Consider the following 138,970-nt stretch of genomic DNA (forward strand, 5'->3'; position numbering starts at 1 on the left):
GAGTACGTGCTAAGTTGGGCTGCTGTAGCCATGATGGCCCATGACATTTCCATGAGTTGTGTAATCAATCCTATTTCGAACCGAGCACATGCTAAATTACATTTAGAACCCACTAAATATATTTCGAAATGTTCACACGCTGATCTTAGGTACTGACAATCACAGTTAGAACAATTGGTTTATTATTTTTTTTGCGGGTAAACAATTGGTGTATTATGAATTTTAAGAAACTATATGTACGGTTTAAATCATATATTTTTTCGAAATAAATCATATTAGTTTGTAGATACCCTAGACGCTTAGGCGAACGTACGATTCCTCATGCAGCTTTGAATATTTTACAAATTTCCATGGAAGGAACATGCTATCACACGAATTTCCAATATGGTAATTAATACATGTTGTAGTCGTACTTTGGGTCAGTTAGAATCATACCATCGTATATCACGTGTTCTCTTTTTATTTATTCATGTGTTTTGCCAGTTTCATTCAGTGGTACAAATCATTCAATCAATCTAGAATGTTGCCCCTCCCTTTTATTTTTTATTTTTTTAAATGAATCTCCCTCTCTCTAACGTTGAAACGTCATTAAAGCCCCATCACACCACGTCATTACTAAATTTGTCAAGCGTAAGACCACTGTGGGTCTCTGAAGTCTGAACTAGAGAACTTGGAGGGTCTTGGACGTGAGGACTGCACATTGAAGCTTCAGAACTTGGAGGAAACCTGATCTTTCAAGAACATTCTGAAGGAATATTCTCATCTCTAAGGATTTAACGAAAAGAAATGGTTAGATATTAACGATGTGGTTTTAGACAAAGCTCCAGTTAATTCTCAGGCGAAGCTTTTGGTTGACCAGTTATTTTTAGAGGTATTAGGGTATAAGTAAATTGCCCTTCTTTTCCTATTAGGTTAAGCTTTTGGTTGAATTGGTTGGTGCATACAACTCAATAAGGTATTAGGATCAGAGATCTCGAGTTCAAATTCATGCGGGCATGATTAAATAAAATAATTGTAGTCGACTTCTATTTCCATGTTTGAGGCTTGAGGGAGCCTATATGTGAGTAGGAGCTTAAACTTTTGGGTTGAATTGGTTGATGCATGCAACTCAATAGTAGGTGGAGTTTGTTTTGGTGTACTTGCAAAAAAGAAGAAGATCGGAGCAACGGATACTAAATAAAATAGTCCTGCTAAAGTTTGGAGGCTAGAGCGATGCACATCTTTGCCAGCCATGGGTGGCGGTTTAGTAACCTTTTTTTTATCATGAGTTGGATATGTTAGATGTTGATAATTTACATTTATTGATCAAGTTGGACTAATGTATGCAAGGCTATGTACATCCTTGGTTGATGCAACGGGTGGAATAATTTTATTCCTTTATCCAGAAACAAAGACCTCTCCTTAAACTCGAGTCCTCTTTTATTCATTTGGCAAAACCGTATTACATTTGCTCCTCTACCCCTCAAACCTCGCTGGCACCCACAAGCTGACAAGCAGAAGCCGCGACGCGAAGGAACGCGCGCGAGGCCGGCAGCCCTCAGAAGTCAGAAGCTTCCTCTGCGTGCTGCTTGGTCCCCAAGCCCGTCTGGCCGTCATCTAGAAGGAAGCCCTGGCCGTTGCTTGGAGTACCTGCCCACGCCACCAGCTAGCTGCTGATTATTATTGAGGCGCTGTTTAGTTCGAGCGCAAAAAAAATTTCATTAGAATCTTACTAATTTAAAGTACTAAATGAAATCTATTTACAAATTTTTTTACACAGATGGGTTATAAATCGCGAGACGAATCTAATGATGCTAATTAATCTATGATTAATCAATAATGAACGGATGGTTACTGTAGCATCAATGTTGCAAATCATGGATTAAGTAGGCTCATTAGATTCGTCTCGCGATTTACAGCTCATCTATGCAAAAAATTTTATAAATAAACTTTATTTAGTACTCCATGTATGTGTCGAAACATTCGATGTGACGGTTTTTTTGCGTTTACGGGGTTTATGGGTAGGAAAGCCTTAGGATCATCAAGGCCGTATGACCCAAGGCAGGTCCGTCGTGGGACCCGCGCTGAGTCAAGGCCTGCCAGCCTATCCGCGTTGACCCGCTTGTTTGCCAGAGTTTTTCCTGCAGCTGCATGTCAACTCGGAAGCTTGCCAGTCAGGATGCAGGTTGGGCTGGGTCAACCAGTGACCCAAAACCCAATCAACAAGAAATGGTGTTAGAATTCTATAAAGCCACCCCATAAATTTTCAGTGCTATTTTGGGTGTAAGTCTAACCATGTGGGTTAACCAAACAAAACACCAAACGTGAGTGAAAACTGAAGGAAGTCTGAATAGGCCGCCTCTCTCTCGCCGAGAATCATGGTCCCAACGCCAGGAAAATCACAAGGAGATCCAGCTCTGGAAACACTGCCTCGTGCTCTAGCAGCCACAACTGGACAGCGAGGTTCCTATTGAGGCATGGAGCATTAAATATAGTTGAAAAAAATAACTAATTACACAGGTCAACTGATTGGCACGAGACGAATCTTTTAAGCCTAATTAGTCCATGATTAGATATTAATTATTAAATAACAACCAAAAGTGCTACAGTACCAAGAATCCAAACTTTTTCGCGAACTAAACACAGCCTCACTGACTGCAGCGGCGGCATTGTAACACTAGCAAGCTGAGGTGGAGAGGATCAGATGACGACGGACGTAGCCATCTATTTCCTCACAAGCGTGAACGCATGCGCCTCAGCGGCACAAGCGTGCGCCTGCCATATGCTCCGCCTACCCATGCGTCCGTGCTTTGTGTAGATGGTTTATGATGCTGTTGCTAGCAGAAGGGCACGGAGCTACGGACGAAACAGAGGTGGAGGGTGGTTGACCTATTGGGTCATCTGGGTCAGGCGCCGCGGCAGATTGGGCCAACCCAAAAACGAGATCCACTTGCATCCTGTCTTGCCTGTTTGGTTGGATCGGTAGGTGTATGCCACTGGCGCACACAGCCATCCGGATCCGGTGCAGGACTGGCGGCAACATGGAAGCATTTCTTTTTCCAACCGCGCGATTGTTACTAGTATCGACCATGTGGGCGCAGCTGTTAGCTCTCTCACTTGATCCGGAATGCAGAGCCCAGGCGATATTTCTAGAAACCGCGACCGGAGCACTAGGGCCAATGCCTTCCTTTTCCCCGCAGCCGCTTCCATCCGTGTCCGTCGTGATCATGGAGTGTCTTCTTTTCCGCCACGAGGAATGAGCACCGCTTCTCGATTGGATCATTTCCTTGGCTTTCATACGAAGAGCATAGTCGTCAGCTGGCAGCGGATCAGATGCGTTGTATTGTAGTGGGACTGGACCTGGAACAGAACATTCCATGCATGCCTGCTGACTAGAACCAGGGTCTAGTGTTCTCGGCGTTCCATGACGGGCGGCGGAGCGGAGGACGAAGGGCCTAAAAAGCCGCCGAGCTCTCCTGGTACGTGACTGCTGGAAAAAGTGGAAACAATGTTGGAACGAGCTACGGAACCGACGACGAGATCAGACAAGACGAGGATGATGTCTCCGCTGGGCTGCCCGCCAGGCTAGGTTGCGTTGCGAGTTGGGCGCTCGAGGGGCCACCCGTGTGCCAGCTTGCTCCTCCTCCGCCACCAAAGTCGATCGCGCGCCATTAATCACGGATCGCATCCACAGATGGAGTTCGAAGTTACCCGCCAAGTTCCTCCGGCCGGTCAATTAGTGAGTAGTGACCATTGACGACCAAGTAACGTATACGTATGCGCGTGGTCGATGACAACCGATTGACTGACAGTAGTATCTCATACAGTGCTTTAATTTGTTGGCACATGTGTCGTGCGCGCGGCGTGTCTGCCACGAAATGGCTTCACGCAGAATACTCTTTTTTAGTAACTACTCCTAGATAGACAGCGGTATATGAATATGAGCGCATTCTGGTCTATTTCCTCTCAAATTCGTCTAGGACCTCTTTAAATTGTGAGTTTATGTTGTGGTTTTTTTCCACGAATACACACAAGAGTTGCGTATCTTTGTAGTAAGAAAAGGGGAAAAAAAGTTTGTTACACGACACGATCCGAGCTCACCAAAATCCATGCTTATGAATGGCAGCCCGAGGAGCGCTTGCTTCATTGAGAAGGCTATTCAATTCTTAAGTGAGCGCAGGAGATCGACTGAGCTACTAGCATGATTCGCCCGTTGAGAGAGAACATATCAGGATGGTTGCTTCATAACGGCGACAGAGTGCAATTATTAAAGCACGCGCAGGAGGACAGCTCTTCCCTAACGCGGAGAGCCGGAGACGGATGCAACTCTCGTTAAGCTCGGAGTTAACGCTAGGAAAACGAAGCCTGGCACCGGAATCGTTCTGCTTACGCCAACTGACAGTCCTGACGACAAACTAACCCATCAGGTTCATGCCCTTGATTATGCCCCCAAACAATGAACGGGAGAAAATTAAACGGACACTCGCTGCTCGTAGTCGCAGAGGTAGCTAATTCCAGGAGCTGTGCGTACACGAGCCGCCAGCCGTACGGAATACGGGAGTAGAGATGAGATGGAGATCCAGGGTGACGACTGATTCTCGCGGCGGAACTGGCGCGTGGCAAGGGGATCCTCGACTTTTTGTGCACCGTGCGATCGACAGTGGCGGGCTCCCAAAAAGTCCAAACGTTTCCCGGCGTCTGGGAAATGATCGGCGGGGCCTTCAGATGACATCCCGACGCGTGGCGCATGCACGGCGCGGGAAGGTTCGGGCGTCGGGGCACTTGGCGCTCGGCCGGGAAGGCGGCGGCGGCTCCCGCGGCGCGTCGTCCGTGCGCACGGCCGGGAAGGCGGCAGCGGCGGCGCGTCGTCCGTGCCACAGCAACCATTACATAAATTAGTTAGATTTGTCTCGCAGTTTACATTCCATTCATACAAAAATTTTATAAATAAATTTTATTTAATACTTCAAACTAGCAAAATTTTATTTCAATTTTTTTTGACAAAATAATCTAAACACGGCCTCAACGAAGTTTCACAATTTTCCATGTGGTTGCTCGCTCGCGTTCAGTACGGCGGTTTCTGGTTATCCAAGGATCGCGCGTGCTGCCAGGTGCCAATGTGCCGTGCGCGAGTAATGGAATGGCCGGCTGGTGACGACTGACCATGCGGATGCGGGGTAGCCCGTAGTGCAATCCGAGAGAGAATTTGTGCGCGGATGGGATTTCATTTCCCCGTGGCGAACGCTGTTCACACTGGACGGTGTTGATGTCGCAGCTGGATCGCAGCCTTCCCCAGCGATTATCCGTCAGCTTACCACCCCGCGGCGTAGCGTATCTACAGCTGGCCGGATTAGCAGCTGCTTGCCCCGCAAGCAAGCGCGATCTCCCTCGGCAAATCCCCCGGACCCGGAGCTCCCCCTTCGAGAATTTCCCAAGATCACGTGTGTGTAAACACAAGGGGGGAAAAAACTTGCCCGCACACGGAACGCAACCAACGCAACGCCAACCCCACAAGCAAGAAACGAACCCCGCCGCGTGCATCACGACTGACGTGTAGCTTGGGGCCCAGCCGAGTCGCCTCCCGATCCCGAGGCCTTGTTTGCCATTCTAAAAAAAATAGCGCGCACGTTTTCCAAAAATAAAATCACTCATGCATTAAGTACTAAAAGAAGTCTATTTATAAATTTTTTTTAGAGATGGGCGTAACTTTTCGCGACGAATCTAATGACGGTAATTAATCGATGATTGGCTACAGTGATGCTACAGTAACCATCCTATAATCGCGCGGTCAAAGGCTTTATTAGATTCTTTAAGGTCAATAGCGCGGGGGTTCTGGAGTTGGTTTTGTAAACTGTCTTTGTTTGACACGACAATTAGCGGTCAAAATGTTACTATTCATAACACGCTAAGGGGCCGTTTAGTTCCCAAAAAGTCCCAAAAATTTTCGGACTGCCAGATGTTTCCTGTACAACCCAAAAACTTTTGGTCCTTAGTGGTTCAGGCGTTTAGATGCCGAAAAATTTGGGACTGCACAGCAGCCGCATTCAATGCATGCATGCAGTGTGGAAACATGCAAAGTTGGACTGGCCAGCATACGCGGGGCCACTGTAGCATTTGGAGCGGCGAAAATTTTCGCGAGCGAAATTCGGAACAGGTTGAAAACCGAAATTTTTCGGGCGAGGTCGAAATTTTCCGGGAACTAAACGGGCTCTAAAATCCTAATGCGAACCAAAGGAGGCCCCCAACCCAATCCCAAAACCGAGCAGGAGGCGCCGCGAGTCAGAGCCCCCTCCCTTCCAGAAGGTCGCCTCCCGCTGCCGGCTTCCCCTATATATACGCCGCTGCCACCTCCGCAACCAACTACCAGTAGCATCCGACCTTTTCCCCGCACCCTCCCCCCAATCAGTCGCGAAGAAATCGAGCAGCAGGAGCACGAGCATGCGAGGCATGGAGCTCAGGCAGGGCCGCCGCCGCTACGAGCTCGCCGCCGCCGCCGCCGAGCTTCCAGTCCCCAGAGAGGACGGCGGGTCAGTGGCGTCCGACGACTCCGACTCCGACAGCGAGTTCGAGTTCCCCTCCGTGAGCCGGGAGCCCGCGGCCGGCGGGGGCGCGGCGGCGGACGAGCTCTTCGCGGGCGGCCGCATCCGCGCGTTCTACCCGGTGTTCGGCCGCGTCCTGGACGACGAGGCCGCCGCCGCGCCGGCGGCGCCGAGGGCGCCGCTGGGGCGGCTGTTCCAGCTCGAGCAGGCGCGGGCCTCCTCCGTCGCGTCCACGTCCTCCACCTCCTCGTCCCTGTCCTCGGCGTCGACGGATCTCGACGGCGCGGCCCCGGAGAGCTACTGCCTCTGGACGCCCGGGTCGTCGCCGGCGTCCTCGCCCTCGCGGCCGCCGCGGAAGAGCGGGTCCACGGGCTCCGTCGCGCGGTGGCGCCGCATCGGGGACCTCGTCGCCGGCCGCAGCCGCAGCGACGGCAAGCAGAAGTTCCTCTTCCTCTCCGCGCCGCCGTCCCCGGCCAGGGACAGGGACCCCTCCCCCGCCGCCTCCAAGCCGAGGCCGCCGCCGCCGAAGGGAAGCAGAGCCACGGCCACCTGCGCCACCGAGATCGACGCGCCCGCCGCGGGGCGCCGGATGTCGTACGGCGGCGGCAAGGCGTCCCCCGGCGGGCGGCGCACGTTCCTGCCGTACCGGCAGGACCTCATGGTCATGGGGCTGTTCGCCAACGCGCACGGGCACGGGCTCAGCCGGAGCCCGCACCCGTTCTGAGCCCCACCGACGCGACGAGCCGTCACCGCCGTGGGCGACCCGTTCCAAGCAGGGAGATTTTCAAGTCTGAATTCGGGATTTGAAATTTAAGACCATTTTGACCTGGAGGATCCCCTGCAAACCCGCTTTGTGGAGATTAGTACTAGTACTCCGTGTGGGGTTTAAAGCGAAGTCAAAAGAACGGGGTGTGAAGTCAGACAAAGCTGGGGAAATGCTTTCCGGATTCGGCGCGGAAATGAAGTCCGAAGTCGGTGGCAGCCACTTCAGATTTGTGAAGTTGGCAGGCAACTACTGCTACTACGGAGAAATTGGGGAAAAAAAAGATACATGTGGTTGTTTGTATATGTGACTTTGTACATACGATGTACTCCCTCTATTCACTTTTGATAGCTATATTTCAAAAACTTAAATGTTCAAAAATGATAGCTATATTTACTATTAGCATGGGTATTGGCAATAAATAGCACTAGTTACAAGGAGTTCCTAGTTAAAACATTGGATGACCAACAAAAAAGTCTGTGGTATTTATTAGATTGATAAGCACACTTATGGTGCCCTTGTCATTGTGTCATATGGAAATATATCTATCAAAACTGAATGGAGGGAGTATGATTATAGTATTAGCGAAGTACTCCTAGGTGGGTATATTTTGCGAGGAATTCACCTTCCCTCGTTTGCAATCCACCATTTTCTTTATTTTCTGTGTCTTTCGGTGGCATCTAATTTTCTAGCCACTGCCCACTGTTTTTTTTCTTTTTCAAATAACCGCCCACTGGTGAGAGGCAATCATTGAGTTACGAATCTCAATGCGTGATCCTTCTGCTCTTTTATTTTTTTTAAAAAAAGAACAGTGATCCAACTGTAAGCGAAAATGTCTGAAGCTTTACCGATTTTCAGGCAGCAGTATTAACTTTGAAACGATGAGGCGCTGATCTAATAAGGATCTATTATCTTAGAATTTGGCCAACAAACGGAGCATTAACGTTCGCTTTCAAGTTCTAGAAATTCGCACGTTAATCGAAAGAAAAATTAAAATTACCCACCACTTTAATTTAAAAAATTAGCATAAAATATCTATATCTATATATATGTGTGCGTTTATAAACTACCCACCAGTGCCATTAAAATATATTTCTATTTATAAATATAAATCTATCCATCGTTTTGCATATCAAGATATCAGGCTACATATCGTGCATACTTGTAAGATCTGGCTACACAAACAATTAACGTATTTTACCATATGTATATATTATTATATTACTAAAATCTCAAATACACCTTCACACCACTACCATTATGAAAAAATTAGCCTAAAATATCTATATACATGTTTATAAATTACCCACCAATGTTATTCAAATATATTTCTAATTATAAATATAATATATTCATCGTTTTGCATATCAAGCTACATATCGTGCATACTTATAGAATACTGGTTGCACAAATAATCAACATATTTTATCATACATATATCTTATTATGTTACCAAAATCTCAAATGCATCTTCACGATTATATTATTATTAGTCAAAATAAACATGACAATTTTAGCTTTTGCAATATATTAGACTACCACCCGACCTGCAGTGATCATGATGAGAGGGTGGCCAAAGTTGGGCCAGCGATGAGAATCACAGAGTTGGAGGCTAAAAGTAAGGGTAAGCGCCGGGCCGCAAGATTTCTTCATCCTCTGTGGAGTCTGGAGACTGTCCATCACCTACTGCCTACTGGTGATGTCTGAACGTGCATATCCGCAGGCCTAATGCAAGCACAAGGTCACTGCACGTCCAACCTAATTCTTTTTCGCAATCCTTCTGCACCCTGTCCTTGCCGAGGGAGGGTTCTTGACATTACTCCAAAGATTTGTTACCGACATTGCTACAAGACACTATTGCACCTCACGATTAACATCATAAGCTCAAAAAAATTAACACCACAAGCAGATCAGTAATCAGGACAATATCGATCGGGCCATGATTGGTATAGTAAGCTCATCTGGCTTGAACATGAATATAGTTTGCTGAAATTCTAAACGGAATCTTGTGCTCTGCACTATGGAGATTTGTTGGCTTCCAAAAATTAAGAAACTTGATTGATTGTTCCCCAACAGAAACTAGACCATGGAGGTATGACGCCATGCAACAGACGACAGAATTAAACATAGTAGCAACAGACGACCAAGAAGATCATAAAGTAGGGAAGCTAGCAAAAGAACAAACGAGTCAGTTGAACTGAGCAGTGAGCAGCATTACTACAAGGTTTGTCAGATAAGAAACATGTTACTACTAGTAGTATTAGCGAATGGTAGTAGAGATAGGCAGTCGTGACAGGATTAGGGTTGTGTGCTTGCCATGCGACCACATCACTAACAAAAAAAAGATGTAGATAAAAGGAGACACCATTACACTAGCAGCAGAAAAGCACTCTTGATTAAGCAAATAACATATGATGAGAAAATTTTAAATTTATGAATAATAATTGAATAAAAAATATAAAAAATATTTAGAATATGAATACTAGCCGCGCAAATGAATGGACCACCTCACTAACTAGTTTGTACTGGTACTTTCACGCACCGGAATAGAGATTGTCTTCCAGATCATTTTCGTCCCTCGCACCTGCAGACCTGCTCCCCCTATCACAGTATCACCTCGAGCCACCATGCCGTGGACAGTGTACGGAGTACATGAATATGAGAAGATGTAACGGAGTGGCATACAGCCTTGGCAACAAGGAACAATCAAACCGGATGTGCTGGTTTCCAAGTAAGTTGAGCTTGTTACGCAGCACGCAGTCCTGCACCGTACTCTGTACGTGTGGCGACTGGGCGGATCGCCGGCGAGCCGAAGGCACCCCCGCGTCCGCTGGCTAGCTGCGGATTGCAGCATTTTCGTTGGAAAACTTTTTGTTCTGCCGTACACACGTTACGTGTGACACGTAGAGGTGCCGGGTGCGGGTGCCGGCTCCTGCAGGCTTGGTCAACCGGGTTCCGCCGCTGCTCCCACGGCAGCCCCAGATCTTACAGCCTCTCTACACTCTACTGTACCACTATCAATAGTTGGGTGTGTGGAAACACCATATCAATAACACCACGATTTAATAATGGTACTAACAAATCTTCGTGGGCATCATCCATTGTTATTATTGATATGGTGTTTCTTCTTTATTTTGGAAGGAATTTGATATGGTGTTTCCGCGTCGTGCGAATGATGCAGAGAAAGAGATGAAAGAAAGGGAGGGTGCAAATGTTACAAGAGATCTTAGGGGGGAGGGTGCATAAGTTCCAAAAATTAACCAGCTCGATGGGTACCAGTTTTCCAATAATTAATTACCACAAAAGGGACATATATGCAACGTGAAGCAGAACAGCATGCATTCAGTTCAGTACCAGGTGCTGGGACTCTGGATCTGGCATCGTTCCGTGCTCCCGACAGCCATCCCAAACACGACTGCAATCTCGCAACGACGAGCCGAGCGCCAGCGAGATCGGAGAGGGATCCCGGCCACGCCCGATCGATTCTAGAACACGCGCCCACGCCCGTGATTCTCGGCTAACGGATCGCGCCTTCCCTTTGACCGAACAAGTTGCCCGCAGCAGAGAGGGGGGCAGGGGTGGTAAAGGGCCCAACATTTTGAACTAAAAAAATCTAAAAGACAGGCTCTAAAAGGACCGGACTCTAATCTTATGTAATTTTGAACTAAAAATTTTAAGAATCTTATTGGGCTGTGAAGAAGCAACTAGAGCCATGGCCCATTACCACCCATGGGGGGAGGCGACCGTCTAGAAGAACGTCAATGCGTTGTTGCCGGTGGCCGGTGCAGCCCCTCCTACTCTACTTATTAGATCTTGATCACACCAGCTCTCGAAAAAAAAAAAGATCTTGATCACACCACTAGCCAGCCCGCGAAGCTCGCCGCGAACAAGCTGGCTTGCAGACCGGCGAACCTACTCCTATCCAACTGCACAAACAGAACTTGCCCATGGGTTTGTGTTTGGTAGTGTCGGATACAGGTTAGGTGTCGTCATGGCCCGGTAGGAACTCCAGATTGACGGAAAGGGCGCGTGCGAGCTGCACCAGATTTACCGGAACTTGTCAGCGGAGAGTGAACGGGCGGATTTTCGAGATCGGGGGTGACAGGAGCTCCAATGGTTCATAGTGACTCTCGCGCGCGCGTCGATCAGGTTGATCTCGCGGAACGTTCACGCGTTCGCAGAGACAGCGCCGCGGACGGGGGGAACACGTCGTCGCCTCCCGCTTTTACACCGGGACCCGCCGACCCGGGGAGTCGGGGACGGGAGGCAGCAAACAGCAAACGCGTCGGAGCTCAGAGATGATCCCTCGTCGTTGTGCCGCCAGTTCCATTCTGGTGCAGTAACCCACTCGAGCAGCACGCACGTGGGTACGTACCCGGAACCGTGCGAAACGTGAGTCAGCTTTCAGACTCACCTAACAGAAGTTCTGTGTTCGCGGTGATTTTATTTTTACTTGAGACCACTTGAGGGTAAACTACACAAGTCAGCAATTAATTTTCGTGAGTTAATTCTTGTATCCGACCTTTCACATCACATCGTGAGTATCAAATCTTGGTTTTCCACTGCGTTTCTGTGTTCCTTAATCCTTGACGATGGAGCCGTCCACGACATCCTTCAAGTTGTTGCTTGTCCTGAGCTGCGTAACCTAACGCAGCAGACGTATGCCGGTGCCCCAGGCCGGCTACTCTTAAGTCTGAAATCTGAGCACCGGTTGTTGGGGGAGGGAGCGGAAGTGGAGGAAACTGCCGGACACAAGAAGTGACGGCGGTGGGTTTTTTTTTTTTGCTTACGTTTGTTTCAGTTGTTTATGCATTTGACGTCAGGTCACATGGACATTTCAAACTCGAGCAGGCCCTGTTTACATTTACAGTTGCCAATCTGGTTGGGCCGTATTGGTGTTCAACTTAACTGCATGATTGGGCTGCAATAGGCCTTCACTGCGTTGGCAATACTAAAAAAGTTAAAAAAGATGAAACATGAGTGGAAATTCTGTAGACCGATGCACATCACTACATCAGCGTGACAGTGTCTTTTTCGCAGTTACACACTTGCACTTGGCAAAATCTTGCGTTACTGCACTTCTTAGGCTATTTCCAGTACATAATTTCATTGCACGATTTCATAGAGTGTCATGTCATCTAAGTACATTTGAGTTCGCAGATTAAACAAGATCCCCCAATGTAAAGTTTCATTTCACAATTTCACAGACTAGCCATAGCATTTAATCATGAGACATGTGATTGGGCGCAATTGCATGAAATGAAATTCCATAGCCTCCAATGCAAATTTTAACAAGTTTCATAGTCTTGGAAACAGTGTATACACAATTTCATCCTGATGAAACTACATCCCTCTCTTTCTTTATAATTATCTTCTCATATCATCACAAATGCTAACATGCCACTGTATTTAAGGCGTATGAAACCTCTATGAAATTTGCACTGGGATTAGCCTTATGCCTATTCTTGCTTCTGCCCACCCTTTCCTTCTACTGTAAATTTTCTAGATGAATTGTTTAAAACTCCAGAAAGCTTTGTTGTTTGAAATTGTAATTTTGATAAGATTTTAAAAGAATTTATTCAAGGAAGTTTCTTTCGACAAAAGATTATTTTTACAAACCTTCATTACCAAGTTTTCCAAGAAGCTTTGTCTTGAAAAAATCTACACGAAGAGTTATCCTAGAATAAACATGATCATGGGCTGCCTGATCCGACGAACTCGACTCGACTTGGTCCACCCCAAAAATCCGACCCGACCTGACCCGACCAATGTATTGGCTACACTCGGATCGAAATTTTGACCAGCTACAACAGATCGGGCACATGCTGAATTTTATGACTCGAAATTCAACCCGGCCAAAAAATTATACACAAAAAATCAGATTTTACCCGATCTGGCTCGAACCCAACCCGACTCAACTAGGCTCGAGCTGAAAAATCCGGCCAATGGTCTGAGTCAGGTCGAAGGAAAAAAAACATCGGGTTCCATTTGACCCGACCCGACGAATTTATCCTACAAAAGTTTATTTTTGAGGAACTCTCCTGAATTATCCATCTGAAAAGTTACATGAGAATTTATGCACTAAATCCGTGCGAATAAATTGTTACTTACCAGTACTTTCCAAAAATGGAAATAAAAAGATTCAAGAAAGGGAAATCACCAGGAAAGTATTAGGACCAGCTGGATAAACAGAACCAGATTCCTCTTCGATCTGTTTGATTAGTACTCAACCGAACATTGACTCTGCTTGTTTTAGCTTATGGCTGATTTCGAAAGCTCAATTTTGAGAAATTCAAAATGGATTCTCGATTATGGGAGTCCTCTAACTTTTGAATTTTTTTTAAATCAAGCCTTTTAAATTGGTTAAACTAGTGCTGAACAAACGGAGCCATAATCTGGGTAGACTAGTGATTTTTTTTTGCAAAAATCGCCCGGTTTACATGGAAATTTTGGCCTACCTCTAACCTCTTGGACCCAGTTACGGCACGCACTGTCTCCCGAAGCCTTTATGGACCCTTCACTAATTTCACAAATCGATTTCTGCTGTACTCGCTAATCCTGTCCCAATCCATCGTCAGCACTGCCAGTGCGCTTGGAATCTTTGCACCAGAGTATGGACACAAAGAAACCTCTTCGCGAGGGAGGTGAAGGTGGAATGAGCAGGCGGGGAATCGTTTCCCGAACAAAAGGAAAAGTCTGGCAGCAAGGTGGTCTATCACGGGTCCAGTGACTCGTGATGTAGTGACTAGTGAGCCCTATAGTAGCGAACGGACGCGCTGTTCAATCAACAAGATACCGTGAGGCATCTTCACAGTACGTGTGTACATGAAGAAATGGACAAGTGGAGTTCGAAACGAGCAGATTGTGATTCGATATCTGGGCGCCAACGCAAAGCTGACCGCTCGACCGCTAGCTGCACAGGCGCATGCATGACAACACCAGCTCTGTAGCGTTCCCTTTTCCTTGGTCTTGTTGTCCTAGTCGGGCGCTGTCTGGACCTGCACACCAAGCTACCCTGTGTCTGTTGTGTCGCCAAAGTGAGCACATCCTTATAGCCTGCCGAGGCCAGCCGGCCCAAGCTAGTAGTGCCAACCCTTCCACGTACATGCACGCCGCCGGTTCGTCCGCCTCCGTGCGCCAGCAGGCAGGGCAGCGCATAAGTAATGGCCCGTGCGCAAGCTCTCGGTGCTGGATGGAGCTTCAGCTCCGTGCTCAACTCGGCAGCATCTCGGCATGGCTCGTGGCATCCGCGAAGCTTGGGCGCGGCCGGAGCCTCTGCAACTCTGCAAGAAATTGACGGCGGGGAATAGAGGATACGGCGGGCACGGAGACAGGTAAATTTACAGCTTCAATTCATTCTAGTATGCTGTTCACTCCCTTTTTCTCTCCCTCTCCAGTATAGCTGCAGCAAGAGAGTGGCACACTGTTGTATACATTCCTGAAAAAAAAAATCGCAGCGTGCAGTGGAATGTGCAGAAGCATATGCGTCTGCACCATATCTCTCCACAGGAAAGTTGGTGCTGCATGCTGCCAGCAGATTGCTGCTAGTATGGGCAGTCATCTCCCGGCAACTGGTGCTCCGTCTCGCTGCAGCCCTGATCCATGAGTTGGGACTACAGATGCAGACGCGAAGATCACTGGTTCAAACTTCCCCAGAGTTGATCTTCTGGACATGAAAGCCCCACAACTGTTGTACAGAGGAAGAGAGTTGAGTTCTCAACTCTAAAGGCAGGTAATTTGCCATTGTTCTCTCAAGTGCAAGGTTGGAATTTTATTGATTGTGATTGGAAAACGCCTACATCCGGAGGCCAGGCCCAAGAGTCCAGACGGCGGATGGGAGGCTGGGCCCAAATCCAGCACAGGCCAGGAAGGCTGCCGGAAAAAAAACTGAACAAATATGGGCCGTGGCAGGCTTCATGCCGCGCACAACCAGCTTGATGGGCCGAAAGCTAACATGCCTTCCCCGACGGAAGGTTTTTGTTTGCGCAAGACCCCACCAAAAGTTCACTACCGCTTTGCTGCGGCTATGCTCCGTCACTATCCTCCAGCAGGCCCTGAGCTCAATCAACACAAGTCCATGGAGCCAAGAGCTAGTATCGCTGATCGGTGAGTAATGGTGTTCACATGTTCTTCTTCCTCTTCTTCTTAAAAAAGAAGAAGAAAACTTATGAGTTAGTTCTCCACCAGACATGAGACAACTATCGTCTCACCGACGTGTCTCAACCTCCATCACGTGCTGGCTGCCACTCCAAGTCTCCAACCAAGATCACGCGCTCAGTCCCCCTGACATAACCTAATACCCACCGAACCACCCATTCCGCCCGGGTAGTTAATGAGCAGCAGCCACACCATAATTCCGATAGATAGCGCCAAGCCAAGAGAACCCCCGTCACACGCGTGGCGCCCCGCCAGCAGCAGCCCGCACCGGCCCAACGCAGCATCATCCAATCACATCCACATCCAGCAGCTAGCGGCAGCGATCGCATCGTCCACAGCCGCGCAGCAGCGGCCGTTTCTCCGACGCCGCGCGTCGGAACGAAGGCGCCCTTCGTTTTCGTGTCCGTTCCCCCGCCCGCCCGCGCTCGTGTTCGTGTGGCCCAGGGCGCGGGCGCGCCGAGCCATCCGGGGCGCGCGCGCCCGTCCGCCACACGGTGCCGCGGCGCGTTATCCCGAGCCCTATCCCCTCCGTCGCGTCCCGGCGCGCGCGGGGGGGTGTGGTGGGGAGGACGGGTGGCGCGCGGCTGGCGGATGAGGCGCCGCGAGTGGCCCGGATCCACCGGCCCAGCCGGGCCGCACGCCGGCGCCGCTCGCGTCGTCCGTCCGACGTTGTCGGCACGCGGGCGCGGCGCAGCTATTTCTTGGGGGCGCGCGCAGGGAGGTGGCACCAACAACCAAAGGAGAGCACCCGCGCATGTTTAGCTTCGCCGGGCGCGCCTCCACCGCATCGAGCATCGTCGCCAGCCTCGCCACCCCCGCGCCGCCGTCCAAGCCCAGCAGCCCCGCCGCCTCCGCCCGCCGCCCCAGGCTCATCATGAGCGCGCCCGTCTTCGCCGCCCCCAGCGCCGTCGCGGTACGTGCGCACGCACGCATGCATGGCTCACCGGACACCGCACCGAGCACATTGTGTTACTGTGCACTAGCTCTGCATGCATGTCGATCTACACACACACTGCTCCCATGTCTTTCAAGCAGTAGCTAACAAGTTGGCACATCTCTGCGCAGGAGCGAAGCCAAGTTGGGCTTCCCTGGTGCCCGTGCACTAGGGTAAGCTTCTTTTTACCACTAACTAAATTTTGTTTCACCATATAATCATGGGAAAGTTTGTTAGCTCTTTAGGCTGTGCGCCACGGTCGATCTCACCGTGGCTTCGCCCCAGTCTCTGCGTCTCCTTGCTATTTCCGGCTTCGGCACGGCGCACACGGCTCCGTACGGAGTGCACCACACCAAAAGTAAAAAGGAAAAAAAAAACTTCCTTCCCATAATCTAGGAGAGGTAGCTGCTAGTACTGACCAGGGCTTTCTGACAACGAAACACGTCCAACCCTGCTACACAAACATACTTGCATGTCAATTGTCAACGTATGCCAGTGCCCTCTACTAGCATTATATTTTTTAAAAAAAACCTACGTGTCCCCTAAGAACATGGAGGCGCCGCACTGTTCCGTTGCTCCAAGGGCTAATGACAAGGCCAAGTCCGCAAACGCGGCAGACCATAACCTCATCTTCTCCATTTCTTTTAATTTCGACCAAGACCAATCATTGCACAGAAGTATATACTAGAGGCTAGAGCATGCAGGGTCAGATTGGTTGCTGCTATAATTTAATAATAATTTTTTCCCATCGGTTATTAGTAGCAACATGCATGTCAACCACCTGCCATAGAATATTCGTTAAGGGAGGGCTTAGTTTCCAAAGAGGTGGCCAATGATAGTGCTAGTTTAAAGGCAACAACTAGCAGATGCTTCGATAGGATAGGATAGATTAGCGAGCACTGTGGAGGAGTATTCCCCAAAAGCCTCAAGTGCATGCGGAGAAGGAAAAAGTTCCAAGTACACTTGCTTAGCGACGTCAAGCGTGGCTTTTCCCTAATATATGAAAAAAGCGATAAGCTAAGGTGGTGGCCATGGACTCTCCTTGCCTGATAGCTACCGCACAAATTAAATTAGAAGGTGTATGTTAAGAGCTAGGTAGCCGGGCCCCATCCATCTCCTTGCTTTTCAGTTCTGTTTGCTCCATAACGCATCCAGTAACCGACCCTCACTCGATTATGCTACGGTGCCCGTCAACGTCAGCCTTTTCTGTTTTCCCTATAACTAACGCCCACCAATAATTCCCGCTTTTGGTCACTGTTGAGCTTTTTTTTTTACTTCTTCCAGAGCTACGAACTAGCACGAGATTACTACTAGCTACTTGCAACTTCCAAAAGAAAAAACAACTTCAATACATGCTGAAGTACTGAACTAGGGGAAAAAAGGGGGGTTGTGGTTCTTGCATTGCTCTGTGGTAAACTAACTGGCAACCAGATTTGTCAGCGCTGGCTAGCTAGCTAGTACGAGGAGTCTAGATTTTCATCGCTACCACGTCACCAACGCCGATGCGATGCGCACAGCTTTGACGTCGATCGCACCACGACTTTGTGGCCGGTGGTGGTGCGGTGCAGAAACCTGTAGCTGCCGTCAGATACGCACTAGATTTGCGACATGGACAAACAGTAAAAGCAGCCACCAGTAGTAGAGGAGGAGAGAGGTCGCTTGGTTTGGATGGTTCGACAGGCAATCCATATGCCCAGAACGTTATTTAAAAAATCACGATCAGTGCTGGTGATTCCTCATTAGTGGCTGACAGCTGAGCTCGACTGCAGGAGGCTCCAATAATTTAGGAGGTGAGGCGCTGGCCGGGTCTGTATGTGGCCCCGGCGGTTGCCAAGGGAGTAGTTAGTTTAGGCGCGCCGATAAGGAAGGTTGGATGGATCCCAAGCCCCGCCGTGCCATTGGTGGCCGCCCCATACTCCGGCGATGGGTTCCCTTTGTCACGAGCTAGAAGAGCGACGACCTCTGATTGCGGATGATGTGTGGGGAGGTGTGGCAGATCTGGACGAGTGGGTATCGAGATTCCTTGGATCTGGCCATCTGGGAATACCACCCTGGGGAAACGTTTCTCGATCGGGGGGCGTGGGGGAACTGGGGAGGCAGGGAGGGAGCAGCAGAAAGGAAAGGCGCGATCTGGCCGGGCAGGCGGCAGATGGCCACACACACTTGTGCTTTCGCTGTCCGTACCCGCGGTGCCTCGCGGATCGTCACTAATAGTGGCATGGCCAACTGGTCCTTCCAGCCTTGGCCTCAGCAGCTCACGCGGACACGTTTACTTCCGGCCTGTCCGAACTTTTCCGTGTACCAATGGACTTTTTTTTCTTCTCCTTGAAGAGCACCTGGGTTAATCGGCGGCTGAACGAAACGAACTCAAAAGCAGAGCTAACCACACACGTTCTCTTGCCATTCCGAGTTTCCGAGTGGGTGTCATCATCCGTCCACAGAAACCGCACTCACCCACTACAACGTACTACTAGTATTGATTTTCTCCTCCTCTCTCTGTCACTTCATTACTCCACAGTAAACCGTCGAACGCGAAGCTCGAAAGTCAGACGAGAGAGAAGCCAAGTTAGTAGCATCCGTCTCTCCGCCCGGCGAGTCGGCGACTAATAAAAAGAGGCGGTTTCGAAGATGAGCGGGTGCCTTTGCCTCCCCTGCTATCAAAAGAAGGAGGCCGTCCCCGCGGCGGCAGCGAAGCCGTCCATACATTCCCCAGCCTCGTCACTCCTCCAGAACAAGAAGCCCACCCACCCTCCACCTCCCAAGGTCCGTTCCCCTTCCCCCATCCCTCCCTCCCCCTCCTCCTTCTTCCCACAGTAATCTCCGTCCACCCCCTCCGTCCGTCCGTTCGTCCGTCTTCCTTTCCTCTCCTGCCCCCATCGCTCGCTCACTCAGTGGCAGCAAAGCAGATCCCTGCATCCCCTTTAGATCACCTTTGTGCATGCTTTCTTGCGGCAAGGAGGCCGCTCTTGTCCCCCTCCTCTGTCTCTCATACTGCATCCAGAGCGTACAGTTTTGGTCCTTTTGGGGGACGACGACTGATCGGGCTGACGGTTTGTGCTTGGTCTTTTCTGTTGCAGAGCATGGACGCCGTGGAGCGCTTGAAGAGCGGGTTCGAGCAGTTCAAGACCCAGGTCTACGAGTAAGTCGCCCGCTCCACTCGATGCAGCACCCGCCGGCGTTCGATTCCAGCTTTCATGCATGGCGCTTTGATTCCTTCGGGGAATTCCCGGGAGCTCCACTCCAACTGACGCCCCTGAATTTCCTCTCTGCAGCAAGAAGCCGGAGCTGTTCGAGCCGCTCAAGGCCGGCCAATGCCCCAGGGTATGTACTCCTCCCATCCCATCCCATCCCATCCCATCAGTCCATCACCCTTGTAGACTGCTAAGATTTTTGTCTTCACCCACTCCGGCCGGCCGGCCGGCCGGATCCTCGTCACAATTCGTGGGAAGCTTTTTTTTTTTCTTTTTTTGACGCCCAATTCCTGGGAAGCTTAATTTAGGCAAACCGCGTTCAGGAGCTCGGGGTTTCCGGGCAGCGCCTGGCGTTTTGCTGGGCCACAGATTTGGTAGTGTACTTGCTGGTTCCCCATCCGTTCAGGTAGTAGAAGCCAAGTCAGAACAGTGTGTCGCTGGTGGGTACCAGACTACCAGTACCAGCTAGTTCGTGTTGATCACCAGAATCCCTGCATTCCCGTTTGCATCTGCTGCCCTGCCACTGCCATTCCGTTACTGTTTCATTTGGCATCCCAGGGTGTAGGTGTGCGTGCCGCATTTTCACTGGGGGGGCCAATGTCAAAGCTGCGGTAGACAAAACAAGGGAACACAGCTTGTCCCTATATAGGCTCACTTTTCTGGCTTGAGTAGTATATATATATAAAAATCCTACTTCCTAATTACCTGGGGGCAGAAGCTTCCCCGTTTATAAGGCATGGTGGAACATGACACGGTCTTCTAAACAACACTTTTGACCATTTATTTATCATATATCATTTTGATTACAAAAATAATCATTGTAAATATATTTGATTATGAATCCAATCATATGAAATTTGCATTAAAAAATAAAAATTTAATAGTCAAATTATTGGTCAAAGATGACAAGGTTTGAATCTTGATATACGTGTATGCCTTATAAACAGGAAGGAGGGAGTATATATAAAAAATCCTACTTCCTAGTATTACCTGGTGGCAGAATCTCGCAAGTACGGAGTTTTATTGTTTTGTTTTTGGGGTTCCAGGCTGGCATCGATCCCATGCGCCAATTTACTCCTTGCAGCATGCTATAGCTGGCTGGTTCCTGGCCCAACTACAGTAGTAGTCTGCTATTTTTCTTTGAAAAAAGTGGTCTAATTTGGCTGCTTGATCGGGCCGTGGAAAACTACCACCTGGTAGCCGTGTTGAATCCCAAAGAATTTCCTGCATCTTTCTATGGTCTTATCCATCATCACCATTACATTTGAACGGCGGAGATGTGGGGATAGCAAGGTGTGTACCAACGTAGTATATGCTCATACTATGGCCTGTAGCTTTAGCATTCGGAGCATTGTCTACTCGCATCCGTATCCCGCTGGCCATGCATGCTTGTCCTTGAAATATGCTCATACTATACTATCAGCGTAGTATATGCCACTGCCGAAGATGATTGTGTTACGCTACGCGTCGTAATCGTAATCGCCTTTTAACCTCGAGCCCCCTTTTCCAAATCCTGGCCCAGCGGCGCGAGCTTATGCCGGCCATCCATGGCGATTGCTGACGTAATGGGAACAAAGTGGTTCATGATCCTCGCGCGCTAAAGTAGCCCACCCATTAGCCTCCTGTTGCTGCTGCTCTTGTCACCAAGCTTAATCCGCAGTGCGGGCGCCGGATTTGGCAGTTCGGCTCTCGGCTTTTGCCTTCGAATCCTTCTGGGTTCGTGCATTAGGGTATGGGAGTTGCGTCCAACTTGCCAAGAAATATTCGTCCTTGCCTTGCCGGTAATGGCAACGCTGCTGTTTCTTGCCCGTTGATCGCCGCCCAGCTGGGGGGGGGCCATAGCAAAGCCTGCGCAGAGCATCCTTGCTGCTCCGGGAAGTGGGAACCTTCCTGCACCTTGGCTTCCTCGCCGACGGCGACGGGCCTCCGGCTCCGGTGGTAAAAAGTGGATCGGAAAAGAGACAGGCAGAAGCAGGTCAAAAGTGGCAGCCTTTTTCGAGCGCCAGGTACTCCACAAGAGCCACCAGAATCGTGTACTCCACCGATCAGCGACACCGATCTGCCTACCTGCTTATCGATAAGAGCCGTGTGGGCTTGTGGGGACGCGAAATATTTCAGTAACGATCACACTAATTTGGCGTGTTCTTTTCGCTGACCTGACACTGATCTTCCCCTCTTTTTTGTTAATGATTCTATTCTACTTTCTCCCTTTTTTTTTTTTGCTAATGCGATGTGCTGCAGTACATGGTGTTCGCCTGCGCCGACTCCCGCTGCTGCCCGTCGGTGACCCTGGGCCTGCAGCCCGGCGAGGCCTTCACCATCCGCAACATCGCCGCCATGGTCCCGCCCTACGACAAGGTACGCATGCCGGCTGGCTGGCTCGTGGACGTCTTCCCTAGCTCCGGCTGGCGACCTTTCTTTGCTTTGCCGGCGTGCATTGACTCTGTTGCTTTCATTTCGCGAACTGCAGAACAAGTACGCCGGCATCGGGGCCGCCATCGAGTACGCCGTCTGCGCCCTCAAGGTGGAGGTCCTCACCGTCATTGGCCACAGCCGCTGCGGTGGCATCAGGGCGCTCCTCTCCCTCCAGGACGGCGCAGCCGACACCTTGTAAGTCACGGTGAACACAAAGTTTCAGGTCACCTACCTGCTACCCCTGCAGCAACATGTCTTTGACCCGAGGATGTTCTTTGTTTGTGTTGGCGATGTGCCCAGCCACTTCGTCGAGGACTGGGTCAGGATCGGCTACCAGGCCAAGAAGAAGGTGCAGAAAGAGCACCCCACTGTTCCGTTCGACGATCAGTGCTCCATCTTGGAGAAGGTACGCAAGAGCTACGATTCGATTGCTATGGCGATCTTCAATTACCTGCCCATACGTGCTATGCACATGATTTCATAAATATCGAACTGGTTTGCTCATGAGAGGATCCTGCATTGCTGAATATTTCTGCAGGAGGCTGTGAACGTGTCCCTCTACAACCTCTTGACCTACCCCTGGGTCAAGGAAGGTGTGGCCAACGGGACCCTCAAGTTGGTCGGTGCCCGCTACGACTTCGTGAACGGTGTGTTCGACACATGGGAGAAATGAGCCATAAACTTCTACTACATCATATACATACATACATACCTATATGCACCTGATCGATGTGAATCCGTGGAGTACTTACTGCCTATTTCGACCGCTACTACAAGCCGGATCGTCATCCTATATGCGAATGTAATAAGCAATAGCATTTTCTACTGCTTTACTTTCAAATGTGGAGCTTATATGTAATATATGGTGCGTAATTTGACCGCTTTTGTGGTCAAAAGACATCAGCTGTATAAGCCTTTTTCATAATATTATCTCAATTTACTACCTCTTGATGTCTCTCTCCCTGAAATGCGCTGGTGCTACTATTTTTATGTGAGACCTGAATGATTTTGTACTATAAATCCGTTTTCACAAAAAAAAAAAGTTGACCCCTAAATTTTCCACCATGGACCACACGCTTTAAACCAGAAGTTTGTTTGCTTGCTCTGTTCGTTCCGGTAGATGTCTAAGTGGTTGCTCGATCATGTACTTTTTGTCTGTGCTTTGGTTGCACATCTTCTTTTCCTCTCGAATACAGCTACAGCAGAGAGATGCGTACCTTTTTTTAGAAAAGGATATATTCCTTAGTATTAATATGAGAAAATGCTAGTTTGTATATGAAAACAAGGTTTACCAAGATCAGTTAGTTTCATTACAATATTTTCTTGGTTGTATGCTTCATGGACATGCATAAGAAGTAGCCCATCGCTGCCATTGTATTATAAAAAATATATAATCTAAAGTAACATCCTAAATCTCTATAAAAATTATCCATATGTGCTATTATTAGAGACAACCCAAAATAATCCCTAAATCGCCTTCTGGATTACCTACATACTCCTAATACACACCAATAAATGATTCTAACTTATTAATTTATGTTATTATTAATATAAAAAAGATGCTAACTTAAGGTATACATGTATGATGTGTGTTACCGACTTACCATTTAGGTCATGTATACATAACTACATAGTACTCCCTCCTTCCTCGTTTATAAGGCGCACACGCATATCAAGATTCAAACATTTATATCTTTGACCAATAATTTAACTATTAATTTTTAATTTTTATAATGTAAATTTTATATGATTGGATTCGTCATCAAATATAGTTTACAATGATTATAAATTTATAATCATAAGTGATATAATATATGACAAATAAATGGTCAAAGTATTGTTTGGAAGACCGTGCCATGTTCCACCGTGCCTTATAAACGAGGAAGGAGGGAGTAGGTGGTAATCTAGAATAAAGAAGCAATTGATGTCCACTAATGTCAAATTTACAATATGATTTTCTATAATATCAAGATAACTTGAGCCTTCGATTTTAAAAATCCATTGCTATCAAGTAACAGCACCAAATGGGTTGGATCCACCCCTGTATATGCAGGAAGCTATGATAGCACCGATTTCCATGTTAAACACATGGCCCAAACTAAGAATTTACTTAGACAAATGTCAAACCCAGATGCCATGCAAGATAACTATGAACGACGATGAAGAGTGTATAGATTAATTTCCAGCTAATAAATTGTACTACGGATAACACACACACACACACACACACACACACACACGTGCTAGAATATTTGAGAAATGAGAAGGGGGTGAGGTAATTTTGATGATCAGTTAGGAGATATAATTTTTTTTCTGAATTTTTAATGCTTATGTTCTTCGAATTACTAACTCGCGTCGGAGGACGGGTCGATGGATTCAGTTAAAGAAAAGTAAAGTATTTACCTCTTGGAACTTAGCACCGGTCCACCGCGCGCCCTCGTCCTCTCCAGCTCCGCCAACCGGCAGGCCGGCACGCGTCGTGAGCCGTGTCCACCGCGGCGTTCAGCCCATCCGGCTCCAGCCCCCATCGTCGTCCTCGTTTCCCCGCGGCCGGCCGGACGGCACCCCAGCCCCGGCGGCAAGTACGCCTGCCCGGCCAGCCGGAGGTCAAGGCGACGGCGGCCTGAAGGATGGACCTTTGGAAGCTCGGTGGGTTAGTGGTGTACCTGGTTTGTCCGGCATGATGACACGTCTTGTTCTGGACTGGTTCGCCGTTCCCCGCGCGCGCGTCCATCCGTGCACGACCGGGCCGGGGAGCGGAGGGGGGCAGGAAAAGAAGGCGAGCCGCTGCTTCCCGTGCCTCCCCCCTCCTATAAAAAAGGTCCCCCATGGAGGCATGGACGGGGCAGCTCTACAGCGAAGCAAAGCCTTCCACAGTCTTCGTCAATCCTTCCACAGCTCGCCCCACCTGCTCTCCTCTACAGCCCAAAGGTCAGCCCCCTCCTCCTCCATGCTCCATGCTTCCATCCATCTTCTTTTCCTTTCTAGACTCGTCGCACACAATTCGCATGACTCCCCCCTCTCTCCCTGAGAAATTTGCATGACGCATCCGGTGATCTTGCTGTGGACGGACGGCACAGCTGTGTTGACGACATGATCTGTGGCTCTTGCAGGACGCCATGGCGGATGCCGTCGAGCGCTTGAAGGCCGGGTTCGAGCAGTTCAAGGCCGATGTCTACGAGTAAGTGATCCAAGCTATACTACTCTCTGTTTTCTGATTGAACTAGTGCCTCCTGCTCGATATGATGAAGATGTGAAGTGAGCTGACCATTTGACGACCCGTCTCCTGTCGATCGGCAGCAAGAAGCCGGAGGTGTACGAGCCGCTCAAGGCCCACCAGTCCCCCAAGGTATGCACTCTCATCATGCCGTCCGATCATGCATCATCCTTGTAGAATGGAGTAAACAAATACTCCCTTGTTCCAAATTATAAGTTATTTCAAGAATCTTGAAGAGTCAAACTATCTCAAAGTTTGACTAAAATTATAGAGAGAAATACAAAAATTTATGAAATCAAATAAATATACTATGAAAATATAGCTAACAAAGAGTGTAATGGTACTTAATTGGTACCATAAATGTTATTATTTTGTTATATGTATTTAGTCAAATTTGAAAATTTTTAAATCTCCAAGATTTTTGGAATGACTTATAATTTGAAATAGAGGGAGTATATCTTGCATAGTTGCATTCTTGTTCACCACCAAAATTTTTGGCCAGTTTCTGCATTACTGAATATCTTGAGGGCAACACCTGACCTACAAACAACCGTTTCCCAGTACTAGATAGCACATCGGGGTCCCCATTTGCCCCCAACCCAACCCTGCCGTTGATCTAGCGGCCCCCTGTCCGCGTTCAACGCCGCCCAGCATTTGATCGAGGTCAGAGTTGACCAAATGAGGAAAAACAAGTTCAGAAATACAGCAGCTACAGGGAGTTAAGAACGGCCGGCACTAGATAATATGTACATCACCTATAGATATTAGATAGACCATCATTCAGGAAAAAAAAAGATATTGGATAGAAATCAAATATAATATGGGTCCACACGTAACTCTTTCTCTCTCTCTCTCTCTCTCTCTATATATATATATATATATATATATATATATATATATATATATATATATATATATATATATATATATATATATAACGAGTAAAATTTCCACCTAAATTTTTTATTTGGTCCGTCTTGTGTCATTGATAGGTGAATCTTAGTCCAACCCACATGCGTATCGGACTAGCCCTTCGTCCACGATTTGATCACGTAGATCCCTACAAATTAACAAACCGATAACTATACATATCCAATAATTATATCAACTCTGTCTGTAGCAACGCACGGGTATAAATGTCTAGTTAGATAGAAATTTGCATATCTCTGGCTCACCTGGTTTCGACACACAATCTTTCATAACCTTACTTTGGCAAGTATTTCGAGATATATTATTTGGAGAGTTGTATATTACTGAAATGTTTTTCATGGTGGACTTAGTAAAATCAGTTTTACATCGTTGATTTATACAGTTTTTAATGGAAGATTAAGGGTCAAAGTTTGAGAATTCTGGCCTAAACTAATTCTAATTAGACATGTATAATCCTGATTAGACATGATGTGATGGGAGGAATATCTTGTTTTCCTCTGTAATAATCTTTATATGTCATAACGACATAGTCTGATGGGACTCTTAAAAGAAACAGAGTTTGATGGGATTCTTCAAACAAACAGAGTTTGATGGGGACTCTAAAACATATATATAGTCGGAAATGTCGAATCCTGCTAGTTGCTCGAAGCCTCGAACTAAAGATTCCATACATTTTTCTAGCCACGGTTCACCTTGTCGTCACTCGCAAATAAACTAGGGCATCAGGAATGTATATGGCCGATCTGGCCTTATAGATGGGTCCTACTGTATGTTAAAATCGGCTGACTTACGTATGAGACCGAGTGAGATCTTACCCGAGCCCCGCTCTGAAAATAAAATAAAAAAAAACTCCAAATCCTCCATCTCTCGTGCCATGTACCCCTCCGTTCAGTTTTTTTCTTTTCATTTTTTAGTTGTATGAGACCGGACCTTAAGGCTTAGAGCGACCTTTACCCTTTTGTGTTTAGGACCGGGCTTGAGGGTGCTGACACATTGTACTCCCTTTATATTCGAAAAGAAAGTCGTTTTGGACAGTAACACGATTTCCAAAACTTAGCTTTGACTTCTTATTTTTATAAAAATATTTATCGTAAACTGATATATTTATATTTTTATAAAAGTATTTTTCAAGATAAATCTATTTATACAGAATTTGTATTTTGAAACTCCAGAACTTAAAAATTATTCATAATTTATATTCTCAATATTTAACTCAAATGTTGTCTAAAACGACTTTCTTTTCGAGTATGGAGGAGTATAAGGTCAATATTTGTATGTCTTATGACCTCCATTTTTACCACACTACTGATGCGGAGGCACGCACGAAAAGGCAACCCTCATGTCACTTTTTTTTTTTGAATGGAACCTCATGTTACTGTTCCTATATCGCCCTGCTTGACCCTTTGGGAGGAAGTAGCCAAGCTAGGGAGAGGCTGAGAGCAATGGCCGTCAGGGTCAGAGGATCTGCAACCCCGCTGCTGACTGTACAATGCCATTCATGGTTGTGTGCAGTACATGGTGTTCGCCTGCTCCGACTCCCGCGTGTGCCCGTCGGTGACCCTGGGCCTGCAGCCCGGCGAGGCCTTCGCTGTCCGCAACATCGCCAGCATGGTCCCACCCTACGACAAGGTACGCGCGCACGGGCACGGCTGGTAGTTCTTGCAGCATGTCGCCGCCGCTGGCCAGCATCGTCGTCGGCTCGAGACCGCTCACGTTCTGCTTGCAGACCCGGTACGCCGGCGTCGGGTCCGCCATCGAGTATGCCGTCTGCGCGCTCAAGGTGGAGGTCATCGTGGTCATCGGCCACAGCCGCTGCGGCGGGATCAAGGCGCTCCTCTCGCTCCAGGACGGCGAGCCCGACAAGTTGTAAGAAATCTGTCTGAAAGATTCAGACAACTGACGACAGCGTCGTCGAAACTGGTTTATTATATACTGTTTGACCTGATCGAGCATGTTCTCTGCCGTCGTTTGATCGCCTGTCCAGCCACTTCGTCGAGGAATGGGTCAGGATCGGCGCCCCCGCGAAGACAAAGGTGCAGGCCGACCACGCCTCAGCCCCCTTCGAGGACCAATGCTCCGCGTTGGAAAAGGTATGCTCTGAAATTGAAGACTTCTCGGTCTTGGATCATCATCTCGGAGACGAAGATGAGCTCCAAGGGGGGGGGGGGGGGGGGGGAAGGTTTGCCCATGGAGTGGCTGTTGTTGGACCTCGCTCTGAATACTTTACCTTGCAGGAGGCCGTCAACTTGTCCCTTGAGAACCTCAAGACCTACCCGTTCGTCAAGGAAGGGCTGGAGAAGGGGACCCTCAAGCTGGTCGGCGGCCACTACGACTTCGTCTCCGGCAAGTTCGAGACCTGGGATCCATGAGTGGCCAACCAGGCTAGCTGTTTAATCACGTACGGCTACACCATACATATGTGCTCCCGATCGATACGTCTGACTGCGTGGAGCAGTACTACTAATTTGCCCCTATACACACATACCGGATTGCTCTTTTGTGAACTGTAATAAGCAATACAATTTTTTGTCGCGGAGTTCTTTTTTTTGTAATATATGATGCATAATTTGATCGACGTGTGGTCAAAAGACATCAGCTCTTTTCATTCATATTATCATGAAGAGAGAAAGGGTTTACCTTTTTATGCTACCTCTTTGCTGTTCTCCATCTTTCTGTCTCTTTCTGAAAAAATGCTGATGGCTTTTCTCAATGCTGCATATCCTCTGAAGGAAAAGAACTGTCATGACGTGTTATCTTATTTATAATTAAGACAGAACATTGAAAGTGGGCTGCATGAAGTTGAGAGCATAATTTTTTTTTGGGGGGGGGGGGGGGGGGGGGTCCCAGTCTTCTCGCTTTGCCATGACGTGTTCTTGGGCGCACTAGTAATCAAGTCCCATGTTTCCTCTGGATGTACTAGCTGCCAACATTTCATTCCTGCTGCATTGAATATCATTTGTCCTAAAATAGTATCTTACTGTTGGTTTTTTTTTGTTTGGAGAACATTGAAAATTAAACAACATCATACATATGTAGAAAATCTGGAAAATTTAAAAAACGAAAGTGAACTGCAAGCCTGTTTGCCCCCTAAGTGGTCAACTATTCCAACAAGTTATTATTGTGAAAAAAATTGATTAAAGCAACTACCGTGCAAACCTGTGGCCGCTGTGGGTGTGGAAATGTGTGTTGCTGAATGAAAGGCTTTCTGCCAGCGAAAAAGACGGTTTTAAGTCCCGCTAGAAAGTCAACACACAGGTCAGGGCACACTCTGCACTTGTTGGCTTGGCCAGTGATGAGCTGCAGCATTGCCTGGTTTTCTCATCTTATTTTATAGTTGAAAGGAAGTACTCCCTCCATAAAGAACAAAATCAATTTTTAGAGTTTTCTTGAGTCAAACTATTTTAAGCTTGATTAAACTTACAAAAAAGAGCACTACTATTTACAATACCAAATTAGTATCGTTAGGTCTATATAAATTGCCCTTAGAATATATATTTCGTAATGTACATATTTGGTGCATAGATGCATCATCAAGTTGTTTTTCTGTACAAAATGGATCAAACTTAAAATGACTTAGAGCAACTCTAAAAAGTTATAGATCATTTTGACCTTGATGCACGGCATCTGATATATGCTATGCAAATGGATATATGCTATGTTCAAATACATAAGAAAAACTTATATCTAGAAAATCAAAACAATCTACAATTTAAAACAGAAAAGAGTATTAATTATAATATATAGGGTCTGTTCATATGCAAGAAACAATAATGAAAAAAGGAAGACATTTTTTTAAGAGGGTTTATTTTACTATGACTTCATATGTATGGAAGAGTATTAATTTAAAACACTAAGTATGAAATCGATTAAAATAAACTAGAAATTAGATAAAAATATTTTTGGTTTTGAAAAGAACCCTCACCAATGGTCCTTAACTCGTTCTCGTATGGTGGTGAACTAGGAATTTCTATTCATCATGTGTGTTACTGCATGCGATTCTATCGCAAAAGTGCGAGTTAGGGGAGGGGGTGGAATGTCCGCCAGCAATGGAGGGAGGGAGGGAGGGAGGGTGACGGCAAGGTCACCAATGGTAGGAGCGGTGGTCGAGGTGGCGGAGGTTAGGGTTTCGGTTTTCTGAGCTTCAATGACCACTAGCTCTAAAGGAGGAGGTTGGCGGAAACGGCGTCCGACGGTGATGGTGGTTCGGCCAGCAGCGGAGGCAAAAAGAAGATCGAAGATGGTGGTAGGTGGTGGGCAGACAGCGAGCTCTGTCGAGGACGGAGAACGAGGAGGTGGGGCGGAGGATGGTGGGAGGAAGAAAAATTTCTTTGATTGTTTTGCCAAATCTCGCACAAAAGACGCGTAGACGCCTCCGGTGAACCCGAGCCAACCACGAGCTACGACTATGGCCGGCCTAAAAGTTGGCCGTCTCATTGCCCCGATTTAAAGCAGCGGCGGGGCCCACGTGATGATCCTAACTGAGCTCTTTCACCTTTCTGTGCTTTCGCAGTTCAAATCCAACGGAACCTAAATCAAATCCTGTCGGGCTAATGGTTTCCAAATTGAGGCGAACAGGATAAGCAAAGCACCCGAGATTCCAAGCCTGCCCAAATTCGGTTTCATCCCGAGCGAAACTGCAAAAACCCTCTTCCTCTTCCCCTCCCCTGCGGCCCGCCGGCAAAATCAAGACAGAGGCAACGACCCACGGGCGCCCACCTCTCCATCGATCTCTCCCTCCTCGAGCAGCTCGCGAGGGCGATCGGCGATGGGGGGATGCTGCTGCTGCTTCCTCGCCCACAAGCCGCCGCGGGAGAACCCGATGAGCCCGGCCCGGGAGCCGCTCATCGTCGGCGGATCGAGCGCTGCCGGCCAACACCACCCGCCCCAGATGGTCACCTACAGCGAGGCCAGTTTGCGATTCTCTTGTCGCGCGCCGGCATTGTGCTGTTACCCTTCCCCCTTGTGGCTGACGGCTGCTGCTGCGTGCTCTGCAGGGGTTGGGCGCCGCGGACAGATTGAGGGCTGGGTTCAGGACGTTTAAGAAGACCATCTATGAGTGAGTATGCTCTGATGCTCGACGAATTCTGCGTCTAGATTCAGTTTGGTCCTGATTCAGTTCGTTCTTCTGATTTGGTGGCTGTTGGCAGCAAAAACCCCATGCTGTTCGGGCCGCTCAAGTCTGCCCAGTCCCCGAAGGTATGTGCCCTCAGATTGATACCTGGGAAAATCCGATCCGGTCGTTCAAGTATATTTGTTCGAGTATATTTTACGATGCGCTAATGTAAAAGTGTGTATCTAGACTGTTAAGCTCAATAGTAGTCTTGCAAATAGGACTTTAACTCTTTTTTATATAAAAAAGAATGGAACAGCTTGTTTGGTGGATGTGAATAGTCTGCTACTACTACTTCGACATGTTGGTTGATCAACCCACACTGCTCGTCGTCCTATAAAAATTTCTTGAAGAAGTTAGATTATGTTCTAGAAACCAAGCTTATGGTCTCATGCCTCTATCACTGTTTGAACACAAAATGTGTACAGCAATGACCATTTAGGAAATCTCATCATTTGGCGCTGCATGAAAACTCAAAAACAACAATCATTCTGCAATTCTTCAGTTAAAAAGAAATTGGTATTTGGGGCAGTTTGTGGTGTGTCTCTAGAAGTTATAAGTACACAACACAAGTACGCGTGTGCTATATCTGTTGGATGAGGTAATTGGGTCTTTTCTCTTCGAGCTCCTATCATGCTTATCTTTACATGTACACTTAGCTGTGTTCTTAGGTTAGTTCACAGTTCATATGATTTATTGTTGTCAACTTAGGAGGACTGCACTAGCTTATTGTCGTTCTTTTGGTATTGTCTGGAGGACACCATAAACAACTTTGATTGATTTTCTGAATATATTAGGCAGGAGTAGACATGAATAATTCCACTTTGGTCTCTTTGATTTTGTGCTGTGCTCTATTCAGGAAAAACTGCACTTCTATAATACCAAGGGCGTTTTTCTTTCTCTGGCTTAACGGTTAATCTGTTCTTGCTTGCAGTACATGGTGTTTGCGTGCTCTGACTCTCGTGTATGCCCATCAGTAACCCTCGACCTGAAACCAGGAGAGGCCTTTACTGTCCGTAACATTGCCAGCCTGGTTCCGGCCTACGATCAGATTCATGCTTGTGGAGAATATTTTTCACATTTTAATTTCGTGAAATAATAATTTTGTCCTGCACATTTGAAGGTATATATATTATAAGTCAACTGACTTGCACGTTCATGTCTGACCACAGAATATGCACTCTAGTGTTGCGTCGGCCATTGAGTTTGCTGTTACCATTCTCAAGGTGAACGCCCCCCTCTTATAGCATGCTTCTTACCGAACATCCATCATAAGTTTGCGGACAACTTTCATTGAACTGTAAAAAAAAAACAAATAGCACATATGGACAGTCAAAATAACTATTTGCACAATAGGATGCTGCTGCAGTCCTCTCTAATTGTTAGCATGTTTTAATGAGATAAATATTGTTTATCACGTGTTGGTGGTTCTAGGTTCATTTCATTTTATTTAGAATCCCTATGTTTAGTAGACCTCTGTGTGTTTTCTTAACTCACTGTAATTTGTCCAGAGGAACAGAATAATTTTAGAATTCAACAATATTGGGAGCTATGCTATTGTCTGGCAAAACCTTGCCTTCTACAAATTATCAGAAACACAATTTCTTCTGACCATTCAAAGGACTAGTTGATGCACGAATTTTGCAGGTTAAGTGCATTGTGGTGATTGGTCACAGTTGCTGCGGTGGAATTAGGGAACTCCTCTCTCTGCAGGAAGACAGACCTCACACCTAGTAAGTAATCATCTTAATCTTGCTCCAAATTGATCTGTCTCCAGCATTACTGGTACAAATAAAACAGGTATAGCTGTATATTACAAATAGGTCCAAGTAAATGATATAATTAAAACTTGATTCAAGCAGTTCGTACAGTACTAATTTATATATATGCATCAATAACATTGTATCTTTTGTTCTAATAATTTTTCCTCTGTTCATTTGATCTCTTAGCCACTTCATTGACAATTGGGTGAAGATCGGTCTGGCTATCAAGAAGAAGGTGGAGCGAGAACATGCCATATTGTCTTTTGATGAGAAATGCACCATGTTGGAAATTGTGAGTTTATTAAAAAATGATTTTCAGTTCTTTGCTTTGCTGATTTATTTCTCACCGTTAATCACAGTTACTGAAATTTCTCGGCACACCAGCTACTAGTTGTTTACCATCAGACTAGACACTAATGTAGCAAATTTTGTATGTCTGAATGCTTGTGCAGGAGGCTGTCAATTTATCCCTTAGAAATCTGAAGACCTACCCATTTGTCAAGGACAAGTTAACCAACGGATCGCTCAAGTTGATTGGTGCTCGCTATGACTTTGTCCATGGCACCTTCCAGACATGGCATGCTGTCAGGCAATATGTGCGGTATATACAAGAGTTATCGATGTGGCATCGCTATTCATACACTAGTGTGCTTTGTTTTAAGGTTCCGTTTGGATCCAAGTGCTAATAGATTAAAGTTAAACTTTAGCGGTAGCTCATCCAAATGGGAAAGGAGTGGCTAAACTTTTGCCAAACTCAATATGTGCGGTATATACAAGAGTTATCGATGTGGCATCGCTATTCATACACTAGTGTGCTTTGTTTTAAGGTTCCGTTTGGATCCAAGTGCTAATAGATTAAAGTGTTAAACTTTAGCAGTAGCTTATGCTTATCCAAACGAGAAAGGATTGGCCAAACTTTTGCCAAACTTCAAAATAGTGTCTAAACTTTAGGGCTTTTCTCACTTATGTAACTAAACTTTAGTCACGATCCAAGCAGGTATGTGCTAAAAGTTTAGCCACTAAACTTTAGTACAGGGCTAAACTTTACCAGGTGCTGAACTTTAGTTTTAGTCGACCCAAACAGTAGGGTGCGTTTTTAGTGTGCTGTGTGCACATGGCACTTGTATAATTGTACTAGTGGAGGTGCACGTGCCACAGGCACGTGTTTAAAAAAATTATTTAAAAATAACTGGATTGTATCAAATGACTACTAAAAATGAAAAATATTGATTAATTTCATAGCAATCGAAACTATCTAATATAAACTAATAAACGAACTCATACCAATGCATAGAATTATGAAAAATTAGATAGTAGATTAACGGTTGGATCCAACGCATCCAGCAGAGCGAAGCAGCGTTCCATTCTTTTCGGCGGCATCCTTCCGCATTGGCGGCGAGTGGTGCTGGAAGGTCGGAAGAAGTGTGATAAGCTTGGAATGGAAGCCCCGGTAAACGAAAATCTGCATCAATTAAATGATAAAAAATTATATAGCAAGTTCAAGGTTTCGTATCCAAGGATGTGTCATGTTCAATCTATCTGATGTTTGTCCAATCACAGCTCTTCAAAGCAGTCTGACATGATCCTTGGTGAGTTTTGGTGAGTTAGAAATTGCAAAATATAAAATAACGTAAACTGAATGTAAATGTGATGATTTGTTGCACTTCTATCACGATTTTCAAGCACTCCAGTGACCATCAAGAAGTTGTTGCCAAATTCAACATCAATAAATTGTTCATGCATCCAAATGTCCTGTGTGGTGTGAGAGAAAGCCGAACAGAGTGATAAACAAGAGGCATCCAAATGTCCTGGTCAGTACTGACGTATTGGCAGTCACCACCACCTAATTGATCATGCATTAGTCATTTACTACAACGTCGGGCACATTGGGCTCTCGAAAGACATGAACTGACTGAATAATTAAAGGGACTAATCAAGTGCTGAAGTTCTAGAAAAATTAGGAATCCTATCACGTACCATGTGATGATGATTGGAATCTCATGCTATTGGCAGAGATGAACCGAACGCCCTGCAGGGAAGAGGAAAAAAATATCAATCAGCAGTGTTGAGGCTGCCAAGTTGAACAATAAAAGGTAAATAGCTTGAGCAAAGTATGCGGTTTCTGAAATTTCCAGTGTTAGATTTGTATTACCAAATTGAAAGCACTGAAATCTCTAGCTTGCCGCCATCGGTCCGGCAAGGCGCACCAGCCGCTTCGCATCCCTTGTGGTGAGGCCCTGCCGCTACCAGCATATGTCCGCCGCCGGGTGTAGCGGTCGCTGACCGTCGTTGCTTGCTTGTTGTCAATTGCGGGAGATCCACGTGCCCGGCCGCGTTGACTTGAAGGCCTTCACAGCATGCTCAAGCGGGGACGGGAGACCGCGGCCACAGCTTGAGGTCGCAGGGCGCCGAGATCCGCGCGGGCCTCGCCCTCCTGCCGCAGTTGCTGGCCCCGCAGGCCACCGCGAGCCGCTGGCCGTGCGCCCGTCCCGCCGGATCTTGGTCCGCGATGGTTGGGAGGGATGGCAGGAAGGGTGGGCAATGCGGTGGTGCGAGGGGAGGGTGGCGGCGGCGCAAGGGGGAGAATGTCGAGAGGAGGTGGAGATGGCCGGACGACGAGATGGCGGCGGTGCGGATCGGCTCGCGCGCTGCGGCATCGCAAAGGGAAGGCGGCGGCGGCGGCGGCGGCACGACGGGGAGGGCGGCGGGCTGTAGCGTCTCCTACCCCTCCTCCCCTCGTCCTCGCAGCGCAGATGGCGTCGCGGATGCGGAGGAGAATGGAAGCGGTGGATTGCGAGGGAGGCGAGGCGAGGCGACGCAGGAAAGAAAGAAGAGGGCAATTCCCTACAAGCCATTAAAAAAATTTCTAATTCCATTCATGCCACTAAAAAAAGTTCTCGCTCCCAACCAACCAGTCATCAACCTAATTTTGTTTGGACTTACGTGCCACTGCCGTTAGATTTTGATGGAACGGCAGCTAACGAAAGCTTAAAATGTCTCTTTTGCCCCTCATATCGGTCTTCTTCCTCGCCCCGTCCCCGTCCCCGCGCGGCGCCCTCGCGCCCGCCTTCCTCCACCTGCCCCCACCCCGCGTAGGCCCATGCCCACGCCCAGCGCGCGCGCCTCCCCGTGCCCCTCGCGGCGTCGGCGCCCGCAGCATCTACCGCTTCCCCCGAGGCGCCGGCCTCCGGGGCCGTCCTGGGGAAGCCCATGGTGCTCGTCGCCGAGAAGCTCGGCGCCAGTGGGCTCGCGCTGCTGCGCGAGTTCGCCAACGTCGACTGCTCCTACGGCCTCTCCCACGAGGAGCTCCGCGCCAAGACCTCGCTCTGCGACATGCTCATCGTCAGGTCCGGGGCCAAGGTCGGCCACGACGTCTTCGAGGCCTCCAGGGCAGGCTCCGCGTCGTGGGCCGCGCGGGGGTCGGGATCGACAACGTTGACCTCCGCACCACAGTCCGCCACCAGGACGAGGTCGCCGGCCTCGGCACATCCCGCCGTCAGCGGCTCCTGCTCCATCATCGACCCCATAGCGGCGGCGGCAGGGGAATCCCCTTCAGGGGGCATGGCGCGCTTGCCGGCGGCCGTGGCTGGGGAGCCATGGATTGGAGCCATTCGGAGGCGGCCCGCGGCGGAGCTTACCTAGGTGCTGCGTTCGGCCGCCTCCCTCCGGCCAGCAGGGGCCCGGCCGTCTCTCTCTCTCTCCCCTGCGCCGGTGGCAAGGCGACGCGGGGCCCGCACACTGCCGCGACACGCACGCACGGGGCGGGTCCGCGGCCGCGACACGCCGCACGCCGCTGCGCCACTCTGCCCCGCCGCTTGCCGGGCGACCCACTCTGCTCCGCCACCGCCGCCAGGAACGGGTCCGCCGCGACGTTGCCCTCGCCGTCGCCCGCCCCTGCCGGTGCCCCGCACTGCGCCATGAAGCTCTGCTATCTGCAGCTCCGACCGGCGAGCGGGTGGGGGGAGCTGCAGCTCCGGCGGCGAGGCGGGCAGGGCGAGCTCCAGCTCCGGCCTGCGAGGCGGGCGGGGGCGCGTAGCTCCGGCCAGCGAATCGGGCGTGGGCGTCCTACTGCTCCGGCCGACGAGGCAGGTGGGGGCGAGCAGCTCCTCCGGCCGGCAAGTTGCAGTCCTGGCGCGAGAGGGAGGGGCAGGGTGCCGCCGCGAGAGGGAGAAGCAGGGGTGCGGCCGCGACACGCACGCACGCCGTCGTCGCTGTTTCTGTGAGGAGGGGTAAAACGAGCACTTTCTCTTCCTCTGATAGTTCAAAACGAGTCTGACCGACAGTCAACGTGACGGAGTTGGACAGCAATGGCATGGAAGTCTAGAGAAAATTGGGCTAGTGGTTGGGTAGGAGCTCGAATTTTTTTAGTGGTATAGATGGAATTGAGAACTTTTATAATGGCTTCAGGGGAATAGCCTCAAGAAAGAAATGCAATCCGTGAAGTACGGGACGAGGAGCGGAAGGCTCGAGCGGGTACAGCGGGCGGGTAAAAAAGAAGCGGGTGACAAAACTTTTTTCGATGCGGCGGAATCATTCCGGAGCTATCGATTTTTTCGGTCTGCCAACGAGTGCTGTCAAACAAATGCCCTTACATGTGGGCCACCAGGAGTATTTTGTGAGAGGTATGAGTAGGTTAGTTTTGGTGATCATTGTATTCAATTGTTTTAACTTTTATAGTATAATAAATATAGATTACGAGTGTACTAATACATGACATCCGAATTTTCTTGGCAGCTGTAGGAAAATATTTCTATTCATGCTGGAGATGTAAACTTGGAGCATGGCATATATATGGAAAAAGGAATGAAAAGGATGAAACGTTTCGGGATGGAAACAGATTGGGTACGTGTAGAAACGAACTCGAATATCTTGAATATCTATTTTTTATTTTCTTACCGTTTCCATCCTAGAACCAAGGTAAAATGGTGTACCTGAAAAAGCGCGGGTGTAAGCTAATAATTTTGTGGCAACAAAAGCTTGCGTAAGCTAATAAACACCACCACGCGTGCGCCCGCGCGCGCTTCCCTCCTCGCCGCCCGCCCGTCTATCTGCTTCTCCTCCTCTGCTTCCCACCGATGCGATGCGGCCACCTCCGCACCTCGCGGCCCCGGCCCCCTCCGCCGCCGCGCCCTCGGCCGCTTCCCACGCCGGGCCTCCCCGCCGCCGGCCCCGCCACCGCGGCGCGACGATGGCGACGACGACGACGACGACGCTCTCCGCCTGCTGCTGCCGCGCCGCGGCGCTCGCGTTCCTCCTCGCCGCGGGCGCGGCCACGGCGCTGCTCACCTTCTCCCTGCCCTCCTCGCCCAGTGCGTCCGCCACCACAAGGACCGACTTCACCGGACAACTGTCGGTGGCGAACCATCCGCCGCCGCACTTGTCAGCACCTCGTGCACCCGCCACGCCGCCCCCTCCTCCGCCGTCCCCGCCCGCCGTGAGGCGTCGAAGGCGAGAGGTGAGACGGAGCTAGCGTGCTCCGAGCCGTCGGTTTCCTCGCTCATAGTGTGTGTGTGTGTGTGGTCTGAACCCGTTCGCCCGTGTGGTCAGCCGTCGTACTGGAGGATGGCGCCGGAGGAGGCGCTGCGCTACGCCAAGAAGGAGATACGCGACGCCGAGCCGGTGCTCGACGACCCTGACCTGTACGCGCCTCTGTTCAAGAACGTCTCCCAGTTCAAGAGGTAACCACCGGTTCTCATGGAGTCATGGCATCCAAGCAATTGTTGATGCACACGCGTTGCGCCTTCCCTTCCTTCCTCCATGAACGGAGGAGTTTCCAAGTTTTTTTGCGCGCGTTTTGGCATGTTTCCCTGCACAATCGGCTCAGAGTGAGAAACATGATCTCGCCGTGATAGCCTGCCTTTGATCATGTCGTGTTGCCGTTTTTTTCAGAAAAAAAACTAAACATATCTTGAACTTTAAATTTCTGTGCATTTGTATGCATCCCGTGCATTGACTACACCTACACGCATCATAATCGTAGCCAATGTGATCATCATCCAGGAGCTATGAACTGATGGAACGGATACTCAAAGTTTACATTTACCAGGACGGCCGGAGGCCCATCTTCCACACGCCTCCGCTGAGCGGCATCTACGCCTCCGAGGGCTGGTTCATGAAGCTCCTCACGGAGAGCCGGCGGCACGTCGTCGCCGACGCCACCAGGGCGCACCTCTTCTACCTGCCCTACAGCTCCCAGCAGCTGAGGCTCACGCGCTACGTGCCCGACTCCCACGACCTCAGGCCGCTGTCCGTGTACCTGAGGAACTTCGTCAGGGGCCTCGCCATCAAGTACCCCTTCTGGAATCGCACCAGAGGAGCCGACCATTTCCTCGTCGCCTGCCACGACTGGGTAAGCAAAGCTCTGCTCTCTTCATGAGTACACTAACTAGCTAGAATTCGATCAAGCTCAAGCAAGAACGGACACCCACTGAATGTCTGAATGTGATTGTTGTTGCAGGGACCTTACACGACGACAGCGCACCGCGACCTCCGCAGGAACACCATCAAGGCGCTGTGCAACGCCGATAGCTCGGAGGGGATCTTCACCCCGGGGAAGGACGTCTCCCTGCCGGAGACGACCATCCGGACGCCGCGGCGGCCCCTCCGGTACGTCGGCGGGCTGCCGGTCTCCCGGCGGGGCATCCTGGCCTTCTTCGCCGGCAACGTGCACGGCAGGGTCCGGCCGGAGCTCCTCAGGCACTGGGGCGGCCGGCGGGACGACGAGATGCGGGTGTACAGCCTGCTGCCGAGCCGGGTGTCCCGGCGGATGAGCTACATCCAGCACATGAAGAACAGCCGCTTCTGCCTGTGCCCCATGGGGTACGAGGTGAACAGCCCCCGGATCGTGGAGGCCCTGTACTACGAGTGCGTGCCGGTGATCATCGCCGACAACTTCGTGCTGCCCCTGAGCGAGGTGCTGGACTGGAGCGCCTTCTCGGTGGTGGTCGCCGAGAAGGACATACCGGACCTGAAGCGGATCCTGCAGGGGATCCCGCTCCGGAGGTACGTCAGGATGCACGATTGCGTCAAGCGGCTGCAGCGGCACTTCCTGTGGCACGCCAGGCCCGTCAAGTACGACCTCTTCCACATGATCCTGCACTCCATCTGGTTGAGCAGAGTGAACCAGGTGGAGATCGAGGCCTCATGAATTGCCTAGTACGAACTTGTGGTGTATGCTACGTACTAGAAGATGATTTAGCCATTTAGGTTCTTCAGAAGTTTTGTGATCGGGATCTCTGTTCTTGGCTGGTTCAGTACAAGCCCCCTGTAGCAGAGGCAGACTACCATTTCATAGCTACTAAGTACTCTGCATCAAGAAGACATGCCGCAGAGTTGCAACAGAGCGCAATGACGTATTGTCTGACATGCGTAGCTCGATCACCATTATTCTACATAGAAGATACTACCTCAAATATAATGTCATTTTTTGCGCAAAAAAAAGCTTCAGCATTCTATTAGCCATTGATCAGGCGTATTCTGAATTTCTGATGGTCCAGTACCACAAACTCCGCCGATCAGACCATGCTGAAGAGGTTGGCCGTGGAGATGAGTGCGTTGAGAGCGAGCATCAGGAAGCCGATGAACGACAGCCACAGGGCGCTGCTGATCTTCCTGTTGAAGGCGTCCGTGCCGAACCTCGACACCCACAGGTCGTTGCGCGACGCGGCCGCCGACGACGCCGACATCAGGAGGTACGCCAGAACCTGCGGCGTAGCCTCAACAGATGAGTTCTTGCACACAAGCAGTTTCAGACTTTTGAGTTGGAGAATGGATGGGGCCGCACTGCAACTTGCCTGGTCCAGGAACAGGCTGCAGTAGTAGCTCGACATGCTCCGGAATATGAACCTGGGCGCCATCAGGCGGCGGATCTCGCCGAGCGATTGCGCGATCGAGTAGGCGCAGACGATCACGTTCACCGCGACGGCGTACCTGCCATGGGTTTGCCAACAGCAGGAATGTAATTTTATTTAGCTTAAGAAAATGGAAGCAGGGAAACGTCTGAATGGACAGGCTACGAACTTGAACTCTACCTAGTAGTATGTTAGGTAGATACTTCTAAAATATTCAAAATCATTACCCAATTGCTCGATTGGTATGGGTGCATTGCATTCAAGATCTAGAGTCTTTTCTCTCTTTTTTTCTTTTAAAAAAAAGAAAAGAGGAAATGTTCTTGTGCGAGCAACAACTCCTGTAACCGTCAGAAACCGGACACGTCCGACGAAACCGGCAAAAGGAAACCGGGGCGAGACGAAACGTGTGAGCAAGTGGCGATGACTGACCTGTACTGCTGGTGGCGGGCGTAGGAGTCGCCGGCCCAGCCGGACGTCCGGGCGCTGGCGATGACCGAGAAGGCCGCGAGGCTGAGCACCGCCGTGGCCAGCCGCAGCGTCACGGACAGCGCCCTCCGGTCCCCGACCGCGGCCACGGCCGCCACGTCGGGAGGCATCGCGCCCCCGTTCTCCGCCGCCGCCGACGCCGCGTGCTGGTGCTGGTGCTGGTGCTGGTGGATGATCGAGGTGCGCCTTGCCGAGGCGCAGAGGCGACGTGTCGGCCTCCTCGGCGCGGTCGAATGGCGGCACCGCGGGCGACGGCAGCGGCTTGCAGGCCTCCGCGCGCTGCTTGGGCGTGCCGTGGCCGCTCTTGCTGCCCGCGGGCGCGGGGGTCAGCGGCGACGGCGGCGTGGGCGACGGGGACGGGGACTTGGTCGCGAGCGACCCCTGCGACGGCGTCCGGACGAGCCCCGTCGCCAGCCGGACATGCGGCCGCGCCGGCGCCGCGGCCGCTTCCGGCCCGTTCTGTCCGGAGGATGGGGAGGCCGGCGGCGGCAGGAGGTGCGGCGTGGGGAGGCGCACTGGCGAGAGCTGCGGGCTCTTGGCGGGCGCCCCCGCTTCCCCCCTCCCGTCGCTGGGCAGTAAACCGGCCTCCTCCCGCGGCGGCGACGCGTGGAGCGGCAGGCTCCTCGAGGCCCCAGCCCCCCGCGCCCCTCCCCTCCCGTCGCGGAGGAAGCCGGGCGCCTCCCGCGGCGACGCGTCGAGCGACGGCCGCGGCGTGTGGTACTCGTCCCCCGCCTGCGACGAGGGCGACGGCGGCGGGGGCGTCTCCACAGGCGGCGGCGGAGCGGGCGCGGGCACGGGCGGCGGCGGCCTGTCCGGCGCTGGCGTCCGTGGCGTGGACGCCATGGTGCGACACGCGTGGCGGGTGGACGCCTGGACGGACGGACGGAAGGAAGGGATCGATCAAGGGCGGAGCCGGGGGAGTTGCCGTGTTATGTATGGGAGGTTACGTGTAGCTTTCCCTGGCTGATGCCTATGCGCTTCGTTCCTTCCTTCCTTCCTCGTCCTCGCGCTTTGCTCTGCCACTTTTTCGCCGCCGATCCATGATCCACCTGTTGGCTTGCCTCCGCGCAGAGCACGGTGGCAACTGGCAAGCCCGCTCCCGAGCACAGCAGCGGTTACAGTCTTGCCAGTGGCCGTAACAACGACGTCGTCCAGCGCCACGCCAATAAAACCAAACACGACGGTCTCGATCGCGTCGCAGATTAGAGACACGCTTCCCCTGATCGAGGGGAGACGCGCGCGCGTGCGACGCAAGTCAATTAGAGACGTGTTGTGTTGGTGGCCACGCACCACTGCGTGATAATGGCCTTGTTTGGTTTGGTAGCGCTAGTGAATAGTAACAACTTTGACCGTTAATTACGGTGTCAAACAAAGTCAGTTTATAAAACCAACTTCAGAACCCCCGCGCTAGTGACTCTGAAGAATCTAATGAGGTCTTTGACCGCGCGATTAGAGGATGGTTACTGTAGCATCACTGTAGCTAATCAACAATTAATTACTGTCATTAGATTCGTCGCGAAAAGTTACACCCATCCCTAAAAAGATTTTGCAAATAGACTTCATTCAGGCCTTCATGCGGGAGAGATTCTCCTCTAGCGCTAGGATCCTAGCGCGCTGCCAAACAAGGCCAATGCTCTAGCTGGGATGGCACCGCGAATCATCGCGCCATGGAATTCATCAAATAATTGAAGATGAGTAGGGCGGGATGGCGAACCGGAAGACCTGTCTAGAAATGCACACGGGCACCATGCATGATCACCCAGCTTAATCAACACCAATGAGTAGCTGTCGATTTCATTGGCATGTACGCCACGGAGCTCGAAAACCACGTCTCCCGATCCGTTGCAGAATCCGCTGGTATTTAGTTTCGAACACCCAAATAACTTCATACTTCATGCTTGCTGCATATATATATGCTGTTCCTGTAGATATATTATATTCTTGGGGAACAAAACATATCTAACAGGAACAGCACATATGCAGCAAGTATACGTAGGTGCCTTGAATGACAAGATTTTGTGGAGAGGATATTGGCCCATGAAAAGGATGTGCTATCACTAATTTAGGCACAAGAAAAGAATTTAGTTCGAAGTGGGACCAGACGGTACAACGTCACAGCGCATTAGGGCATGGCTAAGACTATCTTCAACAGCTCATGCAAAGGAAGACCCAAACCCAAAATGGGTCACACACAGTGCTTTTGCCTGCTGAAAATGGACTCCAACGGACGACGCAAACTGGCCACCCATTTTGCCTACCAGCCGAGGGGGGACGCAAAAATGAGTCTCTCTCTCCACGACGCAATCCGCCTCCGTCCTCTCTCTCCAGCCCAAGATGAGGGGGGCCCACGGGCGCAGCGCTTGGCTGGGTGGAATGGGTGCCCTTGTTGGAGAAGGAAGATTTTGGGATGAGAGACTTGTGAACTGTAGCACTAGCTAAAACGTGAAATATGTCTTGTTTTTGGGTGTCCTTGTTGGAGATAGTCTTATGGGTCGATATGAGCTCTCTATAGCGATCCACGTCGGACAGAGAGAAGGAGAAACAGAGAAAAACTGTCGCCAGGTCCAGCGACCCTCTACAACACGGGATTCGATACAAGTGGGTCCACGAGCGCGGTTTTCCCACCAAAAGAACCTGGCGCGGGTGAGAGGGTGGCCTTGGATCAATAAAATAGTGTGGGTCCCACAAAACTTGTAACCTGTGTCAACAGCAAGATTGTTGGATGGATTGTCTATTATGATATCTATAGATGAGGTGGACATGTTTATAGAGAGCAAGCTTACTCTACCTTTGCGGGTGCTCTTATTGTTGTGCCGAGGCAGCAAAACATTCTTGCTATTAAAGATCAAGTGTAATAAAGTGATATAAGCTGACTGAAGGAGGTGCCATGTGAACTGGTGCTAAAGTGGGGGAAGAGATAAGAGAAGAAGAGCTGCAAGCTTACAGCCAACAAATAATAGTTAGTGTGACAATTAGGTGGGCCATATATTAATAGTGTAGTATACATCAATAGCCAATTATTATATATGAGCGGCCTATTAGATGACTATATGTTACATGCAGCTAGTATGCGGCTCGCTAAATTATTAACCATGCTCTAGACTAATGCCGGTCGAACATGAAAAAATCGCATGAGTTTTGCACAAGTTCATTTTTACACGTCAACTCATCCTATGCATGCATATATGTCTCCAACTTGACAAAGATATCCAGCACAAACAAAAGCATCATGCAATCAACCAGTAGTGTGCCAAGGCGGAGCGTGGAATATCCGGGGGGCTCCGGGGGAGTCTATATTTATCGCTTTATGTGATTAGTTCTGTTTGCGTCGCAGAACCAGACGGACGGGAGCCGCAAAAAAAAAAACTGCCGGACGGGCATGCGTGCCGCCCACGCGCCGGCGCGCCGCGCGGGGGGTAGCGTGCGGATTGGAGGCCTATTAAGGTGCGTGAAATCTAAACACTAATTAATTTCCTTCCTTTCTTTCTTTTTTCTTTGTTTGTTTTTTCTTGGTTTTTTTCTTCACCCATTATCCGGGTCGTAGAGGCGGGTGCGGCAGCTCACGTGTCTTGATTCCCCTGTACTTCAAACTAAAAAAATGTTTTATCTTACAAACGGGTTATCCAAATTACATTTCGATTGCACCGTTGTGTTTTTTACGATGAGATCTTCAAAACTAGACCACACTTAATTATATTTTAATGATATTTTTTAAAAAACATTTTTATTTGTTCTAAAAAATTTATATCTTGAGAATAATTTTTATCTTGTTTCGGACCATTTTATTTAGTTTCGGAATAATTTCTATTTTTCAGAAATTTTTATTTTGTTTCAGAACATTTTATTTTGTTCTGAAACAATTTACATCTCTGGAATATTTTAACTCTGACGGACTTGTGCGATGGTATAACAACTAGTTGCACGAGCTATGAATAGACACCCCACATTAACTGTACGCATGCCTGCCTATCACCCAGATATGAGTATCACAAACAAACCCATGATGTAGTCGCTCTCTTTTTCTTCAACCATTACTACTCGTCCATGGATTAAATTTTTCTGCCAAAGAGTCAACTTCTAATCTTTCATTGAGTAAACATTTAGAAATGTTAGTAAACATTTCATAATAGTCTGAGTTTCTGAGTCATTTCAGGTTTGTTTGAAAAACATTTTCAGAGTATTCCGCAAAACTGTTTAGCAAAAATTTCCCACCAAATGTTTACCAAACACTTTAGAATGTTTCAAGAATTACATATTTGTTTAGAATGTTTACATAATGCAGAGAACATTTCAGAATGTTCCAAAAATTTCAAAAAATCTAGTTTTTAGAATGTTCCAAACATTTCAAATAGCTTCCCATTATTCAAAATAGGTAGAACATTTCATAATGTTCCGATTTCTGAATACCTCGGTCCTAGAAAACTTTAGCAAACATTTCAAAATGTTACAAACAATTCAGAATGTTTCAAACAATTATTTTGGAACATATAAAATATTCCATGGAAAAATTATTTTGAACAAAAGAAACACTAAAAAAATGTAGATTGTTCCGAGAACAAAAATGAAATGTTCTCAAAACAAAATGAAAAAGTATTATGGAACATAACAAAATGAAGTGTTCCCAAAACAAATGAAGATGTTCTAAGAAAAAGTATTCTGAATTAAGAAACAATAATTGTTTTGAGAACAAAATAAAATGTTTTAAGAAAAAACATTTTGAAATAAACATTCTGGAACAAATAAAAATATTCTATTGAAAATATGATCTAGATTTGATGAACTGGAACATATAGGCACACCAGAAATTTTATTGGACTAATTGGTATAGAAAATATGAGTTTCATATTTGAACTTGAATTTACACGAAATTATTCTACATATCCGGGTGATGTCTTCTGCGTGGCATCAGAAACACACATGCATGTGTAATAATGGACCGTAATGGACTTCCGGAGAAGAAAAAAAAGAGATATAACAGCAACACACACTTGCAGGGCGGGGTGGACGGGTTCTGCGACAGCTCATCACGCACTCACGCGCGCGATGAATAGAATCGCCCGGGGCTCCCGCTAAAGGCAAAACGCGACGATCGTGTAAGCGTGCCTACCAGTTCGGCAGCAGCTTATAGTGCTAAAGACGCCCCATGATGTGCAGCGTGATGGAGTTGCTTTTGAGAAAGGATCAGAGGCGCTTTGATCCGGGTGGGGGCTCGTGATAGATTTCTCTTTCCCTTTTCTCTTACCTTCTAGCTAGGGTGGCCAGGTGAGTTGGTGGTGCCATGCACGCCTTAGTGGTTAAGGTATCTCGCTCAGGCAAGCCAAAACCTTGCAGGCCTTCCCAGATTCTTTTCTGCCACTCCTGATCGCTGGTAGATAGGTTCATTCCAAGATCCAAGCCAAGCTTTTCGAATCACCAGTAACAGCAGAGTTTAGCTTTGGCGACTTCAGACTCAGACCGCAGGATGGGCTACGCGGAAACGCCAAGTGTCACGCACCCAAAGACCAAAGTTGCACGACGCAATGCTTTAGCTTTTCCTGAGTCGGACGGCGTTGGCATGATATCAGAGTGCGAAATGCAACACAACTTGCTAGTCTGCTACAACCTTAGTATGTGGGGAACCAGATGTGACAAATACCCAGCTTATATTAACTCTTATCAAATGCTCGATTAGGTTACACCGGATCGGCAGAAGCATCATGTGCCCATATCGAAATGTGTTCTTACATATCCAGGCTCAGATGAAGGACCAACCACGTCGATACCATCTCGAAAAATTCCAGATCAGTCTTCGGAGATGGCATAACTTCCAGTAACTGCATGATCGAATCTCCATCCCGAACCAAATTACTTCACGTGTTCATCAAGTTGATCGAATCTCCATCCAAAGCCAATTACTTAACGTATTCATCAAGTTGCTCACCATGCGTCACAATTCACAAGGCGACCTGGAATTTCTCGGGTACACGGAGCAGAGGCAGCTGGTAGTCTCCAGGCTCTCCTAGCTGCCCGCAGGCAGCCATCTGATCATCCCCTCTGCTGAGCCGAACAAAAACTATAAGGCCACCTTGAATTAAAACGTTTCGGAACTCGATTATCTTCTCATCCGGTGTGGGCTTGAATTGGGAACCAGTGTGGGGATTGAAAGAGATGAGGTTGATCTTGCAAGGGATCCCTTGGACGAGCTCGATAAGCCTCTTTGCATCATCCATACTGCAAGTACAGTTGACCCAAAAAAGTGTACAATTTAGGGTGCAAGAAGAAACTTAGTTAACTGTGATAGCCTTAAAAAGGTTCATACTGAAAAAGAATTAAGTTTGATATGGATTATTGGTAAGACTAGGTTAATACAAAAAGAAAAAGAAGGTCTAACATTCAATTTATCTTTCTCGAGCTAATGATTACACTAACAACATCAACTACACAATGTAGCAGGTAGGCCTAAATATATGCTTTGACCAAATAGGAAAAGAAAAGCCTTCTGATTAACATGAAGAAAGTTTGCCTTTTGCAAGTGTTAGAGAAAGATGCACGCAGGCCTTAACAGAAAGGGGATTTATGCTCACCTGTGCTAATAGATGCATAATATACGACTAGATAGATACAGCAGGTAAAGGTACTTAATCATATTTCTCACCTGTCGTTCACTCCAGAAAGCATAACATATTCAAATAGAACTATGTAATTCTTTCTGAGGCAAAGCTCCTCCCTTAAAGTGCTAAGAAGCATGTTAAGATTGTACTTTCTGTTTATGGGCATTATCCAATTTCTAACCTGCAAAACAAGTTTCTTTACAAGTCAGCAAAAAAACAAAACAACAACAGCGACCAAACAGAATAACCACTACCTCGTCCGTTGTTGCATTAAGACTGACGGCCAGGGAGCAATTGGATTCACGGAGGAAGCGTTTTAACTGAGGGACAAGACCACTTGTGGATACAGTAACCTTGTGAGGACTAAAATGAAGACCTTGATCGTCAACCATTATTGCTGAGGCTTTTATTACATTATCAATATTGTGAAATGGTTCACCCATGCCCTGAACAAATTAGATGTGAATGAAAGTGTACCATCAATTCAGCAAAAATAACAGAATTTCAAAATCCTGTAAGCTACACGATGAGATGTTATTAGTAGTTAATTGCAGCAGGTAAATATGAAAAAGATGCCTGAATGATGTATACATCAACCTTCAACCAAGTGTTGGTTGCCTAACAACTGAACAAATAACACTGTTGATAAGGACAGGGGCCTTCCTGTTGAAGTTCCTCCTAAAGCAAAGGCCCTCTTTGATGTGGCAGTTGATGCTATAGTTGGAAATGGGGAGGAAATTCTGTTCTGGAAGGATAGGTGGCTGGATGGACACACTTTGGCTGAAATAGCTCCTAATCTGTTTAAAACAGTCCCAAAGCGAATTGTTAATAGAAGGACTGTAGCTCAGGCCTTGCAAAATAGGAGTTGGGTCCATGACATCAAGGGAGCCCTTACCGTAGAAGTGTTGGTCGATTACCTTCTCATATGGGATATGGTGGATGGTGTTGTTCTACAACAAAATGTGGCTGATCATTACAAGTGGAAGCTCACACAGCATGGTTCATATAGCAGCAAATCTGCTTATGAGGCTTTCTTTATGGGATCCATCAAGTTCGGTCCGTGGAAGAGAGTATGGAAAACTTGGGCCCCACCACGTTGTAGGTTCTTCATCTGGTTGGTGCTCCATAACAGGGTTTGGACTGCTGTTCGCCTAGCCAGGAGAAATCTACCCCATCCGGAGGCTTGCCCTTTTTGTGACCAGGAGGAGGAAACAATAAATCATCTACTGATAGGGTGCGTTTTTGCTCGTGAGGTCTGGACTTTAATTCTGCACCATCTAGGTGTGTTGCATCTGGCGCCACAGCCTTCGAATGTTTGCTTTTCAAGCTGGTGGAGGAAAAGTGTTGCTGCAGCTCCAAGAGAAACTCGCAAGGGCCTTAATTCCTTAATAATCTTGGTGGCTTGGGAGTTATGGAAACATCGTAATGCTTGTGTTTTTGAAAAGAAGAGGCCAAGTATACAGGAAGTTCTTAGGTTTGTTAGTATGGAAGTGGGCCTTTGGTGTTCAGCTGGGGCTTCCCGGTTACATCAGTTGGTGTCTAGGTCGTTGACGTCCTTGGCCTAGGCCGGAGGTCGTTGGGTTGTTTCCATCATAACGTGTAGTGCGAATGTAATTGGTTGTAAGCGGCACTTTCATCGGTGCCGGGTGTGGTCTGTCTAGACCTTTATTTTTTTCTACCTTAATGAAATGACGCGCAGCTCTCCTGCGTGGTTCGAGAAAAAAAATAAGGACAGGGGCAACTAATAAGAGGAGATGTAACTATGTATATGTCAATGCGTCTGCGCCTTTCTAAAATGGCACTGAATAACTGAATATGTCATCAAAGGAGATGCGCTAACAGTGTCAAATTTACAGTACTGCAAGAAAAAAAAAGGTGCTATTTGAACAGCAGCAATATGGATTGACCGCAAAGTAGAAGTTTAGTATACAATGTAGACAGCAATACATACTTTTTGCTGTCACTTCTGGAAGACAGCATGAAAGGGAAAGAAATCAGGATAAAAAAATGTAAACTACAAATTGTATGCTATTAGTTACACAAGATGCCCAGTTAATCATAGGAATACAGACAAAGCTAAGGTACTTCAAGAGAATGCTTACCATAAATACAACATTAGTAATTGCTCCAAATTCATCAGAGAATAGCCTACGAGCAAACACAGCCTGCTCAACAATTTCAGCTGTTGACAGATGTTTTCTCAGACCCATCCTACATAAGTCAAAGAAAGAAAGCAAACATAAAATTAGTACTGACAAAGAGGGGGAAAAACAAATGGCTTGCAGGTATACAAACCTTCCAGTGAAGCAAAACTGACAGTTCATGGCACAACCAACTTGACTAGAAACACAGACAGTTGTCCTGCCCCTAGCGCAAGGAATGATAACTGTTTCAATCACTGGGCCATCTTCAAGAGAGAACAGTATCTGTAACATCCTGTGTTCCAAAATCAATCATATTATGTAAATCACCTCAGCAGATATCAGCAACACTGAAGACTACCTTATGGGTTCCATCTGATGCAGTGAGAATGTCCTTCACAGTTAATGCCTTAAGATCAGCACGCTCGGTTATCATCTTCCTGAAGTCCTTGTTTAAACCTGAAGGGTTTTTAAGGTAAAGGGGTCACATCCATTCAGCTAACATTTGACAATACATCAAATGACACATATTCAATAAAGAGACGAATTGTAAGCACATTTGCAGGTATAATTCCAACCAAAAAACAATAGACCCCCATTGGACAATAATTTAGTAAGAGAAAGATGCCGCACAACTAAAACTTACAAAGGTAGAAGTACTGGTAAAGTTACTCAATTTGTATATCAGAAAACAAATTCTAGTTGATAGTACAACGATGACATCGTTGATGAGACAAATTGGAAATATGGTGCAACAGTTAACTTATACCAAACATGGTCCAGCAGCTGATGTTACTCGATCTCGTATATTTCTAAAATATGATACGTGTAAGTTACTAGCACAGTAGTACTGAACAGATGAATTCTACTAGATACAGTCAAAATTATCGAAGCTAACTATGAGGAGGAAGAAACAGTTTACCAGTTAGCTCGTCGTGGCAGTGAGCCCAAACGTTGTTCCCGTATAGGCATTTCCACAGCATCATGGCCTGGCCTGGCCGAAACCCCTGCGCCTGCACCCAATTCTGAACAACACCCGCGCTACATCATCTCACACACAAGCTCATGCCACCAACCAACGAACTACATAAAGCCCACAAGTACTGAGCCGAGACCTTACCTCGAGTTCCGAGTAGTCCATCCCCTTGAGCATGACCTTGGAGCCCGCCTCGCAGCAGGCGGCGGCGGAGGGGCGGCGGAGGGCCGAGAAGAGGCAGTGCGGTGCGGCTGTGGTGGAGGAGCGCGCGCGGAGGGAGGCGGCGCTCCGGCTCCACCGGAGGAACGGCAGCGCATGCGCCGCCATGGGGATTTGCTTGGCGAGTTTGCGACCTCTAACGGGATGTCAGGCTCAGGCTGCCGACGGGATAGAGAAGGGCTGGGCTGCTTTTCTTTCTGGGCTTCACCTCGGAAGAAGACGAATGTCATGTTGGTCTTCTTCCAGAAAACGGCCCAGATCCAGTAAGCTTTTTTCACTGGGCTGGAGCTGGAGCACCTCATAGTCCTTTTTTTCTCAAAAACATATAGCCCTTTTTTCTCAAAAATAAAATCATGCAAAGCCTGTCATAATGTAATTATCTTCTTATATCACTGGGCTAGTGCAAATCCTGTCCTAAATAAAGGGTAGGACCCTGAAATTCATTTAAGAAGGTAATTACAATACCAATATTTGCAACGGCATTTGGCATTTAGAAGAAAGATATAGTAATAGACGACTGAACACCCACTTGTTAGAACCCAAACAAAATTGCACATCCCACTCCCAACATCTACATAGTGCCTACAACAAGCTTACATAGGCTGAACAAAAGCTCGATGCTTCAACAACAACAATGACCATCTAAGAAGAGGAGCTTAGGGGCGAAGGATGACTGTTTGTTTCCATGGGATAAATCTTAGTCTTTGTCACATCAAAAAGAATCTTACTATTTAGAAGTATTAAATAAAATTTATTTATAAAAATTTTTACACAGATGAGTGCTAATTCATAAGACAAATCTAATGAGCCTAATTAATCTATAATTTACCCCAGTGATGCTACAGTAACTATTCACTAAGCATGGATTTATATACATCATTAGATTCATCTCACAATTCAGTCCTGGGGTTCTGCAATTAGTTTTATAATTAGACTTCATTAAAACTTCTAAATACTAAGATTCTATTTGATGTGATATGATCTAAAATTTAACCCCTAGATCCAAACAGCACTAGGCCTTGGCCACTTACCCTCTTCATTCACAAGGCCCCCTTAAGTAACAATAACCACTAGCTGTAGGGTTTTTTTTTTTGGAAAAACCAAGGTACTGAGGATATCTAAGGCCTTCTCCAGTGGCGGGGCAAACCGCACCTGGGGATGAGGTGTCAGACCCACTACCGCACCCTCACCGCCAGTGGCGGAGGTAGGATGGAGAAGAACGGGGGCTGAATCAATGAAATTGTTAATTTGTATAAAATTTTAATGGTGATTTAATATTTTGCTACAGTAATTTTAGTGTAATTATTTGCTTTGGGGGGCTGGAGCCCCCTGTGCATCCGCCGCTGCTCACCGCTGGAGCACAACCGCACCCTGCGTTCAGCCAGGAATCGCACCCCAAATGGGATTCAAGGCATACAAAATAAACAAACATATGTATACAGTGAATGTTACAGTAATGGGGAACGGAAGTTTCTGAGCGGCCCGTGAATCCTTCCTCGCGAGAGGGGAAAGTATTTTTTTATATAATGCAGACCCACACAAGGGTGCGGACGACTGGAGAAGTATGAAGTAAAATCGCACCCACCATCTTTGTCAGACTTTTATGCCACCTAGCGCACCCACCACTGGCCTAATGGTGACTTTGTACCACGACCCCTTTTTATTGTTATTTTGACATTTTGTGCATGCACCTGCTGCTAAGTGCTAAGAATAGGACCATGAAAGCAAACTAAACTCACTCCAATTAAATGAAAGCATTAACATGATCACAGGTACTGATGCTTCACACTCTGCTTATCATGTACATTGTATTTCAGGCCACATCAACGACTGAGATAGGATTGAGTCCCAGAGAACTCTCCTGTTCTTCTATCTCCCACCCTCCTTCCCTCCTTTTTTTTCTCCTCAAATTTATAAAGGGCTCCATAGAATTGCCGACGGTAGAAGACTCCATAAGATTTCCGGCTCCAAATGTATCACCTTTTGTGACCGCACCTTATATTTTGGGTCCCACCTTTAGTATTGTTTATTATATCTTTCTTCCTACGTGAGTTAGTAATCCTATCATTGAACTATTAAAGAGTTAGGTTTGTTTGTGAAATCTATCTATTATATTAATAAGGGAGTGCTAGAAAAAGTTAAAAGAACCCACCACGTTCACCGAGATAGTCTAGAAATTCCCACGTTAATCTAAAATTAAGATATGCACCGTCAGATTTTATGAAGATCTAACGGTCTTGAATAACACCAAGGCCCTGTTTGGTTGCGCTCCGTAAAGTTTTTGAAAAAACATCTTTCTACATTTGAAGTACTAAACATAGACTAATCACAAAAATAATTACAGAACTCGTCTGTAAATCGCGAGACGAATCTAATGAGCCTAATTAATCCGTAATTAGAGGTTATTTACTGTAGCATTACTGTAGCAATTTAGCATATGATTACAGCCTAATTAGGTTCATTAGATTCGTCTCGCGATTTACAGGCAGCAGTCGCAATGCGTTTTTTATTTCGTGTAGATTTAAGTCTCCATGCAAGTGCCGAAATTTTTTTTTGGAATTTTGATTTTTGCATCTAAACACGGGCCAAGAGTCCATACCAACTACAACTACTATATATATAAATTAAAAATTAAAAATAAGGAAATTGATAGCTGATTTTTACGTGGGAAAGCAAATAGTTAAATAATAGAGAGCCCATAGCAAATAACTGGCCTATAAATCACTAACAATAATCGGATAAGAAAGAGAAAAATTGTACACCATCGATATCTACGGATTTAAATTGTATCGATGGACTACTACAATATATATAAATTAAAAATTAAAAATAAGGAAATTGATAGCTGATTTCTACGTGGGAAATCAAATATTTAAATAATAGAGAGCCCATAGCAAATAACTGTCCTATATATCACTAACAACAATCAGAGAAGAAAGAGAAAAATTGTACACCATCAATATCTATGGATTTAAATTGTATCGATGGACAAAAAATATATAGAGGAAATATATTTCTTCTATAAATAATGCAGTCCTCGGTTTAAGGCAAAAGAAGGAAATAGGGCTGGTGCCCGTGTAAAACATTTTTTTCAAGATACAGTACTTACATACAAGGTCTAGAAAGTAGAAACTCAGTTTTAGAAAAGACTACGCATGGGGAGAGTGCTGGTGCGTGTTAGTTTGCTCCTAGATACAAAACTGAATGATGCAGAATCTATTAATGCTTAGGTCGATAGAAACAATTCAAATAGTATATTAAATATGGTTAATAAATAGCTAAACATTTTGTACATATCAAATATTGTAAGAAAATATTGGTTCTTACCCAATATGATAAGGAAAAAAGTGCCCATCTAATCTAAATATCATTTAAAGGAGACAAATAATAATTGATTAAGATTGTAAACATACGTACTGCCACAAATAAAAAGACGCTAAGAGCAGATTCCACGGACATTGGTTTCAAGAATTCTCTTCGACGATGTCGGTGATGATACTGATACATGAAGTAGAGTGTAACTTGCGTCTGACGACTGACAGCCACACGGGATCAGATCAGCGGTGGAAATTGAGTAGAAAAAAAAGCTATGTCGGATAACAATACATGTTACTTACAATAAAACACTCACAGGGCCTATCAACAGCAATTATATTAGCTCAATGTCTCAAATAATTTCTATTTTGAACCTCTCCGGTGCATTAAGCCAAGCTAAGAGGTCAAACCATAGTCAGTCAGACTGAATCTGCGTAAGAGCATGATGGCGAGCTCTTGCATGAATATGTGATCGGCCATCACACCACCCACCATAATGCCGCTAACCAGATTTCAGAAAGGCATCCATCATCATCACGTTGTCATAGGTTTATGGGGTTGAATGCTCGACTGAATATTCTATACATAAAAAAGTTGTAGGTAGTATTCAACGAGAGCGAACGAGAGGTACGATAAATAAAATACCAAATACATTTAATTTATTAAATTAAAAGAATCTAAAAATAAATAAAATACTAGCTACCCGCGCTATTAGCGCGTGGCGATCTCGCTAGTTAGCCCTGAAAAGAAAGGCACATGCATGATGCATCACCCTAGCGTAGCGGTTGTACGGATGCAAACTGCAAAGTCGGATCACTTGCCCCAGGGTCAGCTCGTGAAGACGTCAACCCAAAAATGCACAAACGAAACCTCCTGATGGCTTGACGGGTGATGGCCCCTGGTGGGGCCCGCAGCACGAGTCCCGGCGGGGCAGTTGCCTTCCCGTACCCCGTGGCTACTTCGGCAACCCGCTGCCCCATGCGCTCACATGGAGACTCCCGCACGAACTCTAACCACCTCCGCCTCGCCACTTCTTCCCCTTCCCCAGTAGCCGCCGCCGCCGCCACCACCCTCTGCGTCACCCAAACCACGTGAGCACTTCCGGCCCCTCTCGCCCCCAACAGCGTCCCCCCCTGCCGCAGCCGCCGCGCGCCTCCACGGCCCTCTCCCGACTCCGCAGCTCCACCAAGCATGAGGCAGCCCACCAGCGCGGGCGGGGACGCGGGGTTCGTGCGCGCGGACCAGATCGACCTCAAGAGCCTGGACGAGCAGCTCGAGCGCCACCTCGGCCGCCCCGCGGAGCGGGGCGTCGGCCCGGCCTCCGGGACGGGGAGCCGCCGCGGCGAGTCCGCGAGGCTGGGGGCCGAGGAGCTCACGCCGCTGCGGCGGTGCCGGGAGGACTGGGAGATCGACCCCGGCAAGCTCGTCATCAAGGGCGTCATCGCGCGCGGCACCTTCGGCACCGTCCACCGCGGCGTCTACGACGGCCTGGACGTCGCCGGTATCGTCCCAGCATCACACTACCTCCCTTTATACACTGCCTGCTAACACATGCGCGTGCAGCAGCCAGGACGAGCCAACTTTCGATGTCCATGACATGTTTGATGAAATTCGCCATGCTAGGTGCTACTTGTCATTACTTCTCCTGCCGTGCGCTGGACTTTTGGTCCGGAATCCTGAATCTGATCCATTCCTCCCCAGGTCCTTAGCAAACTTTGATGCATGCATCATTTTCTGTTCCCTGCTTGGAATAGCTAGCAGAATTGATCGTTAGATAGCAATGTCATTTGCCATAGTTGGTTGTTCTGGATGGTTTAGCGAGTTATTTTCGCCCGTCCTGTCACCGGTGCTTTTCCTTGTCAGCAAATTGCTAAAGTTGATACCTCTGCTTTTGTCCATTCCATGGTGTATTCCGTGACTTCTGTTAGATAAGTCCCCTTAGCTTTTTGGTGTGTAAGCGTAACCCCCTCATGTGATCCGAACCAACCAACAGTTAAAGGCTTTGTTAGGCGTGATCCATGTGTTCGTCATGATGAGCCCCTGTAAGTCAGGAGGCTACAGAATAAAGCGGCTGATTTTTTTTAGCCAAGGGTTGCAACTTGCGATTGTCGTTGCACTTTTCAGGGGACCAGCGAAATTGAGGGAAACTGCAAAGCATTTGAACCAGGTTAATGTTTCAAAAAAAAAAAGGAAAAATGCACTGAATTTTGCCACCAGGAATATATATAGCAGTTTGGCATTGTCCCGCTAAAGTATAATCACATGACTCAAGAAAAAGCAGATGCAATCTGTATGTCCAGAACTTTATCACCCTTTGCATGCTGCCGTCTCGACATGGTTGGTTCACAAGCTAATTCAGTTCATTTATATTCTAAAAGTGTGATCAGAATGTCATACAAAATGCTTCTTAGGCATTCATCGCCTCACTGATTGATTGGCTTGTTTCGCATTTACTTGCTACTTTGGTTGTTCTATTAAAATTAGCTTCCTCGCTCCACAAAGTACATCTCATCTGTCACTCTACTTCCCTGGGTGCTTCATGCTCTTGTTAGGCACTTAAGATGTGTCTCACAGTTCCATTTTTAGACACCAGGCTTACACCCTTCAAAAAATTGCTGTTTTGACGTGTACAGCAAAATGCATCCTATTCGTCAAGAATGTGCTACCTTTGGTAGTTGGTCCCCATCAAGTGCCAACCTACACCTTTGAGATTTGGAATGCTCTTTGTCCATCCTTATTCCTTAAGCAGTCACTGTTCCTAGGCCTGGGCTTTTATCATGTAATCTAACCAAAGGTGGGCCAGCGGACGAAGTCGTGACGTGGAGTGTAACTCGAAACCGTTTTCTTCTATCTTAATACAAAAGAAGCGCAGCTCTCCTGTGTTTTCGAGAAAAAAAAACTTGATGAGTTTGTATTCATTGTTCAGCGTAAGAAACTTCATGTTTAACGTTGGAACTTCCATTTTTCAACACTGATTGTTAAAGGTTACCATTTTCCAGTAAAATTGCTTGACTGGGGCGAGGATGGTCATAGGTCAGAACAGGAAATTGCTGCACTCAGAGCAGCATTTGCACAAGAGGTTGTTGTCTGGCACAAGCTTGATCATCCAAATGTTACTAAGGTAACAGTTGCCTGAAGAAGCCCTTTTTCGCTCCCCTTTGAACTTCATAACTCACTCTGCTGATATCGATAGTTCAATAGTTCAATTCATTTTTGTTTATTTTTGGTTCATAGAAGAGTCTAGAATTGCTGTCTGACATTATCAATTGCAAACCCATGGTTAAACTTGGTTACTAGCACATAAGATATCATTGTGGCATAACAAAATAGGTGGTCTCAATCATCCCGGTGCCATTGGTCTTGACATTGTCCCCATGTCTGGGTATCTGACAGCATAGTGATGGGCATTGTCGGTACCCCGGGACCGGGGGACCCCCTCCTACTGTGTCTGGGTAAGGACTCGTGTAGTTATCCTAAACTACGCGCTGAGGAGCAGAGCAGCTGGACCCCTGCGGTCCGGAGTCCACCTCGCCGGGCCAGCGGCCCCAGACCTGCTCTCTACTCGGGGGAGGGTCCGGTGACGCCACGTGTCCCAGAGAAGGCAGCGCCCGGCGCAGATAGCCGGGGGTCCCCGGACCCCCCATGCCATCCGGACCCCCCGGCGCGCGGGGAACCAACATTTCACCCAGGAGGGGTCCGGAGCCGCCACGTGTCCGCGGGCGCGGGCACGAGTCTTCCGCCGGAAGACTCGCCCACCCACCGCATTTAATGCGGGAGGCTGAGGCGTGCTCTGTCGCCGCAGAGCACGGGGCAGCCTTTGCCAGACTCCACTATTGGCCGCGTATTACCAAGGTGCACAGTGCAGCCGCAGGCGCCGCGCGCGCGGTGCACGTTAGTCTGTCGCATTAAATGAATGCGACGGCACGACCCTTTCCATCATGCCACCTACGCCGCAAGCTACGCGGCATGAACAGCATGCGTGGCGCAGCCTACCCGGCTAGCTGCACGCGCCGCACCAACATGACAGGGCAAGACCACGCCGGTCGGAGGGTCTGCGCTGGTCAGTACATCCATGCGGACGAGGCAGCGAAATCCCGGAATAAGATCTTCCCCAGGCGTAACACCATAATAGCGCTAGGCGTTATGTTATTTAAAATACACCCACTTTGGGCCCACCTGTCGGGGTCCCAACGGCTATGTACGTGCCTCCTTTTGACTATGAAAGGGGGGCACACGCTAGTCTCAAGAAGGGGACTCAGACTCTCTCCCTCACACTCTCAGCTCACCAGGTAGAACCACTCTCGAGCAATCTCTTGTGAGCACAGACAATACAACACACAGTGGATGTAGGGTATTACGCTCCGGCGGCCCGAACCACTCTAAACCTTCTGTGTTCATCGTGTTCTTGCATCTAGATCGGACTAATCCTAGCTACCCCCCGAGTTCATTCTCCCTCAGGGCTTAGGCGGGTGCATTCTGCCACCCGGCTGGGTTTGCCACCCGACATGCATGTTTGGTATTACCAGCTATCTTGATGCTCTGTCATAATTTGTTTCAAAACAAGCCATGTATATATGACTATATGTCAAAGCTAGTCATGTAACCACTGGTAAGGAACACTAAAACTTTTTTTGTACCATCCGAGAGATTCTAATTTTTAAGAAGAGTAGAAAGTTGTATTTGGTTTTATGACATCAATTTGCCTTCGTATGCTATGAGAATTGATGTCAACATGGTAGCAAATTTACCTAGCAATATATATATATATATATATATATATATATATATATATATATATATAAGGCTTTACTTTTTTTTCATCTGTAAAATTCTTTGTGGATTATCGACTACTATTATTACTTATTCCAGTCTCGGTGCTGAATGTAGATATCTTTCTAATCGCAACTTGCTTTCCTAACAATAACTTAAACTCCTATCTGACAGTTTATTGGGGCTATAATGGGTGCAAGAGATTTAAATGTACAGACGGAACATGGACATCTTGGCATGCCTAGTAATATTTGCTGTGTTGTTGTTGAGTACCTTCCTGGAGGTGCACTGAAAAATTTTCTGATAAAGAACAGGAGAAGGAAGCTTGCCTTTAAAGTTGTGGTCCAAATAGCTCTTGACCTTGCCAGGGGGTAAGTAATTGATTGTTTTTGTTTACTGATGCTGGCCTGAAATTTCTTTGTTCTGTGTTTTCAGTCTTGGAAGATATATATGTGACCTCTTTGTTTCAATAGATTATGCTACCTCCACTCAAAGAAGATAGTGCATCGTGATGTCAAGACTGAAAATATGCTTCTGGACAAAACGAGAACTGTGAAAATTGCTGATTTTGGCGTTGCTCGAGTTGAGGCGTCAAATCCTAGCGATATGACTGGCGAAACAGGGACGCTTGGTTACATGGCACCTGAGGTGCTTGATCCTTAACCATCCGCTTTGTTTTCTCGAGTCTAGAATTGAGCATCCTGCTTGATCATTTTGCATGAATATTATATTTAATTAAGTAGGAAAATGTGGCTGCATGGCTCCGCACAGTGCCTTGTTTAGAGAGTTGAAATTGCAAGATCCTGTCACCTCTCTAATCTCTTATTTGCTATTTTTCTTTTTGAAGCCTCGCTTTCCATTACTTCAAACCGCAGTTTATAATCATCAAGGCAGCAGGCTTACACTGGCACATGTAGGTTCTCAATGGTCATCCTTACAACAGGAAGTGTGACGTTTACAGCTTTGGGATCTGCCTGTGGGAGGTATACTGCTGCGACATGCCGTACCCCGACCTTAGCTTCTCAGAAGTCACCTCTGCCGTTGTTCGTCAGGTAAGAAGGCAATGCTTCCCCGCTGCTGGTTCCAGCTCGTTCCTGGAAGCCTGAATCACCGAAACAGAACCTTACGATTCCTTGATGTGCGTACAGAACCTGAGGCCCGAGATACCGCGCTGCTGCCCGAGCTCGCTGGCGAACGTGATGAAGCGGTGCTGGGACGCGAACCCGGACAAGCGGCCCGAGATGGCGGAGGTCGTGTCCATGCTGGAGGCGATCGACACGTCCAAGGGCGGCGGCATGATCCCGACGGACCAGACGCAGGGCTGCTTCTCCTGCCTCCGCCGGTACCGAGGCCCCTAACGCTGTTGCGACCTGGTCGTGGTAACCAGTAGAACTCAGTGTAAAATCCAGTTGCAGAACGGGCTATAAAACGGACAAGTTTCTCTCGGGTGTAAATGAATGGGCTGTTCGACGTCGTCCCTGTATGTTTGCTGCCAGTTCTAATGCTTGCTGCACGTTAAGTTAAGGTCAGGCTTGGAGAGGATTTGCTGTGGCCGAGGAAATTTCGTGGCCGTGACGTGAAGCAGGCTTATGTACTCTTGGATCCACCATCTCTTATTGCTGATATAATGAATAACATGGAATTAGATATGAATCAAATCATCATCATCCGGATATCACGCTGGAGCAAAAGGGGATTTTTTTTCCCCCTTGCTGTTAACGTGTGCGAGCTGTGAAATTAAAATGTGTCTCTGCACGCGCCTCCTCCAGTGTGTTTTGTATACGGACGGTCGGATGGTCACGAGAGGTACGGCGTGTAGGGCGGGACGGCGTCCGATCCCAGCAACCCTCGCCTCTCGCGCACCGGCCTGGGCCTACCCCGCCCGTCTGGCGTCCGCCTGTTCCCCAGGAACAGAGGAGAGGCGAACAGGGAGCCGCCGCCCGCCGCCGTTGATCCCTGCCCTTCCGATCCGGAACCCAAGCCTCCCCGTCTACCGGAGCTCTCCAGGATGGCGGTGAGCTCGCGGATGCCCTCCCAGCCCGCGGCGCGGGGCCTCCTGCGCCGCACCCCGCCGCGCATCCTCCCCGTCGAGCGCGCGCCGGGCCGCCTCGCCCTGGCCGTCCGCGCCGTCTCCGGGAGCCCCGGGCCGGGCGGATCGCCAGTGCCCAGGCGGTCCCCGGCGCCGGCGGACGCCGCGGCCGTGGCGCCGACCTCCGCGCCGTCGTCGGCCTCCTCGGCCATCGATTTCCTCACCCTGTGCCATCGCCTCAAGGTACTTTCCTACGTCCGTGCTCGTCGTAATTAGTCGCCCTTTGGTATGTCGCTCGCGGACTGCTTTACCTGCGATATCTGGCGTTTCCTGTAAGGCTGTAACGCATATTCTGCAGGATCACACTAGGGATACCCCATTTTTTCTAAGAAATTCTGGGGCATTTGATTATTTGCCACTCTCGCGGAGTGTCATTCCGAATTTCGGAAGAGTGCATGTAATTGCACTTGGCTCTCATGTGCAATGATTTGGATTAATTCATGCCCCCTCGTCTCTTTTTTTTTTGTATAAGGATGCTCCTTGTCTCTTTGGTGCTTAGATCCATCATGTCGCACGATTCTGATGCTTAGTACTTTTGTTTATTCTTCAGACCACTAAAAGGAAAGGATGGATAAATCATAGCATCAAGGGCCCTGAATCTATTGCTGATCACATGTACCGTATGGCCTTAATGGCACTGATTGCTGGTGACCTTCCCTCTGTGGATCGAGAAAGGTCCGTTTCTTCAAGCAACTGTTTTCTTTTTATCAGATTTGGTATGGTTCGGATTTCCTTTGTCATTTGTTTGTTTTCTATACTTTGTGCTGACAATCACTATACTTTTCTTTCTTAAAACAGGTGCATCAAAATTGCTATTGTGCATGACATTGCTGAAGGTAGGTCCTGTACACCATTCATTATATAAACTGTTGCTGTGTTGTCTATTCAATGCGATTATATGATCTCATGAACTGCACTTCATCTGCCAATACCTTATTAGCCTAAATGCCTAATTCATCCACAGTAGTGGACCTTCAGCTCAAATGTTCTAACAGCTTTGTTTAACAGCTATTGTTGGTGACATTACCCCATCGGATGGTATACCTAAGGCTGAAAAAAGCCGGCGTGAACAAGCAGCTCTTGATGAAATGTGTGAAGTTCTTGGTGGTGGTCCAATAGGTTTGTGTTGAATTTTTGTGTTAAACGTTCATGTAGAAATTTCAAACTCAACAAAAGATAAATCAATGATAATATTTTTGTTTTGCAGCTGATGAGATTAAGGGGCTGTGGGAAGAATATGAGAACAATTCTTCTATTGAAGCCAATCTTGTAAAAGATTTCGATAAAGTAAGCAAACAATTGTTTTTTCTTTTCTGTAGTGTCTACTTGTATCTTCTCTTCAAAATCTCTACAGATAAATAAAGAAATACAGAATACGTGTAACTATTTCGTCCATCATTTCTAGAATATGTGTGGTTTCCAGTAGCTACTAGGATTGCCGTTTTCACCACCTCTCTAGGGTATTAACTGTTGGGTAAAATCAATTAAAAGTCCCTGCATGACAGATTTCACTTGTAATCGGAATATCACTACTTCGTCCATCATGTCTAGAATATGTGTGGTTTCCAGTAGCTACCAGGATTGCCGTTTTCACCACCTCTCTAGGGTATTAACTGTTGGGTAAAATCATTTAAAAGTCCCTGCATAACAGATTTCACTTGTAATCGGTTTGTTGACCTATACTGTCTGTTCAAGAGGTTGCTTAAATTGTTAAATGTTTGTATTGGCATGGGCATAATAGATGATCTTGAAGGGCCCTGTTTTCCAAGTGGGAATTTACATAACATTTTCACTTTCCCATCCTCAGAGCATACAAGTTAGCTGTTGAATAATCATTATTATTCGTTACAGGCAAGATATTTGTTAATACATATGTCCATGTGTAGTATTAGAGTTAACTTCACTGAATTTTATTTTATTCTTGCTTGTTCTCTTTTTTCTGGTGCTTGGGATTTGAGATTTTACAAGATCACTTATTGTTTTCAGGTGGAAATGATTCTCCAAGCATTAGAATATGAGAAAGGTATGGACCTTTATTCAAATAATGAGCCAGTCGTCATTTTTCCTAATTTTGTGTGCTATGCTATACATTCAACCATAGCTTAAATTGCCTGTTGGCATGGACATAATTTGGTATTATATATGACGTATAGATGATAGATTGTCGCGACATTTTTAAAATATTGTTGATGTATCATCATTGTATTGTATGGGGTTAATAATTGTGCAAAATACTTGTGATCATCTGTCTCGGGAAATAATTGATTGGAATGATGAATGCTTTATCACATTTTTCACTTCACCAAATTTTGCATTTCACATTCTTACTTTTCCTATGTTCTCATTTTCCTCACCTTGTGCACTGGATGTGTAATCTTTTTTTTCCTGCTGCTTGTATCTTGAAAATTTGCAGAACATGGCAAAGTGCTAGATGAGTTCTTTCTCTCCACTGCTGGTAATTTGATTGCTATCTTCCACATAACTCGTGATTGCAAACGTTTTCAGCTGTCCCCTTTCTGCTAAACATTCACTTAACCTTGTATTTCAGGCAAGTTCCAGACAGAGATCGGTAAGAGCTGGGCTGCTGAAGTGAATGCAAGGAGAAAGGAGGGATGCAAAAAGCAGTAGGAGCATCTGATCACCTTCATAAAACTTCCATGGAAAATTCTCGCCCCATGAATGGGGCGGTATGGCCAGGCAACTGGGGACTGGCAGTTAAGCAAACCCCAGAGTCGCTCTCCACAAGCCAATTTCAACAGTGGCACTTAACTGATTACCATGGAAGTCCAGCTTTAGTAAGGAATAACGGGAGGGAAATGGAGGAAAATCCATCAATGTTAGTTTGGTTAGAGCTGAAACATGAAAGGTTTGAAATTACAAGACTCTTGTGGTGGGGTACTAAGGGCTGTGATGTTTTGTTCTAGCGAGGGATAAGATACGATTTTGTTTAGCTGAGGGAATAATAAAAATGTGATGTGTTTGCCCTAGCCCACATGAAATTGATCTGTATTTGACCACCAGTCGTATTTTTTTTAATCCGTATCTTACATTTCGCTACGGCATTCTCAGCTTCTGATGGGAGGTTTTCAGCTGCTGTGATGTAGCAGTACCACATTTTGCCCGTTAACACTGCGTGTCGGATTGGGCGTGCAGGACGGGTTAGCTGCTCCGCCCATCCAGGACGGGCGTTATAGTGCGCACGGTGGGGCCCATTGACTTACACAACCCGTCCCGGAGGCAAAGCTGCACGGATCGGCTCGGCGAAGGGTGACCCGTTGCCGTTGGAGCAACAGCGCTATAACGTCAGACGGCGGCATGGCAAAGCTACCATCCTATAGCCACCACTACCGGCTTCGGAACGTCGGATATGGATTAAATTCAAGAACCAACCTGTGAATTTGGTTAGTGATAGCACTCCCAGTATACAAGGAGTGTGCTGTTTGTCCATGGAATTTCAATGGATGATTGTTAAGTAAAACATGAGTGTGTTTTTTGTGTCTGCAGAAGTTTCAATAGCTAATCGCGAAAGACACTCCCACACGGTCACAGACTCACAGATTAGCACTTCTACGAAAACTGCAGATCATGTGATCTACTTTGATATGCAGTGATTTTCCACTGAACATGATGGAAATGAATGAAAAAATGCAGAACGGTTCCCTTCCGCCATAAAACATGCGGTTAAGAATCACTTGAGTCAAAGAAAAAGACATGATCATAAACTACCAATCTAATTTCAGTTCATGACAAATAGGTCATATGCTCAATATCTCGACTAGCTCTAGTTACAGGAGTTATGATCATACTAGCTAAAAATTATCATCAGCTCGAAGCCGCAAAATGAACTAGTAACACATCACTCACAAGCATCAACTTTCTATTTTGAATATTCATCGTTGGGTCAACTATGAAATGCCACCAAAGACATACTTCCGTCTCTTTACATGATTAACGCTTAATGCTGCCGCATTCATCCCTACCTGAACCACCATCTCATGCCAGCATTTATCGGATCATGAAGGAAAGGGGTGTACCGGTGGATGTAGGGGTTGATTGTCCGCCCAATTTTAAGCCAGATAGCTCTATGATAACCAGCAGTGAAGGGAGAATGGTACATGAGCTTCAGCAACTGCAGCACCAAGGAAAGAGAATAACATTGGGATTTAGTGAACCGTCTTATTCGGCAAATGTTATAAAGCCTACAGGTAAATTTGTGAGGCATTCTAAACTGTGGCAAAGCAAACATATAAGCAAGTTAGGGACAGCCATGCAGAGGAGTGCGCCACAGTGCCACACACCCCTAATGTGTGATGACAAATTAACATATCACACACGGCATCATAACAATCTCCTGTTAGGTATACAGCACTATTTATAAAGCAGGTGGACCTCCATTAACTAACCTGCCAATACATGAATGTTTGCATAGCATTTCGTTGTCGCCTGCACGGGTAGAGAAATAATAAGGATTGGTAGTTAAGATTAGGAGAGCGGAGGGGGATGAAAAATTAAGGAAAAGGCTAGGATCAACTCACGAGAACAAAGATAGGATCAAAAGGAAGCCCAACAAAATCTCTGCATTTGAACGTAGAAAGTGGACTGCAGTAGTATTCGCCTCAACCCATGTACAGGGCTGCTCCAAGTATGTTCTGCAAATTAACGCATTTATATGTGATAAATTTTACTAATCTGGTTAAAGGGAAAATATTATTCTCGTTAGGAAAAAAAGGGACAGGTATTACACTTTACATGACACAAAAGCTGATATTCTGCATTTCTGTTTTTGTGTTTTAAACTAAAGATGAGGGGTGTTCAACTATTGTATTTGTAGTTGGAAAAAAAAAGATCGCTAAGAGAATGGGTGCACAACCAGAGTGAAGAAACTGATATGTTAAGAACTTTAGGAATTAAAGCTCAGAAAAGATGAAAGTAACCTCGTAAATACAGCATGAAACCAAGTTAGCAGCAGAAAGTGTGACTAGGTACGGCATATCTAATCTATTGCTCTTTAATCCTAAAAGCTAACAACTACAGCATGAACTATAAAACTCTAGAAATCCATTACCTGTATAAAGATGAACTAGTAAAATGGCGCCGCAGAAATCTGGCAACATGTTCAAGTGCCCAACAAATTACAGGTACCAAAACAACTGCCAGAAAAGAGTAACGCATTATGTGCAAGGAAACTCAGATAGTTAATGTAACTGAGCTTCATGTTAATGTAAACAGCTTATGCTTACGCTTCAAGTGCAGTTTAGATGTAACAAACATAAGGCAGTACATGAATGGTATAAAATCCTTTGATGAAGTTACATGGTGACACCATGCCCGAATAGCCTGCAAATTCCCTGCTCGGGGTATCTGATTGGTAGGAAAATGGTATATTAGTATAGCACATTTGATCTAAATAGTAAAAGACATATAACATGAGGATTAAATAGTGATTAAAAAATTCAATTTCATGTCACATACCCTGTAAAGAGCAAACAAAGCATAGCCCGTTGTACATGTTGTGCCAAGAAGTGACAACCTATATCCCTTGTACTGAAGAGATCGTGGTGCCAATGGAAAGATGCCAATCAAGGCAACAATAAGGACCTGTTAGAAAAATAAGAAAATTAATTGTCTATGACCCAGATAAGCTGGCAATATAGTAGCTACATTATTTTAGACAGATCAATACAAAACATTACTATAGCCCATCACTAATATATGGAAGCGACTGGCAGAGAAGCATTCATAAATGAAACAGGCACTACTGCATGCTGGAGAATTGATACTGATAAACTGTAGATACTGAGGGTAAAGTCAAGAATACATTGATAGTATGATAGATCCCACAGAAGCATGTAGTTTAGCTTGCTAAGAGTAGTCAAAGAAAACATTACTAGGTGCAACTGACATAAGTCCATGTTTATGTGATGTACATTGAAGATCACAATATCTTCTAGTACTTTTCCCCCAAAAAACAAATCATCTAGTACTTGTACAGCACATAAACAAAGTGGCTGCTGCACGTTGAATGTTTTATTCAACCAGTCCGATATAAGTTTGTTACTTGATAACATGATTAATGAATCTTGATCATTTATTCACTTATGAAGAATTCTAAAGCTGGATTTCTATCAGTCAAAAGAGAGCTTTAGAAGAAGACATGATTAATGAATCTTGATCATTTAACCACTTATGAAGAATTCTAAAGCTGGATTTCTATCATCAAAAGAGAGCTTTAGAAGAAGACATTTTCTCATACAATGCTGGCTGTCAGAACTGGCTAAAATAAAATATGCTTAAGTAGGTCAAGCTAACGTCTTAATTCCACAATCAAGCTGTTGTTTTACAACCTTTCAAATAACTTATTTTTTTAAAAAAAAGAAATATCCTTTGCTTAACTGAGATCAGTCTGGTACTCCAAGAAACATACCAATTCACAGAAAATTAAAACCTTCAGAGATAAATTGCTTTAAGAAATTTTATGACAATACAGTTGCTGCAAAAACAACTTTTCATGTAAGAATGTTTACCCAAGCATTAACAGAAAAATGTAAGGACCGCTGGTCCAAATGCAATGATAGTCTGCTTCGCATCGGTCCAGCAGAATTAGTGCCTACAGAAGCCACTGTCAAATGAAAAGGACATAAGAAAAGAAGAGATCATAACTCAGAAGTTACAGCTATATGCTTCTTGTCACCTGGATCAGGAGGCCTTGCATTTTCACTAGCTGAAGTCGATGCACCACCTGAAGATGCTGAGGGCTGGGTAGAGATGGTTGAAGACATTCCTTCTACAGGAAAATCAGAATTCTGTATCCAAATTCAGCAGATAAGACATCATAGAACCATGTTATGCGTATCAAATGCAGATATATCTCCAAAACGATGTAGACAAAATATTAATTTATTGATGAAAAATGTGCAGTAATGCCCATGATACAGAATTTTGTTGAAGGGGGGAAAGGTTGATACATAGTACTTAGCAAATAGGCAGTCATCAATCAAACTGTTGATGACTCAGCCTGTTAGTTGAACAATGAGAATTGATACAATGTAAAGCACAACCAAAAGCAGCATCAGATATTCTGCTCTGTTACTGAAAGCTTTCCTAAATCAACTGCTGACAGGATTACGGAGGAGGCATTCAGTCATATTTCATATTACCAGAAGATGAACAGATGGTCTCATTGATACAATGTAAAGCACAACCAAAAGCAGAATAAGGTATTCTGCAATGTTACTGAAAGCTTTCCTAAATCAACTGCTGTCAGGATTACTGAGGAGGCATTCAATCATATTTCATATTACCAGAAGATGAACAGATGGTCTCAGCAATCCATGGCAAGATTGTATGGTGACCCAGAGTTACTATGCAGAGCTAACCAAAAGTCTAAACCCATCACAAGGAGCAGGTCACAAACCAAAAATAACCTTTCATGAATCTCTTCAGCAGTAGGATGTAAATCAGTCAGGCTGTTACCTGCTACAGTTTCAGTTCAGGAAACCTTGACCAGAGAGCACGTCCCGAAAAAAAAATAAAGTTGACCAGAGCGGATGACTCTGAAAGATGCGATAGCCACAACGAGGCAAGCAAGAATGAAGTGAATTGCTTAGAGAAAAGAGGGGAAGAGGAACTATTTCCTCCGCCCCTCCCATCAAACACAAATCGCCTGCTTCTCCGCAAGCTGGGAACCGGCCAAGGGGCAAGGCATCAGCACAGCAAAACGAGATTCTGACGCCTCCCTCCACCCAATTCTCTCTGAAACCAGACAGAGTCTCGCTCAAGATCGCCCTCACGCGTCACCATCCGGTCCATCCCCATCTTTTTTGCAGAAAAAAAAATACGGCCAAAGAACTCAGGCCTGTGCGGCGGCGGCGGGAGCAGCGGCGGCAGTTGTGCGCAATGCGGGGAGCCAAATCAGATTTGGGGATTTGCACCCGCCGAATACAAATAAGGCAACCAGAAGAGGTGGGAAATAAGCAGCAAACCTAACCTGCGTAAAATAATTTCGCCCTGAACTGTTGGAATGGGGCGCCAATCGCGGCTTCCGATGCAGGCCAGGCAGCAAGAGGGAGAGAGAGGGGGGGGGGGGGGGGGAGCCCCCTCCTCGAATCTAAACTTGGCAAGACTCCGAAGCAAAGGCGCAGCACGAGGACAGAGGAAGACGACTGACCCCTCCTTGTCTCCCCCGCTTCTTTCTCAATTCTGCCACTGAAATTTCCTTGGCAAAAATGCAGGCCGTTTAATATTCGCTGTGATGGGCCAGTAGCCAGCCCCACAGGGGCACAGGGACAGGGCACGAAAGCAACAGCAGCGCCGGGAGGGCCCCGTGATTGCGGGCAGTTCAGGGGGTGAGATCGCAAAACCGGATGGGTTCCGAGATTCCTCTTTTTTTTAATGCCTTTTTGTGTGGCCGAGAGAAGAAACCAAGGGATGCGATTCGAGCGGGGCAGCAGCGCCCGCGCGCGGGAGGCATATCCGGTGCAATCACCGAATTGGTGAAAGCACCGTGAAAGCAAACTAAAAAAGTCTTCAAAAAATTCTGAAAAAAATCATGAATGTACATCTCGGTCTACCCCATCTACATATAAAATTTCATGATCAAATTCATCTTACTCTAACAGTTACAAAAAAGACAAATTTGGGCTGCATTTGAACGTTAATGATTGTCAGAAAATTTGTCTTTTTTGTAACTGCAAGTGTAAGATGAATTTGATCGTGGAAATTTATATGTAGATGGGGTAGACCGAGATGTACATTCATGATTTTTTTCAGAATTTTTTGAATACCTTTTTAGTTTGCTTTCACGGTGCTTTCACCAGTTCGGTGATTGCACCGGATATCCCTCCCCGCGCCAGATCTCGAAAATTCGCGAGCGAGCGCAGGCACTCGGCGGTGCGGCGCCATGGCCGGCGCGGAAGCACGCCCGATCCGAAATGCGGAGCAGAAAGACGGGAGAATTGTGGCGCGGAGTGGAGTGGAGTGGGAGTGGTACGTACGACGAAGCGGCGGTAGAACTTGTGCTGGAGGTGGGCGCGGACGTAGGGGTCGGTGATGAGGTGCGTCGGCACGGCGGAGCTCGCCCGGTACTCCGCCCACCGCGGGTCGCGCTCGTAGTCGTACGCCGCCGCCGCCGCCGCACCCCTGGATGGCCAGGAGGACGAGGAAGACGCCTCGCCCATTCGCTGCCGAGTCCGGGGCAGCCCAGAGGGGTCTGCGGCCTGCGGCCTGCGACGCCCGCGGGTGCCACGCCGCTCGAGGAGGTGCCGTGCCCGTGCCCACATTCTGTGCAAGGCAGACATCTCGTGGGTCGATTTCCTTTTTCTCCACACTTTTCCGGCCTTTTGGCCCAGTGTAACACCCGGTTTATAAAAGAACATAAACCGAGCAATCATATACGTGCCAGGATCAAGTCACACGTATATACAACAGAATGAACAGTATATCATAGCACATATCACGAATAAGACATAATAAATCGAAATACGAATGTTATTTATTACATTAATGACAAAAATGTCTGATACAGCGGAAGCGAAGTACAAATACGGTAAAAACTCTCCGAAGACGAGCAGGGCGCCACAGGGACGTCGACTGGGAGACGAACACCTAGAAGTCCTCGTAGTTCTGGTAGCGCTGAGCGAACTCCCTCGTGTCGGCAGGAACTGAGCAGCAGTAGCGTAGCCAAGAGGAAAAAGTAGAGAAGAGGCAAGAGTGAGTACACAACTTGTACTCAACAAGTATAACACAAACTATGAGGCTCTAAGGTTGGCTGACTCATCTGCATTAGCTTTTAAGCGTTGGCAAAATTTTATTAAAACTATTTACTACGAGTTGATGTATTACCATTAACCCAGTTACATAGTAATTAGTCAAATTTAAACATGTTACTACTGAGAACCAAACCGAAACCAAGCCACCAAGGTAACCCCGAGAGGCACCTCCCTCGTCGGAAGGAGACAACCCCACTAATCAAAAGGAGGATCTGGGCCGCTCATAACCGTGAGCACGGCTAGTATACCAGTTTTACACTCTGCAGAGGTTGCACATCTTTACCCACAAGTCGTGAGCTACGCTAGAGGTTCATCACACTTCCTTAGGTGAGATGACTAGCGACTCACTACGAGGCCGTTACAAAGAATCTCGTTGGTAAGGCGTAACCGCGAGAGTCAGGTCAGCGACGATGGGGCCCACCTCCGAGGGTACAAGCACAGGAGCGCAATCCAAGCACAGACCAAGCCGGAGGAGCAGGGACCATTGAAGCTTGCTACTCTTGCCCCGCAGGTAAGTTACTCCAAACCAAAAAGACCTAATTAGTAAGCCAAGTCTATCCCATTCTAGCCTTGTGGTAGCGCTGTTGTCCCAGGTTGTCGCTCTATGAACCGGTCCAAATGGAGAGTGGCCAACCAAGCACTAACCACCGTGCTGCTCCTGCTGCTGCTCAAAGTGCTCGGAAGACGGCTGCTCCGGGTACTGGTACTGGGGCTCCTCAGATGGATCCACGTCTACTCACGAACACATGGCCAAAACAATGCATAACAATAAGCATACAAGCAAATACTAACAAAAACTAAGAAACAGTACACCAATACATAAAAACAGCACACTAAACTAGTCTAAAACTATTCTACGCGTTACAACGATCGCGTGGATATAAAGAACGCTAAAAACGGAGCTAAAACGCGTATTCTAGGCTAAAAACAAGTTCTAGGGGCTTATTTGTAAGAAAACTGGAGTTTCAGGGGGTTTTCTGCAAAAACCGAGGGCTAAAACGTAATTAAACGTTAACTCCAGGGTCTAACTCGCAAAATCAGCAGCAAAGGACGGCGGGTTCTATTTTAAATAAGCTCAGGGGCTAAAGTGTTAAAAGGAAGGGCATACTTGGAAACATTTTTCAACTGAGATGGACTGCGGGTTAAATAAAGAAAAACTGAGGGCCTCTTTAACAAAAGTAACGCGCGAAGGGGTATCTTCTAATCTGGGCCGCCAGTTTTGGATCTGACGGCTCGGATCTGGGCTGGATTTGTTCCAATCGCGTCCGTTGGGCTCTAATCGAGCGGCTCAGGGGATCTAGGTACGCGAGAGGCGGCGCCGTCGCCGGAGACCTTGCTCCGCGGCGGAGCTTCGTCGGAGGAAACCATCCCGGCGTCCCAGGGGTCAAACCGAGCGGGTTTTGGGTCGGGCATGATCTACGCGACATGCGTGATCTACCTGAGGCGACAGAACGATGGATTGGGGCTCGGGGAGGGGGTTCGTGGCGGTGCGTGCTGCGAGCGGCGGCACGGCGCGGCGGGGCTCGCCGGCGTGCGGCGCTCTGACCGTTGCCGTGGCCTATAAGCTACAAAAGCTAGCGCAGAAGGGAGATATGGTCGGTGCGTGTCTCACCGAGGTTCGAATCGGGCGTGGATGTCGTGCAGGGAGTTCGGCGGCGAAGATCGGCGGCGAGGAACAGAGCTTGTGGTCCGGGCGGTGGCGTGCTCCTCCGATCTCCGGATCTCCACTGGTGGCCTCGTGGGGTTTCTTCAAGCGCTTACAGGGGGTCAGGAAGGCTCGGAGATGACCGACGGCGAGCAAACACGGCGGCGGGTCGACTTACCCGCGGCGGAAACCCGGGAGAAATTCCCGTGCGTGCGGCCTCAGGGTTGCGAGTAAAGGCTTGGTGGGCTTCGGGGCGTCGAAGCGGAACCACGGCGTCGACTTGGTGTGGTGAAGGGGCGGCGGAACAGCGGGGCTATGGCGGTGCAGGGGCGAAATAGAGGCGGAGCAGGGCGGGTGGAGCGCTAGGGTTTTCGGCGGCTTCGGTGTGGAGAGATGGAGGTGCGGGGAGGGTCGCGGGGCTAATTAAAGGGCCCCGGGGATCTTGGGGAGGTGCGCCCTGGAGAAATCCCGGCGGAGATAGCGGCGGTTGTTGCTCTGCGAGGGAGAAGAAGCTGCCGGGTGTGGCCGGTCTGTCAGTGACAGCGAGCGGGAGCAGCGGGGCGTGACGCGCAGGCGCGGGGAGGCACCGACAGGTGGGGACGCAGTGTGTGGCGCGGGCTGAGCGGAGAGCGCGTGCTGGGCCACGCGCGGGTGATGGGGATCGGACCTGGCAAGCGGGCCATCCCCGTCAGCGAGGGCGGGGCGCTGGCAGGTGGGCCGGGACTGAGCGCTTAACGTGCTTGCGCCGAGCGCGGGGAGGGAGGCTGGGCTGATGCGGTGCTGCTGGGCCGCGCAGGCTGAAAGGCCACGGGCCGTGCGCAGAGGGGTGAGGGAGGGAAAGGAGTGCGGGCTGGGCCGGACGCGTGGGTTGGGCCGCGGTTGCAAACTGGGTTTGGGCTGTTATGGGTTCCTCTCCTTTTCTATTTTCTAATTCAAACTAACTCAAACCAAACAAGCTATTTGAATTCAAATTTCGAATTTGAATTCAACCCTAACACTCAAACAAAATAAAACAATGCACCAGCATGAATGCACAAACAAGTTAGCCCTAAAATAAATTTTAATTACTTGAGCAACAAAATTAGATTAAATGCAAGCCTAAGCAAATTAAATCCTAGAAAATTAAATAAACCAATTAAATTTTATTATTAACTAGGAAAATTAAATTAGGGTGTTACACCCAGTGGCCGCAATACTTTCCGTCCCATTTTAATTGTACAAATCCTTTGAATTAAGACCGTGATGTCGCCTAGAGGGGGTGAATAGGCGCACCTACAAATTTTCACTCAAATGCAGCGGATTAAATTCACTGTCTGCCAAACCCGGAACTTCCGGGTTTCAAATCCGGAACTTCCGGATTTGGGCTAGACAGTGGGTAAACTCGGAACTTCCGGGTTTGTCAATCCGGAACTTCCGAGTTCACTCAGAACAGAGTGAACACAAAGAGTAGTGCTAATAAATGAATATAAATTCAAACCCCAATTGTAGAGTTTGCTCAGAGAAGTTCCTTGAGCAGGTTCACGCAGATCCTGCACATACGAAACACAATATCTCCAAGATACAAGTGTCTAATGGAAAGCTCCTCAAATCCACAAAACAAATGTAAATGCGATGAACACAAGGATTTATTTTTCCGAAGTTCAGATTCACCCCGTGCACCCACGTGTGAATCCTAGTCTCCGTTGAGAAAGCTTATGTCGACCCCAAGGTCAAGCTATCTCCTCCTTCCACTATATGACCATGAGCCCTCGTGGCACAAGATCGGTGCTGCAACAAACTTGCCGCTGCTCACCACAATCCTTGGGAGCTAGCCGGCGACGCCTAGCCGTCTAGGAGGCTTCACCTCCAAGAGTAACAAATGTGAATCACACAAATCACGACTAATCTCAAGTGCTCAAGGTTTGCTGTGCTCTCTAGTGCTCTCAAGCATTCACTGTCTCAACCCAACTCAAGAATATACACTAATCACACAATCTCACAAAGAGAGGTTGGGGAGAGCTCAACTATGGCTACCAAGCTTTTTGGGACGACCAGCAATGAACAGAATAGAGCCTGGAACAGCAGCCCACCAAGGAGGGGGCTAAAGGGTATAAATAGCCGGTCCCAACAAAACTAGCCGTTATGTGACAGTTACAACCCGGAACTTCCGGATTCTATAACCCGGAACCTCCGGGTTTTCAAACCAACTAGCCGTTAGTACTACGTGTGCCAAATCTGGAACTTCCGGATTTGCCCTGGCAGCAAAGTTAATATGTGTACGTGAGAGTTTTGTGTCTCTCTCAACTCACATGGGTTACTTGAGCACTGAGACTAAACCAAATATCATTGTGATGCATCCCTCTTGATAGTACGGCATACCTAAACTCAAGATCAAAGATAAATTACATTTCAACTTTTTGAGCTTCTCTTTTTCATCTTATGCCGTGTGTTGATCAATCACAATCTGATGTGTGCATCCAACTTGGCTTCATTACTTTGAGCACATCTTCCTTGAGCTAGTGACCTTGAACCTTTATCCTTGAATGAAATCCACTTCTAGTTCAAGTCACCATCTTCTCTTGAATAATGGCACTCTTCAACATAAAGCTCTCCATGACTCTAGGATATCCGGCCTTTGACTCGTATCGGTTTCTTTGCTCCCCAAGCCGTCGCTTGCGTAGCCTCTTGAAACACGCCTCTCGGTCCTCTACCTTTATCCTAGCCGTCCATCTTGAACTCATATTGATTTGTGTCATGCATGAAATCTTCATTGTCAATTTGAATTCTCAATTTAATCTTATATGTAAGCCTTCCAATTTGAGACATCATATATGTATCAACTCATGTCTCATTCTCTTTTGTCTTGCTTGCTTGCATCTTAAGTTAACAACCATTTATCACATGTGACAAGATCTTCTATATTTGAGACTATGCATAAGCATATCACATTTCTTTCACAAAATCTTTACTTGTCACTTTGAATCTCATCATAGATCGAAACAAGCCTTCGCAAATATTAGAGCCTTTATATCAATCATGAATACTTTACTCTATTTTCCTTTTCTTGTTTTGCTTGTCACATACACATTATACCAATGGGATAAACACGCTTGCTTGCAATACTTGAGCTATCTCTTTTAATACACATTTCATAATTTAAATACCTGTTCATAATCTCATGCAAACGAGTTAGTCATTTAATCGTGTTGTCAATCAATGCTCCAAAACCCACTAGGGCCTAGATGCTCTTTCAATCTCCCCCTTTTTGGTGATTGATGACGACCCGATTAAAGCTTACAAAAAGATATTCAATAAAGCTTTTGAATTCTCAGATTTAGTTAGAGCTCCCCCCCAATATGTGCATATGAATGGAATTCATCTCAAATTGGCCTCACATGCCAAAATACACATATTGAGCACAAATGAGACTCCCCCTAAATCTCAGCATCCGTGGAGTGCAAAACAAATGTGTGATCAAATAATATGTGATGCATATGATAGATATCTCACACAAAAGCAAGATAAAAGAAGCAGGTCAGTTCTGGTCAGGCAAACCCGGAACTTCCGGGTTCCAAATCCGGAACTTCCGGATTTGCCAGGCAGAACTGGCCAAAAACAACAAAACATCATTTCATCACTTTTTATCACACTAACAAGCATCACATACTAGTTTAAAGCATCTAAACATGGTTTACTACACAATATCACATAATACAATTTGTTCTCAAGTCCACATGAGCTAAAACGAATTTATTACATGGCATGTGGCATCCCACACCCAAATCCGGAACTTCCGGATTTGGAAACCCGGAACCTCCGGGTTTGCCTGACCAGAAGCACTGAAAACTGAGTAGAATCTTTAATCTTCAATAATCTCTCCCCCTTTGTCATCTATCACCAAGAAGGGCCTGAGGGGAATCTTTCTGGGGCTTCTACTACTGATCATCATCCTCATCGTCTTGTCTTCCATCTTCCCTACTCGAACCTTGGCCGGCATCACCAACATGTTGGTCAAACATCCAAGCACCAAAAGCATCGAACCCATAAGATGGAGGTGGTGGTGGAAACTGAGTAGGGTTAACATAGGACGTGGTGCTACTACCGTAGAGCTGCCCCCAATAATCTTCTTGCTGATATCTAGCATTCATTTGCTCCATAGATTCAGGCTCACTTTGCTGTCCTTCTGAGCCAATGGGTGAGGGAGGATCATTGGGCAACATGGCTTCTTGCAATTTCTTTAGCCTCAAAGTGTCTTTCTTCCTCCTTTTCCTCTCCTTGTGCACCACATCATTTGTGGACTTGCACATCCCAAAAATCATGTTGAACATCTTTCTAATTGGAGAGGGAGGCTTTTCCCAATTTTGAGATCTAGAGCCACCACGCCTAGAATAGGAGCGAGTATGGACATGTGATGCACTAGGAGCATGTGTAGGAGCATGTGGGGCTGTATCACCATCACCTGGAGCTGCATCTTGCTCTCTAGACATCAACAGGAGGATGTTTGTAATCACACTCAAATCTTTTGTTGGTCTTTTGATCAATCATGAACATGAGATAAGCTCCAAAACCACAACATTTTTGAGGTGATTCAGATATGGACTTGATTTCCTCCCATATGTAATCAAACACACTGAACTCTGGCTCACTAGGAGTTAAAGCATATAGCAAATTCTTTCCATATGTTGATATATTGTGAGCATCACCCTCTCTAGGAGCAAGTGTTTTCCTAAAGAACTTGTTAAGATATGCATAAAATGGAATTAGTCCTTTAGGCCCCCCAAATTCTGACTCCCTACCAGGTAAGTACATGCATTTCATTTCTTCTTTAGGGAGAGGAGAGCTAAGGTGAAGTCTAACTCTTTCTGCATCAGCTCTCCCAAATCCAAACATGACTGCAAACTCAACATAATTAATTTTATACCATTTTCCCTCTGTCATCCAATGGACCCATCTCATATCATCATGTGTTTCAAAATAGCAAGTGGCATAAAATTGGGTAATCACTTCTATGTTCCAATCATACTGAAATGCCATGATTTTGTATATGTGCTTAGCCTTTCATGCACTAATGATCTCATTAAAGATTGGATCTCCCATGCTTTCAAGTTTTGGACAATTCATAAATTGAGAGCGTGACACTTTGTATTTTTTACTAAGAATTGCACTCACATAGAAGTCTTGATGGAACTTGGTTTGAAATCTATAATCAACACTTCTTCCTTTCGTAGCACGCAAAGGATTCTTCAATCTTTCTTTTCTTACTTTGTCTGTCATTCCCCTCTTCATGTAATCAGTCATGAGGAACACTTGGCTTTCTCATCATGACTCCAGACACAAAGAGTGGATGACCGGACTGCTGTACATGTTCTTCTTCCTCTTCTTCATCGGGTTGAGCACTACCACTGCCAACTCCATGGCCACCACTGCTGCTGCTGCTGCCCCTCATTTGCCTACCACTTCTCTTTGTTCCATGGGGAGGTGATTCATGATAATTTGGATCACTTTCCTCCCCATCATCACTAGATGTGCTGTTCTCTTCTTGAATTTCCGGCTCATCTACAATGTGCAAGGTGCCTCTGGAAAGTTGCCTCATGGATCTTCTTATTCCAATGGGAACATTAGGATTTTTGCTCCTTCTCCTCAAAACAAACCTTTCCTCATCTGATTTATCTGTGAAAAACAAGGAGGAACCTTAGATTTAGGACTGGAATGATTTTGAGTGAAAGAATCCGATAATTTGGAAGATTAGAGCTGGATTCCAGTTTTCTGGGTAAATCCGGAACTTCCGGATTTGAAACCCGGAACTTCCGGGTTTGCCCAGAAAACCCTAACTACGAGCACTATCAGAATCGACCGTGGAAACATGATTCTTTTGCTAGGGATAACATCTATGGTCTAAATGTAGGTGTTCTACCAAAGGAATCGAACAGATCAATCCTAGGTAAAGAGATCGGGCAAAAGGAATGATTTTGTACCATTGCTCATGGTGGGAAGGGTTTGAAATCGATTCCGAAGGGTGGATCCGGAACCTCTGGATTGAAATCACCAAGAGCCCACCTTTGCCCCTTGAAATCCTTGGTCAAATCCTTGAATCGCCACAAAATCGCCTCTCCCGAACAGGGAAGTGTCGGGCAGTATGTGAGAGAGAGAATGAGGGGTGAAAGGGTAAGTCACAGGCCAAATAGTGATATAACTGTTGAAATCCGAAACTTCCGGGTTCCAAAACCGGAACTTCCGGGTTTCACAATCCCCCTCTGATTTGACTTGATTTTGAGTGTATTTGCCCGAGATAAAGGTATGTTCCAACTTCTTGAACATCCATAATAATTTTGGAACTCTATAGCCATGGAAATTTTCTCAGTATTTTTGAGGTGAATATTTTTACCCACTCGAATCCGGAACTTCCGGGTTTTAAACGCGGAACTTCCGGATTTACTGCTGTACCTGGGTAAACTTCAGAGAATCCGGGAGAAAAGCCAGAGTATCCGGGCCACCCCAGAGTATCCGGGCTGAAACCCAGAGAATCCGGACTATTCTCAGAATTGGGCAAAATATCTCAAAAGTGTTGATAGAGTTTGATTTCTAGATGAGAGGGCCTTGACGAGAAAGATTTTGATATTTTGGTTCCTTTGTCTAGGATATCCATTTGAAATAGGAACTAGGCTTGAATTTGATGAGAGATAGCATTTCCAAAGAATATAGCCCTTGAGATGAGATTTGAATAGATCCTATGGACTTGAGAGAGTCTTGTTGCTTTGTGGTTAGCCAACAATCAAACAAGTGTAACTATAAACACAAGGCAACTTGACATGATCACAAAGACCAAGAACCAAAAGTTTCCAAACAGCATACAACCTAGCATACTAGTTGGGTTTTTGAAAACTCTATCCTATAACATTCATGTATCTAGTAACTCAAGTCAAGTACCGTTCTTAGCATATTTGGCTCATACCTCACAACAATTTAGTTCTCTTGACACTAAGTCAATCTCAAAAGAAAGTATCAACCAAATATCTAAAGATACACTAAATGACTTTGAATTACTTGATACAAAACATGCACACACTAGCATGTAGAGGGCCTAGATGCAAAACATAAATACTTGACCCTAATAAAACATACCTTGGCCCTTTTAGGTTCCATGTCCTTCACAAGAGAAGGATCTCACATACATGGCTTGCACATAATCATTATGAACATAATTTGAACTCTTTTCTTTCGATTAATCATGAAAAGCTCAGAAGTCCAAGTAAATCACATTAGTAGTACAAGCCCTAACTTTGTGCTTGATGATTCTTTAAATGTGGATGGCAATGAATCGTCAAGCAGTAAAGGCTCATAACATGGACTAGGTTTCTCAAGAGCGAATAATGCACACAAATATATGGAGGCAAGTATATGTGCATCTTTTGATCGATTAGGACCAAATGAGGAACTTAAGCCATATTATGGAGAGCAGCCATACAAAGTGATAATCAATCCAATTTTGAGTTTAGATACACCTTTTTCAAGTTGGATTGGTGACCTTGAAGTCAAGTGGCATACTCGTAGTGAAGCATATTTTCCATTGTGATCATGTATATGTTTTCTACACACATGAAGCCTTGAAATCGAGGTTAGTAGCTCGACACAAAATATGAAATAATCTCCCCCTAAATAAGTGCATCAAGGATAGGATTCTTGAGATATGCACTTGTGATCAATAAAGACATTTGAGGAGACTCATTTCATATCTTGGTCGGATTTAATCAAAGATTGTATCTAAAACATTGAGTAAGTCAAGAATGAGCTCACAGTCCTAAGAGTCATGTCAAGACAACTGTCTTTCTGCAGATATTCCTTGACTGTGATTTCTTTGGAAATCCGGAACTTCCGGGTTGCAAACTCCGGAACTTCCGGGTTTACCAGACTTTCTTGACTGAGGAAAATCCATGAATTCTTGATCTTTCTTGAATCTTCAATACTTGTAGATGCTCCTGTAATGTTAATAAAGCACTAGCTCCACCAAAGAGCTTGTTAAGAGCATCACAAATGATAATTGCATATATTTTAAAAATTAACAAAGTAAACTAATCAATCCCTTTTATTTGAAATTACACAAAGCAATCTCAAATTTAAGAAAGCACAAGGAGGAGGTACGTGTTACCGGAGATGCATTGGAATGATGGATCGGTTTGAGTTCAACTTGGCGATTTTCTAGATGAACTTTGGACAATGATATTGAGGTGAAGCTTTTCTCATATTCGCCAAGTCCACAATGCATCTTTGAGTACCTCCTAATTTTTTCAAGCACATTTTGGTACCCAAGCCACGTTGGGTCCACAAAGGTTAGTCAACAAAGATTTGGGGACCCAAATGGCTTTTGGGCGAGTAGTTGATGAACTCATCATCCTACCAGCACCAAAACCATTTGAAGGTCTCCTATAGCACAAAGTTACATTGTTGATCAAGTTTGGCTTAGGAGAGTTACCGTTTGGACAATCCTTACCAAGATGTCCTTTTTCTCGACATATATAGCAAACTTTGTGCTTGATGTTGCTTAATGGCTTGTTTTTATTATCCTTGACTGCTTTCCTCTCCAAGTATTTTTCTTGAGCCTTCTTGAAACCCTTGTTTGGTCTGAAGTGCCTTTGTGATTTCAAAACCGGAACTTCCGGGTTGTACCATCCGGAACTTCCGGGTTTGCTTGACTTGTTTGGGCAAGTTGCAATTCTGTGTCCCATTTTGCAGCAGCTAAAACATCTTCTTTTGGCAAGGCTTCTTTGTCTCTTGGAGAGAGTTTTCTGGCCTTCTTGCATATTTGAGCACATTGAAGCATAATGTCCCAATTTGGAGCACTTGAAGCATTTGACATGAGCTAAATCCTTTTTCTTTGTTTGAGACTTGCTCTCCTTTGACTTGTGTATAAGGTTGCATGAGTTTTGCACGGTGGACCCCTTCTTAAGCTTCTTCACCATGGTCTCACGGTTATCTTGAGAAGGTTGTACAACACTCTTGCCTTTCAATTTTGACAAGTCTTGTGAGAGCCTCTCAACCTCTTGCTTGAGCACTTCATTTTCTAAGGCGAGGTCATCATTGCAATCTTCCACAATCACTTGCTCATACCAAGATTGTTTCTCTTTGTTCTCATTTTGTGAGCAAGTGTTGTCAATTTGCTTATTTGACTTTACCACTGTAACCATGACCTCATGAGCTATCTCTAGGATGGCAAGTGAATCCATAATCCTTTCATTTGAGCATTTGACTTCCATACCACGAGTTTGCTCATACATAAGCTTGTTTGTGAGCTTATCTACTTGAGTCTTGAGATCTTCATTATTCTTTTGCACTTGATTAAGACTCTTGAGCTCTTCATCTTTCTTTTTAAGAAGCTTTTCTAGCTTTTTAATCTCATGATGTTGAATTGTCACTCTTTTCATCATATCAATCATTGTTTTTCTGACCTTTTTGTCCAGCTTTCCAAGTTCATGCATTAACTCTTCATTCTCATCATCATCACTATCACTGTCACTGTCACTCTCACTGTCTGAGTCTGACTTCTCGTCAGTTGTGACTATAAAGCACTGATGATGACTGCAATGTGATTGATCAGAACAAGTAGAAGCTGATTCATCATCTGACTTATATATTTCAGCATTACTCCTAAATCCGGAGCTTCCGGGTTCTGAATCCGGAGCTTCCGGGTTTGCTGTAATTTCTGGAGTTGAGTCACTGATTTCTGTAACTTTGTTTTCCCAACTCTTATCAGATGATTTTTGATAAGCTGCGCTAATTACTGATAGTACTGAGCAATCTTTGTCATAAAGATTCTTGAGAAATTTCCAAATGAGATGAGCATTTTCTCGCATTTCTTCATCCTCAAGAATGATATCATTAATTTCTGTGCATACATTACTCAGCAAATAATCAGTAACTAACGCATTGAGTTGCATGCAATCCATTTCCCTTTGATTTGTTATATCAATATTTTTTCAATTAAAATTTGGAGGAAAGATGCTTGCAACTACAACCCGTTCAGCAAGCGGACCATGCTTCCGCAAATGTTTACAAACATGAATAGATCAGGAAGCATAATTTGAGACATCACTTACAAGCGGCTCAAAGGGTACCTCATAGGATGTCGACATCGTTTCTTCACGGCGGTTAAGTTTTGATGTGAAGTTAGGCTCTGATACCAATTGAAAGGACCGTGATGTCGCCTAGAGGGGGGGTGAATAGGCGCACCTACAAATTTTCACTCAAATGCAGCGGATTAAATTCACTGTCTGCCAAACCCGGAACTTCCGGGTTTCAAATCCGGAACTTCCGGATTTGGGCTAGACAGTGGGTGAACTCGGAACTTCCAGGTTTGTCAATCCGAAACTTCCGAGTTCACTCAGAACAGAGTGAACACAAAGAGTAGTGCTAATTAATGAATGTAAATTCAAACCCCAATTGTATAGTCTGCTCAAAGAAGTTCGTTGAGCAGGTTCACGCAGATCCTGCACATACGAAACACAATATCTCCAAGACACAAGTGTCTAATGGAGAGCTCCTCAAATCCACAAAACAAATGTAAATGCGATGAACACAAGGATTTATTTTACCGAAGTTCAGATTCACCCCGTGCACCCACGTGTGAATCCTAGTCTCCGTTGAGGAAGCTTATGTCAACCCCAAGGTCAAGCTATCTCCTCCTTCCACTATATGACCATGCGCCCTCGTGGCACAAGATCGGTGCTGCAACAAACTTGCTGCTGCTCACCACAATCCTTGGGAGCTAGCCGGCGACGCCTAGCCGTCTAGGAGGCTTCACCTCCAAGAGTAACAAATGCGAATCACACAAATCACGGCTAATCTCAAGTGCTCAAGGTTTGCTGTGCTCTCTAGTGCTCTCAAGCATTCACTCTCTCTACCCAACTCAAGAATATACAATAATCACACAATCTCACAAAGAGAGGTTGGGGAGAGCTCAACTATGGCTACCAAGCTTCTTGGGACGACCAGCAATGAACAGAATAGAGCCTGGAACAGCAGCCCACCAAGGAGGGGGCTAAAGGGTATAAATAGCCGGTCCCAACAAAACTAGCCGTTATGTGACAGTTACAACCCGGAACTTCCGGATTCTATAACCCGGAACCTCCGGGTTTTCAAACCAACTAGTCGTTAGTACTACGTGTGCCAAATCCGAAACTTCCGGATTCCAAACCCGGAACTTCCGGATTTGCCCTGGCAGCAAAGTTAATATGTGTACGTGAGGCTTTTGTGTCTCTCTCAACTCACATGGGTTACTTGAGCACTGAGACTAAACCAAATATCATTGTGATGCATCCCTCTTGATAGTACGGCATACCTAAACTCAAGATCAAAGATAAATTACATTTCAACTTCTTGAGCTTCTCTTTTTCATCTTATGCCGTGTGTTGATCAATCACAATCTGAGGTGTGCATCCAACTTGCCTTCTTTACTTTGAGCACATCTTCCTTGAGCTAATGACCTTGAACCTTTATCCTTGAATGAAATCCACTTCTAGTTCAAGTCACCATCTTCTCTTGAATAATGACACTCTTCAACATAGAGCTCTCCATGACTCTAGGATATCCGGCCTTTGACCCGTATCGGTTTCTTTGTTCCCCCCAAGCTGTCGCTTGCGTAGCCTCTTGAAACACGTCTCTCGGTCCTCTACCTTTATCCTAGCCGTCCATCTTGAACTCATATTGATTTGTGTCATGCATGAAATCTTCATTGTCAATTTGAATTCTCAATTTAATCTTATATGCAAGCCTTCCAATTTGAGACATCATATATGTATCAACTCATGTCTCATTCTCTTTTATCTTACTTGCTTGCATCTTAAGTTAACAATCATTTATCACATGTGACAAGATCTTCTATATTTGAGACTATGCATAAGCATATCACATCTCTTTCACAAAATCTTTGCTTGTCACTTTGAATCTCATCATAGATCGAAACAAGCCTTCGCAAATATTAGAGCCTTTATATCAATCATGAATACTTTGCTCTATTTTCCTTTTCTTGTTTTGCTTATCACATACACATTATACCAATGGGATAAACACGCTTGCTTGTAATACTTGAGCTATCTCTTTTAATACACATTTCATAATTTAAATACCTGTTCATAATCTCATGCAAACGAGTTAGTCCTTTAATCGTGTTGTCAATCAATGCTCCAAAACCCACTAGAGCCTAGATGCTCTTTCAATACTTTGCAGCATGAGGCTTGAGGCCTAAATATTTTCTGATCCTTCATTCCCATCACCATTTTTAAACGTCTACTGGGACCTCGATTCATCTGCGTGACCATCGCGATGTCCTCCTTTTATTTTCTCCTATCATGGGGTCATGCCAGTCACGCACCTTCGGCTAGCCATTACGAGATTCACGACTTCCTTTTGAAAATAAAATTGCAGCATATTTTTAACTGTTAATGTATTTGTGTCGCATCTCTCTATATATATGCCCTACTTTTCTACTCCTCTTTATAAGCTTCAACCCTTCAACTTCATTAACCACTAACCAATATCATGCACTACAAGAAAATTGACATTTCGTTCCCGCGTATTAGTACCAGTCATAATTTGATCTGGTACCGGGTCCAAATTGAAAGTTTCGATAGCCGTTTTACTACCAGATCATAACATCACTCGGTACTAAAAGTTACATTTTAGTACTAGTTGGTGTTTTGGCCCGGTACTAAAATGACGCGGTCATTTAGTACCGATCGGTGTCTTGGTCCGGTACTAAATGTCCTCCACGGGTTACTTCAAAAGGAATATATCTTCCACCTAGCCACATATGATATGTAGGTGGAATGGTAAGCAAGCTATGCGCAATGCCGGAGATCATGGATTCGAATTCTTATGATCGTGCACGTGCATTTACGTGTGAAAATTCGCATGACTTATGATGATGCGTGTGTGCGGGCCTCCTAGGGGTTCATCGATTTTTTCCTTTAGTTTTTGAATGCAAAACCATTTAGTACCGGTTAGCTATGTGTGAGGCCGGAGGTTATGGATTCGAATCCTTACGAGCGCACGTGCATTTACGCGTGGAAATTCGCATGACTTATGATGATGTGTGTGTGCGGGCCTCCTAGGGTTCATCGATTTTTTCCTTTATTTTTCGAATGCAAAATCATTTAGTACTGTTTCGTGTAACAGATCGATCCTTAAAGGGACCATTTGCCGGTGGGTTCACGTGTCAGCTACACGACTCTTGTGCAGTACCCATACCACAATAGGGGGTTTGTCACTTCCCATATGTATTCATAACTTCTATATTTTACATATCAATGTATCTAATTTTTGAATAATCATTTAGCAAAATATTTTTCTTTAAGAAAAAAGAGTGTTTCTGTGAAGAAAAGGAATCATTCTGAGTTGACCCATATATTTGGCTAGATATTTTGCATATCGAATAATCAGATTCATAAAAGTTTATTTCAGAAAAAAAGAATAAAAATGTTTGGCTTCCAAATAGAAGAATATTTCGCTTATGTCAAAACTTTCTAGGTAAAACAAAGAAAATTTTATGTCATATGGTATATTGCAGATCCAATGGTCCAAAAGTGACCAACAAGACCCATATTCAATTATCCATCGAGCAAACATGGTGAGTTTTTTCTTCTGTGGACGCCTAGATGCGGAGCCTTTTGGGCTTGAAGATAGGAATTCATTTTTTTCCTATTTTAACGGAATACAGAATGATTTATTTTGACACTTTTTTGCAAAATACTCGTGATTGGGTTTTACAAACATATTCGTTAAGCATGCATTGGTAGGAGATATATTTTTTTTTAAAACAACATGTTCATTAAGCTGAATGTTGCGGTCCTTATGAATTATGATCCATGCCCATAGTCATGGCCAAAGGTAGAACGAACATGGAGACTGGAGAAGAGGACTCGCGAGCATCAAAAGTGAGGTAATTTCAATGGCTTCTATAGCATGCTCAATCTATTATCTTATTATTTAGCCAATAAACGGAGCTTCCACATTCGCTCTCAAAGACTAGAAATTTCCACATTAATCGAAGAAAAATAGAAAAAATAAAAATTACCTACCACCGCCATTATGATAAAAATAGCCTAAAATACCCCTGTGCCTAATTAAAAATCACCCACCAATGCCATTATAAAAGATTAAATATAAATATCATTTAGCTATGTATCAGTTGCAAACATATATACTATTAATAAAAACTAAAGCTAACAATAATCAATCAAAATAAAACAAAAATAAGAATAAATATAAGCATGATATTATTAAAGTTTAACAAATCAAATTGTTATTATAGATAGATCATATTTGAATTGTTTTAACTAATAATAAAATATAATTTACGATAATGAATATGTTGATGTGTGGTAAAAATAGTATAATCTTTAAGTAGGAATACAACGAATGCAAATTTTTGAATTTTCAATACTAATCGTGCAAATACTTGGACGAGTTGTACGCCTAGTTTATTACAGAGTGACGGAGTGAGTGATTGATTGAAGTGCTTTACACGGATGTTCCTTGAAAAAGAGGCAAAGAAACTAGTCAGCAGGTCAGCAAGTCAACACCCATTAATTCATAAACGCTGGTAAGGCAAACATGACCCAACTAACTCCACGAACAACACAGCGACAAGGGGACAGGACAGCGAGTGATCCCGTACCGACTCCGCACACGTTGACGAATCGGGGGCTCTCCCTTCTTCCCTTTGTGCAACCAATCCCAATCTCCGTGCGGATTTAATCAGAGCACCGCGGAGATCGGGATCAGCCAAAGCTACCGCGCGCAATGGCGTCACCGGCGAACGGAGCGCTGGAGCGGTACAAAAACGCCATCACGGCGGCCACGTCCGTGGTGGGCGCGGCCATGCTGCTGCGCCGCCTCGTCGCCGACCTCCTCCCGGCCGGCGCGCCGCCCCTGGTCGGCGCGCTGCTTCTCCTGCCGCCGCCCTCCGCCCGGCGCCACGCCGTGGTCATCGAGGAGTTCGACGGCGCCTTCTACAACCGCGTCTTCCTCGCGGCCAGGGCGTACGTCTCCACGCTCCTCGCCGCGGCGCCGACCGGCGCGCCGTCCGTGGTCAAGGCCAGCCTGCCGCGCGGCGCCGGCGCGGAGCAGATCACGCTTGCCATGCGCCCCGGCACGGCCGTCGTCGACGTGTTCCGCGGGGCGGAGCTGACGTGGCGCCTCAGAGGCGGCGGCGGTCGGCGTCGGGCGGACGGCAGCGCCGGGGAGGCGTTCAGGCTCAACTTCGACGCGCGGCACAAGGACGTGGCGCTCGGCGCGTACCTGCCGTTCGTCATGGCCCGCGTCGAGGCCATGGCGCGGGAGCAGAGGCAGGCCAAGCTGTACAGCAACGAGTGGGGCAAGTGGCGGCCCGTGAGGCTCCGTAACGCCTCCACGTTCGCGACGCTGGCCATGGACGCCGCGCTGCGGCAGGACGTGGTGGACGACCTGGACAGGTTCCTGGGCCGGAAGGGGTACTACGAGCGCACGGGGCGGGCGTGGAAGAGAGGCTACCTCATCCACGGCCCGCCCGGGACCGGCAAGTCCAGCCTCGTCGCCGCGATCTCCAACCAACTCCACTTCGACGTCTATGACCTCGACCTCGGCGCCGTCCGGTCCAACACCGAGCTCAGGAAGCTGCTGATCCGGATGAAGAACAGGTCCATACTGCTGGTTGAGGACGTCGACTGCGCCTTGGCTGCGGCGCCGCGGAGGGAAGCTGACGGAGGCTCCGATGGGAGCCGCCCAGCTTCCAAGCACCACAAGGATAGTCCATCAGCACTGACTATGAGAAGGAACAAGCCAACAAGGCACAATCCACTCTTCCACAGCCAACACGAACCCCCCCCCCCCCCCCCCCCCCCAATAAATTTTTTTAGAAAAATTTCCCGTAGAAAAGGGGGCAATTTTAAGTACGAGGCAAGGGCCTCTTTAGGCAGAACTTTGGTTGAAAAGATAACATTTTATACACAATTTTATAAGATGATGATAAAGCCAATCTTTTTCTGAAATATGTGGTCGTGGCGCTCGCATGCGCGTAGCTTTTTGAAAGAAAGCAGCAGCAGAATGCACACTAATAGGCATGCGTGCCGTTTACACATTCCACAATCTACACTTCATAGTCACTGCCCACTACAATATGGTAGAGTAGAGCTACACTGACAGCACCAACAAATTATTGAGTCTCCAACTCCATCGCTTACCCAACTGCTCGCCAACGACGCCGTGCACCGCGCGATGCAGGTCACCCTGTCCGGGCTTCTCAACATGGTGGACGGGCTCTGGTCGAGCAGCGGCCACGAGCGCATCCTCATCTTCACCACCAACCACATGGACCGGCTCGACCCGGCGCTGCTCCGGCCGGGCCGGATGGACAAGCACATCCACATGGGCTACTGCGGCTCCGGCGCCTTCAGGCAGCTCGCGGCCACGTACCACGGCGTCGACGACCACCCCCTGTTCCCGGAGATCGAGGCGCTGCTGCGGGAGGTGGACGCGGCGCCCGCGGAGCTCGCGGAGAGGCTGCTGGCGACGGACGACGCCGGCGCCGCTCTCGAGTCGGCCGCGAGGCTGCTGAGGGACCGGAAGGCCGGGGTCGAGGAGGACGGCGGTGGGTACGTCAAGCAGAAGCTGCACGTGGGGCCGAGGCGCCCCCGCCCGCGCCCGGTGCCGGCGCCGGCGCCTGGGCGTGGCGCGAGTGCCGCGAGACGGGTGGTGTTGGACGAGGAGATCCTGCTGGGTGTCTCGCGGCGGCAGGGGCGCGGGTCGGGGCGGCGCGGCCGCGGTGCTGGAGTGCGCGCACCAGGACGGGGACGACGGTAGACCCGCCGCTCGCGTACGTTCCAAGTCGAAGTAAAAACACTACTGTATTATGGCCAAGGTTTTAAATTAATGGCTAAGTCATTTAACGGCAGGGTTGCCTATAGCGGTTTTAGCGGACTAAATGCCATTACTCTTCCTAGCAGGTATAGATGTCTATAGCGGTAGTTATAGTCGACTATTTAAAATCTTAATTATGGCTGTGGTTAGATATAGACATTGAGATCTCATAATATACAAGTTCATCTGTTCCAAACTATTAGTGTTTTCAATCTAAATGTATATTTTTTACTATGCATCTACAACATTTGAAATAGACCACTGATGTTCTTCTTATTTTTTTGTGGAGAAAAACATCTCTCACGAATTACTCTCGAGAATTTTAGCAGAAGAGCTTTGACATGAGCTCGGTAGAAGTTACCCCAAGCTTATATGGCAATGTTAAAAGAGAAGATGTTGGGCCTCATAAGAAATAGGAGGGGAAGTACCCTTGCTAGCGATCAATGAGCATGTTTTGTGTGAGTCGCACGTATACTACTAAAACATTGTTTTGGACAAATTGGATTAAGATTCCTATCCGATCTCAATTATACAAGGCGGCATCGACAATGATGGGTAATTAGGGTTAGGTTAGAATGGGCATCTTGGAGGCGCATATGACCCCTACTCTAGAGAGGGAGGAGCTGGTGTTGTGATCAAGGATAAAAAGGAGAGCTTTCCAGCTGATGGCCTGGAAGTACATTGACAGGGCGGGAGTTGGGAGATGCGGAAGAGGTTGAACCCCCTGGGCGTGCGTTGAAGGGCTAAAGATGGCGCAGGAATGGTAACCTACTCAAGCGGTTCTGGAGACCGATTGCGTCTCCCTGGTGGCTCTTCTGAAGACTCATGGAGGGCAACGCTCGCACATGAAGTTCATCATGGATGAAGTAAAATCAGCCGGGAAGGTCTACCGGAGTGGACTGCAAGAAGAGAGAGTAATTGTGCAGCGCATGAGCTTGCACATCTGGCTAAACGGACTCGGCATTCAGCTGTGTGGCGTTTTGCGGCTCTAGTTTGTGTCAAGCAGCATATTGCTCGAGAGCATGGGCGGACCCAGGGCCCGGTGACCCTGGGCACCGGCCCGGGCTCCATCGCCAAACCTGCAAGAGGCTAGAATGAGTTCTAACAGCTAACGTTGTTATATTTCTTGTAAGTATGTATTTGATTCAAACAACAAAGACCAAATCATGAGTGTAGAATCAGTTCTAACAGCTAGTGTTCAAATCAATTTACCATGGTCGTAATCCTCTTCGGTTAGAGATAGGAAGAAACTTGTATTAGAGTTGGCCCAGGCTCCATTTGATACCTGGGTCCGCCACTGCTCGAGAGTGTAACAAATTCTCTCGGTAATAAAGAGCTCTCTTCTCCTCACTAAAAAAAATGAGAATCTCGGGAATAAAATGTGTCACAAATCGCAAAGCATCTTGTGTTTGTAAACACATAAATCCTTTGATCGAAAGCGAACATGAAACTTATAGAATTGTTGAAGGACGAACATGCTTGTCCGATCCATTTCCGATCCCAGCCTAGTTCGGCCTGGAAAAACAAACACCCGGCCAGGGCCAGGCCTGGCCAGCTCAACCTTAGGTTGTCCGAGAATTGAACGATCCCGTCTCGGCTAGTTCTGTTCAGCACGTACGCTCTGCGACGTTTTCAAAGACTCTGTTCACCATGGATTCATGGTCCGGCACGACACGACCCAGCCAGAGGTAGACGTGCTCGCTCGCTCGCTCCCAGCGAGCTCACTTTATTTGGGCCCGCGCGGCTGCACGTATCCGGGGGACGAACGGGTGATGGCCCCACCTGCAGTTCCCGCCCGATGCGGACGGCAACCGCGTTCAGCGCCGCAGCCTAGAGACAGCTAGGCCACGAACGTTACAGTCAGGCTCAAGAACCTGCGAGATTCTCATCCTGTCGACGCCGCCGCAGCCTCAGGCCAGAGCTACACCGCGGCGGGGCTTTGGCTGCTTGCCGGCGCACCTGTGCGGCCCCTTCCACCAACCATTCCCGCCCATACAGGGCAGCGGTAGGATGCATGCCAACAACGGAGTGAGTAGGCGAAACATCCCTTTCGATGCGAGTTCGTTCTATCGATGCGCCTCTTTTTTTTATGGGAGTGTTTTTTGAACAATTTTTTTTATATGGAGCTTGGCTGGTGGTCCATCGATTCACGGAGAAACGCAGAGAATCGAAACGCAACTTGAAGTTCGTGAGCTGCTGGCGCACAGGGCCTTCGCGGCCTCCTGCCTGACTGCCATGTCTTTCCTAGCGCTCGCACGCCGTGGGCGCACGTGTCGCGTTGCTACCATTTGCCGTCCGGAGAGAACCCTGGAGGAAGAGAGCGTATCTTGGGAGTGGAGAGAGTACGAGTACGATTTCATCCGGACAAGCTTACATCACGGAGTATCGAGTCCAAGACCATGTTTAGTTCTAAAATTTTTTCAACATTTTTTATCACATCAAATTTTTAGACACATGCATGTAGCATTAAATGCAGTCGAAAAAATAATTAACTACACAGTTTAATTAGAAATAACGAGATGAATCTTTTAAACCTAATTAGTCTATAATTAAACATTAATTATTAAATAACAACAAAAATGCTACGGTACCCAAAACCTAAAATTTTCCGTGAACTAAACACAGCCAAGTTCGTTTCCAAGATGCGATGTGACGGGCATTTTCGAACGGAAAAGAGGACCCGTGCTGCAGCCTGCAGTGCAGGGCCGGGGGGCGCGGATGCCGGAAGCAACACAGGACTTCACGCTCGCCATGTGTTGCGCTCGCGGCGTGCGCGCACGGGTGACGCGTCCCACGTCGTGCACGCACTCGCGATTCGTAACCCCCCGCCCGCCGCCCGCCTCCAACTCCAACTCCGCCTATTTAGGCCCCACCACCACCTCGCGCCCCCGTCGTGATGCCCCCCGCGCTCGCTTTGCGCCGCACCACCGCCCCCACCGCCCGCCCGCGCCCGGCGGCCAAAAGCCAATTCGAATCTCCGCACCGCCCCGCCCTCGCAATGCGGGCCTCCTCCGTCGAGGAGGCGGGCGCGCTGCTGGCGCGGAGCGACTCCGGCGGCGGCCGCTGCCGCCGCTCCGCGTCGCCGAGGCCCGGGACCCTCAGGCGCCAGTCCTCGTCGTTCCGCGAGGACGTCGGCCGGGCCGCCTCCGAGACGTACCTCGTCTCGCGCCTCACCTTCACGCTCCTCCAGTGCCTCGGGTAATTCGCCGCGCGCCCCCCCTTACGCTCAGCTTATTATAGTTCGTAACGCCAGGCCAGCCCGCCTCGGCGGAACTAGCCAAGCACGGGCGGCGGATTGCGCGATGCTGCGCGCGCGTTGGTGATGCTCTCGGTACTGCGGCGGCGGCCGAATTGACCGCTGTCTTACCAAAGCCGCCGCCTACGTTCGAAGGTTCTCATGGCTGGGGAAGTTCGAGTCGTCGGGGAGGCATTTTTTTTCCTGGGAGAAGCAAACTAAACAGGAGCTTGATAAGACTGGATGATGCAATTGCGTGTCGAACGTTCTCGACGAGGGGGGAGCGGGAGTAGTGCTGCTGAAGATGAAGCTGTGGGGGCCACCGGCCACACGAGTGCTCGAGGTTTCTGGGTTTCCCTTGCGTGCAGGCTGTATGCAGTATGCTGTTGCCTAGCAAATCTGGTTTTCCGTTTTCCTCTGAAAATCGTATGCAAGCTGATGCAGCTGTAGAGTTAACTGGTCGTGCAACCCACTTGATTTTGGCTTAACAGCTAATCAACCAATCATTGTTCTTGATCTTGTTAGTAGATAAACTGGCGCAATGAAGCAGGCATGTTCCTGAATCCTGATTGCCTCATTCTATCTACCTACTGAATTTCGTGATATATTTTTTTGAAACAAATTTCGTGATATAATATCAGTACCTTTCCATGGAAACCCGATCGGTTCTACATCTTATTCAGCAGATTAAATCTGTTGACAATGACAATATTGACACGTGATAGAGGGTCCCACGAGTAGGAGTACTCCCTCTATCCTCAAAAGACTGCAACTCTCGCTTCTCGAGAAGTCAAACAATTTCAAGTTTGACCAAATTTATAAAAAAATAGTATTAACATCTATGTTATAAAATAAGTATCACTAGATAAAGCATGTAATATGTTTATACTAAATCTATTTGGAGTCATAAGTGTTATTAAAGTTTTGTATAAATTTGATCAACTTTGAAATTGTTTGACTTCTCGGTAGGTGAAAGTTGCGTTCTTTTGGTGACGGAGGGAGTACTTCTATTGAAACTATACCTTTTACTGCACTAAATCACTAGTAAGAGTACAGAGCCAGAATTGTGGAAGTACACAAGCTCCATTGAGAGCACTATATACAGTCCTTGTACACACTCCTTGTACTGGATAACTTCGTATCTATCTTGATATGATAAGACCCATCGACAGTGTTTAGTTGTTCTCCCTTTTGCTAGAACGCTTTGATACATAGCTTCACATTTGTCTTTTTGATTTCTTTCTGATTTTTTACTATTATTCAGGATAGGTTACCGATGGATGTCACAACTCCTTGCACTCACAATCTATGCAATTTTACTTATGCCAGGATTCATACAAGGTATATTGAAGCTAACCTGTTAACATATCATATTAACACAACTCCTTGAATGGACCGATGATATCATTGTAATTTCTGAAACATCTTTTCATGGTTTGCAGTTGGATATTACTATTTCTTTTCAAGCCAAGTTCGTAGGAGTATAGTCTATGGCGACCAACCTAGAAACAGGTAACATCAGCCGGACAGTCTCCAATCTCAAGAAACAGGTAGTGTTTCCTATACATCCTTGAATGTAATGATTTCTACACTATACAGGTTGGATCTATACATACCCGAAGACAATAGTAGGCCCTGCCCAGTAGTGGCCTTTGTAACTGGTGGCGCATGGATTATAGGGTTAGTGTTGATGATTCTGAAAGAAAGAAGAAAAACACCTACAGTAATCCTTGGTGACTATTTTTATTGATGAGTTTGCTTGAATTTAGTTACAAGGCCTGGGGTGCTCTTCTTGGACGACGATTGGCAGAGAGAGGAATAATAGTTGCTTGCATTGACTACAGGTTCTGATTGTTCGAACTGTATCACTATATTTTTTTATTACTTATGAGAGATTATGAATTTTCTATCTCGTTTGCTTGACACAACATTCAAATACTCCTTTCAGAAATTTTCCCCAAGGAACAATAGGTGACATGGTTAGTGATGCTTCTCAGGGGATTTCTTTTGTGTGTAACAACATCGCTGGTTTTGGAGGAGATCCTAATCAGTAAGTGAGCAAGTTTTTTAATTTCTCTAGTGAATTTGGCATGCACATTTGCATAATTTCATTTTTAGAGCTGGAATGTTGTAACTTGTGATTCACACTTTATAGTGCCTTATGTTACCAATTCAAACCATGGTTGATAAAAGAATTGATGAATCACTGAGCAGGAAAATTGTCCTAATCTGTTTATTGTATACCATTACTCATTCTATTTGCTCTGTTTTAAGTAGCAGTAGTTTCTTACTCTTGTGCATTCTCTTAAAGTTGCACCTTTTATATCCTTTGGTGTTTAGTGCTGTTTAACTTTGATTATATTGGCTTGCAACTTCTGGTCCCTTTTTAACACTTAATAACTTGAGCAGTATTTATGATGATCTGTAGGATCTACCTGATGGGTCAGTCAGCAGGTGCACATATTGCAGCATGTGCACTCATGGAGCAAGCAGTAAAAGAATCTGGGGGGCATCCTGTTTCTTGGAGTGTAACCCAAATAAAAGCGTATTTCGGTTTATCTGGAGGGTGAGATCTTAGGTTCTGTCCTTCTATCACATGACTATTTTGGGTCCTGCAGAGAGGCCTAAGCTAATACAACTGTGCAAGGTTCAGGCCGCTGAGCTCCTGTTAAGCTATCCTAACTTTTTAGAATGATGCCTTTTGAGCTCTCATTAGAATCTGTAGTCAAAAGATGATACTCCCTCTGATTCCAAATGTTGGTCGTTTTACAATTCTTGTCGTTCAAACTTCTTCAGTTTGACCCATCAATATATGAAAAGTTACAAGATTTACAACATATGGGTAATGTTATTAGATTCATCATGGACAATACTTTCATAATACATAACTTTCTCAATTTCAACATATTATACTATTACAAAATTGCAAGTCAAACTGTCATATTGGAGACCATGTTTCTGTCCTAAGCATTTGGAATCAGAGGGAGCACCACATTGTCCTCAACATATCGAGTCGAGTATCTTCTATGGAAGAGGTATTGTTTGCACCAAGTAATGCTGAGAGACATGTTATTGCCCTTTTTTTTTTAGTTTTCTCTCTTTTTTTCATTGTCGCGTGAACTAAATGTAACCTATAAAGTAAGAACTTCCCTAAAATATGAATACAAAGGTAATGATCTTTATCATTGCATTGCATCTGGATGACTTGGGTTTATCACTAAAAGTGTTTTCTTGCAGATACAACATCCATAGTTTGGTTGACCATTTCCATGAGCGTGGTCTTCATCGCTCATTATTCCTCAGGTACTAAATTGACTATGCTCTCAAAGTGATAAACTTATCTAGTAACAACACTATATACCACTACATAAAGATTTGAACTGCAATTTCAGCATAATGGAAGGAGAGGAATCATTGTCACGTTATTCCCCTGAAATTGTTGTCAAGACGTCTAGTGCTGAGACTATAGGTCTTCTGCCACTTATTGTTCTTATGCATGGGACTGAAGATTATTCAATACCATCATCTGCTAGGTTTGTCCATGTTTCTTCTAAAGATGTTTGTTTGAGTTATGGTTGACATGATTACTCTATGCCTATTGTGCTGTGTTGTCGAAAAGAAATCCTATGACTGTCAAAATCCATTTAGCACTTGAGTTTAACAAAAGCAACTTCCCCCAGCTGCTTAAATAATTGGGAGCATTTTAATTTGTTATCCTGATTTGAATTAAGCAATTATTGGCTATTGATGTGATACAAACCATTACAACAGAATTTACTGGTTGGATTGTGAAACCATGTATCAAGCTGAGGCAGAACAAAAGTACTGTTTTAAAGTGTCTAAAATATCCTGCAATTCTGCGGTGCTCCTTCAATCCTTTTCCTTTTACAGAATTTTCCACTCCCTTTTCCTGTATGGGTTATTTTGCAACTTTTCTGGATAAAAACCAGCACAAAAATTTCCCATAACACTGCAAGGCTCTCCACACTCAAAAGGTAGTTTATTTGAATAAATACTGCTAAACTAGAGTATTATTTGAATAGATGTCAATTGCCATGTTTTGCAAGAATATTGTCTTCTCACATATCGCGTAAGGGGTCAAATTTTCTTTCACGTTACCAGTTACTCTTTTTCTTTCATCTGCAGTCAAACTTTTGTTGACGTCCTCCAACAAGCTGGTGCTCAAGCAAAGTTACTATTGTACGAAGGGAAGACACACACAGATATCTTTTTACAGGTTTCATACTGCGAACTTAATTGTGACTTAATTTTCTCCATGTTTCTTACTTTTCAAGCTCTGTTATTAGGAGTATTTGATAGTATGAATATGTACAGTCATTCAATTAATGCTGTTACTTATTGATACGTAAATCGGTTTACTGTTTGCTTTGCTAAGCTTGTTCGATACCCTTTGCATGTTTTATGGGTTGTGTTACAACCATTTCTTTAATTGACACCTCTTGATTTTGGCAAAATTGAATCCCCATGTTGATTATGTAGAAAGACTGGATTGTTTTACATGGGAAGAAAGTAGTTGTTGCTACCCAATTCATTAACAAATGGCTTACCAACACTTAACGTGAGATTTATAACATGTCTTACCGAGAAGCAAAGTATTCCTGATTTTAGCTTAATTGCTCACCTTATGACAATTTCTCTATTGACTATCAGTTCTGAACTAGTTTTTTGAAACACGTGCTTGAAAAGTTGAAGAAAATGGTATGCCATACAATGCTACTGGTTTCTTTGCAGTCTCAGTCTCTGACCAAATTATACCTTTCTATCCTGGAACCTTAAAACAACAGCCTAAAACTGATAGTGCCTGCTATTTGGGACTTAGGTTTGATGGATGCCAAAAGTTGCTCCAGAGATATGCATGTATTGATTTTTATGGCAATATGTTCTACTAATTGGTATTAAGCGAAGACCTTATTGTATGTTTCCCTTGAACTTCCTTTGATTAGTATGGTTAGGACTAACCCAACTGCCTGGAACAGCTGCAGAATTTATTCTGGTGTGGATTGCTAGAGTATCTCATCCAAGTATGCATTGTTAATAACTTGTATCTTGTTTCTTTATTTCTTTCCATAGGACCCTCTTAGGGGTGGAAGGGATCCATTGGTTGAAGATGTATTGTCTATCATTCATGCTGATGATGCAATTGCACAGCAAAAGGTTGCTTTAGCACCAACTCCAAGGCGCTTGGTTTTTGAGTGGCAATTAAAGTTGGCTCGCCAAATTAGTCCATTCTAGTAGGTACTTGCTGATCTTTTGCCGTATGCTCCTCTGTTACATACATTTCTGGCAGTTATGATTTTGTCTGTAGTGTTTGCAAATTTCGTTGACCAAGAATTTCTGAATCTTAGGTTCCTCATCAGTAGATGAATGTCAGATTGGCCTATGTTTCTCCTGTTATTTCAGTTTGCTATTGCTGTATAGCAAAGTGACAATCTGAGTGCTTTGGACCACATGCATATATAGTGGATAAAGATTAGGATCTAGATCAATTTCCTCAGCGAGTATTATTTATAGCTCACAGAAAATTGACATATTAATGGGACTTTTTCTATTTTTCAAAAGGTTTGGATCCATATATTATGTTAAAGCCAGATGTGTGTGGAATATCTAGTATGAAGCACGGCCAAGCTTACATCTGTTGGTTTTGTGCCTTCACGAGGAAAAGGCACTCCGGGGCATTGATTTGTATTGGATCAGTCAAGAAAAGAACTCTCCTCATCCTTCCTTGCATCTTGGAACAGGGGAAGCTCTGTGTGAAACTTGTAGCTGGTACCAATACAAGAGGAAGAAGCTACATGATTGGAAACCACATGCTCCTCTCTTTAGCAAAGTTGTACAAAATGTTGTATATTGTATTATATTGCACAAAGGCTTGTAACATTGTTTCTATAACGTCGTGTAATACACAAGGACGTTAAATATTAGAATATTCCTTCATAGCGAATGTTGCTATTGCTCGGGCGAGCTGTACGATTGGACTGAGGCAAGGAAAGTCCTTTCCTCGTCCAGGTACCTTTGCCCTGTAGAGCTCTGTGGAATAAGAAAAAGTTAAATATTAGAATATTCCTTCATAGGGAAGGTACCTTTGCCCTGTAGACCTCATCATTTTCTATTTTTCTTTGTTTATTTTTCCATTGTACACAGGGGCGGAGCCGGCGTGGGGGCAGGGGGGCTCATGCCCCCCTACCCCCAAGAACTCCCCCCTACGTGATGGGGCTGGCTTCGCCACTGGGGCTGGCTTCGCCACTGACTGTACATGGTTGTGCTTATATCTCTGAAGGGCTTGTAAGTAAGTATTGTAATGTAATATTCTAGTTTGTGCAAAATAGTATGTAGTAGAATATTACTTTGGTTGATCTAAAACTTCAGCTATATCGAGATTCTTGTACCAAGATATAACTTGCACTTTTTTCTAATGCTTCAGGCTATTGTGAAGTGTGTGACCGATTTTTAATTTACTCGAGGGCATGTTTTTCCATTTTTTTTTGCCCTCAGCATGTTTTGGAATGTTTCTGGTGGTTGCTTGCAACTTTATGATGTTTTTTTTATTGCGACTTCAGAATTTCCTATTGTGGTTTTACTGCCCTTATCGTGTATGATTATTTTCATATCATATTTTGTGCAAACCTATCATGTAACATCAGCGTTTTGCTGTACTATCCTACAACCGCCGGTTTTTTATCCGGTTGGGGATCTTCCGTGCTGATATTTGCTAAGTACTAAGTATTCTGAACGGGTTGGGCAGGTGCTTGAATTACATCCAGAGATAGTGCGTTGGGACGAGGTATCGGGATAGCAAGATCTGCTGATCTTTTTTAAAACGCAGTCTCTAGGTGAATTACATTCAGAAATAGGTGCAAAATAAAAGGTTGCAGAAAACAGGAAATAAAACTGGAGGGGATTGGTCTGGTAATCTGGTTGCAGTGTATATATGACTTCAAAAATTCAAAAGATGTACGAATAAAAGAATGTCATGAGGTTGGAGCTCATATTCACCGTGTTCGGAGGGCTGCTTTTGGCTGGAGCAACAGCAAGCAGCAGTCGAGCGGCAGCCCAGCAGCCAGTAGCAGCAGCAATCCAAACAGCACCAGCAGCCAACAGCAGCAATACGAACAGCAGCAGCCGGAAGCAGCCCAGAAGCCAGCAGCAGCAGCCCTCCGAACACGGTGATTACTTTTCCCCGAAATTCAATGGACTTTAGCCGTAGTTGAGTGAGAGGAACGCGCCCTCTCCCCTGCCTCCTTTATTGTCAGCGTAGAGTTTGTCAGGATTCCTTGTTATTAATGCTTGAATTTATCGGAATTCAAACAAATTAAAAGAACAGGTTCGCAAGTGGTCGTGATGAAAAGATGAACACTACGATGCCATAGTTACAATAGTTTTATTTGTAGTAGTATTGATCAGGGTAGGGTGCACACGCCATCAAGACCCCGTCCAACTAAGGACACAAGTTGATGACATCATTAGACACAAGAAGGCAAAGACTGGGTTTGTAATAATTGATATCATAGCACGATGGAGGCCCCCTCGCGCAAGCTCCATTTCTAGCTTCCATTGTCACTTTTTGGCCGCCGCCGGCTTGCTGCTCTTCACCTGGTTTCACGTGAAGCACATCGTCACGAAAAGAGCACACAGCAGGTAACTAACCGCAGCAATAAGCCAAAGGCTTCCATGTATGACAGCAGCTGCAGTGTTATTACCTTCTTCTTTGGCTCCCGGGGCTTCTGCTCGGCCTTCTTGACGCCGCTCTTGGCGGCCGACGGCTTCGTCACCGTCTCGCTGAGCTTGGGCGCCGGCTCCTTGGCCTGCGCTGCTGCTCCGGCGACCTTCGCAGCCTTCGTGGATGCCATCGCTCTGGTGCTACCGCTCTGCTGTAACGCCGCTGCTTGAAGGGAGCTCGAACTTGATGCCCTGGACATGATGGACTGGGGGCGCAGGGGACGAGGTATTTATAGGCCGTTCCAGTATGCCAGAGCTTGCGGAACACAAATCCTAGAATTATCGCGAGAATAAAGGTGCTCTGAATTATTGCGGCTTGTTTAGGACGTCGAAGCAAGTGATGGCACAGTGCATCTGGGTGCTCTTTTTTTTTCTTTCTGTTACAAGAATTGGATGCCTGCGACGACGCGAGTTACCGGACTTGAAACTTGCTATTGGAAACGGTTCAGACCTATTATTCGCCGAGTCGATTGCGCACCAGCGGCGCCAGAAAGTTCAAAGGAGGATGGGAGGCTACGGAAAATTGATCACATGGTTATCTCATAAGTCATAAGTGCGTTTTACACCATTTTCATAGTTTTTGTTTAGGGTACCCATTTTCATGGTTGCGCATGCAAGTGCATCCATATCTGTCGAGTGTTTCGAGTTTCGACGTGTAAACGCAGAATACATCTCCTGAATTTTTCCGCAACGGGCAGGGGAGGCAACATCTGGCCCAATAACAGGAAGCCCACTGCAGAATACATTTCCTGAATTTTTCTGCGTGACACTTTTTCTTCGTATAATTTCCGTTCTCGTCTTCTCATTATCTACTCCATGGCTACGGAATGAAAGTAGTAAAAATCATAGTTTTTTATTAAAATATATAGACTTTACTATTATGAAGCTCGTAAAACCACCTTGTATACCATCTCATTAGTCATTAAGCACGCGTTTAGTTGGCTACACCAGCCCTCAGCCAGACCCTTCACATGTGAGTGTTACGAAGAAATTAGAATTAGTGATCAATTTCTGTAATACTTAATTAGATTTATGACATCATTAGGATGCCATTAGACCGTTACTAATTGCATGAAGGGGTCAATCCTGAAGGGGTATGTCCCTTCGGGAATAGACACCCTTTGGCCCTTTGGGCATGTATAAATATTGTGGTCATTCTCTCAATCAACAGAGATTACAATCAATCATTCATTCCATTCACTTCTACTCTAACACGTTATCACGCACGCATAGACTCAACACTGAACGACAGGAAGAGGGGCCGAACTCGCTCCCTGGGCATGGAGAACTCGACGAGTTCATGCCACACGAACACAAGGTCGAACTGCCTCTTGTTCCCTGGGAGAACTCGCCGAATTGCTTCTACTAGAACTCGACGCGACTCTCTACCGAGAGCCAAACGGCGGTAGGCCTCACGGTTGTGTAAGAATGTTGGTACTAACTTATGTATCTTTGAATTGGGCACTTGATTTCTTGATTTTTTCCCAATTGGTGGCCGCCGGCACGGCTCTACATGCTGCATCCATGGTAACCATGGCCGGCGCCGTCGAGGACGCACCCCTACTCCACCACTGGACCAAGGAAAACGGCCTGGCTCTTTGACGTTGATCGAAGCGGCCTTGAGGAGCACCATCGGTGCCTCTTCAGAGCACTCGCAGGGGGTCCACGCGGCGGCGGTGCCTCGCGGTGGTCCTCCACGGTGCACGGAGGCAGCGTGCGGTGGCACACACCGGCGTGCGGCCACACGCACCGGCAGCGCGTCGGCGCACCGGAGCGGCGGTGGCCCTCCGCGACGCCAGGTGGCGGCGCGCCCAAGGGGCAGCGGCGGCTCTCCAGGAGCCCTCCAGTGATGACCGGCAGTGGAGACACCTCCAGGCAATGGCGCATGGCGGACGGAGGAGGCGGCGCTCGGCAACGGCGCCGCACGGTGGCGGCAGCCGTGCCACATGCCGGCGATGGCTGCGGCGGCTGCGCACGGCTGAGGCAAGGGGGCGGCGCATGGTTCAAGCGAGGGAGCGGCGCCTCATCGCTCAACAGACGGGCGGCGGCGGTTCTAGGGGAGGCGCCGCTTGGGGCCAAACCCTGACCGCTCCTCTACCCTCTTACCCCGCTCACGGCCAGGCCGGCATGGGCCACGCCGCACAGGCCCAAGCCGGCCAACAGGCTTAGCCGAGCCCCTCTCTATCTCCAGTAATTTTGCAATAAGACCTCTCGATATTTATAGATTTATATGTTTAAAAAATATTCAGTTCTGCTTATTTATATGAGAGGTGTTAGATTATTCTGTTTTAACTCCTAGACTAGATAAAATACTGTAATATATTGCATTTATAATTGATGCTATAAATGCTTTTTTTAAACTTTGTGTTTAAATGCCTTTTGATGCAAATTATTTGTCTAGTGCAAATAGATATTTTTTAAGACATATGAGTCTTTATAAATTGCATCATAGTAGTTATTTCACTATGTTAATATTTAGACATATTTTTCCGTGTCTATGATTCTGCTTTAGTCATAGATTTGATCAGTATGGTAGAGTTTTTACTCCTATACATGGTTTGTTTCTAAGATCAGAAATTTATTTATGTCTAAATATACATAGTTTGTCAGTTTATTGTTTAGAAATTAATTTTAAATTGCAAAAAAAACTTGATCCTCTTAATTAATTGATAGTTAATTAAGCATGGATTGTTTTAGATTCATATGAGCCTAATCAGAAAAGGCAAAATGGTAGGCAAACCATTTTTGCTAGTGAGGCTAATATAGGAAGTGGGTTGTTGCTTTAATCCTACGGGATTTTGCATAAACTAAGCCACTACCCAACTATAGCACTTTGTGCTTTGTTGTTGCACTATATCTGCTAGATATTGTCATTTCAATATATTTTGTGGTTTGATTATATTATATTACAACACCATTTTTTTAGTTCTATTCTATTTTTTTTGGAGTATGTGGTGTACACAACAAGGTTCACCAAACCGGTGGGAACCGGTCCGGTTTGACCGGTAACCGGTCAAACCGGTCCAGCCCGGTTCCGGTTTGGTCCGGTACCCAACCGGCCAAAATTCAAAATTTAAATTTAAATTCAAAAAATGAAAAATTCCTAAAAAATTTCTAAAAATACTTCAAGGTGCAATGAATCTAATAGTGTCAAATTTTCTCAAAAATTTGTTCATTTAGTATAGTTTGCGGGGATTTAAAGTTAAATCAAAAAAGAAAAAAGAAAAAAATGGCCCGGCCCATTAAAGCCCACCGGTCAAACCGGTCAAACCGACCGGTAAACCGGTCAAACCGGTCGGTAAACCGGTAAAACCGGCCGGTAAACCGGTTGCACGGGAGATTTTGAATTTGAATTTGAATTCAAACCGGTCAAACCGACCGGTAAACCGGTAAAACCGGCCGGTAAACCGGTCAAACCGGCCGGTAAACCGGTCAAACCGGCCGGTAAACCGGTCGGAACCAGTTGCACGGGATTTTTTGAATTTATTTGAATTTGGATTTGAATTCAACCGGTTTCCACCGGTTACCGGTCAAACCGGTCCGGTAAACCGCTACCGGAGGGCGGCGGTTTGACCGGACCGGTCGGTTCGGTTAACCCTGGTACACAACCCCTTTGCACCACATACATATTACATTTGTGACTTTGATAATTTTATTGGGCTATGTCGGTGCACTCAAACTCCCTATTTTTGCACCTACACATAGGTTACATTTGTAACTATATAATAGAATTGAGTATGTCAGTGCCCCCAAACCACAATTTTGCACCACATACAAGTTAAATTTGCTAGTTACTTAGTTGCAATTTAACTAAGACATGGATATCATTAAAAAGTATTCATTTTTAGTTGATTAAAAATTTGTAATATACATATCTTGGTTATTTTGATTAATTAACACAAGGTAATAGAGTCTATGGCAAAGGCTGTGCTTAATTTCTTGTGAATTATTTTGTCCTAAGACCGTGCCATAGCAGTGATTTAATCACTTGTTACTGAGAGGTCTACATCTTGTTTCTCTAAAACATGATGATTACCTACATTGTGTTTTTAATTAAAATAAAGGTTTTGGATTGCTCTTTGTCATCATATTGTTTTGCTATTACACAAGGTAGTAGAGACCTAAGCAAAAGCTGCGTTTAATTCCTTGTGAATTATTCTGCCCAGAGACCGTGCTTAGGCAGCAATTTACGTTGCCTACTATAAGAGCTACTCTATGTTTCTGACATAAAGATTATTTGTCTTGTGTATCAACAATTCGTTGTATGGTCTACACATTTATATGGTTACCTACAATGATCCAAAACTATGATAAGATATACAATTATAAAATATTGCATTTGATATTACAATATCACCATAGTGATTTGAGTTTACCTTAGGTGTAAATTCATTAAATCAATGATTTGTCACATGTTTTGGATATTGACTTCAGAGGAGTCTATTGAACTCGCTCTTGATGGCATCAATATCCCACATGGACAATGAACATTAATATTGGTTTTATCCCATAAACTAATAAAAGATTTTAATAACCCTTGATTGGAGTTGTTTATTATAGATAAAAAAAATTGTGCTTACTGTTGTTAAGAAACAATATCCATAAAGATTATCGATACAAATATCATATGGAAGAAAAAATTGATCTGTATTAAACATCAATAAGGGATAAAACAGGAGCTAGGACATATGATTTGAAGGTTTTCAATCTTAAGTTTCAAGCTCTCTGGAAATTGATTGTTTTTGCCGGATCTTTTAAGATCGCATAACAAAATTTTCCATTTCTATCATAAGAGGACCTAAGTTCATGGACAACAAACTCATCAAATATAATTCGAATGACCTGCTTCGAGATTTGGAATAATCTCATGGTCCATTGATATTATTTAATATTGTCCATCGAAATATGTTGTAACACTTGTTGTCAATACATAACTATTGTGAGTATCATATTGATGGATTTGATACTCGACAATATTTATGGATTTCTATATATTTGACAAGAATTTCATTAATTTCTTGTCATATATAGATTATACGGGAATCATTCTAATGTGGAATGATATATGCCTAGTGGAAATTTATACCACAAACTATATAATTACGGTAGCAAAATATTCCCAGTTCTTATGACAAGAAGAGGGAATAATTTTGGCTATCCCTGATGCGATGCAATGATAGTTTGGTCGACTCTTCTCCACTATCATTCTTCATAAGGATATGAGTAAACAATTGAGAACATTTAATTATGTACTAATTCAACTCATATTTTACTAAAGTATAGATATATCCATATGTGTTTTTAGGGAAACACAAAAAGATAACTTTGGATATGGCATATAAGTAATGAGATGGATCTCATGTTGGTTATATTATGCATACAACCATCCCGTACAATATGTTGCGTATAAGAATTCTTCACATTGTTGATCCATTCATGATTTGGAAGGATCAACTTGCCCATCCAAAGGGATGCATGAAAAATTAATAGCAATTCTTTTGGTCATGATTTTCCCACAGTATGGATATGGTAAGTACCATAGGGACACATATTTTAAGACCCTCTTATCTTAAAATCAGATTGACCATCTTAGATTCCTTGATCATATTCAAAAGAATATGTATGGGTCCGATACAAAGATTGTATGGACAGTTCAGGCATTTCATGGTTGTATAGATACATCTATAGGATGATCTAGAGTGTGTAAAGTTTACACACTCACTCAGCCATGCATTTGGTAGATAATGCTTCTTGTTATGAGCATTATCCTGAACACTACTGAGCTTTTATACCTGCAATGACGATTGTTTGGTATAACAAAAATTTACTTACGTATCCAAAAGGATAAATTGGAATCTATAAGTATGATATTAAGTCATAGCAGGACCATTATTAGTAAATTGTTGTTGCCAATTTCATGTTGGAGTCAGGTGGATTTACACACTCCTGACTTATGATTAACTGCATATCCCCGATATGCATATAGTACGTGGAAATACATGCAAATTTCCTATTTGCGTAAAATTGAGTTACGTTGTATACGTACCACTCTCACCACCACAGCATACATTGATGAGTTCACACAGGAAACTAGGGATCAATCTGAGATTTCAAATCTCCGTCGATTGTTCAGTATCTAGATCTCTTAGAGAGGATCTATTTACAATCTGTATGCTGGATTTCAGTACAAATGAGCTTTTCCAGGCATTAGGGGGAGATTAGAAGTACCATATATAATGCCTGAAAAATATTTGAATGCATGAAGCATTTCAAGCTCAGGATCACGTACTAAATTAATTGAACTCTGAGTTCAAAGAATTATTGATTTGCATAGTATTGCAAATAAACTGCCACATACATTTACTAATCATTAATCTGATACAAGTATGTGCCAGAAAGAGTAATGGTACTAAGTAAAACCACTCAACTCCCAACTGTAAATAAGAGGGGGAGAAGTATGGCCATAAAGAAGGATTATTCATCTTAGCAATAGAAGACTTTTCTTCTAAAGTAGTAAATGCAACTCAACTTTAGTTAAAAGATACCTAGATGACATTTTATGTCCTGTGGATATTTATAATCCACAACCCAGCTCAGAGGTGCACCAAAATACTGATGCTGGGATATCGGAAAGCCCCGACTCTCGTTTAAGGAAGTCACGATGAGTCATTCAGGGTTCAGTTTTGAGTTTTGATAACCGGAGAATTATATCATATAAAGACTACATGTATCTATACATACTTCTCTGAATATACTGTATACATTATTCCAAGTTATCCAGTTAATAAGACCATGATAGAGTGCTTTGTCACTCTTACTGGAACTTGACGAGTAAAAGTTATACATACAGAGATAGTCTTGCTCACCAGAAGAGAGGTGTTTTTGGTAGTAAAGCCAACACCTAGACATACCTTTACTGTAGGTACAAAAGTGTTTTCATCCTAAAATGGATTGAGAACAATGAGGTGGTGAGATTAAAGCAAGACTAGTAGCACAAAGGGTTTACGCAAAGCCCAGAGCATTGATTGTCAATGCAAGTTATTCTCTATAGTAAATTATAAAATTTCCGATACTAACTTTTGACTGGTAGTATAAAAACATCTACCTTTGCAGTTGATAGATGTAGTGATTACATATGATCACTTGATTTGGTATATTGTAAAACTTTCGGGAAGGAGTTCACATATCCAATATTTATATATAAAATCGCAACATATACCGTGTATTGCTTAAGTCGATATATGGCTTAAAACAGTTAAGTCGATTATGGTACAATCGACTTTGTATGTATTCCTTATATTTCGGATTCCTTGGTTGGATTTTCTAGTATTATATGATTGTCAATAATTTTGACATCATTGGTAATGAACACTTGTCAAGAGTACGTTGTAATCTAAAGATAGAGTTTAGAGATGGGAGATCTAAACCAAAATTTTATTTTGTGTTTAAGATCCAAGTGTTTTCTCCCAGTTTTTTTAGTAAAACTATCTATATCCACATCATATTGAATGACTCAATATGAAAGAAAATCCTATGGTGGTTCTACCTCATAATAGAGAAAGGTATGAGGGAGATTGTTTTATGCCATATTGATTGAATTGAGATGATGGGACATGTGGTCCATTATCCCTGTATTATTTATACGCTAACACATATATTGCAAAAGTTTCCGGCCGGATATTGTTTTTGCAATTATTTTCTATTTAATAGCAGCGTTATTCTACCTAAGGTTGGTAGATTGAAGTTAAGAATATCTTTGATATCTTAAAAATAGCCCATATGGACTTGGTATAATCCATGATCTGATTACGTGGATATTATGATTCTGGTTATCTATAAGATCCCCAAAATTTCAAATCATTAAAATAAGCTTTACAGGAATATGGAAAGACCATTTTGCAATAGTCTTTAAGTAGACATTTAATGGTTAATTTAATTTAATCATTCTGATATTGTATTGCACAAGGCTTCATATGAATGTATATAGCCCAGCAGAATGGTATATCACATAATGAGGTTATGTGGTATTGATTCCATTGAACCAAAGGTCATTATCTATAAAGGTAATGCAGCTTGTGTTGTTTAGATGGAGACAAGTTATACTTAATGCAATATTTTGCATTAAGATGGTTCTGTTCCATAGGTCATATGGACATATGAACATTTGCAAACTAAGTATTGTGATAATCTCGTTGAGATTTTCACAAAGTCTACCATATTCCACGATTCATATGAGTTGAGTATATTGATATAAAAGGTTTGCATGCTTCAGGGGCAGAGTCTCTCGTCACTCTGATTAGATAACTAGTTAAAAATATAATATTGCACTCTTTTCTTTGTATGAGTTTGTCCCTTTGGGTTTCTCATATAAAGTTTTTAACGAGGCAATATCGACACAAGACTATGTCATATCATCCATTTTCCCCGAAGGGGTTTTTGGTGGATGATATTGGGACAGATGATACATTGTACTCTTTTTTTATGTGAGTTTTTCCTTTTGATGTTTCTCATATAAAGTTTTTGATGAGGCAATGTTAACACAAAGTTAAATGCTATATCATCTAGTTTTCCCCACTGGGGTTTTTTGGAAGATGATATTTGAAGCATATTGACCATAGGGTCAAGATGTTATTAGACTAAGACTTTGGGTTTATCTCAAGGGTCTACTAACATTGATAATTGTATATTATGGTGTTTCTCTTTATTTTCCCATTGGGTTTTAAGGAGTTTTGCCTGATATACCGGTATTACTTTGGTTTTTCCCACAGGGTTTTTCAAAGATTCCCTCATATTTTTCCTGAAAGGTTTTTGGGGGAGTTATATATTGTATCGCATCTCCTGATTTTTCTCATAGGGTTTTAAGGAGTTTTTCGATTGATTAAAGATCATGAGAAGATCAAATTAATTACAAGACCACAAGAAGAAGAAAATTGATCAAGGGGGAGTGTTATGAAGAAATTAGAATTAGTGATCAATTTCTGTAATACTTAATTAGATTTATGACATCATTAGGATGTCATTAGACAGTTACTAATTGCATGAAGGGGTCAATCCTGAAGGGGTATGTCCCTTCGGGAATAGACACTCTTTGGCCCTTTGGGCATGTATAAATATTGTGGTCATTCTCTCAATCAACACAGAGATTACAATCAATCATTGTTCCATTCACTTCTACTCTAACAGTGAGAACAGGCGTTTGATTGGTTGGTGTATCTGTCTGGCTAGCCTCTGTGCGGCGGGTAGGGAGGCCCCTGCAACCAGGCTCCATAGAAACACAAAAATCGGCCGTTTCTATCGGACCAGCTCGCGCGGTGCAAGTAATTACTCCCTCCTTCCCCATTTATAAGGCATGGTGGAACATGACACGGTCTTCTAAACAACACTTTGACCATTTATTTATCATATATTATATCACTTTTGATTATAAACTTATAATTATTGTAAACTATATTTGATTATGAATCCAATCATATGAAATTTGCATTATAAAAATAAAAATTTAATAGTCAAATTATTGGTCAAAGATGAGAAGGTTTGAATCTTGATATACGTGTATGCCTTATAAACGGGGAAGGAGGGAGTAACCATCTAATAACGTTATAATGCATTATTAGCACATATTAAATGATACTAACATATTTTAATTAATATTAAGGAGTAATGAGATAAACTAAGAATTATAAGATAATAGTTGCATGAAATAAATATCATGATGATAATTTTCTGTATACTTTTATCTCATGAAACCCGTTCTTATACGAGCAACCAAACAGGCTCTCGGGACAGCCTGGCTCGTACGAACAGACAACCAAATACCACTCTCTCGCATGCATTGGGCCAGACAACCAGGAGCTAGGCGGACTTCCATGCGAGCCTTTCTCAATTCATTCGCGAACCGAATAGGTGGTTCGTGCTTTGTATGGGGGAAATCTCAATTTAAAATAATTGTGAAAAGAAGAAAAATCAAGAGGTTCTAAGATTTTATTTTTGAACAAACCTTTGAAACTCCTTTGTTATTCCTTCTCTCCATCCACCCAAAATAAAGTGCTTTTCAGCACGACGAGGCTCAGGTTGTTTTTGAGCACTGCACGATGTGATGCCATTGCGAGTTCTGCAGACGCAACTAGGCTGGGAATTTGGAATACATATATCGAGACTTAACAGAGGCCTGGCTGGGAATTCGATTCCATTCACGCGTTAATCCATCTGCTTTGCAGTCCGCCGATTATTCCCATAGGATTGGACGCGCTAGCTAGCCTCGATACGAGAATCCTCGTTGCCGTGGTCCGTGGATGATAACGGTGAATAAAAATTCTCCAAATTTACTTAGTATAAAATAATTACTTGCAGTAGGTACTGATGTATACCCATATGATTGGTAAGATAAGGTCCGTAAGGAGCTAGCCAAGCTAGCATAGTGCAGACCGGCCGGTTTGTTTGGATGGATGAATAATAGACCTCTTATGCAAGCTTAGCTAGTGCAAACGGGCTTGTACGGTCTGCATTGCGGGAGATGGATTTTAGCTCCATCTCCGGTTATGCAGCCTGCATAAGGCTTGCCATGGCCACCTTTGTACAGGCCTATATGCATTACAAAGTGCAAACCAGTCCACAAAAGTGCAAGCCAGCCCCTTAGCAGCCAACCAAACACAATCTAGCCAGAGCAAAAAGTGACAATGCAAAAGCACAGGGACCGGCTAGCAGCTAGCCCTCCACCGCCGCCGCCTACGGAAAAGCCCTACGGTCGCTCCTGCCCTCCACTGCCGCCGCCTACGCCGCCAGGGCTCGGTCCCCTCTCCTTCTTCTCCGGTGTGTCTGCCGGGGACGAGAAGGGAAGGGGACCCATCCTTTTTCTTTTCCCCTAGTTTTATAGTGTCTTAGGATTTGCTAAATAAATTTCCGGTGAAATCATATGATTTTCTTGTGTGATCTGCGATGACTTCGGTGATTACCACGATGAGATCGTCGTTACAAGCATCAATTTCATCGCAGGCAGCCAATTTGTGGCCATTATCTGCAAGGGGAGGGGTTCTTCTAGAGCCCCCTACAAAGACAACGACTCCGGATCATCGATCTCATCGTCGGTGGTCGCAGAGAGGAAATCAAGTTTTGAAGGTGATAAATCTGCATCCGTTGTTATACCTGATGATGCAACCGCCGATATTCTCTCAGCGATTTAGATGCGTTTTGGATTGGTTCCGAAGCGTTGGATCTTGCGGCATGTCCAATGTTTTGGGGTTGTTCATCGGATTTGGCATAAGGACTGCACTTTGGTTTCGACATTCGATGGAAGTCATTGGGGAAGAAGACGATGGAAGAATCTGAATCGAATACTATGTATCTTGTATTTCAGATTTTTTCATGTGTAATTTGGGGATGTACTTTTTCAAGATTTAATATAAGTCCTTTTTCTCTTCGCAACAAGAAAAGTGACAATGCAACCAACCAAACACGCAGGGGCGGATATGGGCCTAGGGCCACTAGAGCCGTGGCCCTAGGCGTAGCCCAGAAACCTCTTTATATCCCCTTGTTTCTCCACGGGCCAGTTTGTGTTTTCCGTAGGCTGCTCTTAACTTGGTCGAGCACGCACATGTCTCTCGACCTCTCCAGATCTCCACAGTAGAGAGCGGCGACCAGAGGGCGAAATCGCGTTCCTCCGTCGATTCGCCGTCTTCCTTGCCTTTGATGCCTTCGCCGGCGTCGGAGGAGGAGGGAGGCTGGTTGAATCGACGACGGATTTGAGTTCCCTTGTATATAGCTAGCTATATAGTGAGGTTAGGGTTACGGTGGCGCATCTCTGATGGCTGCCGGTGCTTTTGCTGTCCCTGAGCGTCGTTGGAGAGTGCAGGGGTTGTAGATTTGGTGACGATGTTGGCGAATCTGCAACACCTTCCTTCGGTGATGCTTTGTGGAGAATAAAGGAAGAACTTGGTGGATTTGGACTTGTGGTGAGTGTTCCAGATCCCGACCGGTTCTTCTACTATCCCTCCCTTGTCCTCGTCGGCGCCGGGGCTGGCGTTTATGGCGGAGATATTTGGAGGTTTGTTTACCAGCTTGAGAAATCGGGTTGGTGTTTAGATCCCACCTTCTCTGGTGGTTTGCATCCACTTTTGGGTGTCTTCTTCTCCGGCGTGTTGGGGTTGACGCTGCCTGCGGCGTCGGTTACCTTCTTCGCCGGCGAAGAGATGGCCTACGGCCATCTTCCTCGGCCTGCACGTTCATCGACTTCACGGCATGCTGGATTCCCCAACGTGCTACTCTCGGTGCCATTTCAAAACTTTGAAGATGCTTCGTCGGAATGGTGGACGGCTTAGTGCGTCTTCTCCGGCCGCCGGTGACGAGCACTACCAGGAGCTTCTTACAAGGATTTGTGTGCAATTCTTTTTTTTTCATGATTGTCCTTGTAAGTTGTACGATGTAAACTATCAGATCTTTCTGTGATATATAATCCCGGTTTCTTAAAAAACAACTTGGTCGAGCACAGCAGCAGCGAAGGCCCATACATGATACATCGCAGTCCAAAGCCCCAATGTCTGCCTGGCAACGTGCTCGCTTCCGAGCCATGTCCATGCTGTCGGCCTGACCTGATGACCTGTCGTCGAAGACAACGGGCAGAGGAGGTCTCTGGAACTGTTGGGTGCTCCTGCACGCGCCGCGCTGTGCTCATGCAGATGGCAGCCGCTGGCCACTGTTGGGGAGGAGAGCAGCACGGGCACGTTCGGACGGCAGCGGCCAGAAGCACGCATCAGCAGACTTTGTTTCATGTTGTACTCGTTGGATTGGTAGTCTTGTGCATCTTATTGTAATAGTATTCCAAATTGGACATGAACCGGCAGAATTGGAGAAAGAATTTTTTTATAGCAACAGAGATGTTGTATTTGATGACAAAAATATTATACAATACAAATAAATTAGAGCAATTTATTCGAACATCAAGACTATTTATGAATTCTACCATGTGTCTTGTATTTCACTTTTTTCTGTGAGCAGAATTAGTTTGAGTTTGCTAGCCCGCACATAGCTCAGGTTCCTGTTACTCTGTTAGTTTGTTTGAAATAGGTACTACATTACTTTTTTTTATCAAGTATGTTGTACAATTAATCATGGGCTTGAGATATCTTCTAAATTATATATTTTATCCTTTACTTCTACAAACTATCTATACTCCCTCCATCTCAAAATAAATATATTTCTATAGTTTAATTTTTTCCCAAAATAAATGCACATCTATGAATGGGACAACCTAGCTCTAGTTGTCCTTTTCTACTTTCTCTACTTTTAAGATGTAATGATTACATCTTTATAGAGGTACATAGATAATTTCGAACTAGCATTGATCTTCGTATCCAATAGAGGTGCAAATTGGTGACCTTAGGTGCACCTTCAATCCTCTTCAGTTCAAAATTTTCTACTAATTCTCTAAAATGAGATCTCAATTTGAAAAATTAGTACAAAATTTTGAACTAAAGAGGATTGTAGGGGCACCTAAGGATCATCAATCGACACCTCTAGCATCCAAACTCTAAAACTGCATTTATTTTTGGACAGAGGGAGTACATGACTAGACATGAGTTGTTTGATCATAGTGGTCCTAGGCGTAGATATTCACCAGCTCCGCCACTGCAAACACGAGTCTAAAGACTTCCAATAGCCTGGCTTGGTCTGGCCATGCATAACTTCTAGCTAGATTAAGAATAGCTCAAGTAACCAATCACATAACATCCATTTGAAGGCCAAAGATGATCCTCATTGCCGTTGTCATAGCCTGAGGCTGCCGGTTAGACGAGCGCAAACATTTGACTTCATTGTGGATTTGCCACTAGCTAATTGCTTCCCTTTATTTTGATGAAAAACAAGCTAGTTGCTGGAAGAGAAAGTTGGAAGCAGGATCTGGAGTTTGTTCTTCTTGATGCTGGCCAAGGAGAAGGCAGTGAAAGCTCAACGCAACCTGCCGCGATGGACCGACCGCACGTCGCGCCATGGCTCTCGGATCCATACGCTTCTTTTACACTAGCGTGTCCATTTCTCACATGTCAGAGGCTAATAAACCTCACAGTCATGTCGTGCCTGCCTGTACCTACCGTTAACGTACACAAAGAAGAACTCATGACGGGCCGGGGCGACACGCTCGGTGTAACATCCCTAAACTAATTTGGGTACAAATCATATCATCATGTGCATCATCATATAAATTTAAATTGAGTTTGTTTTGATTTCCGGAATGTCCTGAGTTTTCATCCGGAATGTCCGGGTTAGAGCTGACCCAGAGTATTCGGGCTGAACCCCGGAGTATCCGGGTGTACTGTACTAGACACATGTCACCCTCACAATCATTTGTTGCCACCTCACCTCCCTGGCCCCACACGTCAGCCAAGCCCTACACCTACCTGGGAAACTCCTCCCCCTGCTCACTCTCTCACCCTCACTCTCTCCATCCCCTCTCTCTCTCAAGCTCAAGCCATGGAGGTGCTCTCCCTTCTTCCCCACCATTGAGCACCCTCCCCTTCGCCGGAGCATCGCCGGAGGATCGCCGGAGCACGACACCGACGAGCTGCTCCACCCCGGCTTCATCTTCTTCCTAGGAGCTAGGAACTTCTCCAAGCTCTTCCTCCATCTTCCTCAAGCTCCAAGCAAGAGGAGCAAGTTCGAGCTTCACCAAGCCATTTCCCCCATCTTAGAAGTCTTGCTAAGGAAGTACTTGACCCAGGTAGGCCCATCCCCTTTCCCCCATCCATCTCCATTGCCCTAGGTTTTGAGCCATTAGAGCCCCTCTCACCATTGATGACCTAGAGCTCTCAAATCTTGATGCATGTTGGATTTAGCTCTCAAAATAGATTCCCCACGTTCCTACGAACCTTTAGAAACAAACCTCACCCCAAACCGAGGTCGGAATCACCGGGAACGGACGTTTCAATGTTCGTACGTCGGGCTGCCAGAAAGTCCGGAGTTACTGTAGAAAAGTCCGGGGGTCCGGACTATCCGGGGCTGAAACGCGGACTGTCCGGGGATGTCAGTCCGGAGTGTCCGGGAACCCCTATAAAATGACCCTTTGATAGTTATTTAATCCCATTGCTTTTAGTTATACTTGAACCTTATATGTATGATATATCTAGCCTATTTTCTCATGGTTTTGCACTAATAAATCATGTTTCTCATATCATTTGCATCGCATTGCAATCATCCATGGCATACTTACTTATCAAGCATCATTGCACTCGTGTAGAGACCGAAACGCCGGATCAAGAGGCGGGTAAGCACGGGTCGGAGGTTGTGGGAGACGACGCTTCCTTTGTGACCCAAGGCAGGCACCTAAGCATTCTTCTATCCCATATTTTGGATCAATGAAGTTTATATATGTGTCTTGATTGTGCATGAGTTACTATATATATGTATACATCAATGCTTGTTTAGAACCTATTTGATGCATTACCAACCTTGCCTAGGATAGCCTCTCCTAGTTGAGTATGCTTGTTTAGGTGTCACGAATTCTATGCTTAGCCATGCTTAGCTTCGGTAGAAGACGAGAGGTGGCAATGGCACCACCGCTCGCGAGTTATAGGATGTTTGATTAATTCTACATTCTTAGTTATTGATGAATAAAATGTGAGCAACTATGAATTATGATTCGGACTTGAGCAAGAATGGTAGGGCCATGATGGAATGGAGTCCAAATGGTTAGTCTTGCTTGAGTTGGTTAAGGACCGTCTCCTTGGTCGTTGGTCTCTTGAGCACCTTTTTAGTACAAACCACGTGCTTAATAATGGGAAGACAAGCCAATTAGCATGAGTCACACCTTGCCTTGATCGGATTCGGTGCGGGTCGTGATGGAGTGTGATCGACGATTTCGGTGCAGTTGTCCTTCCCGACTGTTCGCTCATAGTCGGTTGTGTTTGTGTGAACGGTTGAGGTATGAATCAACCCTTATCCTTGGCCGTGGGTATGGGCGTTGGTCTTAGCCTCGTGTGGGTAAAGTTGTACCGCCCTGCAGGGTCTTTAATCTATTGCAATAGCCGCGCTCTCGGACAGTGCGAACGCTCTTTGAGGTTCGCACCATTGTAAAGTTTCGTGATGAGTTCATGGAAGATTGATCTCGAATTGTACATGATCACCTTTACTTATGCAATTGTATTGATGTATGACTTAGAGATTTTAGATGCTTGTCTTTTGCTCATCATAACTTGATCAAAAGTAGATGCCTTTTGCAAAACAAATTAAATGCCATGACCTAACCTTGCTACTAACCAAATTCATTCTCCTTGAGGTCGGGATATATATACCCACGTTGGATAAGTCCTGCGAGTACCCTTTGTACTCATGGTGCTATCGTTAAGTTGATGCTGGTGCTGCGCAGCCGGAGGCCGTGTTCGGCTACTTCTACCCCGCGGACGGAGGTGCGGGTGAGGAGTAGATGGCCGGTGGCTTGTGAAGGGCACTATCGGCATATAGTGTTTACCTTCTTATTTTGCATTATGTATGGAGTGCTAGTAGTTGAACTTTCTGCTGCAAAAACTCTGAAGACTTTATGTACCAAGCTTTAAACCCTTTGTAATATTCACTTATGTCTGTATGTACTTGTGTAATGGTATTACTGTTGTGCTAGTGGAGTGTGTTTAAATCCTGGGCGGTGCTCATGACACATTCCAAGGACTACCAGGGTTGGTTCTCTCTAATCGAGTTGATTAATTGACGATGACTCGATTAGGCGGGATCAACTTGGGCTGGTTCCTCACAGCGTGGTACCAGAGCTATGGTTGCATTCCATGCATGATTACCACTAAAATTTGGTGTGAGGCACGCTTAGAAATAAAATGGTGATCACTAATAATCAAGTACTTGTAAAATTTTGATTTTCCTAAGGTTATATTCCTTCTATGGTGTGTATAACTCTTACCTTCTCATAGAACTAACTTCTCATCTTATGGGCTGCACATTAATTATTCTTAATATGTTGACTAGCTCATCTTGTCTTGCTCATGATAGATGAATGGGAACTTGGGCCAATTGGTCATGGTGACTCGTGCTGAGGAGGCGGAAGGCTTTCCTCCCCTCCTTGCCAAGATGCTTTGGAGAGGCAACTTCTCGCGGAGGCCGGAGTATTCGGTCTTTGCGAGGGGACTTGGGCCGGGCATGGTGGACTATGATGCCACTGTGTTCATCCCGAGTCACTTTGTTGAAGGGGTCACAGAAGCCCACAATATTTCAGCACATGGAACTTCGATCGAGATGGCAATTCAAGAGGTAGCATACAAGGCCATTGCAATACTCCGCCAAGAAGTGATCGAGTAAGCATTACCCATTCACTCACTTTCCAATTCAAGGACCATTGCAAGGTGTGAATGTGTTTGAGATGGGAATGAACGGTACCACCTTGTATGAAAGGCATATGTTTGAGTTGGTGGAGGTGCAAGACCGAAGCCTTCGTTGCATCTGAGCTGAGTTAAGGGAGGCAAGATGCCGTTTCAATATCCTACAACGTGCCGTGGAGCCATATGTTCGTATGGGACAAGTGCCTCATGGTGTGTTGTATGGACCCAATGACTACACTCCACATGAAGCGGCACCGATGGAGTTCCGTTTTCCTCAAGTTCAAGGAGTATACCTTCCTCAACCCGTTGTGGGGCAGGCACGCATGTCTAATGGGCTGCGTGTGCGCCGCTTTGCCCCCACAACCTTGACAAGAGAGATTATTTTTGGAGGTGAACATGCAGCTCTCACCCATCCGGAGAACCCCGAAGACACCGGATCCCCTCAATACCACCTCTTGGATGATTTCCCACCTTACTTCGCGAGAGGTCCCTATGGTCCATTCTAAATAATTATGTAATCTTGTGGCGGTTATGAGACTTTTCGAGCTATGTAACTCGTTGAATGGCACCGCCTATTTTATGTAACCGAATAGTTAATTGGTGAGACCGTGTGAAACACTAATTAGCTACGATGCCTATGTATTGTACTATTATTATCTATGTGAAGCTCCGTTGTCTTAGTTGTGTGGCGTATGATTTGTGCGTATGGTTGTGACATATCATTATTTATCATCACTCATGCATATGTTTTATGGCACTATATGGCTTACTAAATAATGAACCATGGATATCTCATATGAATAACTCTCTAGTTGTTGTCCAGAAATTCTTTGGTTCCATCATTCCTGATCCATCTTATTTATGATGTCGACCTCTTTATTGATTCTCACACATTTGTGGTTTATATATTGTATGGTTGTGCAATTTTTCATTGTGCAATTGTATTATATCAATTTTCTTTCAACCAGTCGCTCACCCCATTTGTGGTTGGCGATAGGATGGCTCAAGATGAAGGTGCCGGTGGTGATAATAATTTGCCCCCTCCTCCTCCAGTGCATCCCACTCTCTTGGAGATTCTTAGGCGGTCGGAGGAGAGCCATCAAGTTCAAAATCAGATCATGCAAGCTTTGGTGCAAAATATGGGTGGACAAGGTCATGGTGGGCAACGTCAAGGGTATTCCGCTTTCATGGCAACCGACCCTCCTATCTTCCATGGGTCCAAGGAGCCTCTTGATGCTGATTTTTGGCTGTGTGCCATAGAGCAAAAGTTTGGTCTTATTCAATGCAATGATCAAGAGAAGGTGAACTTTGCGGCTCATCAACTTCGGGATGCCGCGGGAGCTTGGTGGCATGGATATATGGCACAAGTTGCCGAATGACATCAAGTGACTTGGGATGAATTTTGTGAAGCCTTTCGTGACTATCATATCCCCAAGAGTGTGCTCAACATCAAGAGAGATGAATTCCGTAGGTTGCGCCAAGGCAACAAGTCTGTGATGGAGTATGTCAATACCTTCAACTATCTTGCCCAATATACTTAGGAGGATATCAACACGGATGTAAAGAAGCAAGAACGCTTCATGGATGGGTTATCTTTGAAGCTTCAATCTCATATCTCTACACCGACTTCCAGAATTTCAATGACATGGTTAGCAAGGCAATCAAGGCCGAGTACAAGATGAACGCTCTTGAGAATGAGAACCGAAGGATTGATGTTGAGAACCGCAAGCAGGCTGCTTCTTCTTCCTCAACCGGTGGTGGCTCACAACGCCCACGCATGGGACCTCCTCCTCCACCTGCCCGTGCGTCAGGTTTTGGAGCCCCTCAAGCTTTTTGGATGCCACGCCGTCCTCCGGCTCCTCAAGGTCAACCTCCTCGCACTGCGGGGCAGCCGGGAGGCGGTGGTGGAAATGCTTCCCGTGGGCCGTACTTCAACTGTGGTGGTCAAGGCCACTATTCAAGGGATTGTCCCTCCCCAAAGAAGAATGGAGCCGGCAATGCTCCAAACTCTCAAGCTCCCACTCCTCCTTGTCAAGCCACCAAGGATGGGCAAAATTCCAAGTGTGGCAAGTTAAACCATATCACGGCGGAAGAAGCTAAGGATGACGTGCAAGTTCTTGTTGGTATGATTTCCATTAACGCTAAACCTACTTGGGCATTATTTGATTCCAGTGCATCACATTCATTCATGAGTAGAAAATTTGCCCTAGAACACAATTTTCCTATCCGGAACATTCCTACTCCATTTGTCATTGATGCTCCCGGAGCCACATTAGTATCTAAAAAAGTGGTCAATCTAGCTCAACTTGAAGTTTCTTGGTTGATTTTCATGGTAAATCTTGTGGTCATTGATTTAGAGGATTTGGATGTCATAATTGGGATGAATTGGATGACTAAACATGATGGGATTATTCGGGGCAACCCTCACTCTATTGAACTTAGGCACCCTTCCGGAAAGCGGGTTTCTCTTTATCTTCATGAGAAATTGGGCTCTCAATTTCATGCTCTAAATGCCACCATTGTGCTGGAGTTAGAGGCAATTCCGGTGGTGTGTGAATTTCCGAATGTTTTTCCCAAGGAATTGCCGGGGCTACCTCCCGACCGGGAAGTCGAGTTTGTTATTGAGCTATTCCCTAGAACGGCCTCGGTATCTAAAAGACCATATCGTATGCCTCCCAACGAGATAGCTGAATTGAAGAAGCAATTGCAAATTCTTCTTGACAAAGGATTTATTCGTCCGAGCTCCTCACCTTGGGGATGCCCGGTTCTATTTGTCTCAAAGAAAGATGGTAGCCTAAGGATGTGTGTGGACTATCGACCGTTGAATGAAGTGACCGTGAAGAACAAATATCCTCTTCCTAGGATCGATATCTTATTTGATCAATTAGTGGGTGCTAAATTCTTCTCCAAGATTGATCTTCGTTTGGAATATCATCAAATTAAAATTCGAGCGGAAGATATTCCCAAGACGGCTTTCTCTAATCGATATGGGCTTTATGAGTATACGGTTATGTCATTTGGGTTAACCAATGCCCCGTCATACTTTATGTATCTCATGAATTCTATCTTCTTTGAAGAGCTTGATGTTTTTGTTGTAATTTTCATCGATGACATTCTTATCTTCTCCAAGACTAAGGAAGAGCATGCTGAACATATTCACATTATTCTTCAAAAGCTTCGTGATCATCGTCTCTATGCCAAGTTTAGCAAGTGTGAATTTTAGTTCAAAGAAGTGGCTTTTCTTGAGCATATTCTTTCAGAAAATGGTGTAGCTGTGGATACAAGCAAGGTGAAGGATGTGCTAGATTGGAAGCAACCCCAAAATGTTAGTGAGATCTGGAGTTTTCTTGGGCTTGTGGGTTATTACTATATGTTCATTGAAAATTTCTCCAAAATTTCCAAGCCCATGACGGAATTGACAAAGAAGGGTGTGGAATTCAAGTGGACCGACGCTTGTGAAAATGCTTTTCAAACCCTCAAGACCAAACTCACCACTGCTCTTGTTCTTGCTCAACCGGACATCACTAAGGAATTCGATGTGTATTGTGATGCATCCAGGATTGGACTCAGTTGTGTTCTTATGCAAGAAGGCCGAGTCATTGCCTATGCTTCACGACAATTGAAGCGTCATGAAAAAAATTATCCTACCCATGATCTTGAACTTGCAGCTGTGATTCATGCTCTTAAATTATGGCGTCATTATCTCCTTGGAAATCCTTGCAATATCTATACCGATCATCAAAGTCTCAAGTATATCTTCACTCAAGCGGAACTCAATATGAGGTAAAAAAGGTGGCTGGAATTAATCAAAGACTACAAACTAGAAGTTCACTATCATCCCGGCAAGGCCAATGTGGTTGCCGATGCCTTGAGCCGAAAGGTTCAATGTCATTGCTTGCGCACCCGATCCAGAGCCAACACCCATTGTGAAGATTTTCGGAAGCTAAATCTCTATATGGTAGAGCATGGGTCGCTTGCTTCTTTAGTTATCACTTCTAATCTCATTGATGAAATCAAGAAAGCTCAACAGGAAGACAAAGGCATGATGAAGCTTAGAGATAGAATTAGTGAAGAAAAGCTCAAGTGTTTCAAGCTCGATGACCAAGGAATTCTTTGGTTTGGGAAACGATTGGTGGTTCCCAAGAATTTTGAGCTTAGAAAGAAAATTCTTGATGAGGCTCATGAATCTCAATTTTCTATCCATCCTGGTAGCAACAAGATTTATCAAGATTTGAAACAAAAATTTTGGTGGACTCGTATGAAAAGAGAAATTGCAAGATATGTGGCCGAATGTGACGTTTGTCAAAGAGTGAAGGCCGAACACCTCAAGCTGGCCGGAATTCTCCAACCTCTTCCTATTCCTTCTTGGAAGTGGGAGAATATATCCATGGATTTTATTACAGGGCTTCCTCGTACTCTCCATGGATACAATTGCATTTGAGTAATTGTTGATCATCTTACAAAATCAGCTCATTTTCTCCCGGTCAGAGATAGATACATGTTGACAAATACGCCGAGCTCTACCTCACAAAAATTGTTTGTCTTCATAGAGTTCCTAAATCCATAGTATCCGACAGAGGCCCTCAATTCACCGCACAATTTTGGAAAAGTCTTCATGATGCTATGAGCACCGATCTCACTTTTAGCACAGCTTATCATCCTGTTGTCGGTCGAAACTCACCGGCGAGCAGCGACAGGCAACACGAAGCGCCGGGAGGTCGCCAGAGCGCTGGCAGGCACTGCTCCCTCATCAACGGCCCGCAATTCCGTCACGCGCCCGGAGATTCCGAAGAATGTCGAGCGTGCCACCTGACCTATACCCGATCAGGAGGGTGCGAACGTGCTTGCAACGATTTGCCTGCATACACAAACACGTGGAAACGTAGGTCCGAGCCGTGGTCGGCTCCCCGGGACGACTCTTGCATCGGCTTTAAAGAGCCGATCGTGTCCCGGTGTCAGATTGGATCTGCATCTATCAGGATATTGATGAATAAAGCAAATAATTATGGAAAACTTGCTTCAATTAAATCTAGCTGATTTGATCCACGACGGTAAAAGCCTCACTGCTAGATCGGAACATCCTACACGTAATTAGGCCTAGCGAACATAACAAATAACTAAACCATAACCCAAAACAGAGGCCTAAGAACTAGCAAGAGCCGATTCCCGGAACAATCCCTATCAAGGCTAAGATAAAAGCATCTATTACATCACCGGAACATCCAATCCGTTTGTAGGGCCTAACCTAGAAGATATTGAACTAATCCTTACAGAATAGAACGAACCGTAACAGATTGGATCTACTAGACAGAAAAGAAGCAAAGTGTTAACTCTATGCAACTAATCCTCTACGATGAGAACTAGCTTAAGATCAAGCATGAACACATAGAGAAAACATGATGTTCGTAGATGGTAAACAATAAGAACATGATAGATCTACTAAAAATCATGCTATGAACATCAAGATAACTAGCACTACTCGCCATCAAAAATGCTTCAGTACGAGTAATGCCAAGGTAAAGGTAAGAACAATGCTGCCCTAATCGCAAGAAGCGATCAAGGCAGCATGGCGTTTACTTGGATGAAACCCTAGAATTAGGGGTGGCGATGCGCTGAGAGTTGTTGTTTGCAAACGTGAGGATGTTATCCTTTTCATGAATAACATAGAATACATATTTATAGTCCGAAGACTTGGGAAACAATCTAATCCTATCTTGTCCCGATCGGACTCTATCTCTAATCTTGAACCAAATCTAAAGATACATGGCCCATGTGGCCCAAATGCTCACGCAAGAGCCGATTTACAAGCCTTCTTAATCTTCTGCTTTAAGCCCAACTTGCTTTCGGCCCATAAATTAACCCTGTTAATTTATGGCAATAACACATGCCCCCTGGTTTTGGCAATGATAATTCCAAAACCACTCCATCGCTCCATCTTCCCGTTAATGCTCATTAAAACATACTGCAACCACCAAGGAAGACACAACGTCTCTGCAACTGGCTCCTTGTAGAATGTGAAATTGCCGATCCGTCTTCCATCCTTTTACTATTTAATCTCACCCCGAATCGGCTCTTCTTCACAGCAAACTCATCCTCCTCCAAAGCCAAGTAGCACAGAAATCCCCACCTCCAGTAACCATGGCGATTTCTTCCTCCTCCGGCTCCAACTCCTTCGGAGATTCTCCCCCCCTCCTCTTCTCCTTCTTCTTCTTCCCTCTCCGCTTCTTCCATTGACTCCATCCCGGAGAGCTGAGAGCCGACTCTTGAGTGGGACCCGACAGCAGCGTATGAGGCGCTGGCTCCTCTGCATTAGGATGCAGAGGAGTTCGACTTCGGTGTCGTCTCCGAGGAGGATGAGCCCGAGACCAAGGGGGAAGACCTCCAACTCCTGTTCCAGGAGGAGTTGGAGAGCGACGAAGAAGACTCCTCCTCGGAGGGAGCCGATTCTTCCTCGGAAGAGGAAATCGGCTCCTCCTCCAGCAACGAACCGATGGGAGGAAAATCCTTCCGATTCCTCGGGTCCTCCGAGGAGGACAGCGAGGAAGAGAGCAGCGGCGGCGGCGGTCGGAGCAGCGACTTCGGGTCCAAGGGCGGCAGCAGCGCCTTCGACGGCGCCAGCGACGACGACGACGACGACAGCGACGGCGGGGATGCACCGGCCCGAAGCCCCAAGCGCCGTAGGTACTAGGTACCTACGAGCAGTAGAAGTAGTACTGTAGGAGTAGGATTGTAAAGCCAAAGGATTAATTCCTTTGTTAAAATCGGCTTTTTCCTTGTAAAAAACCTTTCCTTTTAATGAAGTTATTTCCTTCAATTGCTGTGTGTTTGATTTATTTTCCAAAAAAGCCGATGGCAACGCATCAGGCTTCTATAAATATCTAAGAGCCGACGAAATTCAAACTAGAAGCAACCCGCACAAGAGTAGAGTATCACTTCCACCTTGAACCAAACTTGAAACAAACTCTCAAATCCGAGCGTAATTCGAAAACCCAGCTCTACAAATTCGAGCAAGAACTTCTCCAAGCATCCAGAATTCGATTCAGAACCCATAGCAATCAAAACCCTAAATCAATAGATCTGAACTATGGCGAATTCTGTAGCTCAAACAACAAATTCTGCAATCGATGATGCGGCAATCTGCGGCCTGAAGGTAACATCCAGCCCAATCCTTTTAACTTTCTTCAGCTTATTAAGCCTCTGAACAAATTAAACTCTGAAACCTGACACCATATGCATACTTCTGAATTCCTGAACTTCAGGTGTCAGACATTCTTCTGCCGCATCCTTCCAATCCAAAATCTTTCTGTCTTGGCCCACGAGCTTACGAAAATCCCATAGATTTGATCTCTTGTGAAGCAAATAGGATCCCTTTCGTAAGTCAAAACATTGATTTGAACCTCTGGGCCGACTGCTTAAGAGCCTGGCCTAATCCTCTGAGAGCTGGATTACATGGTACAACAGAGTAGCAAAAATTTATATGCCCTTGTGGCAGGAACTGAACATAGCCGATGCACTTAGCTTATCATTATCACCCCTTGACAAAGATGAAAACCTTCTGAAAACCATCGGCTATTTTTGGTCTGATGCTCTGAACTGATTCCTCTTTGGCCACAGTCCCATGACCCCTACTCTGCTAGATGTCACCATGATCACTGGCTTAGACATTGAATCTCCAAATCCTGCTGCTCACAGAATTGCAGAAGTTCCCTTTAAACTTTCATCCAAGATTAACTGCACAAACTGGGGCACTTACATGAGCCAGCACATGAAAATAAAAGGTCCAGTGATTGAAAATGAACACACAGCCTTTTTAAATCTTTGGTTAGAACATTTCATCTTCTGTGGTCCTTCTTTAGCTCCAACTAAAAATTATCTTCCCTTGGCCTATCATCTGGCCCATGGCAACCGTACTGGCCTAGGTAAACTTTTCCTTGGAGAAACCTACATATATCTCCATTTGATGACATCTAACTTGCTTAACCAAAAGAAACTGAGAACTGGAGGTCCTTGGTGGTTTATTCAGTTGTGGGCACAACTATACTTTCAGCATCAGATCCCAAACTTCCAAGGCCTGACCAAGAATTCCTTTCCTGATGAGAGTGGCAAACTAATTAGATGTACTAGTTATGGCCAAGCTTTATTTAGTCTTCCTGGCAGTAAACTGAACCTGACAGATGCAGCAAAATGGTTCAGAGTCTTCTACAAAGGTCTAGACAACTCTCTCTTTTTCCCATTCACTGAATCTGAAGCCTTTGAGAACCCAATTGCCTTCAGATTAGATAGCTTTGCCGATGACAACAGCACTCGGCATTTGTATTCTTTAATGATCCGACCTGGCTTCCTTCTTGTTGGCATCAGCACCTCTAATAGAATTATCAAGCCAGGTTACGAAACTTGCCAACCAGTCATAGCAGCTCGACAATTTGGCCTAGGACAAGTCCCTCCCCACTTCCATATTCACCACTTGGTGGAGAGTAGAGCCGAACTGCCCAATGATCTCACCAGCTCAAGATGCTACAGTATGTTCGATGATCTCCACATTCCAATACCAGCCGATCTTTCCTTTGATCCTTCATCAATCGATTTTAGCACATGGTGGGGAATGTGGAAAACACATGTATTCAGGAAAGCTCTAGGTCCTCGACTGCAGCAAATTGACCCTGAATACGTAATCCCCGAAGAAGAGGTACTGAATTTATGCATTCATTCTTTCTAAGTCCTCTATTTTTTCTCTTAACTAATCCTGCTCACCTTGTTTGCAGCAACAAGATGGTCCAGAACCTATGACCAGCAACGGAGAGCCATTCCACTTTCTTCCAACTGCCCCTGATGTACTCTTCTGCAAGGGATCACCATCAATGAAGAAAGTGGTAATGACTATTCAGCCAGACTTACTTCAGTCGGCTTCCAAACGAAGACAAGCTTCTGCAATTGTTGCCCCCCCGAGTTCCAACCAAAAAGAGGACGATGATTACAAAAAGGATCATTAAGAAAATTGTCCAATCTTCCCCAAGTCCATCAGATACTAACTCCAACCAGGTAATACATCTTTTCTGAAACTTCTTCCTTATTGCACATATATTCTGGTTGACCGTAATTTTATTTTCAGGACATGGCTGAAGACATCCCCAATGCAGAAAGCCCAGTACAACATGAGATGACTGCAAATCCTAATGTACTGATAGAGGCAAACGAGGGGCAAGCTGACACAGTCAATGTTCTTGAAGTCGACACAAGCTCTATTAGGACGATCGCTCTTGAACCGCCCAACGCTTCTTCTTCAGAACAGGTAACATTACAAGAACCAATTCTGAACCAGCCGATAGCTTCATAAATGCACCTCGCTCTAACTTCAGATATGTCCATAGGGCTTTGATATTTCAAGTTTGCTTTCCTTTGACCCGGCATCAATGGGTCTAACTGCCCCTGGAGTAAAAGCACCATCTTTGCAGCAGTCGGCTAACTTGGCAAATCAGCTTCAACTCATCAAGGATCTACTATCTGCTCCGATCATTACTCTGGTTGATGATTCCAGCAAGATAAAAGAAATTCTTGAGCAGATAGAATCCCTGCTTCCAGAATCACTTCGAGTCAAACTTTGGCCAGCTGGCCATCTTTCTTTCTTTCTGGCAGGGGTGAAGGCAGCACAACAGAGGATAGAACTGCGTCATTCTCAAATCCCTCTGAAAGCCGACATCACTCAGAAGTGCAAACTACTCAACCAAAAGAAGGCAACTCTGGATGCTAAAGCTGATCTCTCCGAGAGCACAGGACGACTCAACCTCTTGGAAAAGGAACTGATGGAACTTGAAGAAAAGGTCCGCAATACCCAAAGACTAATCCAAGAGGAGAAAGCTTCGATCGCAAACTCTAAGCAGGAAGCCCAAGAAATGACTGAACAAATACAGGCAGAGTTTGCAGAGATAAGCACCTTGAGTCGACAGATAATATCAGGCGATGAAAAGGACGACGAAGAAATCATTGCAAGAGCTGACGCTGTACGTGCAGAAGCCATCCATGCCATAGAAGGATTCCTGAATTAGTAGAACTATTCAGAAAACATTTGATGTTGCCTGTTAAACCTGAAACTTGTACTCATTTAAAACACCTTAAGTCGATGGTTACACATTGGCTATCTTGCTTCTCATATGTATTTTACTAGCCAACTCAACGTGTTGGCCTCTCATTCATTTTTTTACTGGCCAACTCAACGTGTTGGCCTATCTCTCTTTTTTTACCGGCCAACTCAACGTGTTGGCCTATCTCTTTCTTTTATTTTTTTACCAGCCAACTCAATGTGTTGGACTTTCTCGGTACAGCCAGATGGATCTCATCGGCTCTTGTTACTCGCTTTCCCACATGCCCGGGAAATACTTCTTGAGGTGTTGGCCATTGACAGCAACAGGAAACTTGACGCCGTCCAATTCCTCGAGCATGTATGCATTCCCAGGCAAAACCTGATCAATCTTGTACGGCCCGTGCCAAGTTGGAGACCACTTGCCATACTTTTTATCTCTAGTTCCTAATGGCAATACTGCCTCCCAAACCAAGTCTCCAACCTGGAAATTCTTTGGCTTGACCTTCTTGTTGTACGCACGAGCAACTTTAGCCTTGTTTTCCTTAATCTTTTCCAATGACCAAAGTCTTAGCTCTGTCAGGTCCTCCACATTGTCATTCATCAAGGCTGCATATTGTTCAGTTGTCAGATCGTTCTGGATTTCGACACGCCTCGATCCAGCCGTGATTTCCCATGGTAACACAACATCTTGGCCGTAGACCAAGTGGTACGGTGACGTCTTGATGGACCCGTGACATGAAATACGATACGCCCACAAAGCTTCCGACAACACCTCATGCCAGCGCCTAGGATATTCATCAATCTTTCTCTTTATGAGCTTGATGAGGCTCTGGTTGGATGCTTCAGCCTGTCCATTAGCTTGGGCATAATATGGAGATGATCTGATCAGCTTAATCCCCATGTCATCGGCGAACTTCTTGAATTCCTCTGATATAAAGACCGATCCTCCATCGGTTGTAATAGTTTGAGGAATCCCAAATCTGTGAATGATGTGCTCTTTGTCAAAGCTGATCACATCTTTTGACGCTACTGACCTCTTGGGCACTGCCTCTACCCACTTTGTGAAATAATCTGTAGCAGCTAAGACCCACTGGTGACCCTTGCTAGATGACGGGTTGATCTGACCAATCATGTCCATGGCCCAACCTCTGAATGACCATGGTTTGATGATAGGATTCATTACTGATGCTGGCACTATCTGAATTTTGCCAAACCTCTGACATGCCTGACATCCCTTGTAATATTTGAAGCAATCTTCAAGCATAGTGGGCCAGTAATAACCCGATCGCCTAATCAGCCACTTCATCTTATGAGCCGATTGACTGAGTACCGCAGGTTCCTCGTGAACCTCATGCAAGAGCCGATTTGACTCTGAAGGTCCCAGACATTTAAGCAGTAGTCCTTCCAAGGTTCTGTAAAACATATCATCCCTTATCAGAACATATTTCATAGCCTTGAGTCTTATCCTCCTTGGTGCCCCCCGAGCCGAATCCTTCAAGTAATTGAAGATATCGGCTCTCCAGTCTCCGGGTTCTAGACACTGAACCTCTACATCGACTCCATCGGCTGTTTCCTTGTATCCAGAAGCCATTTGTGCCAAGTCATTGGCTTCATTATTCAGAGTTCTGCGTATCCAGTGGAAATTGATGTACCTGAATTGTGACATCAACTCACGGCACTGCATCCATATCGGAAAAAGAGCATGACTCTCACATCTATATTCTTCTGTGAGCTGAGAAATCACCAGCTTCGAATCTCCAAATATTTCCACCGCTTCTGCACCAGCTTCGAGGAGCAGTTCCATCCCTTTGTGAACGGCTTCATATTCCACCAAATTATTGGTGCATGGGGCAGTCATCCTGATGGAAAAGGAGTAAGTTGCCCCTCGAGGCGACACCAACAGAATTCCCACACCACAGCCATCATCACAAGCCGATCCATCAAAAAACATAGCCCAAGCACGAATAAATAGTGTAGCAATATCAGTGCTGATCCTGTCTGCAACAGGATCCGCCAGTGCCTGTCCTTTGACTGCTTTTGCAAGCTGATATCGAATATCGAACTCTGACAATGCAAACATCCATTTTCCAAGCCGACCTTTCAGAACAGGAGCCGACATCATGTGCTTTATGACATCCGATTTGTATATGACAATTGTTTCCGCCGAGAGCAAAATATGACGAAGCTTTGTACATGTAAAGAATAAGCAAAGGCAAAGCTTCTCGATTTTAGGATACCTAGTCTCGGCATCTAACATGCGCCTGCTGAGGTAGAAAACCACCCTCTCCTGGCCGTTGTGCTTCTGGATCAACACCGAAGCAATGGAAGTGTCACCCACGGATAAGTATACATAGAACGGCCTATCTTGCTGAGGAGGAACCAACACTGGAGGCTTTGATAAATATTCTTTGATTTCATCGAAAGCTTGCTGCTGTTCTGCCCCCCAGCGAAACTCATCATCGGATTTGATCTTCACTAAACCCATGAATTGTTCGATGCGCCCAGACAGATTAGAAATAAATCGTCTGACAAAGTTAATTTTACTGATGAGCTTCTGCAACTCTTTCTTCGTAGTAGGTGGCTTCATCGTCTTCACAGCTTCTTGACTCTTCAGACCGATCTCGATTCCCCATTCATGCACCAGGAATCCCAAAAATTGACCGGCCGACACGCCAAAAGCACATTTCTTTGGGTTCATTTTGAGCCCAAACTTCCGAGTCCGCTCCAGGACCTGACGCAAATCTTCCAGGTGTCCCCCAGCCGATGTGGACTTGACCACGACATCATCAATGTAGATCTCTACCAACTTGCCGATGAGATCATGAAAAATGTAATTCATGGCACGTTGATACGTTGCACCGGCATTTTTCAATCCAAAGATCATGACCAAGTATTCGAACAACCCGACTGCACCTGGAACTCTGAACGCGGTCTTGTGTACATCCTCTGGGGCCATAAAAATCTGATTGTAGCCGGCATTACCGTCCATAAAGCTCATCATCTTATGGCCAGCTGCTGCGTTGATCAATGTTTCTACAACAGGCATCGGATACTCATCTTTTGGCGTTGCTCTGTTGAGGTCTCTGAAATCCACGCAGACTCGCCATCGGCCATCTTTCTTTTGTACAGGGACCACGCTGGAGATCCACTCTGCATACCGGCACGGCCTGATGAACCCAGCATCCAACATCTTCTCCACCTCCTTCTTAACCTCCTCTAGGACTTCGGCCTTCATCCGCCGTGCTGGTTGCTGAAACGACCGAAATTCTTTCTTAAGCGGGAGCCGATGCTCGACAATGTTTCTATCCAGACCGGGCATCTTAGTATAATCCCATGCAAAACAATCCCAGTACTCCTTCAACAGTGCTATCATTTGTTCACGAAAGACCGGGTCTAACTTTTTGCTGATAAATGTCAATCGCGGCTTATCCCCGGAACTGATATCGACTTCCTCCAAATCGTCGGTAGATGTGAACCCGTACCCTAACTTGCCGCCATCTGAAAGATCGACGTCGACAGCAAACACAGGGAGATGACAAGAAAAATTTTCCGGCCAACCGCACGGGTTGGCCGTTCCCACATTTCCGTTATTATTCAGAACTGAATGCTCAGCAAAGGCCATTGTTTGTACATTACGTGACAATTGTAACCCCAAATACATATTACTCATTTTTTGGGGCCGGTCGCTGGGACCGGCCTCTCTAACCTTGCTGGATTCCGTAGCTTGCCAGGATGTGTCTACTCTGTGAGGCCAGTGAATAAGACCAGCCTCAGTGCGTTTTTTGTCGCCTCAATCCGATCACAATCTTCCAGCATGATCCCTGAGATCGGCTCTTGCCCTTCCGCATCCCAAGCGTTCATGTCTACAAGCAAAACCTCGCTGGAATCATCTGCACGGACCACCTCCACTTCATCACCATCCCACTGGACTAGACACTGGTGCATCGTAGAAGGAATGCAACAATTCGCGTGAATCCAATCCCTCCCAAGCAGCACTGTGTATGTACTCTTACTGTTGACGATGAAAAACGACGTTGGAACGGTCTTGCGGCCAACTGTAAACTCCACATTTAGGACACCCTGTGCCTCCGATGGTTGACCGTTGAAATCATTGAGCATCACATTGGTCTTGATAAAATCAGCAGTGGAACGACCCAGCCGGCGTAGCACCGAATACGGCATCAGGTTGACTGCGGCGCCAGTGTCGACCAACATTCTGTTCACAGGTTTGCCATCTATGAAGCCCTTGAGATACATTCCCTTCAGGTGCTTGTAGCTTTTCTCCTTGGGCTTCTCGAAGATGATCGGCTGTGGGCCGAGATCCAGCTGCGCGATGGCCGATTCTTCCTGTTGGGGTGCCCGAAACTCCGACGGGAGCACGAACACCATGTTCACATCAGCCGATGGCTTCTCATCGGCTCTTGGCTGCTTGGGGCGCCACTCCCTCCTTGGAGGACGCTTCTCCTCCCTTCGCGGTCACCTGACTTGCTCCGTGAGATCCGGACACGCTTTCCTCAGCACGTCGAGGTACTTTGCTTCCGCCTCTTCGAGATTGCGCAGGCGCTGCACTCTGCGCTTCTGTGATCGGCTGAGCCCGTCAGGACACCATCGTGGATGATGATACTTGTCTTCTTCTTCTGGCTCGAGATCATCCCTGGATGGCCGCCTCACATGGTTATCGCGACGTGTTCTGGTCCCCAAGCGCTGGAACACCGATGTCTCGCCTTGCTGGCGTTCCCGAGGCCTGCACTCCAAGCAATCATCTATAGTAGGCAATCGGTTCATGCCGGAGTTCCAACAGTACCTGAAGAACGGGCAATGCTAGTGATCGCGTATAGCCTGGCGCCTCCCCAACGTCCTCCCTGTGCGGTGCTCGTACTCCTCCTCTTCCGATTCATATTGACGGCGCAACTTGTATTGGTGCTGGTATTTTTCCAGAAGCCGATTGGAAGCTGGGAGCTGGTTGCGGATGTGACGCACTTGTTCTTCAGTGACATGTTGCTGCTCTGGCTTGTCTTTATCCTGGGGCCATTTGCCAGAAATGGCCTCTTTCCTCTGCCCAACACGGTGGCGGATGGGTCCTGCCATGTTGATCTGGAATGCCAAAATCTAGCTCTCGGATCCGAAATCTGACAGCTCCACCACATTAGCTTGTGGGAACGGTTGACTGTCCACTTTCATCGTGTGTTGGGCCAGAATTAATCGGCCCTGCTCGATAGCCGATTGGATTTGCCGACGTAGCTCCTTGCAGTCATTTGTGGTATGGGTGAACGAGTGGTGCCACTTGCAGTACAGCCTCCCCTGCAGCTCCTATGCCGTTGGTAGCTTGTAACTCTCTGGGAGCTTCAACTGCTTTTCCTTGAGCAGTAGATCAAATATCTGCTCTGCCTTGGCCACGTCAAAGTCGAAGCCCTTCACAAGCCCCTTCTATTTGACCCATTTGCACGGGACGGGGTTTGCCCCCCCGGGTCCATTCTGCCACAGCCACTTTTGGTTCCTCGCCAGAGTCATCAGAATCACCAGCTTGGGCCATATTGACATGGCGCTTGAACTTTTCTTGGTACAGATCAGGGTGGTAGTGTTCATATGCCGTAAGCTTCTGCACCATGTGTGCCAGAGAGGTGAATTCCAACTGAAAAGCCAGATCCTTGATCGGCTTAGCGAGTCCCAGAACTGCCAAATTAACCGCTTCCTTTTCTGTTATGTGCGACGTGTAGCATTGGTTCTTGACCTCTTGGAAGAGCTGCACGTACTCTAAGACACTTTCCCCTCGCTTCTGCCTGACTTGAGCGAGGTTGGCAATCCCAGCTTCAGCAGCCTCTGAATGATACTGGGTGTGAAACTGATCTTCCAGCTGCCTCCAAGTCCGGATCGAATCTGGAGGCAGTGATGTGTACCATCCAAAAGCTGAACCATGAGAGACTGGGAGAAGAAATGGACCCTCAGAGGATCCGATACTGAGATCATCCCAAGCTGCGTTAAGTATCGGCTCACGTGCTCAATAGAGCTGGCCCCTTCTGACCCGCTGAATTTGGTGAACTCCGGAAGCCGATACTTGGGTGGCAACGGGATCAAATCGTAATCACTTGGATACGGCTTGGAATAGCCGATCGCCTTTCTCTTGGGCAGGATGCCAAACTGATCCCTTAGTATTGCACCGACTTGCTCCACACTAAGAACTCCTGGGGACGAGGGCTCAGCACTCGGCCTGGTAACGTACTTTGCCAGCCATGCCTGTTTCTCCGCATCTGCTCCTGAGGCTCCAGTACCCACCAGCTGTCCCGCGCGTGTTGCACTGATATTGTCAGGTATGTACACGCACGTGTAGCCGTGTGGGATCTCCTTGGGCGGTTCGCTCCGGAATTGTCCTTCCCCGGGGTCACCGCCGATCTTGTGGACGACATAGATCGACGAACTCTGCTGCCCTGCTGCCGCGAGCGAGTAGGACACTTGCGGCCTAGATTGCAATGCAGCTTCCCCCCTGTGACTCCCCAGAATTGGTCCCGATGAGGCGTACTGGTTCTTGATCAACTCCTGGACAACGCGATGTGCCACATGCTCAAGCTCGTTCACCAGGCTTTCCGAGTGCCGATGAAGCGTATGAGCCAGCATGTAGTTCATCTCCAGGCATAGGGCTCTGGTGCGCTCCTCTGATGGCACGGACAGATCAACGTTGTCGAGAGCGCCCTCTGGTGAGAACCCCTTCCACCTGATGCCATGGTTGCGAGTCCTCTCGAAGGAGCCGATGAGACCGGCTTCGAACTGAGCTTTGACCTCATCACATTTCTTCTTGTGTTCTAGAGTCAGTTCTTCATACGTGACAGGTTTGGTGACCGGCGGAACCGGCTCTTGGTCCTAAGATCCTATCATCTCTGCGGCGGGAGTTGTTGTTGATGAATGTCCCACCGGGCGTGCCAGAATGTGTTGTCGGTCGAAACCCACCGGCGAGCAGCGACAGGCAACACGAAGAGCCGGGAGGTCGCCGGGGCGCTGGCAGGCACTGCTCCCTCGTCAACGACCCGCAATTCCGTCACGCGCCCGGAGATTCCGGAGAATGTCGGGCGTGCCACCTGACCTATACCCGATCAGGAGGGTGCGAACGTGCTTGCAACGATTTGCCTGCATACACAAACACGTGGAAACATAAGTCCGAGCCGTGGTCGGCTCCCCGGGATGACTCTTGCATCAGCTTTAAAGAGCCGATCCTGTCCCGGTGTCAGATTGGATCTGCATCTATCCGGATATTGATGAATAAAGCAAATAATTATGGAAAACTTGCTTCAATTAAATCTAGCTGATCTGATCCACGACGGTAAAAGCCTCACTGCTAGATTGGAACATCCAACACGTAATTAGGCCTAGCGAACATAACAAATAACTAAATCATAACCCAAATAGAGGCCTAAGAACTAGCAAGAGCCGATTCCCGGAACAATCCCTATCAAGGCTAAGATAAAGCATCTATTACATCACCGAAACATCCAATCCATTTGTAGGGCCTAACCTAGCAGATATTGAACTAATCCTTATAGAATAAGAACGAACCGTAACAGATTGGATCTACTAGACAGAAAAGAAGCAAAGTGTTAACTCTATGCAAACCGAGTGGGCAAACCGAGCGAGTTAATCAAATTCTTGAAGATATGCTCAGATCATGTGCAATCATTTATGGGAAAGGTTGGGATGAATGTTTACCCTTTGCTGAATTTTCTTACAATAATAGTTACCAAGCAAGTATTGGAATGTCACCATTTGAAGCTTTGTATGGCGGAGTTGTAGAACCCCTCTCAATTGGTCAAAATCCGGAGAACTAGTATATTTTGGCCCGGACATTGTTACGGAGGCCGAAGAGAAGGTGAAAACCATTCAAGAATGATTACGAGCAGCACAATCTCGCCAAAAATATTATGCAAATCGGCGTAGGAGAGAGCTATATTTCAAAGTTGGTGATTATGTCTATCTCAAGGTTACACCTTTTAAGGGTACTCAACGATTCCAAGGGAAAGGCAAGCTTGCTCCTCGCTATGTTGGTCCATTTCGGATTTTTGCATGGCGTGGGGCTGTCGCCTATCAATTGGAATTGCCAAAATCTCTATCAACCATTCATGATGTGTTTCATGTCTCTCAATTAAAGAAGTGCCTAAGAGTTCCTATAGAAGCCACCAATTATGAAGATATTGATATCCAACCCAATCTGTCCTACAAAGAGCATGCTATCCGAATTCTTGATCGAGCTGAACGCAAGACTAGAAATAAGACTACCAAATTTGTGAAAGTCCAATGGAGTCGCCATTCCGAGCGTGAAGCAACATGGGAACAAGAAGATCAATTTCGACAATCTTATCCCGACCTATTTATGGATGAGTATGTGCGCTCATGATTCTTTCCCATGTCATCTTGTTCATGATGTTCTAGTGATCCTAGGATAGTTGCTTCATAATCTGTTGAGTTGTTTCCTTCGTTGCTATCTTATGCCTTAGAGAAGATTATCAAATCAAGCTAATGTCCTAGGAAAAAATCCATGAACACTACTCTATCTCTAGATCTTTAGTGAAATCTCGGGACAATATTTTTTCAAGAGGGGATGAATTTATAACATCTCTAAACTAATTTGGGTACAAATCATATCATCATGTGCGTCATCATATAAATTTAAATTGAGTTTGTTTTGATTTCCGGAATGTCCGAATTTTTCATCCGGAATGTCCGGGTTAGAGCTGACCCGAAGTATCCGGGCTGAACCCCAGAGTATCCGGGTGTACTGTACTGGACACATGTCACCCTCACAATCATTTGTTGCCACCTCACCTCCCTGGCCCCACACGTCAGCCAAGCCCTACACCTACCTGGGAAACTCCTCCCCCTGCTCACTCTCTCACCCTCACTCTCTCCAACCCCTCTCTCTCTCAAGCTCAAGCCATGGATGTACTCTCCCTTCTTCCCCACCATTGAGCACCCTCCCCTTCGCCAGAGCATCACCGGAGGATCGCCGGAGCACGACACCAACGAGCTGCTCCACCCTGGCTTCATCTTCTTCCTTGGAGCTAGGAGCTTCTCCAAGCTCTTTCTCCATCTTACTCAAGCTCCAAGAAAGAGGAGCAAGTTCGAGCTTCACCAAGCCATTTCCTCCATCTTAGAAGTCTTGCTAAGGAAGTACTTGACCCAGGTAAGCCCATCCCCTTTCCCCGATCCATCTCCATTGCCCTAGGTTTTGAGCTATTAGAGCTCCTCTCACCATTGATGACCTAGAGCTCTCAAACCTTGATGCATGTTAGATTTAGCTCTCAAAATAGATTCCCCACATTCCTATGAACCTTTAGAAACAAACCTCACCCCAAACCGAGGTCGGAATCACCGGGAACAGACGTTTCAATATTCGTACGTCGGGCTGCCGGAAAGTCCAGAGTTACTGTAGAAAAGTCCGGGGCTGAAACGCGGACTATCCGGGGATGCCTGTCCGGAGTGTCCGGGAACCCCTATAAAATGGCCCTTTGATAGTTATTTAATCCCATTGCTTTTAGTTATACTTGAACCTTATATGTATGATATATCTAGCCTATTTTCTCATGGTTTTGCACTAATAAATCATGTTTCTCATATCATTTGCATCGCATTGCAATCATCCATGGCATACTTACTTATCAAGCATCATTGCACTCGTGAAGAGACCGAAATGCCGGATCAAGAGGTGGGTGAGCACGAGTTGGAGGTTGTGGGAGACGACGCTTCCTTTGTGACTCAAGGCAGGCACCTAAGCATTCTTCTATCCCATATTTTGGATCAATGAAGTTTATATATATGTCTTGATTGTGCATGAGTTACTATCTATATGTATACATCAATGCTTGTTTATAACCTATTTGATGCATTACCAACCTTGCCTAGGATAGCCCCTCCTAGTTGAGTATGCTTGTTTAGGTGTCACGAATTCTATGCTTAGCCATGCTTAGCTTCGGTAGAAGACGAGAGGTGGCAAGGGCACCACCGCTCGCGAGTTATAGGATGTTTGATTAATTCTACATTCTTAGTTATTGATGAATAAAATATGAGCAACTATGAATTGTGATTCGGACTTGAGCAAGAATGGTAGGGCCATGATGGAATGGATTCAAATGGTTAGTCTTGCTTGAGTTGGTCAAGGACCGTCTCCTTGGTCGCCGGTCTCTGGAGCACCTTTTTAGTACAAACCGCGTGCTTAATAATGTGAAGGCAAGCCAATTAGCATGAGTCACACCTTGCCTTGATCGGATTCGGTGCGGGTCGTGATGGAGTGTGATCGACGATTTCGGTGCACTTGTCCTTCCCGACCGTTCGCTCATAGTCGGTTGTGTTTGTGTGGACGTTGAGGTATGAATCAACCCTTATCCTTGGCCATGGGTATGGGCGTTGGTCTTAGCCTCGTGTGGGGTAAAGTTGTACCGCCCTGCGGTCTTTAATATAGTGCAATAGCCGCGCTCCTCGGATAGCGCGAACGCCTCTTTTGAGGTTCGCACCATTGTAAAGTTGGGATGTTTGATTAATTCTACATTCTTAGTTATTGATGAATAAAATATGAGCAACTATGAATTGTGATTCGGACTTGAGCAAGAATGGTAGGGCCATGATGGAATGGATTCAAATGGTTAGTCTTGCTTGAGTTGGTCAAGGACCGTCTCCTTGGTCGCCGGTCTCTGGAGCACCTTTTTAGTACAAACCGCGTGCTTAATAATGTGAAGGCAAGCCAATTAGCATGAGTCACACCTTGCCTTGATCGGATTCGGTGCGGGTCGTGATGGAGTGTGATCGACGATTTCGGTGCACTTGTCCTTCCCGACCGTTCGCTCATAGTCGGTTGTGTTTGTGTGAACGGTTGAGGTATGAATCAACCCTTATCCTTGGCCATGGGTATGGGCGTTGGTCTTA

General features: G+C 45.9%; 13 protein-coding genes and 1 pseudogene across 26 annotated transcripts; 9 read left to right on the forward strand and 5 right to left on the reverse strand.

Moving 5' to 3' along the window:
• Nucleotides 1-6,354: 6,354 nt before the first annotated feature.
• On the forward strand, nucleotides 6,355-8,039 carry LOC120671806 (translation initiation factor IF-2-like). The gene is made up of 2 exons (XM_039952044.1): nucleotides 6,355-7,606; nucleotides 7,849-8,039. The coding sequence occupies exon 1, from the start codon at nucleotides 6,418-6,420 to the stop codon at nucleotides 7,240-7,242; it is 825 nt and encodes a 274-aa protein (XP_039807978.1). The 5' UTR covers nucleotides 6,355-6,417; the 3' UTR covers nucleotides 7,243-7,606; nucleotides 7,849-8,039.
• Nucleotides 8,040-14,367: 6,328 nt separating this feature from the next.
• LOC120672750 (carbonic anhydrase, chloroplastic-like) lies at nucleotides 14,368-22,923 on the forward strand. 10 transcript variants are annotated; one of them, XM_039953316.1, is made up of 10 exons: nucleotides 14,368-14,615; nucleotides 14,739-15,013; nucleotides 15,094-15,387; nucleotides 18,891-19,135; nucleotides 19,450-19,511; nucleotides 19,645-19,693; nucleotides 21,805-21,921; nucleotides 22,034-22,173; nucleotides 22,279-22,384; nucleotides 22,517-22,923. In XM_039953316.1, the coding sequence occupies exons 4-10, from the start codon at nucleotides 19,001-19,003 to the stop codon at nucleotides 22,649-22,651; spliced, it is 744 nt and encodes a 247-aa protein (XP_039809250.1). In that variant the 5' UTR covers nucleotides 14,368-14,615; nucleotides 14,739-15,013; nucleotides 15,094-15,387; nucleotides 18,891-19,000; the 3' UTR covers nucleotides 22,652-22,923. The 10 variants fall into 10 exon arrangements, with proteins under 10 accessions (XP_039809250.1, XP_039809248.1, XP_039809251.1 ...); XM_039953314.1 differs by having other exon boundaries at nucleotides 14,368-15,013; XM_039953318.1 differs by lacking the exon at nucleotides 18,891-19,135 and having other exon boundaries at nucleotides 14,497-14,615.
• A 1,310-nt stretch (nucleotides 22,924-24,233) lies between these two features.
• LOC120672751 (carbonic anhydrase, chloroplastic-like) lies at nucleotides 24,234-28,776 on the forward strand. The gene is made up of 7 exons (XM_039953319.1): nucleotides 24,234-24,909; nucleotides 25,092-25,159; nucleotides 25,279-25,327; nucleotides 27,638-27,754; nucleotides 27,852-27,991; nucleotides 28,110-28,215; nucleotides 28,360-28,776. The coding sequence occupies exons 2-7, from the start codon at nucleotides 25,098-25,100 to the stop codon at nucleotides 28,492-28,494; spliced, it is 609 nt and encodes a 202-aa protein (XP_039809253.1). The 5' UTR covers nucleotides 24,234-24,909; nucleotides 25,092-25,097; the 3' UTR covers nucleotides 28,495-28,776.
• Nucleotides 28,777-30,530: 1,754 nt separating this feature from the next.
• On the forward strand, nucleotides 30,531-33,871 carry LOC120672753 (carbonic anhydrase, chloroplastic-like). The gene is made up of 8 exons (XM_039953321.1): nucleotides 30,531-31,031; nucleotides 31,120-31,181; nucleotides 31,273-31,321; nucleotides 32,170-32,281; nucleotides 32,403-32,461; nucleotides 32,883-32,968; nucleotides 33,185-33,290; nucleotides 33,451-33,871. The coding sequence occupies exons 1-8, from the start codon at nucleotides 30,891-30,893 to the stop codon at nucleotides 33,682-33,684; spliced, it is 849 nt and encodes a 282-aa protein (XP_039809255.1). The 5' UTR covers nucleotides 30,531-30,890; the 3' UTR covers nucleotides 33,685-33,871.
• Nucleotides 32,719-35,838, reverse strand: LOC120672752. The gene is made up of 4 exons (XM_039953320.1): nucleotides 35,151-35,838; nucleotides 34,976-35,027; nucleotides 34,283-34,460; nucleotides 32,719-33,017 (listed from the first exon to the last, which is right to left on the reverse strand). Exons 1-4 carry the CDS (start codon nucleotides 35,217-35,219, stop codon nucleotides 32,966-32,968), a joined length of 351 nt encoding a protein of 116 aa, XP_039809254.1. The 5' UTR covers nucleotides 35,220-35,838; the 3' UTR covers nucleotides 32,719-32,965.
• Nucleotides 35,839-38,039: 2,201 nt separating this feature from the next.
• On the forward strand, nucleotides 38,040-40,438 carry LOC120675632 (probable glycosyltransferase At5g03795). Its single transcript, XM_039956837.1, has 4 exons — nucleotides 38,040-38,453; nucleotides 38,546-38,676; nucleotides 38,999-39,347; nucleotides 39,456-40,438. Exons 1-4 carry the CDS (start codon nucleotides 38,079-38,081, stop codon nucleotides 40,143-40,145), a joined length of 1,545 nt encoding a protein of 514 aa, XP_039812771.1. The 5' UTR covers nucleotides 38,040-38,078; the 3' UTR covers nucleotides 40,146-40,438.
• On the reverse strand, nucleotides 40,206-42,480 carry LOC120675633 (annotated as a pseudogene).
• Nucleotides 42,481-46,139: 3,659 nt separating this feature from the next.
• LOC120673636 (dual-specificity RNA methyltransferase RlmN-like) lies at nucleotides 46,140-51,423 on the reverse strand. The gene is made up of 8 exons (XM_039954581.1): nucleotides 51,186-51,423; nucleotides 50,988-51,090; nucleotides 50,427-50,524; nucleotides 50,220-50,350; nucleotides 50,027-50,135; nucleotides 48,179-48,370; nucleotides 47,969-48,105; nucleotides 46,140-47,544 (listed from the first exon to the last, which is right to left on the reverse strand). Exons 1-8 carry the CDS (start codon nucleotides 51,366-51,368, stop codon nucleotides 47,268-47,270), a joined length of 1,230 nt encoding a protein of 409 aa, XP_039810515.1. The 5' UTR covers nucleotides 51,369-51,423; the 3' UTR covers nucleotides 46,140-47,267.
• Nucleotides 51,424-55,524: 4,101 nt separating this feature from the next.
• Nucleotides 55,525-61,003, forward strand: LOC120676848 (serine/threonine-protein kinase STY13-like). Of its 2 annotated transcripts, none has more exons than XM_039958174.1 (6): nucleotides 55,525-56,076; nucleotides 57,575-57,696; nucleotides 59,520-59,716; nucleotides 59,819-59,993; nucleotides 60,263-60,397; nucleotides 60,494-61,003. In XM_039958174.1, exons 1-6 carry the CDS (start codon nucleotides 55,767-55,769, stop codon nucleotides 60,701-60,703), a joined length of 1,149 nt encoding a protein of 382 aa, XP_039814108.1. In that variant the 5' UTR covers nucleotides 55,525-55,766; the 3' UTR covers nucleotides 60,704-61,003. The 2 variants fall into 2 exon arrangements, with proteins under 2 accessions (XP_039814108.1, XP_039814109.1); XM_039958175.1 differs by lacking the exon at nucleotides 55,525-56,076 and adding an exon at nucleotides 56,093-56,276.
• Nucleotides 61,004-61,147: 144 nt separating this feature from the next.
• LOC120676850 (5'-deoxynucleotidase HDDC2-like) lies at nucleotides 61,148-64,426 on the forward strand. The gene is made up of 8 exons (XM_039958179.1): nucleotides 61,148-61,617; nucleotides 61,985-62,109; nucleotides 62,233-62,270; nucleotides 62,443-62,553; nucleotides 62,642-62,721; nucleotides 63,421-63,457; nucleotides 63,848-63,889; nucleotides 63,983-64,426. The coding sequence occupies exons 1-8, from the start codon at nucleotides 61,354-61,356 to the stop codon at nucleotides 64,060-64,062; spliced, it is 777 nt and encodes a 258-aa protein (XP_039814113.1). The 5' UTR covers nucleotides 61,148-61,353; the 3' UTR covers nucleotides 64,063-64,426.
• A 700-nt stretch (nucleotides 64,427-65,126) lies between these two features.
• Nucleotides 65,127-70,634, reverse strand: LOC120676849 (transmembrane protein 33 homolog). 2 transcript variants are annotated; one of them, XM_039958177.1, is made up of 9 exons: nucleotides 70,428-70,634; nucleotides 68,126-68,237; nucleotides 67,959-68,053; nucleotides 66,907-67,032; nucleotides 66,675-66,795; nucleotides 66,500-66,584; nucleotides 65,970-66,083; nucleotides 65,838-65,877; nucleotides 65,127-65,563 (listed from the first exon to the last, which is right to left on the reverse strand). In XM_039958177.1, exons 1-9 carry the CDS (start codon nucleotides 70,608-70,610, stop codon nucleotides 65,411-65,413), a joined length of 1,029 nt encoding a protein of 342 aa, XP_039814111.1. In that variant the 5' UTR covers nucleotides 70,611-70,634; the 3' UTR covers nucleotides 65,127-65,410. The 2 variants fall into 2 exon arrangements, with proteins under 2 accessions (XP_039814111.1, XP_039814112.1); XM_039958178.1 differs by having other exon boundaries at nucleotides 67,959-68,041; nucleotides 70,428-70,633.
• A 16,777-nt stretch (nucleotides 70,635-87,411) lies between these two features.
• Nucleotides 87,412-89,988, forward strand: LOC120675949 (AAA-ATPase At3g50940-like). The gene is made up of 2 exons (XM_039957150.1): nucleotides 87,412-88,599; nucleotides 89,077-89,988. Exons 1-2 carry the CDS (start codon nucleotides 87,619-87,621, stop codon nucleotides 89,653-89,655), a joined length of 1,560 nt encoding a protein of 519 aa, XP_039813084.1. The 5' UTR covers nucleotides 87,412-87,618; the 3' UTR covers nucleotides 89,656-89,988.
• Nucleotides 89,989-92,601: 2,613 nt separating this feature from the next.
• Nucleotides 92,602-99,400, forward strand: LOC120673705 (probable isoprenylcysteine alpha-carbonyl methylesterase ICMEL2). Of its 3 annotated transcripts, none has more exons than XM_039954676.1 (12): nucleotides 92,602-92,910; nucleotides 94,212-94,288; nucleotides 94,390-94,459; nucleotides 94,547-94,627; nucleotides 94,717-94,791; nucleotides 94,896-94,997; nucleotides 95,376-95,513; nucleotides 96,185-96,250; nucleotides 96,340-96,480; nucleotides 97,094-97,184; nucleotides 98,039-98,203; nucleotides 98,528-99,400. In XM_039954676.1, the coding sequence occupies exons 1-11, from the start codon at nucleotides 92,609-92,611 to the stop codon at nucleotides 98,198-98,200; spliced, it is 1,305 nt and encodes a 434-aa protein (XP_039810610.1). In that variant the 5' UTR covers nucleotides 92,602-92,608; the 3' UTR covers nucleotides 98,201-98,203; nucleotides 98,528-99,400. The 3 variants fall into 3 exon arrangements, with proteins under 3 accessions (XP_039810610.1, XP_039810611.1, XP_039810612.1); XM_039954677.1 differs by having other exon boundaries at nucleotides 98,039-98,199; XM_039954678.1 differs by lacking the exon at nucleotides 96,340-96,480.
• A 904-nt stretch (nucleotides 99,401-100,304) lies between these two features.
• LOC120673706 (histone H1-like) lies at nucleotides 100,305-100,908 on the reverse strand. The gene is made up of 2 exons (XM_039954679.1): nucleotides 100,666-100,908; nucleotides 100,305-100,558 (listed from the first exon to the last, which is right to left on the reverse strand). The coding sequence occupies exons 1-2, from the start codon at nucleotides 100,882-100,884 to the stop codon at nucleotides 100,523-100,525; spliced, it is 255 nt and encodes an 84-aa protein (XP_039810613.1). The 5' UTR covers nucleotides 100,885-100,908; the 3' UTR covers nucleotides 100,305-100,522.
• Between the last annotated feature and the right edge of the window lie 38,062 nt (nucleotides 100,909-138,970).

This window comes from Panicum virgatum, chromosome 5N, assembly GCF_016808335.1.
Source record: "Panicum virgatum strain AP13 chromosome 5N, P.virgatum_v5, whole genome shotgun sequence".
NCBI classification, from domain to species: Eukaryota; Viridiplantae; Streptophyta; class Magnoliopsida; order Poales; family Poaceae; genus Panicum; species Panicum virgatum.

Bases quoted from the DNA above. Each gene is read 5' to 3' on its own strand.
- LOC120671806 (XM_039952044.1), top strand. From the start codon at position 6,418: ATGCGAGGCATGGAGCTCAGGCAGGGCCGCCGCCGCTACGAGCTCGCC.
- LOC120672750 (XM_039953309.1), top strand. From the start codon at position 19,001: ATGAGCGGGTGCCTTTGCCTCCCCTGCTATCAAAAGAAGGAGGCCGTC. The intron at 19,512-19,644 runs GTAAGTCGCCCG...TCCTCTCTGCAG, and splicing joins TTCAAGACCCAGGTCTACGA to CAAGAAGCCGGAGCTGTTCG. The intron at 22,174-22,278 runs GTAAGTCACGGT...CGATGTGCCCAG, and splicing joins GACGGCGCAGCCGACACCTT to CCACTTCGTCGAGGACTGGG.
- LOC120672751 (XM_039953319.1), top strand. From the start codon at position 25,098: ATGGCGGATGCCGTCGAGCGCTTGAAGGCCGGGTTCGAGCAGTTCAAG. The intron at 25,328-27,637 runs GTATGCACTCTC...GGTTGTGTGCAG, and splicing joins AGGCCCACCAGTCCCCCAAG to TACATGGTGTTCGCCTGCTC. The intron at 27,755-27,851 runs GTACGCGCGCAC...TTCTGCTTGCAG, and splicing joins TGGTCCCACCCTACGACAAG to ACCCGGTACGCCGGCGTCGG.
- LOC120672753 (XM_039953321.1), top strand. From the start codon at position 30,891: ATGGGGGGATGCTGCTGCTGCTTCCTCGCCCACAAGCCGCCGCGGGAG. The intron at 31,322-32,169 runs GTATGTGCCCTC...TCTTGCTTGCAG, and splicing joins AGTCTGCCCAGTCCCCGAAG to TACATGGTGTTTGCGTGCTC. The intron at 32,969-33,184 runs GTAAGTAATCAT...TTGATCTCTTAG, and splicing joins GAAGACAGACCTCACACCTA to CCACTTCATTGACAATTGGG.
- LOC120672752 (XM_039953320.1), bottom strand. From the start codon at position 35,219: ATGCGAAGCGGCTGGTGCGCCTTGCCGGACCGATGGCGGCAAGCTAGA. The intron at 35,028-35,150 runs GTAATACAAATC...TCTTCCCTGCAG, and splicing joins ATTTCAGTGCTTTCAATTTG to GGCGTTCGGTTCATCTCTGC. The intron at 33,018-34,282 runs GTATGAGTTCGT...TATTTGTACCAG, and splicing joins TTTCATAATTCTATGCATTG to TAATGCTGGAGACAGATCAA.
- LOC120675632 (XM_039956837.1), top strand. From the start codon at position 38,079: ATGCGGCCACCTCCGCACCTCGCGGCCCCGGCCCCCTCCGCCGCCGCG. The intron at 38,454-38,545 runs GTGAGACGGAGC...CCGTGTGGTCAG, and splicing joins TGAGGCGTCGAAGGCGAGAG to CCGTCGTACTGGAGGATGGC. The intron at 39,348-39,455 runs GTAAGCAAAGCT...TTGTTGTTGCAG, and splicing joins TCGTCGCCTGCCACGACTGG to GGACCTTACACGACGACAGC.
- LOC120673636 (XM_039954581.1), bottom strand. From the start codon at position 51,368: ATGGCGGCGCATGCGCTGCCGTTCCTCCGGTGGAGCCGGAGCGCCGCC. The intron at 51,091-51,185 runs GTAAGGTCTCGG...GGTGTTGTTCAG, and splicing joins TGGACTACTCGGAACTCGAG to AATTGGGTGCAGGCGCAGGG. The intron at 50,525-50,987 runs GTAAACTGTTTC...AAAACCCTTCAG, and splicing joins CTGCCACGACGAGCTAACTG to GTTTAAACAAGGACTTCAGG.
- LOC120676848 (XM_039958174.1), top strand. From the start codon at position 55,767: ATGAGGCAGCCCACCAGCGCGGGCGGGGACGCGGGGTTCGTGCGCGCG. The intron at 57,697-59,519 runs GTAACAGTTGCC...CCTATCTGACAG, and splicing joins ATCATCCAAATGTTACTAAG to TTTATTGGGGCTATAATGGG. The intron at 60,398-60,493 runs GTAAGAAGGCAA...ATGTGCGTACAG, and splicing joins CCTCTGCCGTTGTTCGTCAG to AACCTGAGGCCCGAGATACC.
- LOC120676850 (XM_039958179.1), top strand. From the start codon at position 61,354: ATGGCGGTGAGCTCGCGGATGCCCTCCCAGCCCGCGGCGCGGGGCCTC. The intron at 62,110-62,232 runs GTCCGTTTCTTC...TTCTTAAAACAG, and splicing joins CCCTCTGTGGATCGAGAAAG to GTGCATCAAAATTGCTATTG. The intron at 62,554-62,641 runs GTTTGTGTTGAA...TTTGTTTTGCAG, and splicing joins TCTTGGTGGTGGTCCAATAG to CTGATGAGATTAAGGGGCTG.
- LOC120676849 (XM_039958177.1), bottom strand. From the start codon at position 70,610: ATGGGCGAGGCGTCTTCCTCGTCCTCCTGGCCATCCAGGGGTGCGGCG. The intron at 68,054-68,125 runs GTGACAAGAAGC...TTCATTTGACAG, and splicing joins TGCAAGGCCTCCTGATCCAG to TGGCTTCTGTAGGCACTAAT. The intron at 65,564-65,837 runs GTTAGTTAATGG...TTGGTGCTGCAG, and splicing joins AAACATTCATGTATTGGCAG to TTGCTGAAGCTCATGTACCA.
- LOC120675949 (XM_039957150.1), top strand. From the start codon at position 87,619: ATGGCGTCACCGGCGAACGGAGCGCTGGAGCGGTACAAAAACGCCATC. The intron at 88,600-89,076 runs GATAGTCCATCA...CGCGCGATGCAG, and splicing joins CAGCTTCCAAGCACCACAAG to GTCACCCTGTCCGGGCTTCT.
- LOC120673705 (XM_039954676.1), top strand. From the start codon at position 92,609: ATGCCCCCCGCGCTCGCTTTGCGCCGCACCACCGCCCCCACCGCCCGC. The intron at 94,289-94,389 runs GTATATTGAAGC...CATGGTTTGCAG, and splicing joins TATGCCAGGATTCATACAAG to TTGGATATTACTATTTCTTT. The intron at 94,998-95,375 runs GTAAGTGAGCAA...GATGATCTGTAG, and splicing joins TTTGGAGGAGATCCTAATCA to GATCTACCTGATGGGTCAGT.
- LOC120673706 (XM_039954679.1), bottom strand. From the start codon at position 100,884: ATGTCCAGGGCATCAAGTTCGAGCTCCCTTCAAGCAGCGGCGTTACAG. The intron at 100,559-100,665 runs GTAATAACACTG...ACGTGAAACCAG, and splicing joins CCCGGGAGCCAAAGAAGAAG to GTGAAGAGCAGCAAGCCGGC.